This window comes from Pleurodeles waltl, chromosome 5, assembly GCF_031143425.1.
Source record: "Pleurodeles waltl isolate 20211129_DDA chromosome 5, aPleWal1.hap1.20221129, whole genome shotgun sequence".
Taxonomy (NCBI): domain Eukaryota; kingdom Metazoa; phylum Chordata; class Amphibia; order Caudata; family Salamandridae; genus Pleurodeles; species Pleurodeles waltl.
Window position 1 is genome coordinate 170996609 of NC_090444.1, and position 111115 is coordinate 171107723.

The 111115-nt window shown below is 46.3% G+C and overlaps 1 protein-coding gene across 1 annotated transcript; it reads right to left on the reverse strand.

Moving 5' to 3' along the window:
- Positions 1-32222: 32222 nt before the first annotated feature.
- On the reverse strand, positions 32223-85143 carry C5H1orf115 (chromosome 5 C1orf115 homolog). The gene is made up of 2 exons (XM_069233862.1): positions 81194-85143; positions 32223-45319 (listed from the first exon to the last, which is right to left on the reverse strand). Exons 1-2 carry the CDS (start codon positions 81524-81526, stop codon positions 45200-45202), a joined length of 453 nt encoding a protein of 150 aa, XP_069089963.1. The 5' UTR covers positions 81527-85143; the 3' UTR covers positions 32223-45199.
- Between the last annotated feature and the right edge of the window lie 25972 nt (positions 85144-111115).

Consider the following 111115-nt stretch of genomic DNA (forward strand, 5'->3'; position numbering starts at 1 on the left):
AAAATATAAATTTATCTATGTAGCCACAATCAAAAATCAAAAATAATCTTCAGTTTTCTTTGTGATTATCTACAGCAGCTTTCAGGCTCTCCAGAATTCGTCAAAAATTGTTTAGCAGCTTTGTTAAAAACAGTTTCGAATGTCTCTTTTAGTAGATCACAGTTTGCTGATCACTAACTATTATTTTCAGTGTTTAATGTATTTTTGATCATTTGGCAATGTAATTTCAAAATTCAGCTCAATTATTATTTCAAGGTCCAAAATGTTGAACTGGATTCTCATGATCAAAACAAAAGGACATAAACTTGTGCAAGGTACGCCCATTCAGGACCTGAGTATATTCGGCTCGCAACTCTCCTTTTAGATTTTCTACTTGCACTTATTTCTTCATCACTCAGATCTATCCATTCTGCTGTTTCGGCTTCTTCATTTATTCTCGATAACACATCAGAAGCTTTTTCAGTTGCATGCAAAGAAGACCACTTAGCTCCATTCACATGTTTTTTAGACAGTGGTGTTACAACTGGGCATATAATTCCTTTTGGTTGAGCAAGAATTTGACAAGTTCTTCTTTGACCTTGATTTGTTTCACTTGCACCATTAGCCACTTCTGGAGGAGCCAAATCTGAATGACTTTGATTCAACTCAATTCCACATTCAGCTACTTCAGGAAACAAGATTTGCTGTATCTTGTTTTCCCATTTGTCTGCTTCTGGGAGAGCCCCCCGGCTCAGACTCAGCTCTCCTGCTATATCCACTTCCATTTCTGCTGATAAAGGATTATCTGAATTGTCCTCAGTTTCAGTTTACAGAGAAGTACCTGGATCTTCCCCAGTTTGCACTGTCTTTACTTCTGCAGTCTCTTGTTCTGTCTTTGTCCCTTGCTCTTCTTGAGACTGTACAGTTTCTGCTGGTGCTCTCAGAAACACTGGATCTTCATCATCAAAAGGAATTCCAGCACACTTCACAGCAGTCATTGTCACCAGTATAACCAGAAATGGACCCTTCCACCGAGGCTTCAAGCAAGTCTTCCACATGTGCTTCTTGATCACCACCCAATCACCAGTCCCAAGACTGGGATGTGGTCTTGGGATGGTGGCACGGCTGTAGCTTCCACTTGGTGAGACAAAGAGTGAACCACATCAGCTAGACCTTTGTAGTAATCCAGCACCAAGTATTCTGTTATGCTCACAAGCGCATTTGCAGGAACAGCTGGTAATCTCATGGTTCTGCCCATCAATATCTCATGTGGCGAGAGACCAGTCTTTCTGACATGTGTACTTTGCATGCTCATCAGAACCAAAGGTAAAGCATTAGGCCATTTCAAAGAAGCAGATGCACACATTTTTGCCAATCGAACTTTCAAAGTGCCATTCATTTGCTCTACTACTCCAGTAGTGTCAGGATGGTAACTACAGTGCAGCTTCTGCTCAATGTTTAAGGCTGAACATAGCATTTTTATCACCTCATTATTGAAGTGGCTTCCTCTGTCTGATTCTAAAGAGGCCAGGAACCCACATCTTGGTATTAACTCCCTAAGTAACAGTTTTGCTACTGTGAGGCTATCATTTCTATGTGTAGGGTAGGCTTTAATCCAATGACTAAATATACAAACAATCACCAACATGTACCTCAAACCACCATATACAGGCATCTCAATGAAATCCATCTGCATTCTGTTAAATGGACCAACTGATCTTCCAATGTGACTCAAATTGACAACAGAACTCTTTCCCATATTAATTTGCTGGCATGTAATGCATCTGTGACAAATTGCTTCTGCAACCTGTCTACATTTTGGATTGAACCAAGATTGCTTAAATATTCAATTCATTGCATCTCTGCCAATGTGAGTTTGACTATGATAGTATCTAGCCATTTGTGTCAGTAAACAGTTTGGCAAGACTACCTGCCCTTCATTTGAAATCCAAATTTAATCAATTTCTCTTTGATTACAACCCAATTTTATCCAGCTTCTTTTTTAATCTTCTGGAACCTCATCTTGCAATCTTTTAATTTCTTTCCAAGTGTCAACCACTGTTAACAGAAAACTTTGAGGTGTCTCATCAGTACTTGTTACATTTTTACACTCTTCATTGAGGGTGGCACAATTTAGTGCTCACTATCTGGCAATTGGATCACATACACATTACCCATAGAGATAAAATTATTTGCTTTTCGATGCGCAGTGACTTCACAACTGCGACTTTCTCAGGTAATTGTAAGGCTTCTAGCAAATCATGAATCCTAGCCCCGTTCCTTACAGGGGACCCACAAGTGGTCATAATACCTCTGTGGGACCACAACTGTCCAAAGTCATGTACTACACCAAATCCATGTTGGCTGTCTGTAGAAATCGTAATTTTAAGCTGTGATGAAATACTGCATGCTCTAGTAAGAGCAACCAATTCAGCCACGTTTACAGAAAATGCTCCTTGAAACCATGAAGCCTCGAGTACACCAGAGATGGTGCACAAAGCATAACTAGATCTCAATGTACCCGCAATGTCTTTCAAACAGGAGTCATCAACAAACATTATTTGGTCATTTTTGTCTAACAGAGTTTCCTGAATATCAGGTGTGGCTTAGGTGAACAGTTCAGTAACATTCAGGCAGTCATGCTTCTCTTCATTTACATTTTCAAATTCAGCAGTGTCTATAGGTAACATGGTAGCAGAATTAAGTACCCCGCGCCTTCTCAGGGTGACATTCTGGGATCCCAAAATCAGTAACTCATAGCGAATCAACAGAACATTTGTCAAAAATTGAGTCTTGGTCCTGATAAGCAAGTCCTCAACCGAGTGAAGGACCAGGGTAGTTAAAGGATCTCCAAGTACAATGCTCTCACTCTGGGCAAGATCAGTACCAACCACAGCCATCTGTTTCAGGAAGCCTGGTAAAGTGGCAGCAAATTGATCCAATGTAGCTGAAAGATATGCTACAGGACGGTTTACACCACCATGGACAGAAAGAGCACATCAATCATGTTCATGACAAAACAGTGAAAATGGTTTTGTGTAGTCATGCATTCCCAGAGCTGGTGATCTGCACAGACTCTCTCTCAGCTCAGTAAAAGCTTTCAAACAAGCCTCATCAAAAGGCACGGGGTCAGTACTATCTTTGTGGGTGAGTCTTTGCAAAGGCTTGGAATTATAGAAAAATTGGGAATCCACTGGTGAGAGTAACTCACCATTCCCAAAAAACATTCTGACATATCTGTAAGCAACAGGTGGGTTCATTTGCAATATAGCTGTAACCCTTTCTCTGGACACTTTCCTTGCACCTTTCTCTATTTGATGTCCCAAGTACTTCACCTCCTTTTAAGAATACTACAATTTTGCCGGAGACACTTTGGGCCTGATTCTAACTTTGGAGGACGGTGTTAAACCGTCCCAAAAGTGGCGGATATACCACCTACCGTATTACGAGTCCATTATATCCTATGGAACTCGTAATACGGTAGGTGGTATATCCGCCACTTTTGGGACGGTTTAACACCGTCCTCCAAAGTTAGAATCAGGCCCTTTATGTCCATTTTTACCCAGATGATTCAATAAGGCAATAGTATCTTGCCTGCACGCTTCTTTTGTCTTTGAAGAAATCATTAAGTCATCAATGCGCTGAACCAATGTAGATTGAAAAGGCATTTCCAATGATTCTAAATTCTTTTTCAACACTTGATTAAATGTTCCTAGGGATTCTGAAACTCCTTGTGGAATTCTACACCAAGAATACACATGATTGCAAAATGTAAAACATAAGAGAAAATGGCTATCCTCATATAGAGGCACACAGAAAAATGCTTCTGATAAGTCCACTATTCTAAACCAATCTGGTTCACATGGAATTTGGAACAAAATCACTACTGGATTAGGTACCACTGGACAACATTTAACCACTGTGTCATCAGTTTTTCTCAAATCTTGAACTATGCGGAATTTCTAGGTTTTTGCAAACCCATAATAGGTGAGTTACATGGGCTGCGCATCACTTCTTTAAAAACCCCTTGCTCAACAAAATCTGCAATTACAGGAGTAACTCCTTCAATTACTTCTAGTGCCATGTGATACTGGGACGTTTTCAGAAAAACTGCATTAGCTTTAACTGCGACTTTGACTGGTTCCACTCCTTTAATTAGACCAATATCTTCTCCAGAAAGATCCCACATTTTCAAAATAACTGTATCCTGTAGGTCATTTGGCAGGTCCTGTACTGTAAATGCAAGAAAGAGAGTAGTCGATGGGCATTCTTTATTAATTAGATTACAACCAATGGATATGCATGATTTCTCATTATCACTATTTGTTTGAATTCCATCATTTGTGCAATAATTTGCATAACAAATCTCTTCCCAGTAGACATACTGGACTTGAGTCACAGACTACAAATTTGCGCATGCCTTCAAAAGTACTAATTTTAACAGGAATCGATTCAGTAATCGGATTTGTCAGGTGTTGATTCACTGCTCCTACAACCTGTACTGTTCTCCCAGAAAGTGGCACATTGGGAACTTTTGCAGTTCGGACAGTAGAGTGTATAGCTCCTGTGTCAACCAAGAAAGAAACATCTTGACCCATAACTGTTTCATTTACATTGGGACCACTCTGATCCACCTCTAATGAAGCTGCTAGCACACATTCTTCTTCATCCCAACTCTCACTCACAATTTCATCACTCAATTCACCCTCACTGTGTAATGGGTATTGTGTAATCAACTGCTAATTATTCTGACTTAACCTTTGACCCATGTTCTGCAGAGGAACTACTAACTGCTGCTGTGCCATTAGAGCTTGAGGTATTTGCATTTTCTGTTGTTGTGGCATCATTTGCATCTGCTGTTGCATCTGCTTTTTGTGGTACCTGAAGACATGGCACCTGCTGTTGGGGAAATTTGATTATTCATATTCTGAACATTTACATTACGATTACGATTTTTCGGTCCTCGCATATTTGGGAAAAGATTATGTTCATTCATTTGCACAACACCTTCCTGCACCGTCAAAAGGACATTCCCGCTTCCATTGTCCAAAACTCCCACACGCATGACAAGGTAACTTTTTCTTCATTACCTGCATATCACCTAGATTAACATTAGTATTCAAATCAATACGATTTCCATTTCCAACACCACCATGTCCTCTTCCTCTCGCTTCTTCCTGATCCATAAATCAGCTGGGACCACTATTTCAAAAGACTATATAAATCTTTCCACAAACATTTTGGATTTTTTTTTTTAAACCTTTCTGTCTGTGGATACCATTCCACTGACTTCTCTTTCAATCTCGGGTAGTCATTTGTGAATGACAAAATATCACTCCTGCTCCAAGGGACATGAACATAATTGCTTTCAGGGATTTCTCTCATTGGCAATATTCTTAATGGACTATCAGTCTGCTGAGTGTCTGTGGAGTTCGAAGTCACAGGCTCTCTTTTCTTCTGCTCTCTTTTCTTTACCCATCTGCCTTCCCATGTATCTAATGCTCCCCATGTTTTGGATTAATTCTCTAATATGAATTTTCATTCCAGATGATCTCATGTTTGCAATAACATTTTAATCAAATTCTAATCTGTAACTCCTCTTTAATGGTTTGGATTTCTCAATATCCACTTCATATTTTTCTGAAAGTTCTTATAATTTCTGATGTGCCAATCCTGCTACGTTTGTGACATCTTTACACATGAAGCATAACTCATCTTCATTATATGAATCAATTCTATTTAATTCAAGTGTTACCTCAGTCATTTGATTTAATTCTAATTTTAATCTTGCCAGATTGAGGTCCTCATTACGACTTTGGCGGCTTTTGGGCAAGACCACCATGTGAAATGCCGCCACCATACTGCAAGTGGCGGCGGTACAGTGACCGTCATATTATGAGTCACAAAGAACAAACTGCCCAAATACAGCCACAAAACCAACACCGCCAGGCAGTCCGATGGCAAAATGCTGACTGACCTACTGCCGGCCCGCCACACGACCCCATTCTGACCGCCCTATTACGAGTCAGTTATCAGCCCAGCGTCACACGCACAGCGGTAAACCAACAGTGGTCTGCACTGCCGCGATACAAAAAGGCACCACCAATAGTAGCCATCTCCACATTGGACAGTTTGAATACCCCACACCTGAAACACATACATACACCACACACACCTACTCATGGTACCATATAATCCCCCCCACACACACCCACAATTCTTTGTGATTACCATAACAGCCAGAGAGACACGAGCCACGAAGCACACCCCATACACAACAAACACCTTCACACTGCACACTTTGCACACACCACCACCACAACCCACCAGCACCCAAATCCAAACACCCCCACACCACCAATCACCCCGCACTGCACCCTACCCCAACATGTCACACCAGAAGCACCTACGCTTCACAGACAATGAGTTGCGGGTCATGGTGGATGAGATTGTCAGAGGAGAGCCACAACTGATGGGAGTCCAGGTCCAGAAAACATCATTGGCCAGGAAAAAAGAGTTATGGCAGAGGATCATCAACAGGGTCAATGCAGTCTGCACCTATCCACGCACAAGGGCGGATATCGGGAAGAAGTGGAACGCCCTCAGGGGGAAGGTCCATTCCATGGCCTCCAGAAACCAGATCCCCGGAACAAGACTGGCGGTGGACCCCCACCTCCTCCCCTTGACTTAACATCCTGGGAGAAGAAGGTCTTGGACATCATGCATCCGGAGGGCCTGACTGGTATCATCAGAGGGCTCGACTCTGGTAAGTCAACAATACCCCCCCCAGGCACCAACCACTGCTAACCAGCATGCCTACCCACCACTCGTTTATCCACCCCATTCAACACTACTGCAACCACCCAATCACCCCACACCCCTCCCCTGCATGCCACACTACCCCTCTCCCACTATCCCTGCACATTCCCCCCTAGTGCACAGATAACAATCACAATGTGAAATACTACAAATCAAACAATGCAGCACACTCCACACAGCTAAAATTCAGTGTACCACTTCACAGTGGAACACCTGCATGGACAACCATATCACAGCCCACACCTACTGGTTGCTACGACTGCCTCCCAACATATGCCAAGGACAGCAATGGCAACTACCATCCACAACCCACCCTGGCACATAAAAACCATGGCACAAACTCCATACCAAGATCAACTTCTTCAGTGCTGCAGTTGTCATTGCGATCACTGGAATGCAAAGCAAGCCACTGCATGTACCACACCATGACAATGACAACTAGACATCCGCATACTAACTCTCCCTCTTACCATCCACAGGTTACCCTCCCACTGCCACCAGCAGAGGATGCTGGGGTCATACAGCTCTCCCCGGGATGAAGGTCCCAGTGGATGTCTGAATCGGGACGACTGACCTGGACCATCAGGGGCGACTAGTCAGTCCACTCCCAGCAGCCCCACCCTCGATATACCAGACTCCCCCACCCATGTGGCTACAACGCCTCAGCCAGCCCCTCCTCCCCAGACTGTGCCCCAGGGACCTCTCAATCAGAAGTGTGCCCCATAGTACAGGGGCCAGAGTCAAGGGCCCCCACACCAAACAATAAAGGGCCTGGTGCTACTGGGAGTGGGCACATTGTGCCGTGGGCACAAGCACAGGGGGCTAGGGCTAATGGGAGGGGACCTTTGGTCCAAAGGACAGGGCAGCCTCAACACCAGACTGGCCAGGAGGCCCTCACCCAAGTCCTGGGTGCATACCACCAAACCCAGAACACCATGGCCCAGAACTTCGCCACTGTGAAGGAGACCCAGAGGTTGAAGAGTGAATACCATCAGGAGGTCATGCAGCAGTGGCAGACCCACAATGACACCATGGCCTCCATTGGCAGGTGTGCTGAAAGAACTCACCACCATCCTGCGTGAGTCCATCTCCCACCAGCAGGCCCATTCCATTAGCCACATCCCATCTGAGCCCTCCATGTCAGTGGCAGCCATTGGAATGGAGGCCCTGCCATGAGGACCCGCAGGACACCAGCTCCCCTACCCCTGTAGCCAACGAGCCCCCACTCAAGTGAGAACATCCTACCAGACATCCTGCCGGAACTGATGCCAAGACCAAGACCACTACCAGGAAGTGGCTCTCTGCTGAACATATTCCCTTGTGTGTCACTAAGGCACCCTGTTGACTGTCCACTGTCATCTCTCCTTTCTCCCATGGCCTTCATACTGGACCTCGACTACCCACAGCTGGCCCAAGTACTCTGATGATCCTACCCGCCATGACCCCACTCATCACCCCTTGCACTTGTACCTCCCAAATAAACACCATTGAGCACAGTCACTGCCTATGTCTTTATTTTCATGAGTACAAAAGATACTGCCATTACATTTGTAACAGTTAACCCAATGTCCTGCCACTATATGTGTGAGTGACAGAGGGGGTGCAATATGTAGCAAGGATTACAGTGGAGCAGGCAGTGGCTGGAGAGATTGTTCAGGAGAGGCAACAGGTGAGGCAGGGAACAGAGTGCACCATAACAATGTCCTGAAAGTAGAACAAGAGAGGGACATTAATCACCATAGGCATCACATATGCCAAATCAACACACATGCACTGTAAGTACAGGAAGCCAAGGCTGAGATGGCGAGTCAAGTCCAAAAACATATGGCCATAACAAACCCACATTTGCAAGACATACCTCCCAAATGGTCCCTCCCTTACAGCAAACAGAGCCACACGTTAGGCAGTTCGCATTGCCACGAAAAGTAATGTTGCACCGCCTCCCAATGTCGAATCCCAGGACAGGATGCAATACAGAAGAAACCACCTAGTGTTGCACACATATTGCACTAGACCTGGCAGTTCAGGGAACAATGGGCCTGCACATAAATGTCGCAAGTGCAGCAACTCAACACCAGGATGAGTATAGCACTGACCTGTGCACAGTAAGAACCCAACTCATGGCCACATGTAACCCCCCAAGCTCCAATATCTCCAGTGATTACAGACAGCAGGTGGTAGCATGGCACATGGCAGACAGTGGAACAGGACACATACCAAACAAATGACACATACCTGTATCTCACTGGAAGTACTGTTGTATCAGCTCTGCTCTGGAGGCAGCTACATCCTCAGCATTTTCCTCCTCATCACTCCTCATGTCCACTTCATCAGCCACTCATACAGCTGCCACCGCCTCTGCATCCAGCAATGGGAAGTGACGTCTCAAAGCCAGATTGTGTAGCATGCAGCAAGCAACAGTGATCTGGCACACCTTCTGTGGTGTGTAGAGTAGGGCACCTCCGGAGATGTGCAGACACCGGAATCTGGCCTTCAGCAGGTCGAAGGTCCGCTCATCCACCCATCTTGTCCTACCGTGGGCCTTATTGAAACTGTTTTCAGCAGCTGTAGTCAGATGCCTCATGGGTGTCAGTAGCCGGGGAAGGTTGGGATAGCCAGAGTCACCTGTGTGCACAGAGGTAAGAGCCATGTCAAGACCAGGAGGGTGATAGTGCAGGTTGTGAAGAGTGTTGAGAGCAGAGGGGCACACATATGAAAGTATACATACCGATGAGCCAGGCCCGGTCCCTCTGTAGTGGTGCCGTCAGGTGTGGGACGGTGGTCTTCCGCAGAATGTAGGAATCATGCGCAGACCCAGGGAACCTGACTGTCACTTGTGTGAAATATTGGTCACTGAGACATCCCACCTGCACATTGGTGAAACAGAAGTTTTTACGGTTCCTATATACTTGTTCACTCCTCCTGGGTGGCACTAGGGCAATGTGGGTGCCATCTATGGCCCCAATCACATGAGGGACATGGGCCAGATCATAGAAGGTAGCCTTTACAGTGGGCAAATCTGCACGATGTTGGAACCTGATGTAGCTGCGCAGATGTTGTAACGGGGCACACAGGACATCCTTCAGGACGTTGCTGAACATGGGCTGTGACATCCCTGCTGCCAAAACCACTGTCATCTGGAAGGACCCTGAGGCAAGGGAGTGGAGGACTGGCAACACCAGTACTGTGGGAGGGATGGCATTGGGATGACGAATGGCAGTCATTAGAGCCGGCTCCAACGATTGAGAGGATAGGTCTGAATGACGTGTTGCTCTTCCAGATTGGCAAAGTCGACTAGGGGCATGTACATCGGAGCATTCCTCATCCTCACCATACCTGCAAATAGGAGAGAGTAGAAATCATGGTGTGCAGCATTGACTGTGTGTACGTAGTTGAGCTGTGCACATCTTACCAAATGTCACCCATGACCCACCTAAATCCACCCTCAGTACACACTGCACATGTAAAATGGCAGCCGCCTGTACTGCATGCACAGGACAGATGGAAGTGAGCTCGTCCCACCTGCGTAACACGGCATGGCGGTAGGCGGTCTTAACTGCTGTGAAACTCTTCATTGGTTAACATGGTTGCCTATGAGAGACAGAAGCCAATGGTGATCGCCGCCGGCATTGACGGTGATGTCCGCAGCTGCCGTGACTGCCATTTCATGTGCTCATGCTCACTTGACTCCTGACAGTCGTGCACAGAAGACCTCCACTGCGCGTGCTACTGTGTTCTGACTCTGGTAGCCAAGATGCCACGGCTTGCAGGAGATAGGGCCCCAGCCCTCACACATGAGGAATTGGGGAAGCCCTGTATGGACAGTTGTATGGGGCACCAGAGCAGCAGATGAGGCCAGTGTCACTGTCCTGTCTGTGAGAGGTGCGTATGGGGTTGGGGGCCTTGGGACGAGGCAGTGTGACTGGAGAATGGACATGGGTGAGGAAGTTGAGGGTACGTGGATTGATGGCATGTGAGTGTGGTCGTGAGATGTGTGCAGTCCACTGCTGTCTCTGTGCCACTCTATATGAATATGCCCGAAAGACTGCAGAGGCCCAGCTGGGGATGTCCTCCCAACATGGGAGGGGTGCCCGTCAGACCCTGACCCCCCCTGATGGCCCGCTTTTTGGCAGTGGCCTACCCTGAGGTGGATGGGTGCTTGAGGGCAGCACAGCAGCCACAAGGGGGTGAGTACACACTCTCACTTATGATATGTGTTGCTATAGTGGCTCTGGGTGTGCACTATTGGAAAGCTGCAGCGTGGGTACTAGGTGGATTCATGTCCACTATGGTTATTAGACAGACGGGCAGGATTGGCATCATTGGTGTGTGGCCATACAGTCTGTGAATGGAGGGGCAGTTAGCTCAAATCTGATATCTGTGTTGTCACTTGCTACCAAGATCTGCTAGGCAGCACATGTCAACAGGATCATAGCATCTGGGGTCAGGCCATTGTAACCAGTTGATGCCAACCACTGTGCCAGGGGTGAATGTGGAGTCCTCAATTTGCTGCCACGTACTGTATGTGTAGTGAAGTAGGGTGGGCAAGATGGCACTGTGCCATTTGACAATGGCCTAGTTGGCATGCCGACTAGCCGTGCAGGGTTCTGTAGTCCAGGAATAGTGTGTCTCTGCGGGCATGTGAAGAGGGCAGGTCCTGGGCAGGTGTGGCAGGTATGCCTCTCATCATGTAGACGACTGCATCTGTCTCAGCGTCAGCGGTATACATGTGCATTGCTATGGTTTGCCCAATGGTGTTCCATTGTTGTAGCATGTGTAGGTGAGGGCATGGTGTGTCATGGCATGGAATCAGAAGATGTTGTAGTAACTTCAACTCATCCAAAGTGCTGCCCCCAGACTCATTCTGGACCTCCCTCGCTGAGAACACATCTCCTAACACCTGAGGACCCTCCACTGGCTACCGGTCGAGAAGCAAATCACCTTCAAGCTTCTCACCCACATGTACATGGCAACACACAATGCAGGACCAGCCTACCTGAACCACTGCATCTCCTTCCACACCCCCACCAGATCCCTCCGCTCCATCCAGATGTCCCTGGCCACCATCCCTCGCATCCACAAAACCACTGCCGGAGGACGATCTTTCACCTACACTGCAGCAAAGAGCTGGAAAAACCTTCCCCTGCACCTCAGACAAAGCCCGTCTCTCACCATCTTCAGGAAGAACCTCAAGACATGGCTCTTTGGATGAGGCCCCTCTCCCTCCTAGTGCCTTGAGACCCTCACGTGTGAGTAGCTGTGCGTTACAAATATTGATTGATTGAGGAGGCTGATCTAGGAGGCTGAGGGGACTAGTGGGACGTAGGGCGAGGGGAGTGCCACTGGGGAGACAGGATTGATGACAATATCTTCAGATTCCTCCTCAGATGGACGCTCCCAGACGGTGGCGGAGCCATCTTGGACCACCCCAGTGACCCCTGTTTCCAGCAAGCCCTACCTGTAGCTCCCCACCCAGTTGCCCGCTCACCGAGGAGGGTGGGCATCTCCTTCGCCGCAGGAACCTCTGCCCCTGCCTCAATCAGCCCTGCTTCCCTCAATGAGGAGGATATTGACCTCCTGAGGTCCATCTCTGTGGGCTAGTAACCATCATGAATGCCATCCAGGGACTGGCATCCCAGACGCAGCAAACCAATGCGTTCCTGGAAGGAATTCACAGTGCCCTGTCTGGCCTGCAGAGATCGTGTCAGGCTCTGGCCTCCTCTTTGATGGCAGCCAGTGTCCCTTCTTCATCCGTCCCCCCTCCAGCTACCTGTTCCCAAACCCACATCCGTCTCCCCTCACTCATCCAAGGCACACTTACTGACCCACATGCATCCACATCAACAGACACAGTACGCAAGGACAGTCACAAGCACCACAAACGCCACCACTGCCATGCACAGAAACCACATTCAGATGCAGACATGCCAACATCCACTCCCTTCACTGGCTCCCTTACCACCTCCTCCTCTCACAGTCCCAACACCACTCACACCTGCAGTCAGCACCTCATCAGTCCCAGATCCTGCCACATGTGCCCTCACTGACACCGTCACCACAAAATCAGACCACCATACATGCACCCCATACACCACATGTGCACACACCATGCCTAGCAACACCCCCACATGCAGCATATCCATCCTACCTGCAGACACTGCCCCAATATTCACTCACACATCCCTACTGCGATCTCCCTGCATCTCCTTCCCCCCTCCTCCCAGTACACCTAACCACCCACAGTCATCCACCCACGCACCTGCACCCAAGGCACCTCCACGTACACACCTCAAACCATACCATCACCCCCACTCCCTAACGTCTTTCCCACGACCTACCTTGTGCCCCTAAGCAACGTTTCCAGCAAGAGTTTTCCCTGTTCCCCACCACTGTCCCAGTCCCTGTTCCCCCTGAGCGCCCTGCAACATTTTCCAGAACCCTGCCTTCCACCTCCCAGGCCTCCCCTGGTCTTCATCATGCCCTTCCCCACCTAAACCTTCCACACCCACCAAGTCCACAGTTATCCCTCCCAAAGCCAAGGCCAAGCCCACTCCCTCCACTTCCAAGGACAAGCCCAAACCACCGCTCCCCGCTAAACAACCACCTTTTCAGGGGCAAGCCTAAGGACCCCCTCTCCAAGCCTAGACCAAAGGACCCTACCTCTAAACCCAAACACCACATCATCCGCACACCCCCTCACCCCTGAGGTACCTGCATGCCCAATTGATGCCCCTGCCCTGCAAAGGCCAGCATTTTGCAGTCAAGAGTCAAGGTGGGGCGTGCTACTGTGCCCAGTGTGCTCGGGGCACTGCAGAACGTTTGGACTGGCCCTTGGGCCCCTTTGTATATAGTTGGGTCTTACAAATATTTATTTTTTCAATATATATATACACCACTGCACTGTTGGTGTCGATGGTAAAAACTTTGTTGTGGCTTTCGTTCGATGTGTATGTGTGGTGAATGGGCGATTTTGCATGTGTGGTGTGTGTGTGTACTATTATCTGTCCATCCAGTGTGTGCTAGGCCGGTGTACTTATGGTTGGTGTCTTGGTAGGCGTTGCTGGTCCTGGAGGTCAATGGCCAGCAGGAGCATTGGGAAGACTTGCAATTCACGTGCCATGGCGCCTACGGACTTGCCTGTGTTCCTAAAGGTGAGTGTTCCCTTTTATGTAGTTCGTTTCCAACCATGCTTTTGGTGGCGGTGAGACCGCCCCGGAAATCCTGGACGTGTGTAGCCTCGTAATATGGACTTGGGAAAGTGCCTGACCCTTGGCCTGGAGATGCCTGCCGCCCGCTGTGGCGGTTCGGATGGAAACCTGGCTTTGTTGTGCAGTTGCCTTTCACCTACTTGTAATATGGCGGTCTTCACTGCTGGGCCCATGATGGTGTGACTGCCACCTCCACTGCAGTGGTCCACAGATCGCCATACTCGTAATGAGGGCCTCAGTGTCCTTTCCCCTTCAGCAACTGTTTTCATTGCTGATGCTCCACTCACTTTCTCCAACCATTCTATTAATTGCTGAGTTGTCAAGCCTTGTAAAGAAACATTATTATTCACATTAGGCACACATTGTGGCGTATTACATGGCGGACCTATCCCTCTTTCAGGTGACACTAGAACCGAATTTGGTGGCTCTAAAGTTTGTGAGATCACAGGACAAGTTACCTCTGTAAGCTGACTTGTTTTGTCAAAAGTCTGATTCATTGGAGACATAACTCCTGCAGTAGCATTGAGTTTTCCAATTTCTGCATTTGAGTTAAAAGGTGAAAACATTGTAGCATTGACTGAATTAGAAATCTGCATAATGCTCTCATTATTTCCCTGGACATACAATAGAACAACTAGAGCAATTGTGACAGGAACTGTTTATGCTTCTGGACTTGATGAAGTATTGTGATTACTCAAGTAAATTATTCCAGATCCCTGACCTGTAAATACTGAGGAACTTGATTGTGATATGGTTACTGGAGTATACATTGGCATTGTCTGAACTTGACTAACAACTTGCACAGGAGTTACTGAATTAGGTGTAGATTCCTCCTGAACCATCATTGATTTCTGAATAATCTGTGGTGCCACCGGTGCTGTAATAATACACGATGCAGAACTAACAACAGGAACTGTAGAATATATTACAGGCTGAGCTACAGTTTGAATCACAGGAGTCTGAGTCCGCCTTATCTCATAGGCAATGTGTAAAGTATTTGTACAAAACACACCCAGTAACACAGTGAAAACACCACAAAAGGACTCCAGACTAGTTTATTAAAATAGCCAATATTGATCAAAATTAAACAAGACCAAAACGACAAGAATCCTACATACACAAGCAAAGATATGAATGTTCAAAATAAAAAAAGTCTTAATCCATAGAAATTAATGGATGCGTTGTTTTACCACAATGCACCTTGTATATTTAAAAAATAAAGCCGCAAGGGCATCGGTGCATCAGAAAAGCAAACAATGCGTCGATTCCTTACTCACAATTGAGGCCGTGCGTTGATGCTTTAGTGGCACCAGAGGTCGTATGTCGATTATTTTCTCGCAAGGGAGGCTGTGCGTTGATTCCGGGTGCGCAGCCTCAGGTAGGTGCAGGATGATGAAGACTTTGACGCCCAGGATCCGTGCGTGGAAATTTCCGTCCCGCTGTGCGAAGTCTGCGGTGAGAAGAGGCGCTGCATTGTTTCTCCAGCCGTGAGGCAGATGCTGCATTGAATTTTCAGCCATGGGACGGGCCTTGCATCGATTGTTCTGGCACACACACAGCTGTGCGTGGATATTCCCCTGCAGGTTACCAGCTTCCACTTCTAAGGGCCCAGGGACTAGATTTGGCACCACTTAGCAAGTCAGGACTCCCAGCAGAAGAGGCCAGGTACTGGCAGATGAAGTCTTTGATGTCCCTGAGACTTCAGAACAGGGGGCAAGCTCGGTCCGAGCCCTTGGAGAAACTTCACAAGCAGGATTTCAGAAAGCAAAGTCAGGTTCTACCTTAGGGGTGCCTTACGCGTAGTAAAATGGAAGGTTTGGGCCTGGCAAGTGGGTGAACTTGCCAGGTTGAACTTGTTGTTAGAGAACTCACAGACACTGCAGTGGCAAGTCTGAGACATGTTTACAGAGCTTCTCACGTGGATGGCACTATCAGTGCTGCAGGCCCACTAGTAGTATTTGATTTACAGGGCCTTGGCACACATAGGGCACTTTTCTAGGGATTTACTAGTAAATCAAATGTGAAAATCATGGAGAAACCAATCACTAATACAATTTACACTAAATGCAGCACAAAATCAAAAATAGGAGGTTGTTAGAGAGAAAGCATTATTAGTAAAATATGAGTAACCAAGACGTTAAAATTATTGCGTACTAAAAGGCCTAATTCAGAGAAACTTGTGCTAGAAATGTAAAATGTGCATGTTTGAAAAGTGGTTGGTGTTCGCCACATTGAATTCTATGTGAAATAATAAATGACTGTGAAAATGTAGAATAGCTACAAATAGGGGTGGTAAAGGTGAAAATAGCGGTCACCACCAAAGTCCTTCATAAGTATTTGAACGGTGCTTGTACAAGGTACTCCCTATAGAGCTTGTAAGTAGGACAATTCTAAGATTTGATAGGACAGGGACTAGTGTGTTTTATATATCTTGATAGTGAAATACTGTTAAATTAGTTTTTCCCTACTGCAAGACCTATCTCTCCCATAGGGTAAGTGCAGTTTCCCATTGGGAGCAGATAGCGATTTAGAGTTTAAGGTCTCTGAACTCACAATGTAAAAATATAACTTTTGGTAAAGTTGTTTTTTAGATTGTAAGTTTGAAAATGGCGCTTTTAGAAAGTGGGCATTTTCTCGCTTAACCATTCTGTGCCCCTACCTGGCTGTGGAATGCACGTCTGGGTCAGACTGATAGTTGGGATGTTTGTGAATTCACTCTAGACAGTCACACAAAGGGAGCTGAAGTGTGTCCTGCAAATCCTCATGCATCTTCCTGGGCTAGAGTGGAGGGAGGAGTTGACACATGCACCTGAATAGGGCTGTGCCTGTCCCTACACAAAGCAGTTTCCAACCCCCTAGAGTGTTTCAGGGACCAGGACAGGGAGGGGCAAGGTCTTGTGCACTACAGAGGCTTCCCTTTGAAGTTTGCCTACTTCAAAGGCAGAAATGAATATATGTATTGGACTGTTGACCCCACAACTTCAGAACATTTTGGGAGTGAGGACATTCTGCCAGAAAAAAGAGCTGGATACTGTAGGAGGAACTGCCACTCGGCTGGTTGCTTTGCTGTGCTGTCCTGCTGCTTGCTGCTTCTGTCCTGATAGTGAAAGCACTAGACTTTGCTTTCTACATCCTGCTTTCCAAGGTTATCCAAGGGCTTGAACTGAGCTTGCCTTCTTTTGTGAAGTCTCAGGGACATCTAAGACATTATCTGCCAGTGCCTGGGCTCTTTGGCAGGGGGTCCTGACTTGCATCATCAATAACGGCCAGAGAACAACCAAGTTTTCAAGTGTTTTCTAAAATTCAGATATCTGGCCTGGGTTCTCAACGGAAAAGGTAGTCTGTTCCACATTTGTGCTGTAATGTAAAAAATACTTCTGCTACCCACCTTCTGAACTTTTGCTCAGCAATTGTTCTGGAAGCTGACAACCTTAACAATCTTCGGGCTGATACCAAGAGAATTTTCTTCTCAGATAATCTTGGGTGGTAACATAAAGGGATTTATGGGCAAGTCAGAGCACTTTGAACTGAATTCTCTCCCTGACTGGTAGCCAGTGAAGTGGTTTCAAAGTTGTTGATAGAAATTGAAATTTGGGGATCTTCATTAAAAGCCTAGCTGCTGCATTCTGAAGACATTGTAATTTTTTCAGAGAGTGTTGGTAAATGCCTAAATATAAGGCATTACATTAGTCTGATTTAGAAAAAAATAATTATGTTACCACTGATTGCTTTATCTCCAGGGGAATGTACTGATACAGCTTCCTGATCTTTCGCAGCAGAAAATAACATGACAAAGTCAATCTATTAATCTGGGGTCAAAAGATAGATCTTGATCAAAGACAATTCTCAAACTTTTGGCTGCAGATATGGGCACAGGCCGAATTTCCAAACTTTGTGGCCACCTAGCAGAATACCAAATTGAATCCAACTTATCAAAAAAAAACTTGTGCCTCCTCAGAGTTCAAGATTAGACTGTTGCTATTCATCCATTGGACAATAGCCCTCATCAGCTGCTAAAACGAGCAGCTGTATTCAGGGAGTCATTTGGAACTCAAACAATTAGTTGTGTGTTATCTGCGTAAGCAACAGGAATAAAACAAAATGGGGTAACATAACTATTAAACAAGGTGGGGCTCAAAGACTAGCCCTGCAGTACTCCGCACGGCAAAGAAAAATACTTTGATGCTAGATCACCTAGGGCCACTACGTGCTCTCTCCGAGATAAAAAAGATCTAAACAGACCTAATGCCAAATCTTCTATACCGAATCTTAGCCAACCTAGATACCAGAAGTTTCTGGTTGACAGTATCGAAGGCTGCAGATAAGTAGAGCAAAATAAGAGCAGCCTGCCCGTCTGAGTCCAAGATGATTCTTACTTGATCTGATGCCATAATCAAGTCTGTCTCAGTACTTTGAAATGGTCTGAACCCAAACTGGGCTGAGTCCAATATCTCATTCTCTTCACCAAATTTTGATAAAGTGATGTTAATGTGTCTCTCCAAGATTTTAGCTGGAAGAGGTAAACGTGAAATAGGATGATCATTTTTTTACTTCCATCTGGTCTAATGATGACTTTTTAAGCAGTGGAAGGATGGATGCTACTTTCCATTCCACCAGAAAAGACACCTGAGGCCAGAATGGAGTTAAGGAGAAAAGTCAGAGGGGGATCGACAGCTTGCACTATCTTGTGCATCACATTAGGTGGACAAGGATCTGAAGGGTCCTCAGATTTAGTATGCAGCACCAAATGTCTTACCTGATCTACTGTAAAACTTTGGAAAGTTCACTAAGGGCATGAGGGTGATATAGCTTGCGGGGAAGCAATGCATGCCCGTTATCTTTAATGTTTAACTCTTTAAAACTTTTCCCTACCTTAATTTGAAAATAGTCCGCTAGCTGATTACAGAAAAACTGAGAAGAAATTGGTGTGAGCCCAGATGGAACTCTGCTCAGTAGCTCAACTGTTTTAAAAAGTTCCCTAATGGAATTTTCTGCACCACAAATTTTATCTGAGAAACATGTTGTCTTCTCCAATTTGATCGTTTTGTACTCACTGATCAGTTTATTGCATTTAACTTGTTCTTCTGTTGAGTAATTGTTCCTCCATAGCATCTCCTACATTTTTGCTCCATACCCCTTAGTAGCGGAGAATACCAGGGAGCTGATGGTGGCAGCCTGAAATTGATAACCACTTTCTCCGGAACATGCTCACTCTAAGGGGCAGCTAACCATTTAGAGAATGTATGAGCCGCAAGAGTTGCCTCATCACAACCAAACAATTGCATTTTCTCAAGAGTTTCCACCAGGTCTGGAATACAAATGTTATTCCAAGCCTGCACTCTTCCTGTGAGTGGAATTCTTGAAAGGAGCCTGTCTGATCTCCAAACTGAAGTTTATCATCCAGTGATCTGACCCAGTAACAGGAACAATCTCATCAATTGTCAGATCATACTTATTTGAGAAGGTACCATCCAGCGCTTGACCCGCCTTGTGGGTACCAGACTTCACCTTCAAGGAGAGATCAAAACATTTAAATGTATCCAATAAAAACTCAGGGGCATATTTAAGAGCCTCTGGAGCCATTCCAACACCACATTAGTGTCACTTTTTGACACTGTGGCGTTAGAAGGCCAAAAATGCTGCGTCATATTTTCAAAGTGGCACAGTGCATGCATTGCACCACTTTGTAACCCTTTGCGCTACTTTATTCCTGCGCCAGGCATAATGTATGCAAAGGGGGCGATCTCCGGTTAGGGGGGCTAAAGAAATGGCACAAGGAAATCTAAGAGATTTCCTTGTGCCATTTTTTCCGGCACTCTTAACATCTGCTCAGAGCAGGCGTTAAAAGGAGTCTTCCATTGTTTACAATGGGCCTCTGGGTGCTTTGCAGGATTAGCATCAGAATTTTTTACACTAATCCTGCAAAGTGCTGGACTAGCGTCAAAAATTCTGACACTAGTCCCCTAACTACCACCATGGTGCACCATATTTTAAATACGGCACACACATGGTGGTGTTTGGAGGCGCTAAGGGGCCCCTCATTACCTTTAGTATTATCCTTCAAATGGAAATTAAAGTCCCCCAAAACAGTAAGATTTTCAGACTGCATAAAAGCTTCTAAAATGTTAGACAAAATTGCAAGAAAGCTAGATTTAGCACCAGGGGCCCTTTAAAGCAGTAAGCCATTGAAATAGAAAGATTGTTGTTGGCTAATCATCCTAAAAAAGCTGTTGTGCAGCCAGGGAACAAGACTGGTTCCCAACCGACTTCCAAGTAATCTTTTAAATCATAGCAAGGCCACGCCCTTGTTTACTTAACCAATCCAATTTTTCAATAGAACAACTGGACGGCAGGGCATCTACTAAATCAGGGTCAGAGCTATCATCAGCAAAGATTGTTGTTGGCTAATCATCCTAAAAAAGCTGTTGTGCAGCCAGGGAACAAGACTGGTTCCCAACCGACTTCCAAGTAATCTTTTAAATCATAGCAAGGCCACGCCCTTGTTTACTTAACCAATCCAATTTTTCAATAGAACAACTGGACGGCAGGGCATCTACTAAATCAGGGTCAGAGCTATCATCAGCCCATGTTTCTGTCACAAACATGACATCTGTGGCGCAGTTGCCTAAATGGTTAAAAACATGAAATTAGTGTTTGATCAATGAACGGCCATTAATTAATGTGCAATTTATTCTAATTTTTCTGGATTAATACTTTTAAAATCTTAACTCCACTTGTGTATGTTGGATTCTTGTCATTTGGTCTTCTAGTCTGATAATTATTGGCTATTTTTCTAAACCTGCTAAGGGGTGAGCATGGGTTATCTTAAGTGTCTTTCCCCTGACTAGAGTGAGGGTCCCTACTTGGACAGGGGGTAAACTAATTGCCAACTAGAGACCCCATTTCTAACAGGCATGCTGCCCTATGCCCCTTCTGCTTTGCATCTGATCTCCTCAGGCACCCATTGTCAGATCCCTTGCCCTTGCCACAGTCACACCTTTTTCCTTCTCCTCAGCCTCAACATTCTATTGAGGACACAAATGAAGCTCAGAATTTAATAACTTTAGCTATTTTCTGTGTGTATTAATCATTACCCTAACATGTGCTACACTTATACTAACATCTGTCCATTGCACCTTTCTGAGAAAGCAAAGGTTCAACTGGTAAGAAAACTCTGGATTTTAGAGTAGCCATGCAGCCTCGCGAAACAGTTGCCCCCATTCTTCCCTACCATGAAAGCGTTATCCATCCTTGACTCGAACGAGCAGCAGTGGCATTGCCCTGACCTTAAGGTACAACAGGTTGTCTGTAAAGGTCCTAGGCAGACAAATCAGCCTCTGTTAGCATTATTATTATTGGCTGGAAAGTTGTTTATGGCAAAAAATAAGAGGTGACCTCCTGCCATGCTGCTATTCAAAGAGTGTGAGTAAAGGTGAAAACCTTTGCTACAGTGGTATTCTTTTCCTTGCCATCTTCACCACTGTGTATATTTCCATTTCCTTTTATTTGATGACATGAAATAAATATTGTGTACAGCCAATATGGTCTCATCGTTTAAATGTTCAATACTCTGAGTAGAAGCAATACATAGGTTTATTGAAGCAGAGTTCATAGTTTTTCTGATGCAGTGGTGAATTATTATGATCTGAAGAGTGATCAAATATGCCTGCATGTTACTAACTTATTTTTTATGTAGCGCTTTATATCTCACTATTTGTGCTGCTCAAATTACAGACCACAGAAGGCCTCCAAAGGATTAAAGTTAATCTGAACTGATGAGATGCAAGTGTTCTTGAGATGGTGTGTGGGAAGAAGTTTTATCATTTTTGGGTGGTGGTTTCCCGGAGACCTCCTGAAAGAGTACATTAGATACTGGATGTGAGTCGTTTAGAGCAGGATGGCTTTTGAGCATTTACCTGGGTTGTGAGAGCTTCTTTTAGTTAAATTAGAAACAAAAATATACGGACAGCAGATTATTTAAGAAAATGACCTTCATGGTACAAGTGCAGATAGTGAGACTCTGGACCGATGGGTGAGCCATTGACCAGTGATACAGAAGGTGCCTTTTTTGTGCCCATATGGCTTCTGAATTAGAAAAGAAAAGCAGAGAAGCTGGTGACAGGTAGTAGCAGAGATTTTGTTGTGGATGGTATTTGAAGAAACACAGGAACTAGTGATTTCTTGTGACAGAGGTAGCTAGGTGGCCTGTAACAGAGTGTTAGCCAAAGACCCCCTTTGTGATAGTAAAGAGATTTAGGAAGAGTTAGTGAATACTGAAAGATTCTAAGCAGTTGGTCACTAGATTTTTCACAGGTTTAATTGTATCTCCTTGTTGGTTTTGGAACATCTGTTATTCCCATTTTGTATTTAGATGGCTAGAAAGCCCTAAAGTCAAGAGGCCACGAAAGGGATCAGAAACACTTTTTCTCAGTGCATTTTAATTATTTCCTACCCAATGACAACTTGTATTGCAGCATTTATATAATACTTACTACCCCTATATATGACACTAATGCGCTTGCCTATATGAATAGCATGCTACGCAATGTAGGGTGTGTGGTTGGAAGGATGTTGTTTTTGATATGATTCTATGTGGGAAGTGTTTCCATGTCGTGTGAGAGGACTACTGAAGAGCCGTTAACGTGTTATGAGCTGCAGCACATAGCAGTGTGTTGAATGATGAAGTGTAAGAGACAGACGTGCAGTTTTATCGCTTTCAGCTAGTTTTGAACAGTTCTGCAGGACCTTTCATGGTATTTTATATGATATAGTCTGCTTAGATGGTTAATGCATTGAGTAGTCCAACCTGAGATTTTGTGTATAGTTATGGTCCTGAGCTGGCATGGTTAAAGGGAGAGAGAAGTGGAGAAATCTGTTGGGATGGACATTTTTACTGTCATACTATAGTTGAATATATTTGTGAGATATAACAAAATGGTCAGATTGTATAGATATTTGAGACCTGCACTGAGTGGATTATATTAAAGTCCTCCAAGTTGCCCAGTAATGTGTGACAGATCTCTTCAGGTATTCTTTTCCTGTTCATTTGGCGATGTTTGTTTTTTGGCTGTACAGTGTTGGTGATAGACAGCCCCCATAGCAGATATGACTTAAGTGAATTTAAGAGATATACGTCCCGATTTATTGCTGACTGCTGTGTATTATGTTTTTTTTTTTTGTTTTATTATTTATTTTTTTAGAACACACAGCGGGTTACATGTTTGCAACATAAAAGAAGAGAAACAAAAATTTAAAAAAAGTCGTAAGTACATCAATAATGTCATACAGGGGAAACATGTATTCTATTCTAAATCAATAGTCATAGTTTCTGCTTTTAAAGATCTCATATAAAATTACTTATTTAATTAACCTATTCTCGAGGCCCCGAGAGCCATGCAGAAAAGGGTGCCCAAACTCTAGTGAGTCTTTTACCGGCCGCTGCTCCTTTTAGTTCATACAGGCTATTCTCCAAGTGATACATAGATAAAAGTTGTGAAAACCATTGATTAAATCGTGGGGGATCTACATCACGCCATAGAGATGCTATGCAGCTGCGAAATACCGACATTGCTATGAACAGGAAGTGTCTATCTCGACTATTACAGACTGCATGATCAACTCCCAGCAAAACCATTTGAGGTGTCAGATAGATAGTCTGTTTCAAGATTTTCTTCAATATATCGGATATCCCGGTAATCAGACTTTCCAGTTTTACACATTGAAAAAACATATGACAGAGATCTGCATTCGGGCAACCACATCGTGGACACATGATTCCCATCGTTTTACCCCAGCTCGCAATCTTAGCAGGTGTATAATATAGATTATACAATACCATAAAATGTTGAGCTTGCGGGCTCGCAGACAATAAAACAGTCCGTGCCATTTCCATAGATTCACAAACCTCTATCTCTTTAGCTCCAACCCGTCCTTCCCATTTTTTTAACAAGTAAAACCCGGTCATCCAATATAGCATTTAAAAGCAGCGGATACAGGTTTTTAATGCCGCAGCTAGTGGGGTGTCGTGAAACTTCCATTAGTTTAATCTTGTCTATGTGCCAACCTTGAGTCATACTAGTTAGTAGAAAAGCTCTAATCTGTAAAAATTTTAAAAAGTCTGTTTTTTCCAGCGCAAATTCCACAGTCAGTTCCTCAAATGATTTGAAGTGGCTGCCAGAATGAAAAAGGTTCCCGACTTTATGAATACCCCGGTTACTCCACCTCAAACAATAGTGGTCTTTAAATATCGCCGGAAACGTGGGAGTAGTCCACAAGGGAGTGTAGTAGCAGATTCGTCCTATACCTATCTTGCGCTTAACCTGGGTCCATGCCTTATTTTGGGTAGAAAGACCATTTTTATCACGTTGCAACGTCCCATAAGTGACAAATGTAGATTGTTAATGCGAGCGAGATCTTTCCTAGTCTTTGTTAAAATCGGGCCCATGTTTATTTTCACAACTTCGTCAAGGTTTACTGTGAGTTTAACACCTAAATATTGTACCTGTGTCAGCCCACGCTCATCCTTAAAATCTATTGAGTCGTTCACCAACATTTGGCATTTACTTTTGTTTAGCAAATAGCCAGATCTTTTCCCAAACTGCAGGGCTTCCTGCTCTATTTCCAGTATAGCAGTCCTGGGGTCCGTGGTCACCACCGCAATATCATCTGCATATGCTAAAATCTTAGTACACCCTCCTTTCAATGAGACTGGAATGATCCGATCATTCCTGATCATTCTCCTGATCAAGGGGTCAATATATAGTGCAAAAAGCACGGGCACCCTTGTCGCGTACCTCTCTGGACACTGATTGAGGTCGACTTTAGCCCGGCAACTTGTATCGTAGCCGTTGGTTTGTGGTAAAGCTGTTGAATTGCTTTAACAAACCCGGGACCGATGTTATTTTTACGCAGGACAGACCATAAAAAGGGCCAGTGAACCCGATCAAAAGCTTTTTCCGCATCTAGCAAGATTACTGCCATGGGAAGCTTGGCTGTTGCACTAACATCAAGTAGCGTGATGACTCGTCTTATATGGTCTGCCGTGCTCTTCCCCGGGATGAAGCCATGCTGCCATGGAGATACTAAATCTGAGATTACCAAACTCAGGCGAATGGCAAGTATTTTAGCATAACTTTTGGCATCGCTGTTAATTAGAAAAATTGGGCGATATGAACCAGGCTGCGTGGGTTCCTTGTCCTTTTTCAAAAAGACTACTATCTTAGCCTCCCCCCAGGAGGCCGGTTGAGGAGCCCCTGCTTGTACTTCAATAAATAAATTAAGCAGCTGTTTACATATCTCCACCAAAAAAAACTTTGTAGAATTCCAGTGGAATTAAATCCCCCCCTGCCGCCTTCCCGCTTGCCAAGGCGCGAGTTGCTATCTCCAGTTCTTCCAATGTCATAGGTGCTTCTAAAGCTGCCTTATCTTCCTCTCTTAACTGATCTGATATCTCATTGCCCGTAGCATCGATCCCTTCCTCTTCCTGGGGTTGTTCTTCCTGGGTATATAATTTTTGATAGAATTGTCTTAAAACTTCCATAATCTCTGGACCGTTGTGTACCATCCGCCCCTCTTCATTCACTAAACTTTTAATGTTCCCAAATACATGCTTTTGTCTTATTCTTAAGGCCGGCTGTTGGCCCACTTTCCCGCTATACTCATAGCATTTCTGGCGATATACTAAAATTTTGCAGCAGCCTTATCCATAAAAATCTTAGTGGCTTCTTCCTTAATGATATTCCCCTCACACAGAATGTCTGCGATCTCTACTCCGCTGCGGATCACTTCCCCTAGTCGCTGCTCTGCTTTAACCAGCTTTGTCTGAACTAATTTTAACTGATCCATGCGGATTTTCTCTTTTCTTAACCCATAGCTCAGGGTTTCTCCTCTGACAGCAGCTTTGAATGTATCCCAAACTGTCTGGCAAGAAGCAGAGTCCTGATTTATCTTAAAGAATTCCGGGATCCATTCCTTCATTTTTTTTATATACCCTGGATCGGCTAATAGTGCCCTATCAAATGTCCAAGATCTAGGCTGCGGGCCCTTTCTCCCAATCTCTAAAGCCAAAACCAATGGGTTGTGGTCTGATATGATTCTAGGAAGTCTGTTGATCCTTATTTGGTTTTGTAGAAAGGCTGTCACAAAAAAGTAGTCTAACCCGACTAATTTCTTATGCGGGGCAGAGAAAAAGGTGAACCCTGAGTCCTGCGGGCAACACAGCTGCCAGACGTCGATCAAGCCATGATTAATGGCCAATGATTGAAGTGCCCTAAAAACTTTATTCTTTCTACCCAGGTAGAGTGTTTGTTCCTGAATGGGTTCTTTATTATCTAAATGTATATTGAAATCTCCACACATTATGATAGGTGTTGCCCAGGTGTTGCAAGTTCTAAATTAAGCCAATCCAGTATCTCTGGATCATCTGTGTTGGATCCATAAATAGAACATAGAGTGAACCTTAGCCCCTTAGCCGAACATTCCAATAGAACCCGACTGCAGAGTTTATCAGCGAATTGTTTATGTATAACCAAAGTACTGACCCGAGTTAATATCGCGACCCCTCTAGTGGTTGTGTGTTGTCGTGTAAAAACCGCTAGCTTCCAGCCATAAAACTCCATTAGTCGCTTTTGTGTAACTGGGATATGTGTTTCCTGCATACAAATAATATCGACATTCCATGACTTGAAAACCTCTCCTACAAGCTGCCGTTTTTTGTTATTATTGAGCCCACAAACATTCACTGTGGCAATACGTATTTCACTTAACTGTCCTATTTTCATGGATGTTGGTCCTTCTGGCTCCCCTGTATGCCCCATTCAAATTTGCTGCTTTCACACCCTGTCTCTTTTTCCACTGATGAAAGCTATCCCCACTCCCCCTGCTGTGTGTCCCATTATCCTTTTTGTCCCGGTGACCCCCCACCCTCCTTTAACCCACCCCCCAACCCTTACCCCTACAAATGGAATCGCCAGGCTCCTGAGCCTGTAAGATGGTATTTGCCAGTCCCGCTCCAGTTAGTTCACCCATACGTAGAAAAAACCTTCACACATCTATTACCAATCCTTACCCGCGGCCCCTCTTCTTCACCCTCCCGATCGAAACCCTTGACCAAAAAAAAAAAAGGGCCAAAAAGAGATACATGGAAAGAGAAAGAAAAAAAAATGGGAGAGTAGAGAGCGGAGTGCGGGGGGGAGTTTACCTACCCCCAATCAGTATCACATATATTTACATACATTTACATATAAACGGCTATTTACGGCAAACCCTCCCCCCCCTTCTCCCGTACCCCCTGCACTTGACCAGTTTTCAGTTGCTGTACATATTCCCCTGCCTTAATTTCTGAGAGAAAAAATCTTATAGTTGTTTTATAGACAACTTTTAGACGTGCAGGGCTTAACAAGTAGGCTTCCGCCCCCAACTCTTGGAATTGAGCAATCATCTGCCTGAGTCGCCACCGTCTCTCTACAGTGGCATGTGCAAAGTCTGGCCTACTGAAGAATGATACACCTTCCACCATCACCTTTGAATTGGGGCAAGCTTTCTCAAACACAGCCTGTCTCAATAAAAAATTACCAAAATACACTATAATAGCCCGTGGATAGCCCTGGTCTCTACCGGCAGAGGTCAAGACTTGTTTTTTCCTTATTAACGGAAAACGGTGTGCTCTCTGAATCTCCTTTTCCCAATCCCACCCAATCAGGTCTGGGAATGCTTTCTTAAAAAGTAAAGCTATGTAGGCCCTAGTATCCTGCCCCTCAAGGTCCTCTGCTATACCCAAAATCCTCAAGTTATTCCACCGCTGGCGGTTTTCCGCATCTTCCAGTTTCCATTGAATATCCGAGATCTGCTGTCCTTGTGTCGTCGTCTGTGCTGTTGCTGCTTTAACTTCGATTTCCAGCTCCTCAGTTCGAGTCTCCATGGTGGCGATGCGTGCACCAATGTCCTGGCAAGATTTGCCCACTTTTTTAATGGATAATTGTAACTGTCTGTTTGCTGCTTTCATTTTCGTGCTCTCCCTCTGTGCCTGTTCATGATTCTGAACCATTGTCCTGTAGATAAGATCCAACGAGGGAGGCTCTGCAGGACCACCCATTGAAGGGGGCACTAGAGTACTGCAGGCCAAGTTACTTTTCGAAAAAGCCTGTTGGGTGGCTGTTTAGTCCTACTGCATTTCACCATCCTCCTCTTGAGGCTTAAGCGGGTCTCTCCTAAGCCCCTGAACTACTCCTAACATCAGTTTGCTCGACTGATTTTCTTCTACATGTTGAGTAATTGGATACCCAGATACTTGCTGCAGAGCTACTCTCAATATCTGAGTCTGTAAAAGGGATTTCTTCGTCTAAGTCTGAGTCTCTAGACTGATCGGAGAGAGAAAAAAAGTTTTCTGCTGTATCTAATGGCCCCTGATCAATGTCTACTGGTTTCGCCTCTTTCCCCCTCTGGGCTGGAGCTGGGGGGGTAGTCTCATATGTCGTTGGGGACTTGGCCATACCCTCAGCTTGTTGCGAGTTTAACTTGCAGCTTAACGTACAAGGTTGTTTTTCACATTTCTCTGGATTAGATTCCTGAGGCCCCTGGTTTGAATCTTTGAGTTCCTGCTCAGATAATTTCTCACACCCCATTGGGGGGGGGCCACCACCTCCCCGCTCTTTCCTGGACTTGTACTATCAGTCTCTCGACTGGGTGGCTCCCTCCCCTCCGCATTGCATATAGGAGTGAGTACTTCAAGAAATGTAGATGCAACAGGTACCTGCTCATCATTGACTCCTGGCACGTTAGATTGCGAATCACATACTGCCTTTTCCGTGGACCTTTGCTTAAGCCGCATCACGCTAGTAAACATTGTTGGAACAGAGTACCTGGTGTCTTTTTCCATGACGGTTGATTTATGCAGGCCCCCTTTCACTTGAGGATTGCTATGCTCCTTCAATCCGGGGACCGGTAGCTTTTTGTCCTTTCTGGTTCCTCCAGGATCTTGGTTCTGCCGTCCCCGTAAGGAGCGAGGGGTCCTGCTTAACTTCGGCGCCATCAGGGCATCACACACACCCCACAAGCCAGCCAATATTGCCAAGAAACGGCGGGGGTCGCGCTCGGTCGAGAGTAACAGGAGCGCGGGTCTAGGGCGAGCTCCGCGCTCACATCTTCTTGCGGGGCCCTCCGGTGCTTGCCGACGCGGCCCCGATCCTAGCAGGGGCCGCCAGAAAGCCGTAAAGCGCCCACAGCGGTCCGTGCTGCAGGCGTACAGCGTCCGCGGCATCTGCCGCATGTGAATGGGAGCCGCATGTGATCTGGAGATGGGCTAGAGTGGTAGTGGCGATCAGCCGGGAAATCCGGCCGTCATCTTGGATTCCTCGTGTATTATGGTTTTAGTATTATTGTGGACCATAACTGTTATATATGGAAGTACATAACCATATAATTCCACATCGATCCATAGGGTCAGCTCTTGTTTTCTTACCTACACATGAAAGCAGTTTGCTTGTTGAGTTGTATGCAATTTGTGGGTTGTAGGCATAGGATTGCGCTTGAGCGTGCAACTGTTTCTGAGCTGTGTTGCCAGGATAGGAGTGGTGCAGTTATCTAGGAAATAGGTGGGTTTTCAACTGTCTTTGGAACTGCTTCTAATTCCAACTGGTAGTGAGGTGCAGACCTTGGTGGTTTGTAATGTGAAAGCAGTGCCTCCTACAAATTTCTTATGGTAAGGTGGTACAATGATATGTGGTGAAAGCCTGGAACACAGTGTTCTGTTTGGTCTGTATTGCTTGGATTTAACTTGTAAGTTTAGCGTCTCATTTCCTTCGGAGGCTCTGTGGACAATTCAGAGTTCTTTGAACATTGCCCTTCTAGCTCTAGGTAGCCAGTGGAGTGATTGCAAGACTGGATGCATGCGTTCTCTTGGGCGAAGGCAGAGAAGGAGCCTTTCGAATGCAGCAAGTCTACTTTTCAGAAATCTATAGCTTTTCTGGATCACCCATGGTTTTACAATTGTTTCCACCACAAACTGGAAGTAGGCTGAGAGCACAAAAATAGGGAAAATAGGCTACCAAATCCCAAAACTGTGGTACAAAATTAGGTTTTTTGATTCCGCTCTGCATGTTCCTGGAAGCTGGGAAGATGATGACTTTAGTACAGCAAACTGTATGTGAATGCCATTTTTAGGGAAAAAAACATACACTTTTATCTGGAGTACTTTTTCCCTATTTTTAAAAAAAAAACTCTGTTTTGCTATAGTTTGCCTAGTTTCTCGGTCCCCTTTAGGGAAATCCACAAACCATGGGTACCTTTAGAATCCCCCAAATGTTGGGGGAAAAGGACACAAATTTGGCAAGGATACCTTATGTGAAAAAAAGTTAAGGCGCCCTAAGTGCAAACTACCCCAAACAGTCAAAAAGAGGATCAGCACCAAGGGGGAGAGGGGAGGCCCAATAGCTAAGGGGTCAATAGATACTTTGGATATTCCATTATCCTTGGTTTTCATTCAAGACATTAAAGCTTAGTTTCTCTACTAAACACTCCCTAATATTCTTCTCCCAGGGCACTTTTTCATTCTGTGGGACAATTACAGTATTTAAACTGACTCTATTTGACTTTAATTAATTATGACAAAACTTTAAGCTGGCTGTATTTGGCTTTAATTAATTATAGAAAACTATTACTAGTATTAAATGTTGACTTGGCTACAGATGTTGTTTATTTGTATGACAACAGGGTCCCCTGTCTGACTCTTTCCAGAAATCTCCCGTATCCTTTCTCAGGAGTTGAATGTGTTAGATTTATGTTTTTTCTCATTAGATGGATACCTCACTATTGTGTGCTTCATGCATGTTCACAACCAATATGACCCATATCAGCATGTGTGGCTTGCATCACCTGGTGTGGTAATTAGTATTTTTCAATTTGAACCATGCAAATTTGGATTTTTAATGCATTCTTTTTTTTTTGTCTTAGTGTTTCTCAGTTTTCTTTTTTTCCATATTTTAATTATTTTGGTACTATTGTGGCTTACCCTAATTATTCTAGCCTTGAAAAGCCAAAGGTTTTCACTCGCTATGGAGTGAAACACATATTGGCTCAATTTGTGGTATGCAACTGAAACATTGGTTATCAAGTTATAAAACTTACAAAGTACAACTTGTACTGAAGGATCGGTTACAGGTTCACACCTCTGGCTGAATTTGTGCTATACCATTGAAACAATTTTGCTAACCTAATGTATGAAACTTACAAATGTACAACTATTACTGAAGAATCTATTACAAGTTCACAGCTCTTTGAAATTACTTTTTGGACTAAATATCAGGAAATATACCTAAGTACTTGTTAATTTAGAAATGCCCTTTATTTTTTGAGTATTGCATAAGTATCCTCCCATCAGGTATAAAGGATAGGTCTGAATCCATGGTTACTCCTAGGTTTCTAATGTCTCTTGATCTTGTCGGAGGGTCTTCAAGTTCCTTAAGCCATTCGGCAGTAGGATGGTAGTTTTGCCAGTGTCCACATGTCATAATCTCTGTCTTTGAGATATTGAGATTTATATGGTTATTCATCATACATATGTTTAAGGCATGAAGGTAGTCACCAAGTTTTGAATTGTGGAGGTCTTCAGGGCTATCCATTTTAAAAATGACTTGGGTGCCATCTGCACAGTTGTGACAGGCGAGGTTGAATGATTTAATCAGATTTGGTAAGGGGATTAGGTAGTGTTAAGTGTTATAGGGCTGTGGTTGTTACTGAAGCCAGTACTTTCTGCCTGGTTGGTCACTTAGGAGAATCTAGACTATCAATTAAGAATATTGGATTGCAGCTTAGTCCTTCTCAACATATTCTTCTGATATACTAAAGAAAAGCAATATAAGGGTATGGAATAACATGTTCAGATTTTTGCACCCTTGGGATCTTCTTGAGGATAAAGGGATGCATTATAAAAAAAAACACAGACCACGTATACAGCCTTTGTAGCTAGCTGAACAATTCGATCCCAGCTAGGAAAGGGACTTGTCAAAAAACCTGCCAGCTCATGGAAGGAGGCATGGAACTACAAAGAGGATATACCGGAACACGACAAGCCATGAAAATTACACAAATAACTACAAGCGAAGCTCATGTTTTACTGGAACTATACAAAGTTTCTTAACACTGAAAATGTTAATATGTGCAAAAATGTAAAATTTCCTTCCAAATGAATGGGTGTATTGAAATGAAAGCAGACATGCCATCTTTGCCACCAGATATCATTAGGATAGATTTTTATTCAGCCAATATACAGCAGTGCATTTGAAAAACAATCAAAAACCTGTGCAGAAAAGATACAAACAGTGCTTTCATTCATACAATGATATGGCATTAAGTGACACAATTTAATACTGTCTGCTGTATCTTTATTTCAGAATATTGTTGTCTGGAGCTTTTTATGTTGAGGCGCTTACTGAACTTACTTATATTACTAAAAAGCAAAACAATTTGCAGTGCCTTAGCAATTGAACTTCTGATACAAGAGTATTTTGACTGAATGATTTCACCAGCATCTGCTAATTCATTGTGAGACCCAAAAGGACCTGCTGCTCGTGGTATGGATAACAGTATTTGGTTATGATTTGGTAAGCCACATATATTAAAGTAAGAAACAGAAAAAAAAACTATCACTCTTGACATGGCATTCAAATACGTCTTTTGGTAAGAGACTCATATTATAGGATTTTTAATAAGTTCTTCATTTAACCGGATAGCCTTCTGCAAAGATACAAATATCCAGTAAGCAATTTAAAAATATGGGCTTGTTTTGTCCTAGCACCTATTGAACATGTCGACCAAGAACCCTATTTCGGTAAAGCAAATCAAGTACTGCAGACTTTTTTGTGTTTGGCACTCAAATATTTGTCTTTCTCTCACAGAGCATTCAAGTTCTCTGGAGTTCTGTGTACTGATTAATTTGTGCAGAGGTTTGTAATGGGGAAGAAGACCTCCAGCGGGCGACAGCGCACAATCCACTTCAAAATATTTTCTTGGCAGGGCCAGTCTTCCTCTCTTTCCAGACCCCACCCATGCCTGTGCATTCAATGTGCACTCTTAGTGCAGCACCTTATGTGACCCTCTGTAGTGCCCAAGCAAATATGGAGGCCGACAAGGAGTCAACTACCCAGGCCCATCATTGTCATTATAGCTCAATCATAGATAAACTACTTGAATTGCCATCAATCATGTCGACAATAGTAGTAAGCCTAAAACAGGAAGCCGAACATTGGAGAAATGGCAGGCTGCGGCCACAGGGACAACAAACCCCTGCAACAACAAACACTCCACAAAAGGGAGTCCCAAATATTGCAACACAGGCAGAAGTAAGCCTACAACAGACATAAGGATTAATAGTGGAAAGCCCAAAGAAAGTGCCCAACCTAAAAGAAGGTCCTTTTCGTCCAGTTCTGTCCAGGAAAAACAAGAAACGTCTAAGGAAAATGCTCATCAAATCATTTACGGGTCAGGAAAACAAAGCACATCAAACTGAAACTGAAGCGATAACCCATTGAGAGGGAATTTGAAATGAGAGTCAAGTAGCAAAGTGGAATTGACAAAGTCCTCACCTCCCGCTCAATTGACAGACACCAAAGTTCAGCCACTGCGGGCACAGAGTGGTAACAATCCTTAAGGGGCGCAGGAAGAGGAAGGAACTCTCTCAATAGGAAGTATGAACAAGGAGGGCCTTGGTAATACAGCGGCAACTGACGGGCCCAAAGAACTACAACCAAACTGCCCCAGATCAAACGTTCACCCGCAGCTGGCACCTCCTGATACAATCTACAGATCTCAACTTCTGGGATGATCCAGGGGGGAAACCAGGATCCACTACCTCTCACAGGGCACAACCCATATTAACCAGTATGACGGAGCCTGACGTTAACTGTGTCCAACTCAATAGATACGCGACCCCCATCCAGGACACCCGTCATGGGGGTCACCCTTGCGGAAACAAGGGAACAATTGAACAATCACACTGCAATGGGATTTTCATCCTGGGTGCCAAGACCACCAGGGTCCATCACAAAGACAGCTGCCTGCCTGATCACTACAAATCCCACTTATCAAGCACCCACCATGGTACAACAAAGGAAAAGTACAGATGCCGAAATCACATCAGCTCTACACTTCACAAAGGGCCACAATACAGCACCGTATCATCCGCTGTATTCAAAGGATTGGGGACTCATACCCTAATTTTTCATCCTACATATAAATCTCAGGGCCCCTGGGACATCCTAAACAGAGGCAACACCATGAGAATCTGCAGCGCTATCCCAGGGCTGGAACAATTAAACAATGAAGATCTCAAGTATGTAGCCTTTCTAGCACCAAGTAAGGGTGACAAACTAGTGCACGGAAGTCTGTTTTAGCAGCGCAGCAAAAATTGCAGCTGATATTATCAAAGTCAGATGTATTTGAACTCTGGGGTATAGAGTATAAAGAAGAAAACAAAGCAAAGTATCAGACATTCCTCATCCCTCAAGGAGCCATGGGAAAATGCAGCGTAACATGGACAGCAAACCCCTGGGCTGCCAATCAGAGTTCAATCTTACAGCAACCCAAGGGGCATCCTCCACCTTCATTACCGGGCCAAGAAATTTCATAAGGTCCATTGCACAGGAACATCCAGTGACAAGACTCGGCCAGGAAGTGGACCTGACAAAAGAGGGAACCAGTGGGAACAAATTCTCCCATTGATCCCGACACACCCCTGCACCCCAAGGTGGGAGCGGGATCCCAGCAATATCTAAAAATCTCAAACTTTAGAACACTGCCCAAATGTGCACTGGGCAATACAAAAGTAATATCTTGGAGCATAGCGGGGGGTTACCAAAATCGCTCATGACTCAACCTGAAATCCTTCTTGCGAAATTTTGATATCATCTGTCTACAAGAAACTTGGAGAGTGGCTGAAAATCCATTAGCAGGGTTTCAAGAATTCTTTAGCCCAGCTGCTAAAGGGCACCCAAAGGGAGGTCTTTCAACCTACATAGCCACATGTAAATCTTTAAAGGCAAGGAGAATTGACCAGCTTCCAGCCCACGTTAACCGTCATCACTGAAAACTGGCTATTGGAACGGGCATCAACATCGGTCATAATATTAAACACTTATATCAACCCCAATATGACTCACAAACAGCACCAGGGAAAATGAATTGCTATCTCTAAAAGCCTCATACGAGAACATCTCCTGGCTCATCAGATGCGACTTCAACCTAAACATGGCCAACCATGGGAAAAGAAGCACCAGAGAAGGAGCCTTGGATCAGTACCTGGGCATTCCGCAGCAAGTATCACGCTTCAGGGCCATGGACAAATGTGATCATCCTCTGGTGAGAACCTTAGAGGCATTTGGACTGAGGGCCTTGAACAGTTGTTTCCCCCAGCCTGCCCAATTAACCCAAAGCCCAAATCAAAGAAATTGGCAAGCACCCTAGATTACACATTCGCTTCTATGGCATTCTTCAAGTTCATTCATGTCTTTAGCATAGAAGTTAGATGCGGAAGTGATCATCATCTGCAAATTAAGGAAATCACGAACAAGAACCATTATATGACACAGGTGAACAATATAGTGCCATAGGATCCTAGAAGCCACCGACGCCGCATAAGATGGTCAAACTTGTGTATGGGGAAATATGAGGCATGGCAAATGGGCTCATTACCTAATTTAGGGGCCCATCTGGACACAATCAACAAATGGGAAGCAACTTTAACATCACTAAGGAACCAGCTAGCTCCCATACAAAGGCACAGGGTTGGTCCTCCACGGAACAAAAATCAATCCCTAAAGCAACAAAGGCAACTGCTCAACAAAGCAGCAACAGCCCGAAAGAAACATCACATGGACACCAGTCAACTTCGGGCCTTCCAAAGCAAAGAAGTCACACCATGCCCAGGAATGATTCGAAATCCTTGAGGCGTGCAAACAAAAGAACAGCCGCCCCCCTGTGGTCCATTGTCAATCAACTGGAGCACGGGGCTGCAGGGACCCTAAGCAACACCATGCCAGAGGTAAAGTGGATCGAGAATATCTCCAAACTATACGGCTGTCAGAAAGTGGCAGAACGCACCTCTAGCTCAAATAATGAGCCACATCACCTATCCTGCAAAGTACAAAAGATAAAAGGACACCTTAGACACTGTAGAACTAACAGGTCCCCCGTCTAAAGGGCCTCCCTGTAAGGGTCTTAAAGCACAATCCAGAATTTTTTTGGTCTATCCAGCTTAGCAACATTTTCACGGCCTGCACCAAGGAAAACAAAATCCCTGATTCCTGGAAAGGGGCAATTCTCCATCCAATCTACGAGAAAGGCCCCTATGGGAACCCAGACAGCTGTTGTTTGATTGCTCTGCTCGACACTGATGCAAAGATATTTGCGGGTTGCCCGTTAATGGATCTGAAAGACTGGACACCCAAACTGAATCTAATTTCTCTGAACATAACAGGCTTCCGTCCTTCATCAAGCACCTCTGACAACCTGGTAGCACTAGCAATGTTGGTGGAAAAATATACAAAAATATACAAAAAAGAAAATGGCCTTGTACACCTGCTTTGGGTACCTATCTAAAAGCGAATAAACTTTTATATTCTGACAAGCGGGCTATGGTAAATGTCTGCAGCAATGGAAGAGTATCTACCAAAATTCCGATAGAAGGAGGCATGAAACAAGGCTGCGTACTAGCCCCAATGTTATTCAATTTATATCTGGCAGATCTGTGCGCACATTTGAACTCTTCCAGTTCCCATCCAACAAAATTGGGCCACCAACTCCTAATAGCACTACTATACGCAGATGACATCGTCCTGCTGAACCTTTCAGGCACAGGGCTCCAAAAACTGATACATACCCTAGATCAGTACTGCAAGTCCAACATGCTGCTGTGAAACCTGGAGAAAACCAATGTAGTGATCTTCAGCAAGTGTGTAATCAAGAAAAAGCAGTGGCTCTGTGGAAACCAGCCAGTGGGCAGACGTATTAGCTACAAATATCTGGGGGTCTGGTTGCAGGAGCGGTGATCTCACCGCTTGCATCTAAACACCTTGAAAGCCCGAGTGGCATCACAACTTGCAGCTCTTCAAAATCCATCTATGAATCTGCAAAGTCCAACCTGGAGCCTGCTCCTCACGGTGATCAAGGCAAAGTTCCTGCCCTCCCTGGTGTACGGTTTGGAAACCTACCCTGGCAAGTTTAATGGTTTCTTGAATATTGCCCGGAGTAAAGTTTTCTGCTTTCTTTTCCGCCTGCCATACAGTTCTTCACCGGCACACGTCAGATTGGAATTCAAGCTACAAGACCAAGCCTTGGTACGGAACGGTGCTATCCTCAAATATGCCCCTCTACTAAGACAGGGGCCTCCAAACACACCAAAAGCACTTATCTGGGAGGAAACAGGCCTGGACACGCTGGATGACTCAAATTCATGGTCTGACAAAATCGTCTTGGCAATCAAGCATTTGCAGGCAGAAGAGCTGTGGCAAAAGACATTACTGCTAAAAAATAGGGAAATCAAAGTGCTATCGTGGAGTAAAAACAAAGACAAGTTCAGGTTAAGATCCCACTCATGGATGACCATCAACACTTTCAAGGTGCCAGCAGCACGGCCATACCTGGGAGAAATACTAAATAAATCTCTAAAAACAAAGGTGCTGCATGCCAGGTTTGTTCTACTCCCCTCTCTGGACGAAGTTCCAAAATGGCTCAAACCCTCACACAACGGGAAATGCAGGCTATGTGCAAACCATCAGGAAGACTTCTTAACCCTTCTATGCATATGCCCTGCACTGTTACCCTGGAGGAAACTGTACCTCAAAACCAGGTTTATCTTCAATAGCATTAGATCGTCCCGACAAACCATCCTATTTTGTCTCAACGGGCTGACACTACACCACATGGCATGCATGGCAAAATTCATTTTAGAAGCGGAACATCTTTTAAAGCAAGCGCTAATAACTGTGGAAGCTGATGGAGCTAATCAGCTCATGACTAAGCAACTTTGTTAGTGCTACTTTCATGCTCAGCCTGGATGCAGAACTTTAAGGACAGCATGGAAATGGAGGGGACAGTTTATGTTATTACCCCAGTGATCAACCACACAATTCTATCTAAGCAGGTCTCCATTACTTGGTATCAATGTTTTAACTCTATGTGAATTAGAAACCCAGAAGGTCGTTTCTGGCTTCCTATTTTAACTTGATAACGCTTTTATGTACACTACTGACTGCAATGATTTTTATTAATTATGCAATAGAGGTATTTGATTTGACGCTTTGCAGTGATGATGGGGCGAGCAGCAATGCGTGTAGACCGGAAGGCCCGCCTTTCACTTGCCTCATTAGCGGCTTGGATGGTTCCGCTAGGATGGCAGTGTCTCTACGGCGTCGGTTCTTGCATGTGCCTTGCTGGTGCTCTCCACAGGGCGGTGGTCCCTGGACACTGCCATCGAGTTAGGCCTCGCTTCTCCCCTGCCCCCCTCCTTTGTATATCTGTGGGCCTGCAGGCGCCGAGAGTGCACCTTTTACTGGTGTGTCCGATGAGAACAGTCAGCGATTGTGCTCCCGCCAGATGAGTGAGCCGCCGGCCGCAGGAGTGAATATGTGCACTGCAAACCACCTTCCCTAACCAAGTCCATTGCTTTAACGCATAGACCTTTCCATCAATAAATGCGCATATTTACTCTTCATCCGTTTAAGCGGACGTGTGCTTCAGGTGACCCCTTCAGAAAAGTGCCTCGCTAACAAAGTCAGCTGACCAGGCCATAAAAGGATGACATTAATGACAAGTAGAAATCAAACAGGAGAGTAAACAAAAGCAACATTTTACTTTGACACGTTGCATCTCTAGTGAGACTGCGCCCCGAGAAGCCCACATGTTGGTGGGAGGAATTTTTGGTCACTTTTGATTGGTGGTTTTAAAAAGTGTAGCATTTTTAGATAACAGAAAACTGCACACTACTTTATACTCATGTGTATATATATGAATTTACAACTTGCTACTGATGGCTAGTGCAGGAAGATCGTGCGTCCTACTCCCAGAGCAGAAGGGCACTTGCAGAGTTTCACTGAGAACACTCGTTAGCACTGCTGGGCTGCACATGTTAATTATTCGATGACCGATGCAGTTTAGGAGCACCCGCCGCCTCAGGACTCGATCCGAACCCTCTTATGGAGAGGAGGCAAACACGCCTGTGGATATTCGCCCTCTCCCATGCTCTGTGAACAAGCTTGCAGAGATGGAGCGCTTCCCTTCTTTTAGGCTGCACTAGATAATTTCCCCCTTGACCTTTGTGCGAGCGCGCTGACGTCACCTCGCCTGCTTCAGAAAATCCTTCAAGTTCCCTTGGTTTCCAAGAGAAACCCTCCAAGTGTCAGCGCCAATGAGCTTCGATAGAATGCAAAGTTGAAGGAAGCACTGTGTGCGAAAGGCCTGGGCTTCTCATGTGTCCAAGCCCTACTCCTGCCCCAAGGCGACTCCAAGTGACCACATTTGGGGACTACTCCCTTCAGCAGTGAAGGCGACAGATGAGAGGGAACACAACTGGAAGGGAGGGAGGTGAATGGAGAAGATATAAAATAGAGTAGGACAGAAGGGAAGGAGGCGAGCCAGTCAGATATACATGTGACTGTTTCAGTAAGGCTTCAAATTAGACTGTGGGTCTTTGAGTAAAGTACTCCTTGGGGGAGGCAATCATGTGACTGCTACTTTCTGGGTAAGGTGCAATTATGCCTGTCGTTCTTTCAGTAAGTCACTAAATTTGGCTTCCATTTTTTCAGTAAGGTATCCATTTGGCTATGGCTCTTTCAGTAAGGAATCCGTGTGATTAACTTTTTGGGTGGCGCACACTAGTGCTGGTGGCTCTTTCAGTAAAGCATCAATTTGGGCGTGGATCTTTGAATAAGAAATCCATGTGACTGTGGCTCTTTGACCTTGGGACATACGTGACTGTGACTTTCTGTGACTTGTGTCTTCAGCTCGTTCAACAAGGCATCGATTTCACTCTAGGTCCTTAAGTAGGGAATCCATGTGACTGTGGCTCTTTGGGTATAGAACCCATGTGACTGTCGCTGTTTGGGTAAGGAACCCATGCAACTGTGGATCTTTGGGTAATGAATCTGTGTTACTGTAACTCTTTGGGAAAGGAACTCGGGTTACTGTGGCTCTTTGGGTATGGAGCTCATGTGACTGTCGCTGTTTGGGTAAGGAACCCATGCAACTGTGGCTCTTTGGGTAAGCAACCCTTGTGACTGTGGCTCTTTGGGTAAGGAATACATGTGACTGTGGCTCTTTGGGTAAGGAACCCATGTGACTGTGGCTCTTTGGGCAAGGAACGCATGCAACTGTGGCTCTTTGGATAAGAACACATGCAGCTGTGGCTCTTTGGATAAGAACACATGCAACTGTGGCTCTTTGGGTAAGGTTCTTTGGGTAAGAAACCCATGTGACTGTGGCTCTTTGGGTAAGGAACACATGCAACTGTGGCTCTTTGGATAAGAACACATGCGACTGTGACTCTTTGGGTAAGGAACCCATGTGACTGTGGCTATTTGGCTCAGGCGCCCATGTGTTTTTCTGTGACTTGTGTCTGGCGCTTTCAGTAAGGCAACCATAAACCTTTGTGTAAGGAACTCATGTGACTGTGGTTCTTTGTGAAAGGCAAGTTTCTCTTGCTCTTTGACTGAGGCTCTTTTCCTTTGAACTCTGGTTTAAACACTCAGATCTGCTGTTGTTTGGTTAATGCATTTGTGTCTGTGACTCCTCTTTACACACTATCAAGTGGTGTTTGGGGCCACTGCTGTTATGCCTGAAAGACCTTAATAACCAAAGCAAACGGATTGTTAACATAAAGAATGCCTCACTCTTCACACTCTGATGCCATCAGCACATAAACAAGTTACATGGTTTATGTAAGAGACACAATGATAACATTCCATCAGTGTATCCATAACAAGTATGTCAATTTGAAAAGTCACAAAAAGTAGTTAGCACAAAATATGCTTTCTTAGGCTGAAATAAAACAATATTAAAAGCTCAGCATTAGGAGTATGTTACATTTTCGTATACATTATCTCAGTAAATAACAATATAATATTGGATTCTGAATGTTAGCAAATTTTAAAAGCTATGGTAGTATGGAGTTTATAATTGGTGGTGGTGTCGCAAATGGGCAAATGTCTTCACCATAACAAGGTGCAACCACATGCACTTTTTTTTTTTACTGTATCCAAACGTGCTTGCCAGCAGAATCTGGCTAAGGAAGTTCAACCGAACGGTCTAAACATCAAACTACTAGATGTTCAATCTATGACCACAGGCAAGAATTATTTTTAGGACAGTCTCCACATATTTCTACAAATGCAGTATAACCCCCATTAGTAGATGTAGGGAGGTGTTATATCATGTCTTGACACTTAGTCAAGATTACTAAGGTTAACATAACTGTCCCCTCTCTCGCCTGGTAATAGATGAAGGTGTGTACGGAAGACCTCGGCTGGTGGGAGATCCTTTGCCTACCTTGCGGCAAAGAGCTGGAACACCTGCCCCTGCACCTCAGGCAGTCACCATCGCAACCCCAATTCAGGAAGGACCTTAAAACCTGGCTCTTCGACTGAAGCTCAGAGGACAAACCCCCCTTAGCGCATTGAGACCCTTATGGGTGAGCAGTTGTGCTTTATAAACCCTGATTTGATTTGAGGTGTAGGGCCCTCAGATAGCGAGAGTATAACACAGGGCTAACAAGCCCTCTCCACCTCTTTGCTGTGCCCTCATCTCCAGAGCCCATCGACAGGCCAGGACAGAAGAGTTATCAGAGCAGGGGTGATCCAATGAGCAGCTGCCATGATTACGCCATCTACTGGTCCATACCTGGCCACCCATCATGCACTGTAAGCCGCGTGCTACCCAGACCTGCAAACTCACAAGGTGCCACCTTTACCACCTTTGCGCAACAATGGTTCCCCCAAAGTGTGTTGTACGGCAACAGTGAGCCTCACATTTCTGGAAGTATGCGGATTGGAATAAATCGGTTCGTAACAGCCCATCAAGCATCGTCGAGATTCCAAGTGTCTAATCAGAAATTGCAGTTTCGCACCACCATTTACCCCAATCAGCGGATGCAAAAATTGTATAGGCTGGCTAGTGGCAATAGTACATGTTGCACGAGTCACTAAAGGTAAAGTGTACATATGTGACAGTCCATGCAAATCGAGGTGCAAATGTTAACAGATATCACCGTATTACGCAGTGTGTGTGTGTGTGTGTGTAACACGTCCAGTTTGTGACTTGCAAGAGCGTCTCTCCATGCTGTGATGTTTAGATTTCCACACCACAGCAGTCAACACTTGAATCCCCAGCAACTGGGCTCTCTTTGGAGCTCAGGCCCCGCTGACAGCCCTGGGGGTGCAGGAGGGAGTCGGTGCAGCATGGCAGAAGATTCTCCGGTGCAAAAACACAAGACGTGGGGAGGCGGGTGCTTCCGGCCCACACAGCGAGGCCCTATTTGTGTTTTCTTTTATATAAGGCCACTTAATTAGATAGTACTCCAGAGCTCGACGTTGGGGTATACTACATACACATTTGTTGCAAACACACGAGACAACTCTTGCTGCCTGTCTGCCCATCTCGCGGGCTTGGTGCAAGGCTGGCAACGTGACCTCTACGCATCCTTGGGCTGACCTCGTGATCTGGTCTCGTGATGCTGGTCAGATCTGCTGATGCCCAAGCCCACTGCCCTTGTCTTCAGCAGGGTTCTTTCACTCTCCCCTCCCGCCACTTCACCGCGGCTGAGGCGGACTAGAAGCATAAACTTAACTGCCCAAGTGACATAGGTGGTCATTCTGACCCTGGCGGTCTTTGACCGCCAGGGCGGAGGACCGCGGGAGCACCGCCGACAGGCCGGCGGTGCTCCAATGGGGATTCCGACCGCGGCGGTAAAGCCGCGGTCGGACCGGCACCACTGGCGGGGTCCCGCCAGTGTACCGCCGCCCCATTGAATCCTCCGCGGCGGCGCAGCTTGCTGCACCGCCGCGGGGATTCCGACCCCCCCTACCGCCATCCAGATCCCGGCGGTCGGACCGCCGAGATCCGGATGGCGGTAGGGGGGGTCGCGGGGCCCCTGGGGGCCCCTGCAGTGCCCATGCCACTGGCATGGGCATTGCAGGGGCCCCCGTAAAAGGGCCCCTACATGTATTTCACTGTCTGCTGCGCAGACAGTGAAATACGCGAAGGGTGCAACTGCACCCGTCGCACAGCTTCCACTCCGCCGGCTCGATTCCGAGGCGGCTTCATCGTGGAAGCCTCTTTCCCGCTGGGCTGGCTGGCGGTCTGAAGGCGACCGCCCGCCAGCCCAGCGGGAAAGTCAGAATTACCGCCGCGGTCTTTCGACCGCGGAACGGTAACCTGACGGCGGGACTTTGGCGGGCGGCCTCCGCCGCCCGCCAAGGTCAGAATGAGGGCCATAGTATCTCCTGGGAGTACAACGCCATGCCGAAAGAACGACTTCAGAAGCTGCAAAGAAAACTCAAATTCATTCTACAGTCAGTAAGACGCCTTTAAACAGCAAACAATATTCAGTCAGAGTAAGAAAGGGCAAGCTAACAGTCTAAACTGGCGCTTCCCCTGGTCTGAAGAACACCGGAAGTATTCAGTCAGCATTACACTTTGTAATAAGAGTTTGTAGGTAAAGACCATTTGAGGTTCCTGTGATGGCGACGTGGAGAGAAGAAGCACTGTAGCTAGCTGGGGATCACACAGGGAGTCGTGGAGGTGCCTGTACATGCGCTGGGACAGTGGTCCGGTCCCAGCCGTCGTAGTTGTGATGGGCAGGGACCCTCTGGGCTCAGAGCTTTTAAACAGCGCTCATAAAGGAGCCAGGCTCAGAAAAGGGTTGCTTGAGATGGCCGCTTCATTTCTGTGAATTCCACCATCCTAAACACGAGGGGTGGAGCGTTCGAGAAAGGCTCCCAGCGCCCCTTGCACATTCCTGGAGCCCGTATCACAGAGGGCTGGGTCACGGGCACAGGCCAAAGAAGATTTCGTTTGTGCATTCCTGAGACTGCTTTTTTTTTTTTTTTTAAACATGTTCACTTCTACCTTTTCCAGTATTCACCTTTATCCAAACCTTAGTCTTTCTGTAGAATCCTGACCCTTCAATAACCACCCCCTACAACACCCACCCTTGCAGGTGCTTCACACTTACGTCTCACCCTCTCCAACTTACGTTTAACCTTCCCTTGCTGCTTTACAGTCCCATTTCTTAACAGTACATTTTCTTTACAAAGGACCCCTCAAAAATACTGTAGTTGATAGAGTTGAAACTGAAAAGGCTGACTGTGTTATCGAAATATTCCCCACTAGGCACTTGATTTAGGATCTTGCAAGGTCAGTAGTGTGTCCAGAGGCGGTTGCTTTCCCACACCGTAATACTCTAGCAGGATACAACCCGTCAAAATCCCGAGGTCATACCTAAATGTCTAAGCAAAAAAAAAACAAAAAAAAAAAACATCCAGTTGAATCCAACGATGGTTCCTCATGCCAGGAGCTTGGGTTGTACGTCATTTAACAACTAGTACACGTATGTCACTGCCACCTGGTATGAATTTGTTGCACCCTCCCTTGTAGTTGTATTGATAAGTGAGCTACATTAGTGGATCAATATTTTCTGTCAGGATATCGGCAAGCTAGTAATTATTCCCCATACTCAGTAGTAACCTCAGATAGTCCTATGGCCTTCTCCAATTGTAGACAGTTATACATGTATCTGGTCCTGACTTATAATGGCTGTGGAAATGTTCTGGGTAAAGTACCATCCCTAACCAATAGGTCCTTGCCTCCAATTACGTAAAAAATACCATACACAACAAATGGCTCCTTGCATCACAGCACGTAAAATATCATCTCTAACCAATGGTTCCTTGCATCCGATTACGTAAAATACCATCCACAACCAATGGTTCCTCACATCAGGGTGTGTAAATTACTATCCATAACCAATGGTTCGTCACATCAGAGTACGTAAACTATCATTCTTAATCAATGGTTCCTTGCAGGAAGACCTGCTTTCGCATTACAGAACGGTGGTGAAGATTTGCCATGATTGGGTTGTTTTTTTTAAATCTGTAGGACCACCTAACACATATCTTCTTGAAATGTTGATGACCACCCTATGGCATCAGTGTCCTTCAGCGGGTTGATGACACCACTACCGTAGGCACGCCCCACGGGACGGTGTAGGCATTTGCTATCCCCTGGAATCCAATCAGCAAAAAACGGCATCCAGCCTGCAGAGCCTTCCCAACATTCTGCGAATAAAATAAAAAAAAAAAAAAACACATTATGTACTTTGATGAAATATATTTTTAAGCATGTCTTTAAAAGGACTATTCACAATAAAAGCAATGAGCCACTTTGCCTTCCATCCCTGAATTTCAAGGCACAGACAATTCCTTTATTAAATACGTTTGTTAATGTTTGCACTGCATAGTTAAAAAGCTAATTTTCATTCATAACAATTGATTTTTATATAGTGCTTCAAATGCATTTTTACCCATTTCTAACGGTGTAAATGACAGATGTTATCAGTACCCAATTTAATGGAACATGATTTACAAACTTCAGGAGGAAGAAAGTTAGAGTTGGTTTTGCTAGTATTCAGACACCTGAACCGCGTAGCACAGCACATTTAGAAGAGCTAAACGGTGAACACCACACAAAGGGAACCGTTTTATTTGTGGTTCTTTTCTTTTGCCACTCTGTGATACTACACAGCCAGAAAGGTCTCTAAACTCAACAAACTTTTGGGTCACAACGTCATTGTTTTTAGGTCGAGCGCGCAATCGCTTTTCGACCTGTTATCTATCTGTGGGCTTTTAATCACGTCCACCTCACGCCCATCACTTTAATTTGTTCGCGGGCTTACCTTTAAAAAATCCCTTGATGTAATTTGTAAATGCTTTACGTTTGTCCCACCTTGAGGCAGTTGTTGTTGCCGCCTTGCAGACTGACCCTTTTACATGGATTATCGCAAGATCAGCCATACACCTTAGTGTGGGTGAACTACTTTTTTTCGTTTGTGTCTCTCCTTCATGCTCGAGCTCATGGCAGCCATGGTGCTTTCAATTGGTTCGCACTGCCATTTTTGTTGCTCATTACTCTTGTCTCCACTCCCTCATAATCTATTTCCCATTTTCTGGTTCTCCAGAGCCACAAGATTATAAGAATGGCAATAGCGCTATGCAAATATCATCACTCCACTGCATACCAAAAACAAAAGTTAAAAAAAAATAATAATTCCATTTTTAACACCAAGAGCTCCAACTTTCATAAATGTGAGACTGACTGCATTGCAAATGCTTGTTTAAGTTTGTATTCATTCTTGAAAAGTTTTATTTCTTTTAGCATGTAGAATTCTGCTCGTAAAATGCTGCAATTATTTGTATCAATCAAATTTATGATATCCTATTCTAAATATGTTTTTTGTTCACCTTGTTTCATTATATTATTTCTTTATTTCCTCCTTGTGCTCAATACTATTTTTAGACATTTCCTGTTTGTATCTAATAGACATTACCAGGTCGATTTTGTGAATATTGGCATTTATTTGTTCTTTGGGCCTGATAAAGTGACATTAGTAGTTGCAAAACATGTTGCCCCATCGTCATCTATGACAAACTTTATTTGTTGCAAAAATATTCTTAATAAAGTATTCAAGGCAAATGAGAAACAGCAGAAGTTTCCAGTATGGAAACTACAGAACGGAAAAGACTTCAAACTCTTTTTGTTTGTATTTCATAGAAAGGATGCTGCCGCCGGGAAGGCACAACCATATTTCTTGAAGTTAGAACCATCTGATACATACAGCCTCATCTACCTTAATTGGGTGTTCAGCTTTAGAAAGTTGGTCTTCAGCCAGTGGGTGAATTTAGTCATGCAGACATTGAACTTGATCCGGGTACTGCCCGTGAGGAAGAGAATAATCTGCATGTCATTGGCATTGGAGAGGACATTGGTGTTGTGAGAGTAGATGCTGCCTAGAGAGATCATATAGGAGTTGAAGAGGGACAGTCTCAGGAAGGATCTTTGCGGAACTTCACACTTGAGGTCACTGGCATCCAAGATGCACAGTTCAAGGCTGACTGACAGAGTCCTTCCAATCAGGAAAGAGCAGGTCCATTTGAGTGCATGTCCTTGGATTCCAATGTCATGTAGGCATTGGATGAGGATGGGGAGAGAGACAGTGTCAAATGCTGTGGAGAAGGTGATGAAGGCCACCCTGTCTCCTTTCTCCAGAGTCATGCACATGTCATCCATGGTGGCAATGAGGGTGGTTTCCAGGCTGTGGTTGTGTCTGAAATGAGACTGCGTGCTGATGAGGAGTTAGTGGTCACTGAAGTACTCAGTGAGGTGTCTGTAGATAATTTTCTCTCTAATTCCTTGGCCAGGAATGGTAACAGTAAGATCGGTCTGTAGTTGGCAAGTGTGAAAGGTAGTGGAGAGTTTCTTCAGCAATGGGAGAGCAGTTGCGTGTTTCCAAGTATCTGGGAAGGCCCCGAAAGAGATGGAGGCATTCAGAATGGGTGTGAACGTAACACTAATGGGTTGCAGTCCTCTAGAGTAGACGTGGTGGGGCAAGGGGTCTGATGGGATCCCTTAGTGGATGCACTTCATGATGGCAGCAGTTTTTTCTGGGTTGGCGATGGGCCATGTGGTTAGCATTAGTTCTCTGGATAAATTTGGGAAGTGTTTGGCGAGGTCTGTCGAGTCTGGTTGCGGGTTGAAGTTGCTATAAATAGCAGTGATTTTGTTGCTGGGGAATTCATAGAGATTGTTGCAGAGGTCCTGCGTGGGTGTGGTTGAGACGGAGGCAGCCAATGGTGAGGTGAAATCTTTCACAATGGCAAAGATTTCTTGCTGCTGTTGGTGCTGGCTTTGATGCATTCTGCCAGAGTGGCTCATTTTGTGGTCCGTATTCTTTAGTGGTAGCATCACAGGCCAGATTTGAAGATGCTCCTGTCTGTATTGTCCTGGCTCATTCTCCATTTGCACTCCAGTTGTAAGCAGTGGGATTTTCAGTCTTAGTTGCTTCTTGTACCAAGGGTCCTTGTGTCTAGATCTTGTTGTGTTACTGTGTTTGAGGGCAGGCAGGGAGACAGTGGAGGAGGTGATACAATTATTGAAATTCTTTATAGCTTTGGGGAGAATGTTGCTGTGTTAAGGTCAGTGGGTGCTGAGAATGGTGTTCAAGTCCTTCCAGTTTCTCAGTGAGGTCTGGGGTTGTGTATTTACCAGAACTGGGATGCTGAACTTGATGAGGATGTGGTAAGTCCAGAAGAGTTGTTTGGGCTTAACTGTGATGTTGTCAAAGGTGGTGGAAATAGGGTCCAGGAGGTGTCTGTTGACGTGGGTAGGTCCCTTTACTCAAATAAGACCCAGGCATCCAAGGTCTTCGATGACTGCTTTTGAGCTGGGGTCAGAGTGATCTTCCAGATGGAAGTTCAGGTCCCAGACTAGAATGTAATTTCTAGCATTGAGGGCAAGTGGTGCAACAAAGTCCATGATAGGGTCTGTGAAGTTGGTGCACGGTCTCAGTGATCTGTAGATAAAAAGTGCCACTTAAGGTGAAGTTGGCTTTGACATGGAGCTTGAACGCCAGGTGTTCCATGTTGGAGGATGACTTGTCCTTGGAGGCGGTGAAGCTGATGGTGTTCTTGTGGATGATGGTGATTCTGCATCCAGGCTTGTGAAGTCTGTCTGTCCTGGTGATATAGTAGTCAGGAGGAGGTGGCTGTGGTGGTGTCAGGTGCTGATGCAGGGTTTAGCTAAGTTTCAATGAGGAAAAGTAGGTCCAACGCGTTGTTGTGCAGCACTCCCCAGATCTCTGTGGCATGTTAAGTGAATGAGCGGATTTTGAGGGGCCTGCATGCAGGGGGAGGAGTGTTGTGTGAGTGGTTGCAGGACTGTGTGAGTGTTAGTAGAGTGTTGGGCGCTGTCAGTGCAGGTGTTGGGTGTGGGTAGGTGCATGAAAAATTGCAAGAAGAGCAGGAGAACACTTCCTCGGTATTGTGTGGAGTAGCCAGGCAGCAGTATGTGGAGTGGCGGCCGGGGTGAAGGGTACAGAGGATTGCAGTGTCGGCGGTAGGACCAGTGCTCTATGCAGGTTTAAATTTAACCCTGCACCGGTTGGAACAACGCATTTGCTGTATCGGTGTGCACTATCCTGGGCTGTGTCACCACCCCACTTAAGGGTGTAGTGACGTAAAAGTTGATTGTGCCTTCGCTGTAACACAGCCCTGCACATGCAACAATCAAACAGCAACTAATATGCAAATGGACCATCTCTGGTTTATGTATCCCCTTTAATTCTCCTTTCCCAGCATAATGTTTAGCTAACTATCCATGAAGCAGTTCATAGTACTGGGATTTTTAAAAGTATCAACACAGTGTCAAATTATTTTTTTTAGCTATAAGGTTTTTTTTTTTTCCACTTGTCGGAAATGTGGAGGAGGTCGTGGCCTCACACCATTCCCATTAGGCACAGATCAGAGTTCAAAGAAACATATCTATCTCAAAAGGGACTGGTTAGGATGACTCTGCAGCCATTGTCAAAATAAATAGGAACCATCTTCTTAAGAAATAGTAATGCTTTCACAGGCTCAGTAACATCGATTTGTAATCCTCTCATTTCCATTTCTGTACCCAACCTCCCTCATCTAACCACGCCTACAAGTAGACTTATGTATCACTTCATACTGCCCACCTCTAAATAAGCTTCTAAAGGAGGCAGTGGGTAGGTAATGAGCTGCTAAACCGAGTTCGATACCTATCAGAACTACACTGCAGAGGGATTTTGGTAATGGGATCGTGTTAGTGGTTTTGGGATGTATTGGTGTTTAGTGAATTGTTTTTGTACTTATTTTTACTCTTCGACTACCAACAGCTTTAGCTGTGTGTTCGTTAAACTTATTGTTTGTAATATTCATACGGTGGGCTTTGGGTCAGCCCCTTGTGCATGATAGGATGACCTTCTTGTCGATCTCACTTCCCTGCTTCTCACTCAAAGGCTTTTCTCCCTAGTCTTTTGTTTGTCCGGCCCAGGAACATTTTGATGTCACATTGCTCTGATAGAATGAGTTGTATTCCTCCACTGCTTACTTGAGGGAACTCTTTTTATATTCTATTTTCAGCTTTCTGTGGGAGTGCGTGTGTTTTTGCTCTCTACCCTTGTCCTATTTTCCCCAACACACTCCCTTTCTCCTCAAGTAGGTATGTTGCGTTCCCCTCCCCTCAGAGTATTGTGTTTTTTTATTGGTTTTTTTTAAACATTCATTTCCTCAGATGCTCCTTCTGCTCTTGACGCACAATGATATTTTCATTCCCTCACCTCCCCTGGCTCTACCTTTGCCCCCCCACCCATTCTACTTCTGCTACCCACCGTTCCTCATCATATCCGTTTCTTTAATCATTATTTATGGCACTAGGGCTGCTCCTTTCTTAAATTATTTGCTTTCCACATATTTAAGTCTATTTTTTAATTTACCATTCCAAGATGGGCATTTACCATCTTGGAAAGAGATATTAATAAAAACACAAATATACAAAAACACGACAGCCACGTCACAAGGCTTGTGTCACAATTGTGACATGTGGGTGCACATGCCTCATGTGGGTGCTACCTTTAGTAGGTAATGCAAACCAAGACTGCCAGACATACGTGTGCATGTTTTTTCATGCATCCAATGGCATACTAGTGCAAACAAGCACTGGCAAGGTCAACAGTTCGGATATTCAAACCTGAGACCTATTAGCTTTGCTAGTGCTTGTTGTTTTATAGTTTTCTTTGTGTTTTTGTGGTTTTTCTGGAACCAACATGAATTATTTTGTACTGAATGTTCCCTTTGGCACCAGAGGCAGGATGGCTTACAGACCTAAAGTGAAACAGGGGAATTTCCTGAGAGGCATTATTCTCAGGCAGGCCAGCAGAGCTGTGGGAGTCAATCACACAGAGAGCAAGCAAAACAAATTACTCTATAGAGTATTGTTCTTCTCCTTTAAAAAAAGCAAACAAAACCTAAAAAGTAGGAACTGAGCAGTGTTTTACAGCAGCTTTGAGATTAGCTTGTAACAAAGTTCTGGGTGCACAATGGGTGACTTTTATCAGTGAAGTGCAACCTACCAACTTGAATTGCTACTACCCTGTACAGTGCTTAATCTTAAAATAAAAATAGTAACAATAAGTTCAGGTGCCTAAAGCATTTCCTAGGAGCCTTGCCACCACCACTACCAAATGCTGCAGTTGCTGAACATCAGGGATGCCTACTCTTGATCCTACTTAGTGCCTTTGTTCCATCACTCTGCTATCCCTGCCTTTACATCTCAATGGTGCAGGTTCTTTTCATACCTGCTTCTGCCCTGTGTCGCAGCTTTCCTTCGTCTTTCTCCTTTCTGCTGTTCTCCTGCGTGCTATGGGGCAAAGGCAGATGATGAGAAGTAGGTCCTAGTTCCCAAAAATGAGTGCCGGTGCCGAACCCCTGCAGCCACCGGCACAAATTAAGTACTGCTGTCCCCACAAGCATGGACTTCACAATAAAAGAAGCAGGAGTCTGTCTAAGACAGCATTTTCAACCTTTGTAACAACGCGCTAGTTTCAGCCACTTTAGACCTCAGTCTGGGCTTGCAGGCAATTTTCCTACAACTGATTTGGTTTTTTCAAAACACGTTTGTAATGTAGCCAAAGCACTATTGAGTCTTCTTTTTAAAAACCTCCAGCTGAGGTGTCCGCCCTTTGCTAAACCATGTTGAAAGTCCCATGCCAAGAAAAGTCTAAACAAAAGACGATCGCAGGGCTGCAGTGCCCCTTCGTCTGATGGAGACCCTCCAGAGAGCATGTCACGGCTTGGAAAGAGGTTCATTCTAGTGGTTCTTGCATGAGGCACCATGAAGGTAGCACCAGAGATAGCACATGCGACCTGCTTGACCCTAGTGCTAGGGCACATGCAAGGGCACCCGCTATTGTTTATGACAAGGGCTTTTTTTGCGCCGGTGGGGGAACAAGTTAGATTGACACAGAAGTTCGGCCCAGGAGGGGATGTAGGAGTAACCAAGGTCCAGTTGCCCTCCATAAAAGTTTCAATCAAATGTTTATCCTTGTGGCCAACATTAAAGTGTTCATCCAGAAAAGAGAAAAAGACTTCTTCTCTTTACTCAATTCTGCATCACTAACAACAAGGATTCCAGCATGTTTCTTTGTCTGATGATAGCTTTTGAGATATATTGCAACAACATTCACTGGATGGCCCATAGTTTCCCACACCAAAATAAAAACAGTGATTCGTTTTCAATTCTTAACATTCTTTTGTGAGGCACTGCTGTTAGCATTTTGTAGTTTTCACCCGTCAATGCACTTCGCGTCCGTGCCGAACCACCTCTACGATGATCACTTCTTAATTGTCCACTCCCAATAGGCCATGCTCGTGTGTACAAAACAAGATGCTCAAAGCTGAAGCAGATGCAGCTATGTAATCAAGAAATTCCCCTATAAACAGCGTGGCTAAGGCATACTCAGCTAATCATTAACAATGGTAAAGCACCTACATTTCTTGACTAGTTCTGTTGCACAAATAAACACAAAAGTCAGAGATGGTCATGGATAGGTGACCATGAAACAGTTTTCTGAATGTGAATAATGTGGTATGCTTTGTAAGCTGCCAACTTTGGAACCAGGGACCTAAGCTGGAATCTGAGCCTTGGCATCAGACTGAAATCATATGATTCTGGGAAAATGTCTTAATTCCCCATTCCTAAAAATGTAAATATGCGAAATGCAATGTAATTGTCTAATTCAAAGATGTAAACCCCTGCTTGATGTACACAATCAAGTATTGTCTTTCAACACCACCCATAATGTACAGCACTCAGTTCTCAAGCTAGGTTCACGCTATTTAGTTGGAGCCTAGGCAGCGCGAATGCGCGGTCTTGGGAGACATAATGCATATCTCTCTCTGCGGGCTTTGTGCACACTCATTGTTTCTCATTGGTTCCTTGTAGTGCCCCTTTCTATGGTCCCTTTGTTGTCTGTCCCGCATTTTGGTGCTTGGTTCCTTTCCATGGAGACTGCCCCGTTACATGTAGTCTTATTCGTTCGTTTATTTATCGTTTGTTTGCCACACTATTTTTTTTATTTTTTTACTTTCAGCATGGTCATCATTGCGGTCGCACCTCCCGCTCCATTGCTCGTTGTTCCAATAGTGTTTTGCCAGGTTTCCGTGGAGCGCATGAGGCACTGTACCCCTTCTCACTCCCCCTTGTTTAATATGTGAACAGCTCTTCACATGTGTAGTCATTTTGGAGTGGCACGTGCAGCCTTTATCTTGTGTTTTTTTGTTTCCTCCCTAAGGCTCTGAGGCTGCTCATTGGAGGAGGGGGCAGGGTAGAGCCATGGCCGCTCTGCGGGCTTGTTTTTCACCTACCACACTAACAGTAAAACGTAAACAAATGGCTGTATTTATTTCTAGCGTTTATCTGCATGTCGTCAAAGCTTTGAGGAAAGCAGTCGTTGCCCAGTGTCTGGTTGAAGCCCTTCCCCAGGGGGCCCAATGTAATGTGATGCAGCTTGGTAATACTCGTAGTATATTTTACATCACGTGACGCTGGTAATCTGGTAAATTATTTCCAGGTACAGCAGTCCTCTGTGTGCTCCCATTCATTTCCTGAGCACTGCATAGTGCAGCTGAGGGAGCAGCAAGCTGTGTGTGATTTTTTTTTTAACATTTGTTTTCTCAACAACAAATGGCATGGCGGCAAATTCCACCACTGTCAGGGATGGCGGATACCGCTGCTGGCAGCATGAGTTTTAATTCCGGATACAGGCTGGCTGTGCCCAGGACAGGTGTTAGTCCGAAGGAGTGTATGATTTGGATAAACGGCCTTTCCGTGTTCCTCTGCAGCTGGAAATACATTCTTGTGGCCAAAGTGACCGTGGTGATTGGGTGTGTGATTTTGTGTTTTGTGAGGTGGTTTTTATTAAATGAATAATGATGTTCTTAAAAGAAGGGGCCGCCATGCCAAGCTACGAAACTAAATCACACAGGAAAATGCAATGTGCAGTCATTTGTGTACAGAATTAGCTGGTAGCTCTGCCGTAACACAATCTGGCAGGTTGCTTCCTCTCAGTTACTTACATGCAACCACTGGTTCCCGCTGCCATGGAACCAAACAGAGAGCAGTCCTGTAATGTCTGATCTGAATAGTACCTTTTCTTACAGTACCTGTACACATTAATATTAGCACATTAGAACAAGTGTTTTTTTTACCCAAATCATATCTTTGAAAGATTGCAACGTGGCATCATTGCTTGAGGAGTGTGGACCCTTGGATACGTTCTGACCCACAAACTCATGTGGATGTTATTTCACACTTCACAACTTTATTTGCATCGCTCTGCTTCCAGCTTCCGACCTCCTCACGAGTTGGGTCAGACTGCATGACCTAGGGTGTGGTAATTATATAGCTCTTCAATCCCTGGCGGCACAGCACCCAGGATAATGTGCTGCATGGCTAAACTCTTATAAAGTCCCAAAGGTGAGACCTGTTGGCTTTGCCAATGCTTGTTAAACAATGCTCGCTTTAGGGCAGTGCAACCAGTGCCATCGCATCAGGAGCAATGTGGGCACCCTCTGCATAGCAGGCAAAGCAGAGATAAGAGTAGCCTGCAGAAATCTGTGTGTGTGGCATTTTTCAGGAGATATTCCAATGGCAAGATAATTCTGGTGGTTAATACACTCAAGTGAAAGATCTGAAATGTGTCTAGTCACAGTTGTGACACACACTATAGTAGCATAGAGGGTATATGTTCCTGCTGCAAAGCACAGTCTATGACAGGCAGATCACAAACTAGCATTTCATGTTAATAGCTCAGCGGGTTACTGCTTTTGTCACAGAGATCCTTTTGTAATTTGGACTTCATATGTAACACTCCTAATAAAGCTAATTTGGCTATGCACTGGCATCAAAGAGCTGCATGGAAATAGAAAAGCATAGGCCTATAACTTTATTTTTCCCCCTCAATCTTACGTTATTCTAAGGTTGCCAAAAAGGGTTCCTTCCGGTACCTATACAATTTCATTAGTACGATGTATGTTATGTGTTATGTTTATGGGGCGTATTTACTAACATTTTACACCTGGTTTGCATCACAAACGTCATGCAAACCTGGTGCAAACTGTTCTTTTGGGGCTTGCTTTCCAATGCAAATCCTGAAATGCACAGTAGCCCTAAAGTAACACAAAGAAACAGTATGTCCTATTGTATTTGAAGGAGGCATTCTGTGGGTGGTACATGGACTTTTCCATGCTCTCACCCATGGATTTTGATGCTAATGTGGTGGAAAGGGATTAGCATAAAAAAAATTACACCTTCTTGAGGCAGGCGTAAAGTTGCAGAAAAGGTTTATTTTTTCAGAATCTTTCCAACTTGGCATGTGTGCCGCACTGTACAGCACACATACGAAGTGGCAAAGTGTTAAACTTTGTCAAAGCATAAAATGTTGGGCTGGAAAGGTACCCTTCCAGCATAAAATCTAAGCTTGACATCACACAAACACTCTTGCACTATGGTGCAAGTGTGTGGGCATTGGCGCTAAGGATGCCAACACTAGGGGAGAGAGAAATAGCACCATATTTTAGTAGCTATGGTGCTGTTGTGCTCTTTTCCTTTCACACAACGCAGTGCAGCACTGGTTACTGTACATCCTAAAAACGGAATCTGTCCCTTTGTTTTCCAGACCAAGAACTTTTAACACATAATGCCTCATTATCTTAAGTAACATTTCCGATACATTGATTCACAAACTTAAATGATTTATTGTCTCTGCATAATGTTTGTGATGTAAAGTTCTCTTTTAATCTATACTAGGATGAATAGTGCCATGAAATAAATGTGAGCAAGAGGGGCTAAGGACAGATTAGGGGCACCATTGGAGGTTGGTAGTGAGGGAATCCATGAAGAGGGAGGTCTTTGGTGGGGGGGTGCACCAACAAGTTCTGCCATCTAGGCCCCATCAACTCCAAACCAGCCCTGCATATAAATACCAATACAAACATACAAAACAGTATTTTCTTTGCATGTGACTGGCATCCCCCACGGGCGATTGTCATTCAGACAGAGCCCAATAGAGTAATGTTTCTCTCCTAGTGCCTCTTGTACACATTGGGCTCCAATCCGAGTTGCCTGGTAAATGGGAATTGAGATGTTAGGGCTGGAGGTACCAATTCAGCCTCATGTACTCCAGGGATCCCATCATAGAATTCTTGCACTGGCATAATGGAGGTATTTTTGGCATGGAAGACTACAACAAACATCTGGCCCTGGCATACTTGAGATATTCTCTTGCGCATAATATGAACCCATGCCAAATTCCGAATGAAATTGAGTCATCTGCTTGGGAGTGTCAGGCTTCCTTAGCACGCCACGAAATTATGTCAAAGCCTATGGCGTTTTGAAAATGTATGTGAAAATTGTGCTTTAATATACATTACTTTACCCCATTTAAAATAAAAAATAACCTTAGGAAAAAACCCTGCCCCACTTGCTGGAACCGCTCTAGAAGTTGTGCTTACTCGTGTTCATTGGAATTCTGGAAACACATTAAGATCTGCCATTTTCAGAGATCACCTGACACTACTGGTGAGTAGAAGTGTCAGAGAGCAGAGACGGCACTGGGTGAGCAGTAACAGAGATTTGGATATGAAATTAACTGCTTTGCCGAATTTCATACGTGGTTACGGCTTCCACACTCACATCATACCTGCAATTCTTCTCAATTTAGATTCAAAATGAGGTCATCGGACTCGGCCCCCATCAATAATTGGTGAACCTGGCTCCCATGCCTATGGGAAGTCACTAGCACAGTCTTTAACTTGAGACTTCATTGATTCCCCAAAATGTGGCTTCCTGTTTTGGTGCTGTCTGATGCAACAAAGATGTCTGGCTGACTTTGCTCTCAGTTGAAACAATCTCTCCATAAATGCTGTATGTATCTCCCTCGTCACGTCCCTCCGCCCAGCTGATTGTCTCTGCGCATAACTGTTTGCCCTCTGTACAGGCATGTGACTCACACTCCCCCAGGAGCTATTTCATGAAGGGCTGAGCTGGCTCGGATTGGAGCCCTGTCTAAAGTTCATAAATATACCCTGGAATGTCTCCAAGTAATACATGCACTTTAGACAGAACATGTCAGACACAGAGAGAGGCAACCCCTGCTGCCTCTGGCTTTTAATATCTGCATTTCATGCATTTACTCAAAGAAATTCTGAGTTATAGGTATGGACTTCAAACACCTCAACTGAAAAAGCAATTATTGGCATTACCAATAGATCTGCCTTTAGAAGAGTGTTGTATCGTAATAAATAGCATGAATGAATATGTATTTGTGTGGACGCAAAGAAGTGTAGAAGTATACTGCTGTAGGTTAAAAGGCCAGGTAACAGTTGTACTATCAAGCCATACCTAAAAAATCTGTGCTGCTGCCAGAGAAAAACAGAATAAATATTCTAGTTATCTAAGACGCTTTAATGGCTTTCCAATGTGGTGTGTGACCATGAAAGTTAAGCTTAGGCAGCAGGATAAATAAACAAAATGATCACAGTTGTGTGGAGGGCAATCTCTTTTTTTTGTGGAAGCACACAATTTCTGCCCAATCAAAACATGTAATCCTTGCTCCCAATATGTGGGCGGAGTCAAAGCTCCTCACTAGTAATGCTCACATAATTGTCTAGCAACAGCTGCGCTGTCAAGCCAGATCATTAAAATGGATGGATGGCTCTGAGCTAAGCCAGAGCAGTTGTTTACGATACAGCCCCACGTCAGGTATGATGGTTCTTCAGAACATGTTCACCAGCAGCATCCACATCATGCTCAGGATCCCCCTGGTGCAAAGCATTGTCAACGGCCGAAACACGGTCACCGCATCTACCTTTAGAGCAAGTTTATCATGTCTGTCAGGACTCACAGCCTCACGTTGAGTCCCCTAACTTTAGTTTAAATGACCTCTCAGGCTAAGCAAATTCTTAATGGAGGTTTGCGTTGTTGGTGTAAATTGAAAATAACTCCTTTTGAGGAAGAGTCATCCATTTTTATAATCCACCCTTGTTACTGAAGGCCTATTTTAAAACACATCTGAGATATCTGCAGCCCATGTCAACAGTTTCCTGGCAGAGGATGATTAGGGTGGGATTGAACATGCTTCTTGCTGCAAATTGGGGTTGCTGCCTGCACAGCTCTCTGTCCAACCTCATCCCGCGTGTTATCCAGCCAGCCTCCATCAGAGGTTCTGCAGTGCCAGACTACCGACTGGTCACAGCGAGCACTGAAGTGGGAGTAGATCAGGTGCTCCACTGCCCAGTCCAGTAGCAACTCCGGCTCAGGCGCATAGTGGTTGAAGAGCACTGAGGAGAGGGCAGGAGTACCGACATAGGGCAGGTCCAGCAGAAGGGGAAGACATTTCATGTCACAATTGCCCTGCCCGATAGGGGTGTATCTACCATGATGCACCATGTGTAGTGGAACCATGGCTGTTGAACCCTGATATTTGCTCTATTCATAAATCAACAGTAGTCCAAGGGGGCCTTTTTTTCTTGCTTGCACCCAGACACACGCCATCCTTGAACCTGCAACCAAACTCATCAAATACTAAGACTCCTGTACAAGAGTATTAGGAATTCATAATATCATTAGATCATTCGAAGAATCATAAACATCAATTAAATTAATATCTTCAATATGGGTAGTTTTTGTGCAAAGTGAAAAATCATCCCTTCACTAGTGCTCGAGATGCAAATGATGCCTAGCAGGAAAAATTATTGGCAAAGGAAATAAAACAATATATTGTACAATCTCCCTCACAAAGGCCTAATCTATGCATCATCAGTTCGTTCTCTGGGAAATATTGAGTGTGATAGATTAAAAAAATGTTTGAAAAAATGCTATTAAGATTATCGTAATATACATTTATGGAAATTAGCGTGTGTATATTCAAGTAAATATTGATTTATAGCAGATGTTACCTTGTGTATTAAAATATTGTGACAGTGCACAGCAAACCCCAAATATTGCCATATTTTACTAGTAAAAAGGCAGTCAAAAGTGCAGTTATCTTGAAGGCACTAGGGTCGTGGTTTTAATGTGCAGCAGGTGCAGTGGCACTGGTGCCACAAGGTGTCACAACCCCTCTAAATATAGATTATTGCAAACTTTTACTACCAAACAGGCACTCACAAATGCAGTTATCTTGCAGGCACTAGGGTGTTGATTTTAGTGGTGCAGCAGGTGCAGTTACACCAGGGCCAAAAGCTCTAGGAACTCCTCTAAACACCAAATATTGCTATATTTTACTACTAAGCAGGTAGTCTTAAGCGCAGTTACCTTGCAGGCAATAGGGTCCTGCTTTGAATGGTGCAGCTGGTGCAGTGGCACCAAAGCCAGAAGTTGTCATAACTCCTCTAAGCACCAAATATTGCAATATTATAATACTAAACAGGCAGTCATGAGTGCAGTTATCTTGCAGGCACTAGGGTCATGGTTTGAATGGTGCAGCAGGTGCAGTGGCACCGTGTCCAAAAGCTCCAGGAACCCCACTAAACATAAATTATTACTAAATGTTACTTCTAAACAGGAAGTCACAACGGTAATTATCTTTCCGGGATTAAGGTCATGATTTGAATGGTGCAGCAGGTGCAGGGGCACCGGGGGCAAAAAGTTGTCATAGCTCCTCTAAACCCCAATTATTGCTATATTTTTACTACACAGGCAGTCACAATTGTGGTTGCCTTGTAGTTAAAAGGGGCATGTTTTGAATGGTGCAGCAGATGCAGAGGCACTTTACTAACTACACATTACTATACTCTAAACATTAAATAAGATACAAATTATGAGTTTGGAGCCCTGGGATATTAATTCAACATATATCACAAAAGAAACAACTATTAACGGTTTACCAAATTTAAAATAAACATTATGACCTTTTTCTAATATTTATAATTCAGTTAGTAAGATAGAATGCAAGAGAAAAAACAAAAGCAAAACCTATTGGCTTTGCCAATGCTTGTGTGTTTTTCTTATTTCCGAAGACTACGATCAGTTTTCGATGTTTAATATTGAGTTTATTTTCCTTGTAGTACTCGGCCACAGATGATAAGGCCCTTTGAAGACCAATTGCAGTTTGGTCCGTAAGTATTGTATCGTCAGCATATTGTAACATCTGCACTGTCTTCCCTTGGAGTTTTGGTGGAAAACAGTCAGTTCTGCTAAAATAGTCATTGAAATCTGCAAGGCACAGATTAAAGAGGAAGGGTGCCAAAATATAGGCTTGCTTAAAGCCCCGATTGGTGAAAATCTTGGCTGAATAAGCCCATTTTCTTGTCGTTCGCAGTTTGTCACAAGTTTTAGTGTGAAGGCTCCTAATTGTATCCAATAAACATGGAGGGTTAGCCTATGCATCCAATTCGGCCCACAGCCAGAGTCAATCTACTTTGTCGAAAACTGTTGCAAAATAAATAAATGCACTATAAAACTGTCACACACCCCTTTTCATTGCATTCTTGATCAGGATCGACATGCATAGTAGGTTGATCTCCTTACACTGCCCCTTCTGGAATCCAGTCTGTGTGGCAGGAATTCTTTTATTCTGTTGTGCCCAAGCTTCCAATTCCTTATAGAGTATTTTTGCATAAGAATTCCCATCCACATCCAAAAGGGGCGAGAAGTCTGAAATTTTCAGGCTTATCCCATGTGCTTTCTTATGTATTGGGACAAGGAAGGATCCGTGCCAACTCTCGGGCACCAGCGCATTCAAAAAGCAGTCGTTAAACAGAGGGGTCAAAATGGTGGTCCATTTATCAATTGCCACCTTAAAAATGCTTGCTGGAAGGCCATTGGGACCAGGAGCACCAGTGGAACGGATTGACACAAGGGCTTCCTGAACCATTTCGTCTGTGATTTGGATTGCAAGGCCACCTGCATGATTGAGCAGTCCAACTCAGTGTGATGCTAAAATGGCCTCCTGTTCTGCTGAGTGGTTGACATGTAGCAAGATACATATGCTGTCCAGTTAGTCATTGAAATCTCCCCTCAATTACAATTCCCGCTCACGTTATAGACCATAAACCATTTTTTTTTAGAAACCCTTGCCTTTATTGCTACAAAGACTACTAGCCAATGAAAATCTATATCAGACTGTTGTTTCATGTAAAGGCATCACCCTTACTTGTGTGCTGACTTATTCTTTTCTCTTTGTACCATATTTGTTGGATCCATACGCCACAGCCCTTATACAGCTATTAAGCTCTCGTTTAAGTAACATTAGTTCATTACTGTTCGTCAGGCCAGAGTGAGCTATGCGCGTAGGATCTTGGCAGGGCTGCAGATTTATTAAAGACTGGCAAGGTTTCACTTAGAATGGAAGACATATTTAAAGTATGCAAAAGGAAAGTATCAAGGAATGTCGTAGTTGGAAATTCCAAGTTTACATGCCACCTAATACGTTTAATAGGTTCTAGTCCTGCTTGCCCTCCCCACTGAGTTTCCGTGTGTAAGGTGACAGGTATCAAATGCACAGAACATGACAGTATTGCATGGTCACTTGTTAATTTTAAAGTTTCAGATTCGATGGAAGTCTTGGATGGTGATCTATAAGTAGTTGAGGGTTGCCAGTCTTTCGCAAGAGATGTGCGCATACGCAGTAACTCGATCTGAACTGCACCTACCATTCAGATTGCCCAGGTCCATGGTGTGTGGACTAGAGAACAACTTGATGTCCAGTTTTTAACTTCTCGACAGAGGAGGGATTTGAAGAGGGAATGTTCCAGGCTCCTCAACATCTAGCCACTCGTGATGATTCATTGGTTTTAATAGATTGGCATTTAAATCACCTGTTAAAAGCCAGGTACACTTAGGGTAGTCCTGATTAGGTGATTGCTACTGTGGAGGCAAAGATGTAACTTATAGATACTTACTAGAGCTGTAAAGTAAGTTACAGGTAAAGTAGTACATCTTTCCAGGTCAGCCTCCTGCCACTATGCCGACCAGTGGCGTAACGAAACTTGAGGGGGGCCTACAAAGTACATGGGGGGGCTCTGAACTCACTCAGGAGCTCTCAGGCCAGGTTACTGTGCTGAGGTGGGTCCCCTGGAGCTTGGGGGTCCCCCGCATCACAGGGGCCTTTGTTACGCCACTGATGCCGAGTCCATGGTATTCCATGCTAAAATGAACACTATGAATCACACTTCATTATCCTTGACAACTAGAACGAGCAGAGGGTCGCAAATGCAACATCTGGCTGGCCCTTTGGCACCGTTGCACTGCCCTTGCTCCCCATCACCCACCACCCCTGGTATCAGGGACATGATGATAACAGGGTCAGGAAAAAAATGTCAATAGGACTCCGATATTTATATTTGCTTTCTGTAATTTCCTTTATTCGACCTTCTCATAACCTCTGAACAACAAACAGGAGGCTTTTGAGGAGCTAAGAATGGGACAATGGGTCAGCCCTGTGATGTCATCGAGAGGTGTGGGGGTGGGGGATTTAACCTAGGACATGACACTCCTCCCGCCTCTGCAACTAAACATCAGATAACATGAGTAGATTACTATACATTACTCACGTCACCATATACGGGATACAAAGTACGCTGCCTATGCATGTCACCCCAATAGTATAGTTTGTATAATTTAGCGATTTCAATTCATTATGACCAAGGCCACTGGAATTATGAAACTGCGGGGCTACAGTATTGTTGCATTATTTTGAACTAGCACATTTGCCACAAAATCCATCATGTTCTACATAATTTGCAGATTTTAGCAAAATACATTCTAGCTCACATGGCTCTAAGGTTCGTAAAAATGCAACCACACGTCAAATGAATCAATTCTGGGCAGATATAGGGGGCTCCAAGTCAACCGTCCTCACATAGGATGAGCAGAGATTACCGCCTCCCCTCCACCTCTTATCGCCCTTGAGGAAGACCTGGTCACCCAAAACTCTACGAAGCAGAGGGTGACCAGAATTTTAAAGTTAAAAACCTGAACATTTCACACAAAAAATAGAAGAAGGACTACAATTTTACTTCAAGCAAGCACAGAATGACAGCGCTCATCAGCAGAGAATTACTGAAGAGGCACTAAGAACACAAATAAAATGCAATTTAAAGGCAAGTGTAAATCCTGTTAAATAAATTGCTTTATGATAATACCTGCTAGCTATTTCTGCTTTAGAAAACTAAAAAAAATTACCTCCCACCATTTTCAGGTGACCCTCTCTAAAAACCGGGACATGAGCTAAATTTCCCAAAATCTGCTGGTACAGCTGGTGAAAAACCGAGACTGTCCCACAAATCCGGGACACCTGGTCACTCTAATGAAGCAGAAAGTGGGGTTAGGTTTCACGTAGCAGGAGCCTGGTGGGTAGAGGTAGAAAGGCACAACAAAATGAAAACCCTTTGACGGAAGTGGTCCAAAAGGGAATGCTCAGGGATGTCGGACAGCATTGGGGTTACCAAGTAACGCAGACTCGGCACTTGCAGGCTGAAATCCTGGCAAATGACAGGGCCAGGCGCATGGAGCGCACTGACCATTGGCAGTGTAAGCAGCACACCCGACTGGAACATGGCCAGATCATAAACCCCGTGAGGAAGCATGCAACCCCACAGCCTGGTGCAACCACAGGTTTTAATTAAAAGGCAGTAAGACCGCTCTGGTCTTATTCCTTAACTCCAAAACTGTATGCATGTGTTGTCCATACCTGCCCTCCTGCACCATAAGCATGGCCTTTCTGTTTTGGTGTCTTGCAACTGGCACACCACACTGGCAACGAGGGCAACTGGCAACGAGGGCACCACTCTGCGCCCTTCCCATGGGACGGCGGCATACGCCCACATCTGACTGGATGAGATGGCTTCTGCGCATCAGGAACAGGCATCTCTCATGGACCCCCTGACCTACCAGCAAGAGACGCAGCACAGCGCCGCAATATGGCATCTGCAGAGGCTACGAGGTTGGGTGATCCGCTCTAGGACACCGTGCCGCACCACGCCCTGGTCGAGGTAACCATGCAGGCCAAAATTGCCTAGAAGGTCCGGTGCTCTACAGGGGAGAGACTGGCCCTCTCAGTGGCATCGGTACCACTCTAGTAGGAGCCTCTACAGGCCTGATAGTGAGTGCACAAAAACATCCAGTTACTAGCCCAGAAAAATGACTCAGTCCAGAGACGAAGATGGAGAAAGCCCACCTGTGCAGTGCTGAGGCATGGTTCCACCATCATGCACCGTGAGTACAAACGCGCACAGTTCCTGAACACAACACCCAATAGTCCCTACCACCGCAGCAAGGCTGGCAGCCATCTTCACGTCACGCCAGATGCGCCAATGTAAAGGATAATCCATTAACAACTTCTACGTCCATTTACAAGCACTAGCAAGTACCTTCACTGAGGATGACCAAAGAAGTGCGGATGCAACTCATCCAAGGTTGTAGATCTGAGACACTAAGAGGCCTCATTCTTTGCCAACTGGGCATCTGTCTCGATAACATCCTGATCTTCACCTGGTCCCGTGACTTATCAACCAAACGCGCCGTGGACATGGCACTCACAGCTAACTAGGGCGGCACACAGCCAGGTAAGATACCCCGAATCAAGGTGGAAACGGTCAACACAATCAGACGAAACACCCATGACCACCAGAAGACACACCAGACACCGATGTAAGAATTGTGAAAGAGAAGAACGCCCTTTAGATAACTACCCAACACAAAGGAAGACGTGCTTCAACTGAAGGAAACCCAACCACTTCGCTAAGGTCTGCACCAGCGAGCCTAGGGCACATCTTACCCAAGAAGGACAACACCCTCTAGAGCAGTAAGACACCCTACGCTTGAAGACAATGAGAAGCACAACACCCCATCAGGCATGGACACCAGACCACATAGAAGCAGGCAACTCTGAAGACGAGGAAGCATCCCCAGTACCATACAAAGATCGCATGAAGAAATATAGGAGGCCACAACCCTTGCTTGAAATAGTGATCGCAGGCATGGCTGTCTAGGCCCATATTGACACGTGGGCTTCAGTGAATATAATGAGTGACTGACAATACTCCCGCCTCAAGCCACAACTGGTCCTATCACCCACCATGACCAAAATCTACACGTACAGAGGTCTCGAACCCCTTCAGCTGGTGGGAAGAGTGAATGTTATCATGCAAAGTGGTGGCAGAGAGACACTCGCAGATTCCATGTTGTGAAAGGAGAATCAGAGACTCTTGTTGGGTGGCGCACAGCCAAAGACCTAAGCCTGGTATTCTTCGCCCGGGCTGTCCAAACCATTTAACTGGAAGACATCATACAACAATTCCCAAACCTATTCAAGGGCATTGTGATGTCTCAAAGTCTCACCAGTGAAGTTCCACGTTGACAAGACAGTGAAGCATGTAGCTCTCTAGCACCACCGAGTTCCATTCCACCCAAGACCTGTGGTTGAACAAGAGCTGGAAAAGCTGGATGTTATAAAGAAGGTATCAGGCCAGACCCCGTTGGTATCCCCTATGGTGAAAGCAAATAAAACTCTGACAATATGGAAAGATCTGATTATGCATCAACACGCATCTTCCCAGCAAGCCAATCAAAAGGGAGAGGCATATCACTTCCACAATGGATGACATAATTCCAGATCTCAATTGAAGCTCAACTTCAGTGCAAGCTACCACTAATTACAACTGGATGAGGACAGCCTGTACATAACAACTTTCTCAATACACCTAGGGCTGAGACGCTAAAAAACGCCTAAACTTTGGGATCTCATTAGCCGCCAAGGTATTCGAGATACACTATCTGGCCTGCAGGGAGTCATGAACTTAAGTGACACCATCCTCATCTATTCAACGACCATAGGCGAACACCAGTGCCGGCTGCAGGCAACACTAAGGTGCTTAAGAGAACACAGCCCCGTGCTCCATGGCGAGAAGTGCTCATTCTTCGAGACAAAAACTGAATTCTTTAAATACATATTCATGAAAGAGGGCAGTAAGGTTGCCCCCCGAAAGTCACAGGCTATCCAGCAAACCCTGGCTCCCAAAAATGCCATGGAGAGCTGCAGCTTCCTGGGGATGGCCCACATACTGTGGCTGGTTCAAGCCCAGCCTAGCAATGCTAGCTGAACCACTCCGGGCCCTCACGAAGGATGAAACACAGTGGACAATGGGCCCCAAAGAGAAAAAAGCATTCAAGGACATAAAAAAGGTTCTCATTGGTGGGGCCAAAATGGCCTAGTTTGACCCAGACAAAGTGAAAGAGCTGGTAATGGATGCCAGCCCAGTAGGCCTGGGAGCAGTATAAACCCAAGAGAGGGAGCAAGGCTGGTGGCTTGCCTTCCCCATCACCTTTTCCAGCAGGGCTCTCACTGCCACCGAAGCCAGGTATGCTCAGATTGAAAGGGAGGCTCAGGCGATCAAGTGGCGCTGCGTACATGTGCACCTTTACTTATGTGGGTGACCATTCAGGGTGATAACTGACCACCAGCCATTAGTGTCCCTATTTAGTGGAACTTCCCCTCCCACCCCCTCGGACTGAGCTGTGGGCAGTGTCACTACAACAATACCAATTGTTACATTGGTAAATACCAGGTTAATATTACCTACAGACTGGGATCAAGAAATCCGTCTGACTTACTAATTTGACACCCGGTGATAACCAAAAGCGCATCAACCCCTGATTACTCGCCCACTGAGGACTTTTGCGATGGTGAATCAAGGGGTGCTCCCTGTCATGCTAAGCCTCGCAGAAACTAGTCAAGTGACAGCAAAAGACAAAGTACTCCAGAAGGTTGTCATGACCCTGCAAGAAGGGTCAGCGAGAACTTTCCTGGTTAAGATGAACCAATGGGTGAACCCCGGAAAGAACTGAATGTCACAGCTGTGGACAGTTAGGAACAAGCTAAGCATATTGCCGGAACAACTAGTGCTCTGTGGACACTGCTTCATGATAAGTAGCACAGCTGGCCCACACTGGGCATCAAGCAGCAGCCAAAACGAAGGCCCGACTGCAAGAGTAGGTATGGTTCACTGCACTGGAGGAATCCATTGACAAAGTATTATGACAGTATGTCAATGGAATAGCAAAGTGGAGGCCCCAGCTGCAGTCGCAGCTCGCTTCGCTCATAAGGAGAGGGGTGGGTGTGGCGCAGAGAGGTGGGGGGCGATTCTAAAATGTTATAAAAAAAAATACAAAGTTACCTCGCTCCTCGCCGCGCTGCTCCTCTCCTCCTTCTCGCTGCAGGCACAGGCTCCCAGCCTGCCCTCCGGCCAGTCCTGACGCTGCTCAAAGCAGCATTGGGATCGGCTGGGAGCCTGTGCAGGCTCTCTCCAGCCCGGCAACACAGTGCCGGGCTGGAGAAAGCCTACTGCGCATGTGTGTTTGGCCGGCCCGAGACAGCTGACCAAACGTTCATGCGCCCCTGACTCACTGTAGTACAAAGTTAGCTTTAACTTCGGCAGCTTCTCAGACAGGTGCCTTAAGATGGTTATGATAGACCAACACTTGAAATACCCCATTATCAAACTAACAGCATTCTGTAAAATTGGGTCCATTCTGAAAAAGGCCTTTGCCATTCTAGGTTTACTGAAAAAGATAAGAACGGACAATGGGCCACCATTCCAATGACCCGAATTCCAAGACTACCTCTGTCACCTTGGAATCAAGGACTGGAATGTGACGCCGCAGTGGACTCAAGCCAATGTAGATGTTGAACACTTTATGCGCACCCTACACAAGACATTATGCATAGCAGTCCAGAAAGGGTTGGATCCTAAAACCAGCCTTCACAGAATCCGGAGGGCTTACCGAAGCACACTCCAATGCACAACCCTAAACTTCCCAGGGGCCCTGATTTTAAGGGAGAACGACATGACACAATCCCCAGCTGGTCGGGATGGAGGCAAGCAGAGTACGACGCTACCAGTCAGTACACAGACAAAACAAAGCAACAACAAGGCAAGCCAGAGGATAAGGGACGCATCTAGTCCCAGGAGAAAAGTGCTGATAAGGGATCAACGCCTAGGGTGGAAATTCCGCACACCCTATGAAAAAGGGCACTGGGCCGTCAACGCTGTGCAAGGCACCATGGTGACTGCCAGCAAGCGGGAACGAGTCCTGGTTTAACAGAGTAACAGCCCCGTCAAGTGGAGGACTGTCAGGTTCAAGGGAAGATACAGTCCCAGAACTTCTTGACTAGGTCACCAATACGCCCGCAGCAAGCCCAGTTATTGCAGATATCCCCAGCTGTAGTCAAGAGCCACGATCTATCATTGACACATGCACAACCAGAACTCCAGAGAGGCCCCCTAGACTACAGGCCTCATTATGAGGCTGGCGGTCTTAAGACCGCCAGTCTTGCGATAGCAGTCAGACCGCCGCAGACCTATTATGACCGTGGCGGAGCCGCCACGGATCAACTGCTGACACTGCCAGGCTGCCGCCAGGTTGCAACCTAGTGGGTCCAGTGGTTGTAATCCACAAGGGCAGCACTGCAAGCAGTGCTGCCGTGGGGATTACGAACCTCCATCCGCCAGCCTTTCCATGGCAGTTAATACCGACATGGAAAATCTGGCAGAAATGGGGCTTTAGGGGGCCCCTTCACTGCCCATGCACGAATTACGGGCAGTGAAATACGTGACGGGTGCTGTCGCATCTGGCGCACCACAACATTGCTGCCGGCTCAATTACGAGCCGGCATCAATGTTGTGGTGTGTTTTCTGCTGGGCTAGCGGAAAACTCCTGATATGGCGGGCAAAAGACCTCCAGTACTGGCGGTCTTTTGTCTGCAGCCTCTTCGGCGAAGTTGTAATAAGGCCCTATGTGTGTGCCACCCGAAGCCATTTATGCTAAAAAGGCAGTGATGTACCGAAACTCGAGTGGCCCCCCTGAAAAGAAGATGGAGGGGCCCCCCCTCTACACTCACTGAGGAGCTCCCAGGCTAATGTACTGTGCTGAGGGTCCCCCCTGGAGCTTAGGCCCCCTTGCCCGCACAGCTAGGCTGCGGGGACCTTTGTTACATTGGAGGGGATGTAATGAGCCATTCACTGTGTGTGTGCTTTTTTACTGCCCCCCTGATCAGCCTGGCCTATCTGTTTTGTCCCCTTGCTTCTGACGCACCACAAGTAGCAAGTAGAAGCCAGCAATCTGCAGGGCATGAGAAAGGTGATTAACAACACACCCACGTAGGTTTCAGGAATCAAGCAATAAGAATTATGTTTGATATCTTTGAAATCGTAATGCGAGGTTTGTCTGACACTGAGGTCGTTTTCCTCCAACGCTAAATGTACATATGTTCAATTTCGCAGACAATATCTCATCTCTCGCATCCCTTTTTAGGGTCGAGCCTGCTTGGATGCGCTCGCGCATGCGTTTTGCAGGGAGACTCTTTTGTATATATAAAAGGGATCGGAGCCCTGTCAACTTCACATCAGTGTTTTTTATTGGTTGGTGGGCTTCCCTAATAAAATCTGCTTGCTTTCATAAGTCGAAGGCACGCATATGGCATGCCTTCGGGCTCGTGGACTTTTTTTTCTCTAGCCCGATCTCGCTTGTCAAAAGTCGAGCGCTTTACGTACTTGATTTCACTTTTTCGGGTTATGTACATAAATGCACTTTTGCCCGATTGGTGAAAAGTCGGGTTAGGAGTTTACAACGCGATCAGCTCTAACATGAGCAAACGCGAGACCCGATGCATTGTAAATGCTTGTTGAAGGTTGGTGGGAGTGTATGGTCCGAGTGCACCGATTAACAGGCCTGTCCTAATGCGGTATGCAACATGTGCCTCGAGACACTAGAGCTGGGGGCACAAATGGATTCCCGAGGCCACGGGGTGTTGTTACTGCAGGCCTGAGATGAAAGGGAGGCCGCGCCTTAATCCTTCAAGCAACAGTCCGATTAGTGACCAGCTGTGGAGACTGCTGTGGAACGCTCCAATCTGCCAGAAGCTTTGTATTCAATGAAAGATTTGAGCCATTAACTTTTAATGACTTGTAAATCAAAAACGTGGAAAGGTGAGAGTCCACATACTTACACACGTTAAGCGGCAATACTATCTCGGAACCATTTGGAAAGTCACCTGCTTACTTTGGAAGATTGCAGTGTAAACCATTGGGGGGAGGGGGTGTCTTTGAAACAGAGCGCAGGCGAAAGGGGTGCGTGCCCACGATCACACAGCTCGTGAAAAAGATTTCAGATTCCCAAGGCAATCACTGTATAAGGCCTGGCGCCAATGAAGGACCAGCTTTCAAGAATAGATACGTGGGAGCAAATGTGTTCAGATTGTGAACGCGTCATGTCTCCTAACCCGGAAGTGGATTTTCTGCACCTTTCAGGGGGTCACACATTCCAGAATATAAATAAATCAATAGAAATATTGAAACGTGATCTAATCCTACAGATTATAGACATTCTCTCGCTCCTACTTTTAAGGATGCATTGCGGGCCTAATGCCTACTCAGCCCTGCGCCAGACGACAGCAAGAGAGGGAATGCAGAGTGGCTCACAGCCCCGGCTCCGCAGGTAAAGTCCTCAGTGGCGTCACACAAAATGATGGGGCCCCCATGCTCAATGTGAGGAGGGGCCCAGGTTCCCCATATCTCACAGATATTCATTGGCCCTGAGCTGGTTGGGACCCCCTTGAAGGGTTAGGAGGGATCTAGGGGGATACCCCCCACTGCAGGGGTCTGCGTTATGCCCCTGGAAGTCCTGCCGCACACCCACAGCGTTCACCTCTCCTTCAAAAAATCTCTCCATAGCAGGACTTCTGTGACACTTCACAAGTGGGGCCTAATTACATAAATCTGCTGCACAGAAATTTTGCATCTCCATTTGCGCAGTGACCACCACAAAAAATGCAATTTTTGCACTGAACGGCCGCCATAAATTTCAGTGGGTATTGTTGGTGCAAAATTATGCAATTTGCTTACAGCTCTATTCACCACCTAATTCAATGGGTGCTCAAATCTCATGTTTTCTGAAACCCTTCTGTATGATATCCTACATCAGAGTACTTCAAACTTTTTTTGCTCTCTATCCCCTAAGTAAAAACATTTTGAAGTGTGCCCTGTCCCCCTTCAAATTTTATGGCAATAATTGGGGTTGAGCCAGGGGTGGGGCTTATAAGATCATTTGATGGGAACCTTTTCTGTTGCTCAAAATCAACACTAAATGTGAGATTTATAAAAGAGCAAATATATAGAACAAAAACAGAAATGGACCAAAACACTACTCAATCAATCAGGTTGTATTTGTAGAGCGCGGCTTGTCACCAGCCAGGGTATCCAGGCACTTGCTGCGGGTGTCCGCTGAAGAGCTACGTCTTGAGCCATTTCCTAAAGTGGGACAGTGGGGGTGCGGAGGTGGAGGACGTTCAAGGCTTTGGCAGCAAGGTGGGAGAAGGAGCGACCTTCGAAGTGGCAGGGTGTCTGTCCCCTTCAGAAAAAAGAGCTCCCACGTGTTACCCCCCCTCTCCACGGATGCTAGCATGATCATGAGTCCCCGTGACCTCTTTGTAGAATAAGACAGTCACAATTGTGAGGCAGTGGGCCTCTCACCCCCATGGGCATCAGTGCCCCGCACCTACTTCATTAATGATAGCTATTGCCTTGCAAAGCGGGCAGTCTCAGCCATCTGTTAAAAGCCAGGACCCCCTTCTTGCTTCATTCCCCTCTCTGTCATCTCTCTGAGGCCCAGATAAGGGGTCTCCTCTTCTTCAGTTTTGCCGTTCTTTGGGTCACTGGTCCAAGATCCAAAGCAAAGCTGCACAGCAGAGGGGCACTGGGCACCAATACAAGCAAGGAAGGAAAGTAAAACAGTCAAAATTGAAGCTTAGTTGGCCCCTCACACCCCTGAGCCCCGGTAGCACTGCACATGCAGAACCAATGATACCTAAAGCATTACAAAGCTCTGCCAATCCCACTGCACCATCACTAGGCCTGAGCCCCGAAGCAGACTATCTTCTCCTTTTGTTTAAAAGAAATAAAAAAGCAGGAAGAAGCTCCGCAAACTCCTTGTTGCTTGGGCCTTGTTCCCTGTGCAGCGAAGTCCAGCAAAGATGACCTGATCCCTAGTGCAAGCAAGGAAAATAGACCCCACCCCCTTTTGGCTAATACTACTGCCATATTCTGAGTGCAGTGGCCCCTCCAACCACTGGAATCAGTGCCACTTCATCTGCTGCACTAATGGCAGTGACTGCCCTTTAAAAAATTTGCCAAAAAATATCCCACTTTACTTCGAAACATGTAGCCCCCACATGCCCCACCCCTCCCTACTCTGGGCCATCTCTTTGATGCTATCAATAGATCTTACTCCAGCCCAGGGGCCCAGACTCTCAGGGCTCTAGGTCTGAGTGCAACCTTGCTGGTTTCCTTCCTTCAATCATCCGCGTCGACTCACCTAAAGGGACATCTACGCAGAGTTCAAATTGGTCAGGATCTTGGGGGACTGACATGCCCGTGTGTTTTTTAATTTTACTAAAAGTTACCATACTACTCGCTAAAAAAATAGTCCCCGATGGTTAATGTGGGCTTTGAGGATCCTCCAAGTAAAAGTGAAGGGAGGGCGGATGGTAGAGGGTTTGGGGGTCCCTGGTGCTGCGAGGCGGAGGAAAGGACAGAGAGCTAAAGAAGAAACAGACCTTCTCACCGGGAGACTGCTGCCTGAAAGAAATGTAAACGTAAGAATTTGGTTAATCGCCAAATGCAAAGGCTGCTTGGGGCCAGACTAGGCTTTAATCAATGGAGTCACTGAAATTTTACAGTGATAAAGATTTTTCTTTTTGAGAATTAATGTAAGGCTTTTATCAGCCGAGTTCTGGACATAAAAAAATGTTTGACTATGTTTGATTAAATTATGAACTTTGAAAGCACTTGTTTTATCTTAAATGTCAAATCATTTTGCCACAGTCTAAGTTTTACTGTGTGCAACACAGTTTTAAAATAATAATTTACATATTCATAGTGCTTTTTGTTACAGGGTTGAACCTCGCAACATATACATACCCTAAACACTATTCACCACTGCCCGAATGAGGATCCTGTTCTCTAGCTCTCTGATCACACATACAGACATCTGCAGTCATCACATTAACCCAATGAGCTCATAATGTAAAAGACTGTATTTCCCACTGATTAATATAACTTGCAATTATCTTCCATTTAAGACGTGCATTTTGGGATGCAGTTATGTACCTGAAGGTAGAAAAAACAAGAAGACAAAAAACGATTTGGTTCTTTTTAGTTAAGTCTTTGACTCCCACCACCATGGCACGATTACAGTTTCCACTCTTTTAAGCATTTCAACCCTGCATGTGAATGAAGGCAGCCCGGAAAGGCGCCAAATAAAGTCGTTCTTCCAGGCCACCTTCATTTTACAAGTACTTAGGCATTTACGGCTCCCTGGGAATGCAGCCAGGGACCTCGGGGGCACTCTCCACAGTTTGAAACCCCCTGCCCTCCATGAGGGGTGTACACAGACAGGCACCTGCCAAATGTTTAGGGTTGAGTAGGCCCCTGGACAGGTGAGCCAGCTTTGGGGGGCTCAGAATGTGAGGGGGATGCATTGAGTGTGAGGCTCTCAAAGATTTAGGAAGCCCAAGGTCTTATGAAAGGGCACAGAACAGAGATGCTTGGGGACAGGGGGAGTCAATGATGGTTATTGTATTAGTGAAGTGGGGTCTCTTATTAGTAGGGTATTAGGCCAGGATAAAGTACTAGACTTATGACCTATTCTCACTAAAGCGGCCTTTTAAACACTTTAAGAGAGTCTGACAAGCCTGGGCTGTGCCACAGCACGAGCTGCTGTCCTTGAGCAGCGGCTGGAGGTTGTCTCCTTCAGGTGACAGGGACCATGGGCCCTCTACTCCCCTGATAGGACTTTTATTGCCCGGGCATTTCCCTGGCGGGCTGGAGCCCTCGGAGGCAGGTTTTGAAAGCCCAGGGCTCTTCCTGGTGCCTCTGTCACTTTCCCCAGTTGGAGGGTTAACTACAGCCACACATGACAACACTTTCGATTTTGGCTGGAGAATAACCATTTCAAGGCTAGTCTCCCGGCTCCTGATTCCTGCATTAGAAAACCCCATTCCTTGGTGGGCTTCGGCTGACAGGGACCGGGCTTGTGAGACTTGCAGTATTCACCCCGGTAACCTGCTCCTGAAGGCCAGGGCACAACATTTTTGACACACACTCTGCCTGCCATAGCGCTTCCTCTGTGCTCCTGACAGGTAAGGGAAAAAAACATGTATCTGCATTTCTGATTTCCAGCCCTGCAGCAGCACCCTTTCAAGGCCCTTACCTGACAACAGACCCGATTCAGGCCTCCATAGAAGTCAATGGGACTAATCCATTCTCCTGATTCCTCTTCTAAAATGTTGGCATGTCTGATTACAGCAAGGAGGGAGAGGAAGAGAGAGAGAAACGAGAGAGAAAGCGACCATGGAAGAAGAAAGGATAGATGGGGGGATTGCGATTTTGTGGTGGAGACGAAGGGAACAGGGCTGATTTGAGAATTTTTGCCGGGGCTGCTAATGGTTCCCCAGTCCGGCCATGCGCACGGAGCTCTGCGATTATGACATTTAGCACAGGCCTAAAGCTGTACTGTTTATAGTAACCATTTCAGGGGCAAATGCGGCCCATTCCAAGCAAACCGCCAGGAATACGGCTGAGCAACATAACCAGCGCCGCCGAGCTGTGCTACCGGGCCGGAGAGGAGGTGAGACCGGAAGTAGAGTTTAAAACTCAGAACAAGCCTTAGGCGTCAAGGGGCAGAGGTTTTTACCGAAAACGAAGAAACAGCTGGCGGTAAGCATCTTAGGCGAAGATTTAAAGGTCAGAGATGCGTGTCATGGAAAAGGCTGTAGTGTCTCACGAACAATTTTCTGCAGATAGGGAGAGAGGAGTGGAAAGTTGCTTCCTTCATTTCGTGCATTTTTTCACTCCCTGTGATGGAATGTGGCCTGCAACCTGCCCGGCAGCCGATCCCGTGACAAGTCTCTGAGCGAGCAGCGTCCGATGGGCGCCTTTAGAAAGAGTGTCTATAGGTGTAAGTCCTAAATCGCACTAGCGTGTGTGTTAAGCGGCGGTATTTAGTATATGATGTGTGGTTATACACTCATACCGCGCCTAGAACAGCTTCAATTTAAACTGGGTTCATGAAGCATGAAAATGGTCAATTAGGGATGTGTGTCCGAGTTGTCTAGGGTCTGTTGGGCAGACATGAGTTTCAATTTACTTTACTCTGTCGGTTAATTTGAGAATATATATATATATATATATGAGTACCAGGGCCGAGGGTAGCGCTTAGAGCGCCACTGCGGCTTTCACCACCCACTGACCCTCGGTGGTTCCAAATGCCAGTGGCCTGTACATACCATTATTATTATTTTTAGTGTCCTTTAACTTGCTAAATCAGTGTGTTGTGCTGTAAATAGGCAGACGGCGCCACCAAGTGGTACGCCGTCATAAAAAGTGGCAATGTTAAGAATTAAATGCTGTGCCAAGTGCCAGCAAACACTGGCATAACTTAAGCACCGATTTACACCAGTGGGCGTGCCCAGGGGTGAGTAATGGGAGTGGTCAGGGTACGTCTATGCAACTGTGAACACCCACTATGTCAGAACGAAGTGGGATTGTCAAAGTACTTCTGGCCTTTTCAGCACATATAAGTAATGCTTCTAAGATCCAAATATGCTGAGTGGAAAAGTGCACCAACGCGTGTGTCAATTACAGGGTAAGGCAAGGGAATCTCACAGAAAATGACTATTTGAAAATATCAAAGAGAATCAAATCGAAGAAAAAAGTGAAATTCATCTTATTTCCCACCCTTCCTAAAGTAGAATATATTGAGTTCACACACTACACCCCCCCCCGTGTACTGAATTCTGGTCAGGATCAGACTCTATTCTGGCGTTATTTAGGAAGTCAACTGCAGAAGGCGGGAAAGGAGTATGATGAAAATGTGACTTTTATGGGCCAACGTTCCTAAGATCACACCGCAACTTACATTTTTATGGTAAAGGTTTGTTAATTTATCACCCATTCCTGGTCCCCTTTACAAACTAGAGCAATTAAGTTATGGAGGGACACTTACCGCGACCTACAGTTACCTATGATTTGTGTGTTCTATATATATTTTATTTTCTTAATCATCTGTATGTCTTTAATCTTTGTAAAGTGTTTTTCTTCCCTGGTGGGTCTGGTTCACACTGTATAAAACTGCAAATAAATATATAGGGGGTGGGCAAAGAAATGCGCACATTAGGTTTATCAGTAGATTTCATTTCCTGACTAACACCAGAATAGGTCAGATAAGCATACAAGCACAGATGGCAATATGACTCCATGACCTCTCCAGCGGTCTACGAGCCACGAATTGCCATCCCAGCAGGGCCTGCTCAGCCTTCTATCCTTCTGAGGTCAGTAAACTTGAAGACAACTATATTGGGTAGTAGAAACATCTGTTATTTTCAGTGCCTGGAAGGGGCATTAGCTCTACATAAAACACACATTAAAACAAGTGCGAGTCTAATGTGAATCAACCAGAAAGGTGCAAATCAAAGCTATGTATGATCTGGCCTCATTTTTAAAAAAATATACCTTGTTTGTGATTCGGTCGATCTTTCGTCAAAGCCGAGGCTAGTGCAAAGTTTTCATCCTTGCAGGGCTGCATGGGAGTTCCTGAACTTCACTCTCCATTCTGCAAGTCAGAATTATGGCCCACTGAGCTAAACGCTCGCCAGGGGCATTTGCAGTGATCTGAAGGTATTAAGTTCAAAACCCAGCAAGGCAGACCCAGGCTTCCATCCTTCCGAGGTCGGAAAATGTAGTTTATCATTTGTGTTTTAGGAATATATGTTGGTTGCATCACTTACAAACCACAGAAGTACCATTTGAAGCTCTACAGGGAGTGCAGAATTATTAGGCAAATGAGTATTTTGACCACATCATCCTCTTTATGCATGTTGTCTTACTCCAAGCTGTATAGGCTCGAAAGCCTACTACCAATTAAGCATATTAGGTGATGTGCATCTCTGTAATGAGAAGGGGTGTGGTCTAATTACATCAACACCCTATATCAGGTGTGCATAATTATTAGGCAACTTCCTTTCCTTTGGCAAAATGGGTCAAAAGAAGGACTTGACAGGCTCAGAAAAGTCAAAAATAGTGAGATATCTTGCAGAGGGATGCAGCACTCTTAAAATTGCAAAGCTTCTGAAGCGTGATCATCGAACAATCAAGCGTTTCATTCAAAATAGTCAACAGGGTCGCAAGAAGCGTGTGGAAAAACCAAGGCGCAAAATAACTGCCCATGAACTGAGAAAAGTCAAGCGTGCAGCTGCCACGATGCCACTTGCCACCAGTTTGGCCATATTTCAGAGCTGCAACATCACTGGAGTGCCCAAAAGCACAAGGTGTGCAATACTCAGAGACATGGCCAAGGTAAGAAAGGCTGAAAGACGACCACCACTGAACAAGACACACAAGCTGAAACGTCAAGACTGGGCCAAGAAATATCTCAAGACTGATTTTTCTAAGGTTTTATGGACTGATGAAATGAGAGTGAGTCTTGATGGGCCAGATGGATGGGCCCGTGGCTGGATTGGTAAAGGGCAGAGAGCTCCAGTCCGACTCAGACGCCAGCAAGGTGGAGGTGGAGTACTGGTTTGGGCTGGTATCATCAAAGATGAGCTTGTGGGACCTTTTCGGGTTGAGGATGGAGTCAAGCTCAACTCCCAGTCCTACTGCCAGTTCCGGGAAGACACCTTCTTCAAGCAGTGGTACTGGAAGAAGTCTGCATCCTTCAAGAAAAACATGATTTTCATGCAGGACAATGCTCCATCACACGCATCCAAGTACTCCACAGCGTGGCTGGCAAGAAAGGGTATAAAAGAAGGAAATCTAATGACATGGCCTCCTTGTTCACCTGATCTGAACCCCATTGAGAACCTGTGGTCCATCATCAAATGTGAGATTTACAAGGAGGGAAAACAGTACACCTCTCTGAACAGTGTCTGGGAGGCTGTGGTTGCTGCTGCACGCAATGTTGATGGTGAACAGATCAAAACACTGACAGAATCCATGGATGGCAGGCTTTTGAGTGTCCTTGCAAAGAAAGGTGGCTATATTGGTCACTGATTTGTTTTTGTTTTGTTTTTGAATGTCAGAAATGTAGATTTGTGAATGTTGAGATGTTATATTGGTTTCACTGGTAATAATAAATAATTGAAATGGGTATATATTTGTTTTTTGTTAAGTTGCCTAATAATTATGCACAGTAATAGTCACCTGCACACACAGATATCCCCCTAACATAGCTAAAACTAAAAACAAACTAAAAACTACTTCCAAAAATATTCAGCTTTGATATTAATGAGTTTTTTGGGTTCATTGAGAACATGGTTGTTGTTCAATAATAACATTAATCCTCAAAAATACAACTTGCCTAATAATTCTGCACTCCCTGTATATAGAAAGCAAAATATTAGTGTGCACATAAAAGCCCCTGGTTATTGTCTGATTTAGAGTGTTTATATAGCGATTTTTCCTGTTTGATTTTACAAGGAAGGCTACTCAGGTCAGGGTTTCTGGCAGAGATGCGGTGGTTTGTTTTTTCACCATATTTTGCGACCGCTCACCATTGTTATAAGCTACTTCCCTTTTATCCTCTCAGGAATAGGCGGGAAGGGCTGGTCTAGTTTTGTAAAATCAACACAGGAAATAAAAATGAAAAAAAACGCAAATTGATACAATAGTTATTGGGTTTCGCGGTTATTGTGGTTTTATGTGTTATTTGTACCACATTGTAGATATATACAAAGGAGTCCAGCTTCTCACAAAAATCTGAATTCCCCTACGTCAGTGCAAAATACAAAAACTATGTGGTAGATGAACCGAGAAGGTGCAAAAAATAAATACTTTTTCTATAAGTTATGGGGCCGATGAAGTCACTGCTGTTTTTAGACCACATTTAAAGGGAGCAGCCAGATCAGAGGAAGAGCTCTGACTGCCCCGTTCTTCATCACCGACAGTCGGAACCAATAAATGGAGCACGACATTCACTGGATGTCCCTCAATGCTATTTCTGACCAGTCCTGTTAAATGTCCCAACTCTCTTTAAAGGGACAAGTGGATGACGTCACAGCACGTCTTAACCCCCAATCAGACGTCATTAAACAAGGCCACGTTCTAGAATGATTGTTGTTGGTGATGGATAGAGATGCATGAAAAGGGACACGATCGTTTCCCTACCATGGATGGCCATTTCGAATTCTTCATCTTGACACCCTTGAGTCAATGGCCTGCTTGGCATCTTGGCACTCCGCAGGTGGCACTGGCTAAGATACCAAGGGAGTTGCCCCGATCATTGGTATGGGCAGGTAACATTTTCCACAACTCACAACTTCTCTCACCCTCGCTGCAACTCAGATGTGTCCCCTATTTAAGTGTTTCGGCAAACCAAGCACAAGATGTGTGTTCCCTCTGTTGGTGGGCGAGCCGAGGCAGGATGTGCCTGGTTCAGGCCACAGGCGAGCACCATGCTCGGCTCTGAGGCCCGACTGGAAGGTGCGCCATGGATGAGCCGGGCACTGCCCTCTCCAGCTCCGGTGAAAGAAAGAAAACAAGCAGCCCCTATGTAATGAAGGAGAGCTGCTGCAATATTGCAGGAGTAAAAGTGAAACGTGTACCTTTTTTACTTGGGGTAAAGTGCTTCAACGCCTTGTCCGAGGTAGTAAGCGCTATAAAGATGCAATTACACTACAAATAACCCGCAATCTTAATTAAAAACATAAGAAGAAGGTGAACATATGTCTAGCAGACATCTTCTCAGGCTTTAGCTCTTAATGCCAAGGGAGACCTGTGACTCCGCTCTGGCTTGCCCCTATGCATTGCACGGCAACGTGTTGCTGCCACTGCTTAATTTGTAAATATAAACGTGCCGGTGCTCGAAGCCCTCCTCTTAAACACGAGGCTGCTGCAATTTAAATGTGCGAACACGGAATACTGAGGCGGCGGAATGCCGAAGCCATCTCGGGCCTCTTAAATCCATTTAAAGCCACTCAACGCCCCTTCAGCTCACTCCTGCAGCTTTCTGCTTTCTCCTTTGTGACGCATTTTCGTTTTTCTCTTCCTCCGTCTTTCCCTTATGTATCTTTTGCTCGCAGCAAATGCTTAGGGCAGAAGAATAAGGGCCGGCCCTCAAAAGTAAGTGTCCGTGCTCAGCACCGGAAACAACAAGCACAAATTAAGCACTGGTTGCTGCGCTTTTAATAACTTTTGAACAGTTTTAGCTAGAAACAAGTTTGTATGTTAAAGTCTGCAGATTATGCATCTGATTATGGATTATGTGACATCTATAATCAGGTGAAAAACGCAAGGGCTGAACAATCGCAGTGATCCTGATGTCAACCAACACCATCCTCTGGGCACACGGAATCAGTGCTGAAGACAACTTCCTAAGATCTGTGTGTCCCTGATGAGGCTTCCAGAACCTCGAAGTCGCCTTAGGGGGTAGTGACTCTGTCACTGCAACACCGTCACCGTTTACAGTGCTGGGCTTTCATTTAACAAATTAGTGGATTCTGGGAGTTGTAGTCTCGGTCCATCTCCCACTAATACACATGATAACATGCAATAAGAAACATCAGGCTGCGACATATGGGGTTTATTAACCTGGAATCATCCGATAGCTGTCAATCTCGACAGTTTTCTCCATGCAAAATGTTATAGTTCTGGTGCCTTGCAAATTTATTGTTTTGCTAAACACAGCATAAGCGCAAACTGCCATTACCAGAATGCAATAGGAAAACTATGAACGTGTGAACTACATGGAGCAACAGGTGAACCTGTGAGTCATAGTGAGTTATGTGGAAGATCGTCCAGAACCGCTTGCCATACCTTCTGTTTGGTTTTAACACTAAAATGCAGGAATACATTTAACAGGAAGGAAAATACAAGTTGCGTACTGCACCAAAGAGATCTCTGCACGTAAGTTTCGCTAATAGCAACACCTGCTATTTACCGCGCTTAGAAGCGGCGCGAAGCGCTGCAAAAAAACAAGCTCCTGCTGGTTTGGGAGGTACACTGTGGATTTTGGAGCGCTCTTACCCTGGCATACTTCTTCGCCTTCTGCTTCCTGCGGCTCTTCTGCTCCCCCTTGCTCTCTCGCTCGCCCCCCAGGGGCTCATACTTGTCCGGGAGTGGGGCGAGGTGCACCTTTTTGGAGCAGCGCTTCTTCTTGCCTTTGCGTCCGTCCCCCGGCTCCTTCTTTGCTCCGGCGGTCCTGTCAGGGCTCCGTGCGGGGGTCTTGGCGGCGCCGCCCACCTCCACCTGCGGGGCACGGTCGCTGCCCGGGGTGTGCTCCTCGGGCAGGAAGGAGAGCTGGTCCTCGCCCGGCCGCAGGCGGGGGTACTTGGCCTTCCTCTTGCCTTTCTGCCTCATTTTCTGGGGCTCGTCCCCCTCTGGCTCCCTCGCGGTAAGAGCTGTCAGTGCGAGTGTGATCAGCTGTGGGGACCTTTACTCTGCCCTCCCCTCCCTGAGCTGGAGAGGGCTGGACGGGGCGAGCCTGACCCGTGGTCTGTGGGACTGCCAGAAATGGGGGGGCAGAAGAGTTTCTGCAAAAGTCAACAAACACCCGAGGCACCCCCCGGCTGCAAGCAAACAGGCGACTCTGCTCTGACAAGATTACATTGTTCTGCCCCACCCCGTATACACTGTCTGGTCCTGGGGCACAGACTGGTTTACTTCTCTCAGCAGGTACACCCCGCCCCCCTATGTCTTGCAAGTGTTGTTTTCAATTCGGACATTCTTTTCCCACTTTCAAGTTTTAATTAATTCCGAAGCTCCCAGCGCTGGTGTGTCTGGGTAAATGATCGGATTGGACGCCGAGGGGAAGTAAACAACGTACAAAGTTGGTTAACAGCGCCCCGCCGCGCTCCCCGTTGTAAGAAGCTCCCAGACGTGCTAGGTTGTGGGGGGCCACAATCAGCAAAAGACGCAAACTGCGTTTACTCCAATTAATCCGTTCATGTTTGGAGAAGCGCTAGAGACGGTGGAGCCCTCGGCACCTTCCCAGCGCTACACCTACAGAGTTCCACTTGCTTTGTGGTGGTGTGGAGACAATTGTGTAGTAAAGGTACCGTGGCCTAACAATAGCAAGGAAATGTCTATCCTAACCCTGGTTAGGGAGAAAAATACAAATAATTCAGGTGCAATGAGCCCCGTGCCGCTGCTGCTACCCCCCTTTGGGAGAAGTGGGCACATCTTGGTCGTGTTTTATCGTGCTCTGTTGGGCTTTGTTGATTAACAGCTGCACAAGCATAGTACTGTGTTGCAAAACCTACATCGCGTTTAATTCCCCCATGTGAGTCGCTGAAGCGCTTGCCTACGTGGGTAGTTTGCGTCACGGTATAGGGTGTGTGGTTGGAAGTGTGTTGTCTTTATTTTGACACTGGAAGTGCTTCCATGTCTTGAATGATGACTGCCAAGGTGTGGATATTGTGTTATGGGACGCAGCGCATAGCAGTGTGGTGGATGAAGAAGTGTGAGACAAGAGTCTGTGGTTTTCGGTAGAGTAGTTTACGGTTTTCAGTAAGCTGGCAGGCTTGAACAGCTTTGCAGGTCTCTACAGGGAGTGCAGAATTATTAGGCAAATGAGTATTTTGACCACATCATCCTCTTTATGCATTTTGTCTTACTCCAAGCTGTATAGGCTCGAAAGCCTACTACCAATTAAGCATATTAGGTGATGTGCATCTCTGTAATGAGAAGGGGTGTGGTCTAATGACATCAACACCCTATATCAGGTGTGCATAATTATTAGGCAACTTCCTTTCCTTTGGCAAAATGGGTCAAAAGAAGGACTTGACAGGCTCAGAAAAGTCAAATATAGTGAGATATCTTGCAGAGGGATGCAGCACTCTTAAAATTGCAAAGCTTCTGAAGCGTGATCATCGAACAATCAAGCGTTTCATTCAAAATAGTCAACAGGGTCGCAAGAAGCGTGTGGAAAAACCAAGGCGCAAAATAACTGCCCATGAACTGAGAAAAGTCAAGCGTGCAGCTGCCACGATGCCACTTGGCACCAGTTTGGCCATATTTCAGAGCTGCAACATCACTGGAGTGCCCAAAAGCACAAGGTGTGCAATACTCAGAGACATGGCCAAGGTAAGAAAGGCTGAAAGACGACCACCACTGAACAAGACACACAAGCTGAAACGTAAAGACTGGGCCAAGAAATATCTCAAGACTGATTTTTCTAAGGTTTTATGGACTGATGAAATGAGAGTGAGTCTTGATGGGCCAGATGGATGGGCCCGTGGCTGGATTGGTAAAGGGCAGAGAGCTCCAGTCCGACTCAGACGCCAGCAAGGTGGAGGTGGAGTACTGGTTTGGGCTGGTATCATCAAAGATGAGCTTGTGGGGCCTTTTCGGGTTGAGGATGGAGTCAAGCTCAACTCCCAGTCCTACTGCCAGTTCCTGGAAGACACCTTCTTCAAGCAGTGGTACAGGAAGAAGTCTGCATCCTTCAAGAAAAACATGATTTTCATGCAGGACAATGCTCCATCACACGCGTCCAAGTACTCCACAGCGTGGCTGGCAAGAAAGGGTATAAAAGAAGGAAATCTAATGACATGGCCTCCTTGTTCACCTGATCTGAACCCCATTGAGAACCTGTGGTCCATCATCAAATGTGAGATTTACAAGGAGGGAAAACAGTACACCTCTCTGAACAGTGTCTGGGAGGCTGTGGTTGCTGCTGCACGCAATGTTGATGGTGAACAGATCAAAACACTGACAGAATCCATGGATGGCAGGCTTTTGAGTGTCCTTGCAAAGAAAGGTGGCTATATTGGTCACTGATTTGTTTTTGTTTTGTTTTTGAATGTCAGAAATGTATATTTGTGAATGTTGAGATGTTATATTGGTTTCACTGGTAATAATAAATAATTGAAATGGGTATATATATTTTTTTGTTAAGTTGCCTAATAATTATGCACAGTAATAGTCACCTGCACACACAGATATCCCCCTAACATAGCTAAAACTAAAAACAGACTACAAACTACTTCCAAAAATATTCAGCTTTGATATTAATGAGTTTTTTGGGTTCATTGAGAACATGGTTGTTGTTCAATAATAAAATTAATCCTCAAAAATACTACTTGCCTAATAATTCTGCACTCCCTGTATATGGTATTTCTTAAGGTCATAGTCCACTTAGCTGGTTACTGCACTGCGTGGTCTGTTCTGAGACGCATTTAACATGGTAAGCAGGCATAGGCTGTAGGGAGAAACGGTGGAGAGATCTGCTGGGATCAGAGCTTAATTTGTGCTTGTTGTTTCCGGTGCTGAGCACTAGCACTTATTTTTGAGGGCCGGAGCTTATTCTTCTGCCTCAAGCATTTGCTGCGAGCAAAAGACTCATGGGAAAGACGGAGGAAGGGAAAAACGAAAAAGCGTCACAAAGGGAGAAAGTAGAAAGCTGCAAGAGTCAGCTGAAGGGACAGGGAGTGGCTTTAAATGGATTGAAGAGGCCCGAGATTGCTTCAGGATTACGCTGTCACAGTATTCCTTGTTCCCACATTTAATTGCAGCAGCCGCATGTTTAAGAGGGCGGCTTTGGGCACCAGCTCCTTTTTATTTACAAATTAAGCACTGGCTGGGATGTTGCACTGTGGAGGGGGCATGGAGGGCTCCAGCCTTTCAACACAGCAGTGAGGGGCTCTTTGGGTTGCCTGTTGCTGTCAGTGATTCTAAACCTCTGACAGGCCTGAAGAGAAACAAAATAACACATTTTGTTTTCTGTTTAACACAGCCTGGGTGTATGTTTGGGAGAAGGCCATGGAAAGAAGGTGGGGTGACCTCATTCAGAAATTAACATCTATTGAGCAAGCAAGAGGGAACAACATTGGCAGTCAATATGTGTGGCTTTAAAGAAATGCGCGGTCGTAAGCAAAGTAGCATGTGAATGAATATGTAGTTATGTGGAAGCAAAGAACTGTACAATATTATTGGTGTAGTTTAGAGGGTGAGATGAAACTTCTACTGTCAAGCCACACCCAAAAATAAAGTAACTAAGAGGTTTTTGATGTTTCAAATCAAATTTATTTGACTATACAGAGTTAGAAATAATACAGAAATACAAAAAATAGAATGCAAACATGAAATAATAAAAAGTCATAAATACAAGGTAAAAAAAACAAACATAAAAAGATTAGAAATTCACAGAGTTGCACCAGCGTTTCGCACATTAAAAAATACTCTACCCCCACAGCACACTAATTCATCAGATACCTTACGCAGATAATAAAAGGCTGGACGGCATTGTAAGAACCCCTTTCAAGATAGGGAATACAAATCTGCACCTGAAAGGGGCATACAACTTGCTGAAAAATATAAAATGCAATACAGTCTGTACACAGGCACCATTGCAAGGACATATGAGAATGCTTTTTGGGTCAAACTGGCCTAAGGGGAAGCACACATTACACCTAATAGAAACAAGACGAAATTTGGTAATAAGCGTCCTTTCAACTCACATTAGTGACCTGAGATAAGTAGACCTCAGTCCCGGGTGTACTTTAATCATAACAAATTCCCACACAGAGAATTTCATCAATTCGTTTGCTTACTTTTGTCTCATCACAAGTTTTTTAAACTCTGTCTTGACCCAGCGCTTATCGGATCTACTTAAGAGCTGCAGGGAAGTAAATATCTCTGGACAGCCCAAATAAAATATGCTATATTCTTAATATAATTTAACCAAGGGATAACCCAGCCCAGGACACACAACAAACAGTCTAAAATGATTTCCGTTTCAAAGGAAGAATGCTAATTTATCCAAATAAAGATCCAAAGAAGAAAAGATGCTATCTTCAATGCTATCCTCTACATAGCCCAGGGCCAGTTCCTCATGCAGGCAAAACCTCAGGCTAGTGGGCCCCACACCTAGCAGCCTTCTACAAAATCTAATTTTCCGGGTTATTCTGATAGCTTCAAATCAACGCCCCGTACTGTAGGACTGGGAGTCATTGAAGCCTAAATACCTCAAGTAGGTGTATAACAGGTTTACGCCAAATCCTAGAAGAAAATTCAAATGTTGTGTCTACTGCAGCATTAAAACGTGTACAGCGCTTAGAAATACAGGGGTGCCAATTTACTTTGTCATCAAAAGTCACTCCTAAATATGGAAATTCATGCACACAACTAATGACATGGCTGTCAATTGTCACAGAGCCCAATTTACTCTGAGGCTTGCCACACACCCTATAATGCGTTTTAACGATATTTAATTCCAGGTCGGAGTCGGCCATAAACTCCACAAAAGCATTCACTGCACCTTGTAAGCCATTCATTGTGCGTCCCATTAAGATTGCATCATCAACGTATAACAAAGTAGGCACACTTTTCCCACGAATGACTGGTGCATTCTTACACCTTTTCACTTAAAAATCGCACAGGCCATTAATGTACAGAAAAAATAACATTGGCGCTAGGATACATCTCTGGCGCACCCCTCTATAAAGGTTGAAAAAATCAGTGCGTTTACCATTCTGCCCGTACCTTGCAGAGGCGTTGGTATCAACATGGAGCATTCACAAAAATTCCACAATTACATTTGGCATCCCCATCTTATATAAGGACCCTGTTGGAAATGGCCCTTTTTGCCGGGCTATCCCCAAACTTTTTGCCTTTTTCCTCCTATTTTTTCTGATCTGTTTTTGCTTGTTGATTGTCTCCGTGCAATTTACCACTGCAGATAAGTGGAAAGTGCAAGTGCTCCCTGTTTAAACTGTATTGGTGATTTGTTTATCCATGATTGGCATATTTGGTTTACCTGTACATCCCTAGTAAAGTGCACTATGTGTGCCCAGGGCCTGTAAGTCAAACGCTGCTAGTGGTCCTGCAGCACTGATTGTGCCACTCATATGAGTAGCCCTGGCAGTGTCTGTGTTTGTAGTTTTGCACTGAAAATTGGACCTGGCAAGTGTACCCACTTACCAGGCGCAAACATTCCATTTTACTACATGTAAGTCACCCCTGAAGTAGGCCCTAGATAGCCCCATGGGTAGGGTGCAGTGTATTTAAGAGGCAGGACATGTACTGGTGTATTTTACATGTCCTGATAGTGAAATACCCCCAAATTCGTTTTTCACTATTGCAAGGCCTATCTCCCCCATAGGTTAACATGGTACTGCCTTTAAATATCTTTTAGTGCAGTTTCCCATTGGGTGCAGATAGAGACATGGAGTTTGGGGTCCCTGAACTCATAATTTAAAAATACATCTTTTTGAAGAGATGGTTTTTAGATTGTCTGTTTGAAAATGCCACTTTTAGAAAGTGGAAATTTTCTTGCTTAACTAATCTGTGCTTCTGCCTGCCTATGGAATCCACGTCTGGGTCAGACTGACATTAAGGCTGTTTGTGAATTCCCTCTAGACAGTGACACAAAGGGAGCTGAGGTATATCCTGCATATCCTGATGAGTCTCCTGGGAAAGAGCGGGGAGGAAGGAGCGGACACCTGCACCTGAAAGGGCAGTGCCTGTCCTCACACAATGACATCTCCAACCCCTTGGTGTGTGTCTGGGGCCAGGCTTGGGCAAGGCAGGATCTTGTGAACAACAGAGACTTTCCTTTGAAGTTTGCCTACTTCAAAGGCAGAAATGAGTATAAGTAGTGGATCCAAAACTCCAGACATTTAGAACACTTCTGGATCAAGAGGAACCTGTGCCAAGGGGAAGAGCTGAAGAGCTGGAGGAGGAGTACTGCCCCTTCACTGTGTGTGCTTTGCTGGGTTGGCCTGCAGTCACTACGTCTGCCTTAAAGAGGACAACAACTGGACTTTGCTGTGTATCCTGCTTGTTAGGTTTCTCCAACGGCTTGAAGTAGAGCTTGCCGCCTGTTGGAAGTCTCAGGGATATCAAAGACTTCAGGTTCATCTGCCTACAGCACTGGAAACTGTGCATTTGGTGCTGCAACAGAAGAAAAACCACCACCACCACACCGTCAACGACACCACTGCCTACACTGTGACCTGATAATGACGCACAGAGTTGTGCCTCGCTTCGTACTGCAACCCCGGTCTCACCGACTCCGCCACCTGACTCCGTCACCGAGCTGCTGCTTGCACCCTTACCTGTGGGCCCTTCACTTCGCATCGCCTTGCTCACACCTCAGCCTTGGTATTCCCAATGACAACGCTGCCTGCACCGTGGCCTGAGGACACCGCTTGTGAGGTACACGAAATACTGTCCCATCCCGCACCGCAGCCTTAAAAAATGTAAAGTTGCTTTTAGCCTGCACTTTCCTGTCTGCTAAGGGACACATAGTGACTCACCTAACCTGTTCTTGGTGAATTCATCTAGTGATAATAGAAACAACTAGTTTTGTGTACATTGCATACTACTGCAGTTTGTTTCCTTGTCTAAGTGCAGTAAATTATTGACAGTGGGGAGACATGTTGTGGGGACTCAATCAACTTATCTAGTAGGTCCCCTTCCTCAAGTTTTTGTTACTCCAATGTCAAGAGCCGGTCATAATATGTTGGGACCTGCAGTGGTGAACTAAATTGAACTCTTCTGTTGGGTAGCTGCTTGTGGCAAATCTCTTCAATTATTCCATGCCTGTTCATTTGATAATGGGTGGTTTATTGCTGCAAACTGGTGCAGTACTGGGTGATAGACATTATCTTAGCTGTTTTGTCTTAGGTGAATATAAGAGTGTCAAGCAGTGTAAAGGTGTTGTTATGTAAGCTACAGTCAACTCCCACGGGATTATATATTGTATAGTTTTGTAATTTAATTTACATAACACTTACTGTCCCTGATGAGGCAATAAAGAGCTTTACCCCAAACAGCACACTAGTCTGTAACCAAAGGTTAGTGGTGTTTGTTCTTGGTTATTGGGATTAGCCTTGTGCTGCTAAGGACATCATTCCATGCATGTGATCTTTATTAGGGGAGGAGGATATGTGTATTCGTGCCAGTGGTTTGCTGTGTAAAAGATTACATATGGGAGATTAGATATTTTTAGGTTGCAGGGGTCTGGCTTTTAAAAGAGTCTGTGATCTTTGAAATGAGGTGTGGCAGCTTGCAGAAACACAATAGTAGGTGTTGAGGCAAACACAAACAGTTGACTTAGAGTAAACTGTACTCAGAAAGAGAGGGCATAAAAAGGAGAGGAACAAATCGGAAGGAAGTTGTAAGTCAAGGTCCGTTTTCATGCCGTGTTTTTAGGAATATAGTGGGGGCTTTCTGAGATAGCATGCAATTTGAGGAAGCAAAACTGCAGGACGAAACATTATTTGCATGCCAATAGTGCTATATTAGGTACGTTTGATAGTCACTAAAATCAGGTGAACAGTCTGTCTGCAGGTTGTGCTCGGCCACTACTTCTGCAAGGCCAGATGATTTGCTCAGGGTTTGGAAGTGTAAAATAATGGCTGGACCTATATAGGAAGCTGGAACCTCATGATCAAATGATCATGATATTCTGTACAGAGTAAATAATGCTGCATTGGAAATGAGACTACAGATGTGCAGGGATGAATGTTTTACTATATTCACTCTTAAAGTGTGTGTCACAGTGCTAATTAGAAAAGAGAAATGGAGTCTGCTATGAATACCCCTGCTTTGGCATGGCATGATGGGTGGGAGGAGAGCCTCATTAGACAGTGAAAGTATGTTGGCTGCATTCCTGTGTCTTAAGGGTGAGATCCGTGACTGAAGTGAGGAAGGATTGAAACAGGGCTCCCCCCAGTCTGGTATCTGATTGGCGGCTAACACTTCAACAAGGAAGTGTTGGCAGCCATTCCCCCCCCCCCCAAAAACAATTTACCATGAGCTCCTAACCTTAGTGCAAAAGTCCCCCAGGGACCCCACCAGGACTAAAAAGCATTTTTTTAAAATGCCCCTAGGGCTTATGGTAGCCTCGGGGACCACCACCTCCCCATGGCTAAGATATTTAAAAAAAATGAAGGGGGCTCCCGACACCTCAGGGACCACCACCTTCCTGGGGCAAAAGTTAATAAATGAATGTGTGGGAGCCACATGGCCCCCTGCAGCCCTGGGGACCGCCTCCTCCCTGGGGCAAATACACTTTATTAAAAGGGGGCGGCCCGCAGCCCCAGGTACTGCTACCAGCCCAGAAAAATTATTGGATTGTATGGGGTGGCCTCTAGGCCCCTTGTATCACAATCTCCATGGGGTTAAAATAAAACAATGAAGGAGGGTCCATCGTGGATCCCCGGGGACCACCACCTCCCTGAGGCTAAAATAAATGTTGAAGCGGGGTTTGTCAACCTCCCCCCCCCCTCCCCCAAAGAGCCATAGATGGCCCTGGGGACCACCAATCCCCAGGGCCAGCGCCCTCCCAAAGTGGCCATCCTCGGGTGGTAGTTGTTTGCCTTTACTTGGTGGGAGCTAACAGCTCCCACCAAGCAAAAGCTCCCACTAAGCAAAAGCAAACATAACTCCGCTTTCTAAAAGTGGAGCTGTCAAACGGCTTCTGCTTGCAGAAAGGAGAGTTTTCATCTATTTATGCACACAAATATGCGTGCAGGGCAACAGATGAAAAGTTTGCTCCTGCAAGCAGGGAGCTGTTATTTAAAGCAGCTCCCTGATGATGGAACAGTGCAGGCTCCGCAGAACATGTGTAGCTGGCTAGGATTGTAGGGGCCTTGAGGCCCCCTCCCATTGTCCTGTCACTTTCTCTCTGTCTCTCTATTTCATCCCATTACAGGATGGAAGAGAGAGAGACAACGTGATTTCAATGTCATAGTTATGTCTTAACACTGCAGGGACAAGAGACACCTGTGGCCTCGTGGTTAAGGGCTCAGACCCCTACACCAATGGTTGAGGGTTCAAGTCTAGATGTGTCAGTGGTCATTTCCCTCCTTTAATTTCTTTTCAACTTTAAATATTTAAGGTAAGTTATATATAGTTCTCACTCTCAATCTCTTCCTCTAATTCTCTGTGTCTGTCAATCTCTCTCGCTCTCTGTATCATTCAAGCCTTTACTGCAGCTTCCAGAATACAACTATTAGCCTTGAAAAAGTCACATTGGTGTCGGCTGTTGAGGATTAACACAAAAGGCCAATAAAAGTATTTCGGTTTTACCTAACCTTCTATGTATCCTTACTGTAAAGGGATTTTGAACTGGAACAGAAAAACTGTGAAATACATGTGTGCAGAGGGTATTGTTTGTTTAATTTATATATTTATATTTATATATATATATATATATATATATATATATATATATTTATTTAAATTATCTACTGGCGCTTGCCAGTAGGTAGTTATATTTAGGGCCATGTTTCCATTGAAAAAGCATTTTTTTATTTGCCTATACCTTTGGCGCCATTTGCCAAATCTTCACAAAATTTTCCAAAAAACGTGTTCCTTAGAATCTTGTTGTACATGGGAAGTTTCGGGGTGATCCGTCAAGCAGAGGCTGAGAAAAAAGAGGGCTCAAAAAAGTGTGTTATATGTATTATAATTCCCATAGTGATTTTTAACACACATACAGCCCGAACTACTGGACGGAATTACACCACATTTGGCAGAAAGGTAGCCTTTGTTCCAGCAAGAAGCCTTTTTGTTATGTGGTGAAAATGTGTTCAGTAGTTTTTGAGATACTAAAAGAAAAATAAATATAGACATCTAGAGGTGTGAAGGCTATGTGTATTCTCCTGATCTTGTGCACAGGTCTGACTGGCTGCCAACACTGCAACCAGGAAGTGGTGGCAGCCGTCTTGGGACTTGGCTTCAGCCGAGTCCCAGAAAAAAAGACAAAAAAAAAGAAAGGAGGCAAGGGTAGGGACACCTTAACCCCTTAGCTCTGGGGTCCCAGAGGGACCCCACCAGGGCAAAAAAACACATAAAAAAAATAACTGCAAAATTGCAACAATGTCACAAATTTGCAGCAAACATTTAAAAAACAAAATAAGCACTGACTCCTGCGCTTGTTTTATTAAAGCCCTGGATGGGCCATGTCCCAGGGGGATATAAAGGAGAGGGCACACAAGTCCCCCTTCCTGGGCTTATTTATACCCCGTGGAATTCCACCTCCCAGGGGCTTAAATTCCCATTGATCACCACCTCCCAAAATCTTTTAATTATAGTAGTGGGGCCCTGAGGACCGCCACCTCCTGGGGCTAACATTGTATTATATGAAGGGCCCCGCAGCCCCAGAGACTGCCAATTGCCTGGGGCAATTGTTTCAAAATAAGGAGGGGCCACCTGCTCCTTCCCCACAGCTCCGGGGATGCCACCTGCACGGACATGAAATAATAAAATAAGATAGGAGGTCTGTTGCAGCCCCCTGGCCCCGGGGACCACCACCTCCCTGGGGCTAACTTAAATGTTGGAGGGGGGGTGCCACGCTGCCCCTATCATGGAGCCAATAATGGCCCTGGGTACCGCTACCTCCCAGGACTGACTCCTGCTACGTCCCAGGGACATTATAATTAGGAACTAGAATTAAAAAAACATAGAAATTCCCTTTAAAAAAACAAGGCTTACAGGTTCGTTATAGTTGGGTTCTGAATTTACTCCCACAAAAGCAGAGAAATTCAACAGTTAGAGTTATTTCAAGTAACTATAACTCGCAGCCTAAGGTAACTATAACATGTGCAAAGGTTAGAGGGACATTATAGTTAGGCTCACATTTCAAGCATACTAAACCATAGAAATTCAGCAGTTATAGTTACCTTAGCTAGCTATAACTTGCACCCCCCTAATGCACTGCTTATGGCCTCACAGATTACATAACTCATGACATGGTCAATGATTTCACTGATGACATCACTGCTGACATCATCCATGCATATCACACCCACTCATTCACGCATAGAAACTCCTCTAGGTCCATACACACACAACTACTCACATATTTCTTCACACATAGATAAAACTAGTGATATACAGACATTCATTCACTTAATAAATCACTGACAGAAACACTTAGGGGGTGATTCTAACCCTGGCGGTCGGTGATAAAGCGGCGGCCAACCCGCCAACAGGCCGGCGGTCCAAAAAATGGAATTCTGACCCTGGCGGGAACCGCCAACACAGCCCGCCACTTTAACACTCCGACCGCCACGGCGGGACAGACAAACAGCGCGGCGGTCACCGCCAACAGCCAGGCGGCAGACAATGTACCGCCCACACTATCACAACTCACCAATCCGCCACCTTTTCCGGGGCGGGAGCACCGCCGATAAAAATACGGCGGAAACAGACTACGAACGGGAAAACGCTCACCTCTACGCACTCCACGAGGAAGGAGGACAGCATGGAACCCGAATTGAACATCCTACCTGCTCTCGTCTACCTGCTCATCTACCACGAGTACGAACGCCGGCACAGACGACAACGGTGAGTACTGCACCTACGACACAGGGGAGGGGGGAGGAGGAAAGCTTACGCGCACACACATGTGCGACCCCCACCCCCCCAACTATGTACACACCAATGCAGAGCAACAAGTCACAGTGACACCACCCAAACCCCCCGGAAAAATTCAAAGACCTAATTAAATAGAGAAACAAAATTTATGTAAAAAATAGCCTCTGGTAAGTCATGGTCAAATAGCAATAAAAATAATACAAAAGAAAATAATTATTTTGTGCAATCGATAAACCGAGGCAATTAGTCCTGCACATGTAAGGAAATGCCAAGTGTCCGTGGGCCAAAGTGTATCAACACAAGGGCAAAGCCCACACAGGAGACCTGAGTCCGTTGGAGAGAACACTGCTGGGGCATCTGATGATAAAACTACAGGCACCTCAGGGGGAAGGGAAGGGGGGGCACCACAGCCACATGAGTCCACGACGCCAGATCCACGAAGGGGCCACCATGCCCACTGTGCCATCCTGGGGAGTGCAAAGCCACAGTCTCTCAATGTCTCTACAGTGGCTGGTTTGCCCACTGTTACATCCTGGGGAGTGCAAAGCCACAGTCTCTCAATGTCTCTACAGTGGCTGGTTTGCCCACTGTTACATCCTGGGGAGTGCAAAGCCACAGTCTCTCAATGTCTCTACAGTGGCTGGTTTGCCCACTGTTACATCCTGGGGAGTGCAAAGCCACAGTCCATCAGGTGGATTACAGAGATCACTGGTCATGGAGGAGGCATGGTGGGCACAGTGAACCGTGACCAGTAGCTCGACACAGAACCGGCACTGTCATTGTGCCAGCGGTGCTTGAGACGGCGGGGCCCAGCGGAGCGGTGCTTGACAGGAAGGGCCCAGCGGAGCGGTGCTTGACAGGAAGGGCCCAGCGGAGCGGTGCTTGAGACGGCGGGGCCCAGCGGAGCGGTGCTTGACAGGAAGGGCCCAGCGGAGTGGTGCTTGACAGGAAGGGCCCAGCGGAGCGGTGCTTGAGACGGCAGGGCCCAGCGGAGCGGTGCTTGACAGGAAGGGCCCAGCGGAGCGGTGCTTGAGACGGCGGGGCCCAGCGGAGCGGTGCTTGACAGGAAGGGCCCAGCGGAGCGGTGCTTGAGACGGCGGGGCCCAGCGGAGCGGTGCTTGACAGGAAGGGCCCAGTGGAGCGGTGCTTGAGACGGCGGGGCCCAGTGGAGCGGTGCTTGAGACGGCGGGGCCCCAGCGGAGCGGTGCTTGACAGGAAGGGCCCAGCGGAGCGGTGCTTGAGACGGCGGGGCCCAGCGGAGCGGTGCTTGACAGGAAGGGCCCAGCGGAGCGGTGCTTGACAGGAAGGGCCCAGCGGAGCGGTGCTTGAGACGGCGGGGCCCAGCGGAGCGGTGCTTGACAGGAAGGGCCCAGCGGAGCGGTGCTTGAGACGGCGGGGCCCAGCGGAGCGGTGCTTGACAAGAAGGGCCCAGCGGAGCGGTGCTTGACAGGAAGGGCCCAGCGGAGCGGTGCTTGAGACGGCAGGGCCCAGCGGAGCGGTGCTTGACAGGAAGGGCCCAGCGGAGCGGTGCTTGAGACGGTGGGGCCCAGCGGAGCGGTGCTTGACAGGAAGGGCCCAGCGGAGCGGTGCTTGAGACGGCGGGGCCCAGCGGAGCGGTGCTTGAGACGGCGGGGCCCAGCGGAGCGGTGCTTGACAGGAAGGGCCCAGCGGAGCGGTGCTTGAGACAGGAAGGGCCCAGCGGAGCGCTGCTTGAGACAGCGGGGCCCAGCGGAGCGGTGCTTGACAGGAAAGGCCCAGCGGAGCGGTGCTTGAGACGGCGGGGCCCAGCGGAGCGGTGCTTGAGACGGCGGGGCCCAGCGGAGCGGTGCTTGACAGGAAGGGCCCAGTGGAGTGGTGCTTGAGACGGCGGGGCCCAGCGGAGCGGTGCTTGACAGGAAGGGCCCAGCGGAGCGGTGCTTGACAGGAAGGGCCCAGCGGAGCGGTGCTTGAGACGGCAGGGCCCAGCGGAGCGGTGCTTGACAGGAAGGGCCCAGCGGAGCGGTGCTTGAGACGGCGGGGCCCAGCGGAGCGGTGCTCTTCTGCACGGCGGGGCCCTGTTCAGCGGTGCTCTTCTCCACGGCGGGGCCCTGTTCAGCGGTGCTCTTCTGCACAGCGAGGCCCTGTTCAGCGGTGCTCTTCTGCACGGCGGGGCCCTGTTCAGCGGTGCTCTTCTGCACGGCGGGGCCCTGTTCAGCGGTGCTCTTCTGCACGGCGGGGCCCTGTTCAGCGGTGCTCTTCTGCACGGCGGGGCCCTGTTTAGCGGTGCTTGAGACGCACGGCGGGGCCCTGTTCAGCGGTGCTCTTCTGCACGGCGGGGCCCTGTTCAGCGGTGCTCTTCTGCACGGCGGGCCCTGTTCAGCGGTGCTTGTCCAGTAATTCAAGGGAGCCAGACCTGGCCTGGACTCCCTGCTCACTCGCCCTCCGACCGTCCAGTTGCTGGACCCTTCGGTGACGGAGTCCTGGGCCCTTGGGTGTCCTCCCTTACACCCGGGATTGGGCTTGTGGGGCCCTCCTGCTCCGCGCTCCTGCTGGCTGACTTTTCCGCCCTGCTGCCCTTTCGCTCCTTAGATGAGGCTCTCTGGCCCTTGCCTCCCCTGGATGTTGTGGCAGGTGAAGTGGGTGAACTTTGGTCCTTGGGGGCAGCCGTGTCAGTCTTCTCACGGCGGCCCTTGAGTTTCCGGGTCCTCTTGCCAGGGGGGGGGGCTGGCTGTCCCCTTGCTGCTGACAGATGTGTCACTGCTGCCAAAGGGTGGACTCCAGAACCCATGCACTACAGTCACACTTGTAGCTGGGCTGGTGGTGGCTGAGGTGCTCTTGGGACTCTTAGCAGATGGAGGGGGTGGGTCAGGGGAGGGAAAGAGGTTAAGATTGGAGAGGTAAACTTTTTTAGGACCAAGGTAAAGGGTGGGAGTAGTGGTGATGGGAGTGGAGGAAGAGGATGTGGTTGTAGGAGAGTCAAGTGTGCTGTGTTTGGGTGCAGGTGATTGTGACGTAGGCTGTCGTGAGGTGGATGGCTGTTGGGTGGGTGGCTGCCTGCGTTTGTGTGTCTTGGAAGAGGGGGTGACAGACACAGTGGGAGAGGACACAGGGGACGTGTAAATGGCAGTGGGGGTGGTGACTGCACGTGTGTGGACTGGTGTGGAGGGTGTGCTGGGGATGGAAGCACTGGCTGATGGTGGTGTGCATGCAGGTGTGAGTGTAGACGTCACAGGGAGGGAGGAGGGAGACGAGGAGGAGGGGGACACAGAGGTGGTAGTGACTGTTGGCATGTCTGCATCTGGGTGTTGCTTGGGTGACTGCTTGTGTGATCTGTGGTGCTTGTGTCTGGATGAGCTGCCCTTGGGTGTTGAGGTGTGTGCAGGCTGGTCTGATGGTGTGGATGGGATAGGCTGAGGAACAGGAGACAGAGACAGGGTGGAGGCAGTCAGAAGAGGGAGGCTGGAAACAGGGACAATGGCTGCCGTCATTGCTGAGGCCAGAGCATTGAACGATCGTTGATGGGCAGCCTGACCCGAATGAATGCCCTCCAGGTAGGCATTGCTCCGATGCACCTCCCTTTCTACCCCCTGGATGGCATTCAAAAGGGTAGTCTGCCCAACAATGATGGTCTGAAGGAGGTCAATGACCTCCGCACTGAGGGCAGCAGGGGTAACAGGGGCAGGGGCTGAGGTGCCTGGGGCGAAGGAGACGCCCGCCTTCTTGGGCGAGCGGGCACGGAGCATAGGCTGAGTGGCTGCTGGGAGGGTGGGGCTGGTGCGCTGGGTGGCGGCTGTACCTGTAGAGGCGGGGGGCCCGGATGTTGCCGCCACCGCTAGGGAGCTCCCATCCGAGGACGTGTCGGTGTCGCTGGTGTCACCACCGGTCCCCGTTGTGGTGCTCCCCTCGCCCTCCGTATCACTGGTGCCCTCGGTGTTTGTACCACGGCCCACCGGGGCCTTGTGAGTTGCAGCTCCCTCGTGCTCCGATGCCAATTCTCCTCCGCCTGATGATGCTAATGCACACATGCACAAGAAGAGTAAAAAAAAGGGTGGGGGGAGAAAAAAAGAAACAGGTTGAGTGCATGCAATGTCAACACCGTTGGCGGAGAGGACAGACACAGGAGCCTCATGCACTACGCTGCGCAATCGGGGTATACTACTCAGTACTTGTGACAAGGCCTACAGGTCTATGCACAACAAATGCACACATGGATGATGCAGGACCATGGATAGCTGTACTTGGCACCCTACAGAGGTGGGGGGCGGGGGCACAGGGCCATGCCTAAAGGAGAGGACTACACTACAGAAAGCGCCCTGGCCTAATGTCACCCACAAGCCTCCTCCCCCACCCAGACGCCTCCACTGCGCATATAGATAGCAGAATGTGCTGATACTCACCCCCTTGTGTCTGCTGTGATGTCCTCAAGCGCCCATCCAAATCAGGGTAGGCCACCGCCAGGATCCGGGACATCAGGGGGGTCAGGGTACGACTGGCACCCCTCCTAGGTTGGGAGGCCATCCCCAGCAGTGACTCGGCGGTCTTCCTGGTCCCGCGGCGGATGTCCTCCCACCTCTTGCGGCAGTGGGTGCCCCGTCTGATGTGGACCCCCAGGGCCCGGACTTCCTTGGCGATGGCACGCCAAATGTCGACTTTCTGATGGGCGCTGACCTATTTGACATGTACAGGGTGGGAAAAGAAATATCATCATTTATCTGCATGTTAGATGTGATTGCCCCCCCCCCTCCCCAACTTTGCCATGTGGCACATGCTCACATCTGTCGATGTCGTTGCACTCCTCATTCGCTCCACACCCCACCATCTTACATCCACCCCACTCAACACAGGCATAGCCCATTCAATGTGCACCCAGTGTACTTACCTGTTGGTCTGGAGGACCGTAGAGTAACGCATACTGGGGGAGGACCCCATCCACAAGTTTCTCCAACTCTTCAGACATGAAGGCAGGGGCCCTTTCCCCAGTCGCAGCAGCCAGTGTCTCTTCCAGACCGAGGTCACAGCAGCACTTGCAGTATAGGTCCTCTCCTGTGGATGATCAGGTCTCGAGTGATTAAGCAGATAGAAAATGGCGGTCACGCCTGCGGCGGTGCGTACCGCGGCGGTGCGTACCGCGACCGCCGGCGCACATCCTCATTGGCTCCTGAAACCCAGAGGCTTCAATGTTAACCAATGCGTCTTCGTACAGCGGTCTTCGACCGCCTACCGCCACGGTGTGCCACGCCAGCGCATTGACCTCACATCCCATTGTCCCACTTCACAGGTCAGGCAGCCGCCATTTCAAGGGCCCACATGGCTTAATTTCAACTGCGTCACACAGGCCTAGGCCTTGCATTGCCACACATACACGCCTTTCAATACATAGATAACCGTGTGCTATGCAAGCTGTGGTGAACGTACCTGTGATTTGCTTGACTCCATACTCCATGTTGTCCTTCCTAGACACCGTCCGCTGGGACTTGCGAGGAGAAGGATGAATCCTCGCGTGTACCGACCGCTGGTGGACCTGTCGACAATGGAAGAACGCCATATCATACTACGTTACCGACTTGACCGTGCCACTATACATGAACTGTGTGCCCAGCTGGAGCCAGCCCTGATGTCCCCCATCCGCCAACCCACAGAAATTCACCCTCTAGTGCAGGTTCTGTCAGTCCTCCATTTTTTGGCAAGTGGCTCATTCCAGACAACAGTGGCCATGTCATCTGGCATGTCTCAGCCTATGTTTTCAAAGATTTTGTCCAGAGTGTTGTCTGCCCTGATGAAACACATGCGGAGCTACATTGTTTTCCCTAAGGAGGCTGATTTGGCCACTGTGAAGGGTGATTTCTATGCCCTTGGACATATCCCCAACATCATTGGTGCCATTGATGGGACCCATGTGGCTTTAGTACCCCCAAAAGACGATGAGCAGGTGTACAGAAACAGGAAAAATTACCATTCGATGAATGTCCAGGTGGTCTGTTTGGCTGACCAGTACATCTCCCATGTAAATGCCAAGTTCCCTGGGTCAATGCATGACGCGTATGTTATGCGTAATAGCAGCATCCCCTATGTGATGGAACTGCTACAGAGACAACGTGTGTGGCTAATTGGTGACTCTGGTTACCCCAACCTGCCTTGGCTATTGACCCCAGTGAGGAATCCCCGGACCAGGGCAGAGGAACGGTACAATGAGGCCCATGGTCGAACTAGGAGGATCATAGAAAGAACCTTCGGCCTTCTGAAGGCCAGGTTTAGGTGCCTGCATATGACAGGTGGATCCCTGATGTACTCACCAAAGAAAGTGTGCCAGATCATCGTGGCCTGCTGTATGCTTCACAATCTAGCATTGCGACGCCAGGTGCCTTTCCTGCAGGAGGATGGTCCAGATGGTGGTGTTGTAGCAGCTGTGGAGCCTGTGGAGAGTGAAGAGGAGGAAGACGACGGGGACGACACAGACAACAGGGACACAGTTATCCAACAGTATTTTCAGTAGCACACAGGTAAGAATCACCCACACCATTTAACATTTACTTAAAGCCTCCTGCATCTCTACTTTGTGTATTTCCCCACAGTACATTTTAACTGATTTTTGATGTTCCCTTCCCTTTTCAGTGCTGTATGACCCACTGCGTGACTTCTGCTTGGTTAGCCCATGGACTAAAGCTTATTGACATCGGTATGTTGTCATCACAAATTGACTGAACATTATTGAACAGTAATGTGTAATACATTATTAAAAAATACAGGCTGACTCCTGAATGATTTCAGTGCAATGAGTGATTTATTTATAGTGCTAGATATTGGTACATGATATTAAAACGGTGATGGGTGGGGGTGGAGGAATGTCCATGGCAGAGTCCAGTTCTCAGTCGCACAGGTGCATTATCCATATGCCTGTGGAAGGTGGAGCTGGGGCAGTTCAAGGTTGGACAGGGTGACAATGTGGGACAGTGGGATGACATCAGGGGGGATCTTATGCTGGCGGCGGTCTTTGCATCCTACTCTGTCTTCCTGTGAGGTCTCAGGTTCTGCTTGCGGGGTGGTTGTTCTTCAGCAGGAGGTGGGGTTCTGGTGGCCTGTCGTTGTGGTGGGGCCTCCTGTCCACTAGCGCCGGCGGAGGTGGTAGGCTGTTCCTGGTCCTGGCTAGTGACAGGGGCCTTTTGTGGTGCCACATGGTCCCGCAATGTGTTTTCTATCCGGTTGAGGGCCTGGACTATGGTCCCTATAGCGGTAGCGATGTTCCTGAGTTCATTGCTGAACCCCATGTACCGTTCCTCCTGCTGTGCCTGGATCTCCGTGAACCTGGCCAGTACCGTCGCCATCGTCTCCTGGGAGTGGTGGTATGCTCCCATGATGGTGGTGAGGGCCTCTTGGAGAGTCGGTTCCCTGGGCCTGTCCTCCCCCCCCTGTCGCACAGCAGCCCTCCCAGTTCCCCTGTTTCCCCGGGCCTCTGTCCCCTGGACGGTGTGCCCACTACCACTGCCCCCAGGTCTCTGTTGTTGTTGGGGTGTTGGGTCAGCCTGGGTGCCCTGTAGCGGCGGACACACCGCTGATTGACGCGTCCTAGAGACAGAGGCATGGGCCCGCTGGGTGGGTGCTGTGCTGACATTCCCAGAGGGGGTTGGGTCTGCTGTGGCCTGTATCTGTGTGTGGGGAACCGACTGTCCAGAGGTCCCCGATGGTCCGGGCTGGTCATCAGGTTCTAGGTCGACAGAGCTGCTGTCCTCACTGGGGGCCTGTTCTGGGGGTGGGATGGACAAATCTGGACCCTCCGTGGCGGGGTGTTGGCGTTCGGGCCCTACAGGGGTAAAAGAGTATGGTTATTGCTTATGTGTGTGCCATGGCGTGCATTTTGTGAGTGCCCTTGTCCCCCAGTGCTGGCATTCCCTTGTGGGAGGTGTTGTGAGGGTGGTTGGGGGGGGTGATGGGTATGTGCAGTGGTCATGCATAGGTGATGGGTGTCTATGGTTTGTGTTGGCATTCAGGGATTGGTGTTGTTTAGGGTGGGTTGTGCTGGTGAGACATTGGCAGGGAGGATGTGTGCTGGGGGGTTGAGATTGGGGGTGAGGGTGGGGGTGTGGTTTGGCATGCTGGGGGGGGGGTGAAGTAGTTGAGAATCGACTTACCAGAGTCCATTCCTCCGCCTACTCCAACGAGGCCATCAGGATGCAGGATGTTTACTACCTCTTGCTCCCATGCTGTGAATTGGGATGGAGTGGGTGGGGGTCTGCCGCCAGTCTTCTGCACAGCGATGTTGTGCCTTGACACCATCGAGCGCACCTTCCCCCGTAGGTCGTTCCATCGCTTTCTGATGTCTTCCCGATTTCTGGGATGCTGTCCCACAGCGTTGACCCTGTCTACGATCCTTTGCCATAGCTCCGCCTTCCTGGCTATTGTGGTGTGCTGCACCTGTGTGCCGAAGAGCTGGGGCTCTACCCTAATTATTTCCTCCACCATGACCCTGAGTTCTTGGTCCGAGAACCTGGGGTGTCTTTGGGGTGCCATGGGGTGGTGTGGATGAGGTGTGGGGTGGTGTTTGTGGTTATGTGCGTGGTGATGTGTGCGTAGATGTGCTGTGGGTGATGATGTTGGGTTCGTGTGTGTGTTGTGCTTTGCGTTCCCTGTGCTCTCTCTCAGTGTATTGCGCCTTCTCTCAGATATTTGTGGTCGTAGGGGTTTGTGGGTGGTGTGGGTGTGTGTTTTATATTGGATTGGGTGTGTGGGAGTGTTGTTTGTATGTGTATCCGGTGTGTGTATTTCAAATTGTCCAATGTGGCTGTGTTTTGTAAGGGTGTGTGTATTTTGACCGCGGCGGTGTGTACCGCCAATAGAATACCGCAGTTGAAAGACCGCCGCGTGGATTCGTGGGTCAGAATGGCATGGGCGTATTTGTGTTGCCGTGACGGTGGAGGTTTGGTCATCTCCAGTTTATCGCTGCCCGCTGATGAGATCGCCTTCCGTGGATGTCGTGTTTTTGGCGGTTTGGCAGTTGTTGGTCAGAATGACCATGGCGGTTTACCGCGGCCGTGGCGGTGGAATGGCGGACTTCTGACCGGCGGTATGGGCCTTTTACTGCCGAGGTCAGAATGACCCCCTTAGTCACCCAGACAGTACAAACTCACATATTAAGCGAATTATATAGCTAGTTACACATCCACTCATACACATACACAACCATTAACACACCCACTGATGCACCCATACAACGAATCAGAAAAAACAATTATTACATCACTCATCTAAAAAAAGATATGGATAGTGCACCACTGCGCAAAGTCAGTAAAGTCCAGTAACACAACGTTGTCTTTTAACCATCTTAATTTTTTATTATTGCTTTTTCTTGCATAAACGAGCAATCGGCCAACGCGTTTCGTCCTAAACAAAAGGACTTCTTCAGGGCTGAAATGTAACAAAGAGAATGTATATATCACACCAGGACAGATAAAATACAGTGAATACAAAGACAATTAGACATATAAAATATGTACAAGAACATACAAAAAACTACCTCTAATACACATACGTATGATCATAAAGAACTCATAATCATAAGAGACAAGGGACACATAATACCAGAAATATTATACACACATATAATCAATAGAGACATATATGTAGATATACCACAAGACACATGTTACTAATATTTACAAAGACAAATTACAAAAAACAAAATACAAACACCAATTTTAAAAAAAGGATATTATCTACATAGTTCTAAAGATCTTTGTAATATCGCCATGATTCTGTGATTCTTAACAATATATTTATTTCATATACAGAAACAAAATTAAATAAAAATAATAATAAAGAAGTAAATATGATATCAAACACGTCATACCTTATATTTGCATGGTCTTTAAATTGATTGTCTTTCCATATTATTTGAATTAGATGTCCAATGTTAACCTATGGCTTCTAAAAAGAATGACGACACCATGTAATATCCCACAAATTAAAAAACGAGTAACAACCATAATTATAAATTGCCCACACATAAATTTAATATTTTCAAAATTTTCAAAAGATAGAGAGTTTGGAAAGAAGTAATCAAACTCCATAAACGAATAGCCCTACCGAATGGCCAAAAATGCCACACAGGAAGACCACCACAAAAAAAACATAATATGATTTCAAATAAACACGAGAAAATACGCTCTAAAAATACTAGCCAAAGCTTAGATGAATGAATGTATAAGTATAGCTATTTCTATTTTACAGGAAAACACAACTCATGAACCATAACCCCACAAACCTACAAGTGCTTAAACAAAAACATATAATTATAAATTTTGACACCACACATATACTAATACACTATTAGTTTGTGTTATCACTGCAAAGCAATCCCAATGGGAGAGGAAATTAGCAAACATAATACAAACAGCGTTCCACAGGATGACATTTGTAAAACCGAGGCATTTGCGGTATATTTAAATGCCTAGCCATCAATTATGCTGCCCAAAAAATCTGTAAAACACGTAAAATTGCAATCAAATGGTAGCCGCTTACCCCATAAAGTAAGGGATGAGCCATGTCCGTCCCGGTCGACATAAGAAGTAAACCCAGCCCAGCTTGGCATCTGCTTTTAAACCCTAGCGATCTTGATAAAGGGATTATTTAACATAGGTGGCATACATATTGCTATTGCGACCATTCTTTAATAAGAATAGTCGCTGTGTTAGGTAAATAAATCGGCCATTTTTGAATGGTGTCATCCACTCTGTAAACAGATGTATAGTATCCATACACCACCATACGGGCTCAACAGGAATTCCAATAAAGCCCTAAAAAGTAAGAAAAAGACTGATAATCTGTACTAAACAGAACCCAAGAGGCATACTAATTGCTGTAGCGACTATTATATGGTAAAAATAATCTCCACATCGCAGACATGCGTCGGCCATTTTGGACTGGTGTCATCTACACTAAAAACAAGCAGAGCTTTAAAAATCATTCTAATAAAGCCCTAAGATTTAAAAATTACAACATATGCTATGTTATATTACTATGACATAGAAGGAGCCAAGAAAAGCCAATCGTTTTGAAATGGAGTGTCAGCCATCTTGACAAGATGTAGTAAGTAATATAGATGGTGACAAAACTAAAAAGAATGTGGACAAAATATTATAGGGGCTTGGAAAAGATTTCAACAAAGCCCTACGAGGTAGAAAGAGAAAGATAATCTGTGATGAATGGAACACAGGGAACACACCAGTCACTATGGCGACCATGGCATAATAGAAATAGTCGCCATATTGGGCAAAGGCGTCGGCAATTTTAAAATGATGTCATCCATACTAAATGTACATAGGTTATATAACAATTGTAGACCACCACCGATTAAGGGTGAGTATCCCATTCAAAAAACCTTAATATTATAACATTCTAGATAGAATTTGGCCAAAACGGGGGGAAAGAGAAAGAACAAAGAAGGCCTAATAAACGGTGCCTATCTAAAGGAAATAGTGGAATTCTTCATCTGTATTGTGGCCCATACTCACGGCGCGTAGGCGGCATATCCATGCTGCCTCTCTCTGCGCCGTAGGGTCAATTCTTTGTCACCCCCTCTTTTGTTTGATGGTACCGCATCAATCCCATGGAACCAGATCTTATTGTCATCTGTATGTTGTTCCAACATATGCAGTGACAGAGGATATCTAATGTCTTTATTCTTGATTGCACTGACATGTTCTTGTATACAGAGTTTGAGAGGCCTTATCGTGCTACCAACATAAATTTTATCACATCCACATCCTACAATGTAAACAGCATATCTCGTTTTACAGTTGATAAACTGTTTGATTTCATAGCTTTTACGAGAATTGTAACAGAAATTTTTGATTTTATCAACACCCAAGCTACAGATGTTACACTCATGACATATAAAGAAACCTATAGGGCCCATAGGTAGCCACGTAGATAATGTATTCGTAGTAATATAACTAGGGCACAAGTGATCCCTAAGGGTTCTGCCCCTTCGATAGATTATCCAAGGTTTTTTTTAAATACAATTACGAATATTAGGTATTTCCAATAATAAATGCCATTGCTTCCTAATGATCTTATATGTGTCATTGCTTAATGTGGAAAATTGGGTAACAAATCTCTCAAGGGTCTGCTCGTTTCTTCTTTTGTCACTATTGCTATTATTCATTATAAGCGTATTACTTCTCATTAGCTGTCCTACTCGCTTTTCCGCTCAAGATGGACACACACAAACAAAACACCACCACATTGGACAATTCAAACAACACACACCTGACACCCATACGCATACCACACCCACACACCCACACCACTATAAAACACACACCCACAGTACCCACAACCCTTTATGACTACAAAGCATTGCCAGCAGAGAGACATCAAGACCACAGACACAACTAGAGCCACACACTATTCACACCTATACACCACTCATGCACCCCACATCACACACCCCAACACATTACCCAACACACCTTCACCTACACACCTTACACAACACCAATGCCACCACAAAGACACCCTTGTTTCACAGAGGAGGAGCTAAGGGTCATGGTTGAGGAAATTATCAGGGTAGAGCCACAGTTATTTGGAGCACAGGTGCAGCACATATCGATAGCTAGGAAGATGAAGCTATGGCGGAGAATCGTGGACAGGGTCAATGCAGTGGGACAGCACCCAAAGAACTAGGGATGACATCAGGAAGAGGTGGAACGACCCACGGGGGAAGGTATGTTCCATTGCAGCAAGACACCAGCTCGCTGTACAGGACTGGCGGTGGACCCCCACCTCCTCCCCCACAACTAACAGCATGGGAGGAGAAAATCTTGGGAATCCTGCATCCTGAGGGCCTGGCCAGAGTAGGAGGAGGACTGTACTCTGGTAAGTCAACTCTGTACTACTACTACCCCCCTATCTGCATGCCATCCCATACCCCTACCCTCACACCCATCACTCCACTACTTCCCACACACCATCACATCTCACTCATCCCAGTGCCAAGCCCTGCATGCTCTCCAATGCATGGACACCACTCACAGCCCTGCATGGACACTCACCACTAAAGCATGCACACTATAGAGAATTAACTATCCAATCATACACCAACGTACACAAGTGAAAGCTGCCTGGGCAAATACAACCAAAGAGGGCAGGCCACGGATGCACAATATATCAGACACAGAAACCATAACACATCATTTACATCCCCACAGGTACACCAGCCAATGTCAGTGGAGAGGAGGTGCCAGCCCTATCCGGTCCCCCAACTGAAGAGGCCCACAGTGATGACAGCAACTCTGGTTTTCAGGATCTGGATGACCTACCTGGCCCATCAGGGACCTCTGGACAGCCGGTTACCCAGGCCCAGTCACACACCACCACAGAGCCTCCCCCATCAGGAAACACCACCACAGCACCCACCCAGCGTACCCACACCTCTGTCCCCAGGAAAGGTCAATCAGCTGTGTGTCCACCTCTACAGGGACCGCAGGCCATACCTCATACCCAAGACACTCAGGGACCGGACCTGGGGTCAGTGGCAGTGGGCACACGGTTCAGGGGACAGAAGCACAGGCCAACAGGGAAACTGGGAGGAGTGCTGTACGCCAGGGGGAGGACAGGCCGAGGGAACCGACTCTCCAGGAGGCACTTCCAGAGACCCTGCGGAGCCTGTCAACATTCCCAGGACACGATGGGCCAGATCCTGGACAATGTGCAGGAGAACAGGCGTCTGCAGGAGGGACAGTACCAGGGGATCAGGGAGGACTTGCAGGCCATGAACAACACCCTGGTCTCCATTGCAGGTGTGCTGGCAGACATGGCCAATATTATGAGGGAGGCAGTCACACAACAGCGGGACCCTGCCACCAGCCAAATATCTGAACAGCCTTTCACCTCTGCTACTGCTAGTGGCCACGAGGCCCCGCCACAGGACTCGCAGGCCACCAGCACCTCTCCCCCTGCAGTAGGTGAACCACCCTGCAAACGTTCCCTACGATCCAGACAGAAGCCCGAGACACTTGCCAAGACCACCGCCAGAAAATTAGACTCTCCTGATTGTTACCCTTGTGTCCCACTCAGTCACCCTGTCCACCTTGAACTGCCATTGCTCCCCTTCTTATGTCCCCTTGGACAATGCACCTGTACTACAAACAGACTAGAACAGAACCCTGGACTTTCCTCCATCATTACCCCATCCCATTGCACCTGCCCCTCTTTTTCTTAGACTTCAATAAACACCCTTTGAAAAAAATCTATTTGGATTATGCCATGTATATCAATTATTATGTATTCATTGAAACAGGTACACACATTTTAATTCAACTGTACAGAAAATGAGCATAGATTAATGACCTGTAGTGGCTGCAGTGATCACAACAGGAGTATATGTGAGGTCACCAACATCTGCAAAATGAACTACATAGGAAATAAGTAAGTGGGCATAGAAGTGGGAAATATCAGCATGCCAGTGACACAGACAAACAAGCAAATGTCATTGAAATGTGAAGTAACACTGTCCTACCTGTGTCATTGGAAGTATTGTCTGATGACAGATGTTCTGTTGTCCTCATTCTCATCCTCTGCCTCCTCATTCTCACTGTCCACAGGGTCCACTGCTGGCACATGGGCATCTCCAGCCTCCTCCTCCTGCAGGAATGGGACATGGCGTCTGAGGGCCAGGTTATGCAACATGCAGCATGCCACCACTATCTGGCAGACCTTCTTGGGTGAGTAGCACAGGGATCCACCTGTCAGATGGGGGCACCTGAACCTGGCCTTCAGGAGGCCGAAGGTCCTTTCCATTATCCTTTTGGTTCGGCCATGGGCCTCATTGTAACGTTCTTCTGCCCTTGTCCTGGCATTCCTCACAGGGGTCGGCAGCCATGAAAGGTTGTGGTAACCAGAGTACCTGAAATATTGAGGGACAACATTTAGCCACACACTATCCCATATGGTCCACACCATACACATACACCAACATCTACTGGGTGGGAACCAGGGCTCACCTATTAGCCACTCACTGTGCCTCTGTAGTTTGTCCATCACATTTGGGATGCTGCTATTCCACAGGACAAAGGCATCATGCACCGACCCTGGATACTTAGCATTGACGTGGGAGATGTACTGGTCCGCAAGGCACACCATCTGTACATTCATAGAGTGGAAACTCTTACGATTTCTGAACACCTGTTCATTCTGGCATTGGGGGGACAAATGCTATATGTGTTCCATCAGTCGCTCCAATTCTGTTGGGGATCTGTCCCATTGCATAGAACTCAGCCTTCCCTGTGGCCAAATCTTCAACCTGGAGGAAAACAATGTAGCTGCACATGTGTTTAATCAGGGCAGACAGCACTCTTGTCAGCACAATTGAGAACATTGGCTGTGACATTCCTGCTGCCATGCCCACAGTCACTTGGAAAGAACCAGTTGCCAGGAAATGGAGAACAGATAGCACTTGCACAAGAGGGGGGAATCCCAGTGGGGTGACGGATAGCAGATATCAGGTCAGGCTCTGGTTGGGCACACTGCTCTGTGATTGTGGCCCTGTCCAGTATATAGGTGAGGATAATGTGCCTGTCCTCCTGTGTTGCCAAGTCCACCATGGGTCTGTACACAGGGGTATGTCTCCATCTCCTATTCGTCCGCAGCGGTAGGAATCTAAGGGACAAAAGAGTGAGGAGCTGGTCACAAACTGAACAAATGGAGCTACAACAGAACTTTGCATCCTGTTAACTTGTAATGGGTCAGTGTGATATGTCCAGTATGTCCTAATATCACCAGTGACGCAGCAATTGTCAAGGGCCTGCCCCCCTCCCTGAAATGGCGTCTGCCTGTCCTGTGTGGAGGGACAGGTGGAAGTGAGGTAATTCCGCTGACGTGCGCCGTTGCAGGAGGCGGTCAGGAACCGCTGTGCAACTCCTCATTGGTTCTAATTTGAGCCCTTTAGGTTACAGCACCGCCGTGGACGTGACCACCATTTTCTACCTGATTCCTCACTTCCTACCTGACCTTCCACAGGAGAGGACCTACACTGCATGTGCTGCTGTGATCTGTGTCTGGAACCTACCATGGCCCGTGTGACCGGGGAAAGGGCCCCAGCCTTCACATCAGAGGAGTTGTAGAGACTAGTGGATAGGGTCCTACCCCAGTACAGACTGCTGTATGGGCCTCCAGACCAACAGGTAAGTACACTGTGGGCACGATGCATGTGGCATGAATGCATGGAGTTGTGTGTGTGTGAAGGCCTTGTGTAAGGGGGGTGGGTGGATGTCCTCTTGGCGGCATACAGGTTGTGTGCTGGGCCCTGTGTGGTATGTAATCCTGCCTCCATGGGCTGCTGTGCGGCCTGCCCCTTTCAAAGTCAGTGTTTATGACACCCACCTGAGAGACGGTGGCCCGTCACGCCCCAGGATCAAGCATAGGACACGTTGCCACCTCCAGAACCAGTGTGGGAGACACCCACTTGAGAGACTGTGGTATTGCACTCCCCAAAATCAAGCACAGGGCATGTTGCCCATTCCAGAACCAGTGGTCTTGTAACATCTCCCGGCTGAGGTGCCCCCGTCCCCCTGAGGTGCCTGCCCATTTACCAACTGATGCCTCTGCAGTGTTCTCTCTGTGTTGAGGCAGGTGACATGTGTGGCCTTGGATTTTGGCCTGTGGCCATGTGGCCTACGAACATTGTGGACTGGGCTGTGTCCCTTTTTCTGTACATATGTATATATTGATTATCTTGCCTAACTTATTTTTCATACTGTGTTGACCTCATTACATTCACTTTTGCAAAATCGTTTTGTCCTTGCATTATTCAGCCGAGAGACTGAGTAAAATGTTTTTATAATACATCTGGTTGTGTGTATGGTGTGTGTGTGTGTGTGTGTGTGTGTGTGTGTGGGGTGTGTGTTGTGCGTGTGTATGTCACTCTCTCCCTCCCCTTGTGTGCTAGGTGGCTGTACTCACCGTTGTCTTCACCGTTGTTGGTGTTCGTGGTGGAGCAGAACGTAGAAGATCATGGGGAAGACATGCAGTTCAGGTTCCATGGCGGCGTGGTTGTTCCCTGTGTCTCCGATGGTGAGTCCTTTCCCTTCTGAGATCTGTTTCTGCCAGGCTTTTTATGTCATTGGTACTGTCCTGGAAAAGGTGGTGGATTGTGTAGTCATAATATGGTGGGCGGAACATTGACTTCCGCATGGCTGTAGGCAGCTACTGCCGTGGCAGCTGTTGTTTCTGCCCTGGCGGTCGCTGTGGTACATTGGCTGTCTTTCAGAGATCTTTCCTTTATGGTCATAATTTGGCAGTAGTTACCGCCAGCCTGTTGGTGGTATTACCGCCACTTTATCACCGACCGCCAGGATCGTAATGAGGGCCTTAGTGACTTAACTAGACATTAACTCATTCACCAACTCACCTAGAAATAGAATGACACCTATTGCTTTACAAAGAAAACCACTATCACAATCACTCAGTCACCCAAACAGTCACTGACACACCCATTGATTCAATCAAATACAGGCAGTCACCTAGTCATTTAATCACCCATACAGATACTCATGCATCCATGCACTGTCCCATACACCTACTAATTGAACCAGTCATTCACCCATAGAGCCACTCATACACCCACTTACACATTCAAACAATCAGTTA

What these genes read in the sequence shown, in the direction of transcription:
- C5H1orf115 (XM_069233862.1), bottom strand. Translation starts at nt 81,526, where the DNA reads ATGAGGCAGAAAGGCAAGAGGAAGGCCAAGTACCCCCGCCTGCGGCCG. An exon ending in AGGCGAAGAAGTATGCCAGG is followed by an intron (nt 45,320 to 81,193) that starts GTAAGAGCGCTC and finishes TTTTATTCGCAG; the next exon opens with AATGTTGGGAAGGCTCTGCA.